Genomic DNA, 120,751 nt, shown 5'->3' with positions numbered 1-120,751 from the left:
GCCCGCATCGCCCCATGAGGCCGCCATGGCTTCACTGTCACTGAGGCATGGTTCAATTTGACATGTTTGATCAGGTGACTCCATGCAAGTGTATCCACTTTGAAATTGAAATGCATGCCAGAGAGTATTTACAGAACCCCTCTGTGTTTTGTAACACAGGTGGATCCGCATTACAAAATCTATGATTTTATATGACTCTCATGCATTATGCATGCGACATGCCATTAGTGAAGACAGGTAGGGGCAGGGCCAGGGGGGTTTAATGAATTTTTCAGTTGATGATGATAGGAGGATTTGCATTTGCGGGAGGTGACATTGTGTTTGTTCTGGAAAATTGGTTGAGATTAAGGTTCATGGTCATGGTGTGCCTGTACCAGCTAATACTGTTATAAAGAACTGGAAAACATCAGGTTGTTGTTGTTGTAGTTGTTTTTTTTTTTTTTTGTGTGTGTGTGTGTGTGTGTATGTGTGTTGTGATTCTTGTATTTGGTTAAATTAATTAATCTCTGCAGTAATCCTGACCTTGTAAAGTTAATTTCCATACCAATGAAAAATGTAATACTGATTACTGATACTGATTAAATACAAACGTGACATGTTGTGTCACACAACATTGCTTCACATTTGTGTGATCATCATGGCATATTGTTGTACAATGCATTGTTTCATTTTTTCCTGTTTTGTTATATGGCCACCATCAGTTAGCATGGCAAGAAATCAACACCGCTTGTGGCATCATCTGTCCTTCCTCTTCCTCGGTCTTGGAAACAGCAGGTAGCATAACAACCTCAACTCAAAGTTCACCTCCTTGTTCCAGAGCTTTAAACTGAATCACACAGTCTGCATCCGATTGGATGCTTAGTTGTCATTGAAATGCACATGTAGCAAAAATGGGGTGAGGCAAACTCCATCTGCTGATGAAGCCTGTTTGATGTGATAGAAAGCTCTGGAAAAAGCAAGTAAGCAAAAAAGTAGAAGCAGAAGTAAAGTAAGTAAAAAGTAAAATAAAACTATAGTTGGAGATAAATATATAATGCTTGAAACATTATGAAACCGCTTCAATGCTGCAAAGGCTGCTTTTCTGTCGTTATTCACCCCAACCTGACCAGGAAGCTGTACTCAGCAGCGAGTAGCTGTGTGAGGCACAGTGATGGTTTGAGCTAAATGCTAACATCAGCATGCTAACATGTGCACAGCGACAATGCTAATATACTATGTATGGCAGGTAGCCTTTTCGCATGCTAACGTTTGCTAATTAGCACTGAACACAGAGCACAGCTTAGGCTGATGGGAATGCAGTTCTAATAATCGACTACTATATACAGCATAGGAAGCACTTCAGTGGTTCATTGATGCAAATTTATTTCAAAACTAACTCTGGATGGTAAATATTTTATAATACCCTGCTAGCAGCTGAGCAAAAAGCTTAATTTCAGACTATGTCACTCATAGGTTTGTTTTACATGATAATGGTGCAGCCTACTCCTTCCTCCAACAATGAAAGAGACATCAGAGGTCATAAACTGGTGTCTCCATTTGCTGCAGAATGTTAATAGTCCACCAGAGGCTGTAGTTTAAAATCAACCAGCCTTCACCAAGAAGAACAGAATATTTATATCTCACCCTCTGCCAGTGCAGCATCAGTGCTGAGCAGCCGTGACTGTAACTGAAGTGTTGCGATAATGACCTTGCTTCGGGTAGTCAACAAAATATTAATTAGAGGTTGCTGTGTTTATGAGTCAGCTGTGGTCGTTATGCAACCCGCCAACAGTTTGGATGTGGATTCACCAAAAACACAAATGTGTGAGGTTGGCCCTGGTGCGTAAAATGATGCTGCTGTTGCAGAAACCACATCCTCAGCCAGCGCAATGTTTTCCTGACGCGCGCTGTAAAAGCCATGATGGAAAATCGATATAATAAAAAAGAAGAAGTCTTTTCATTGGCAGTTTTAATAGCAAGCTTGTTGCGTGGCTCCATCATCCTGATGATTTCCTTCAGCACCTGCAGTCACAGAGGGAGCAGTTTGCAGGGGAGGGGAGGCGTTAAGAGTCGATAGCATTATGAGCATCCTCGCTAATTAACTGTTTCTATTCCCTAACCAAAGCCTGCAGTCTCTCTCTCTCTCTCTTTCTGTCATTCCTGCCCCTCCTCGTGTTCGACAGCCCAGTCTGATTTGTATTCAGGTGGCTTCCTCTCCTCCCTGTGTGTGACTCTGCAGAGCAGGTGTCCATGGCTGTGGCTCAGACAATGATAGCCCACTGATAAGCTGCCTCGCACAGACCGATAGGTAGGCAGGGACCCGGTGTTTTCCACTGACGAGGAAGACATGTTTTCAGCGGGTACTTTGCAGACATGGAAGGTCATTTAAATGCAAGGAACATAAACTTGCAAATCCCCTTGGAAGTGTACTCTATCTACACACACACTGGCTTGTTTAGCAGCTGTGTGGTACAAAGGACTTTTTTACTATAACTCTGAGCAGCCCTGTGTTAAAGGAATAACTCATCATTTTGGGAAATACAATAAGTGAGTTAATCAGTGAGCTTTAAATGTGTTCGGCTGTGATCAGATGCAGCGTGGGGAGGAGCGGTTCTGCACCTGTTTTTCAATGGTTTTCGGTGGTTTGGACCATGCATCAGGCACGCCTCCCTACCAACAGGTGCATTCGGTGCTCTGACGCGCCCTGCGGCACCAGAACGCAACAGAGCACAACAAGTTGAAATTGTGTGTCAACTGTAATTACGTGGTCAACAACCAATCATATCGCTGGAGAGGAGGGACCATAGTTATTTGACTGCATTTACCAGATGTTCTTCAGGACTGATGGGCCTCCTAAAGTTTGTCGTCTGCTTATAAATCGCTGTGTTCACAAGCTCCACAAGCAGGCCAAACTGCTCACCTGCAAGGAGGAAACAGCCTTTTAAATGGGCGTTACCCGGACGGGGCTCTGGGACAAGGTGATAAAACTCTCCATGGTCAGTTCTCCCAAGGAGGATATCATGTACCCACACCCTCCGTTTTGGAGCAGGTTTCTCCTCCGCTTTAAGGGCAAGAAAAAACATTACTAACTTAGATTTATGTTCTGAATTTTAGTGGTGTACTGACCCTGTTGTTCACATATGGATCACAGATTGTACCTTTACGCCCTCTGAAAACGCCTGCTCTCGTTTAACAGTTGCTGCTTATGGACAGATCCCACAGGTCGAAGCGGTCCAGTCTCCCCCCAGTGAAATGGTCGTATGTAATGATATTGTCCTGCCCAGTCCTGGCATCCGGCGTGATACCGCGGCGATTATCTCCTGCAATCTTTAATAATGTCCCAGGGAGGGAGACAGAGTGCAATAAGCTGCACCTGCCGTTACTGGCCGAACAAGCTGAGAGAGCGAGGGGGTAGGGAGAGATATCTACTGCTAGCTTGAGTTGCCAGTAGGTTTGCTGTGGCAATGAGTCCTCTAACCTCAGTACAAGGTTAAAACTTCCTCCACTTCCTTTAGCGCTGTTAATTTTGCAGATTAATTGGGTAACAAAATCAATTTCTCAAGTCCAACAGCCCTCACAGTTTAACTGGTACAAAGCCGTGGCCTCAGGGTCATTAATTGTTCTTAAATTTTAGCGTTTATCATTAAAAAATGAAATGAAATAAAATAGTCAAGGGTTTGATGCTCAGAAACTAATTTATTTTGCTTTCTGATTTTAAAGCAGCGTGGTGTGCAAATTGTGGCTGCAAGATCCGTTTTTCATTAAAATAAACTAACTTTGTGACTTTGGTCAAAGGAGCAATGTTTGTGCCCGAGTTTATTCAGAAAATGAGGCCTCAGGGTTTGTCACTCCCCGCCGAGCTGCAGCGTTAATGTCAGTGTGTGCATCTGGGTGTATAATTGAAAAATGACTACATATAAATTAAGGGTGCCCAAGCAACAGCATGGCAATGTGATGTAAATGAGAACTGAGGGGGAAGTGGTAGAACAATAAAATACTGACAATAACATTGTTTGAAACTGAAGCTAAATTACAACATGTAGTTTAGACCAGCGTCCATCTCTGGAGAAGTTTAATGTTGGTTTAATACTTCTGAGAGAAGCTCAGTGAGACTAATATCATTGCTCCAAATACAGAGTGAGCAACTGTCCTGAAGGAAATGGGACCTGAGTACAGAACTTTAAAGCTGCACCAATTCATATTAATGATGAATTACTTTGTGAAACGTGTTGCTCTTCATGACGAACCCAGACTCTGCAGTTCCCTCATGTCTGCTGCGCTTTTTCGCATTTTTCTGATCAATGTTTCAGTTCACTTTCGCCGCTCTCACGCAGCAAGCAGCTGTTTTCAGCGAAATAAAGCTCCAAATGAGATTTCACTGAGGAGGTGGTGGAGGCCAAAAACAAAGCTAAAAGGAGAAAGAATACAGAAAATTAACATTTGTCCAGATTATCGCTAATGTTGTTCTTTGTCTGCTGGATGTGCAGCCGTTTGCTAACAATTTCATGCAGTACCTTCATACAGACATTTTGACTGCAGCTACTAACTTATCAGTTTCGTCAACACAGTCTCACAGGAGTGTGAAAATAGTCACAAAACGTAATCTATAGGATTTGTTTACTTTGACACAAATTTTCCATTTTTTCATGACACTCTGGATGAATTTTAAACTAATGTATTTCAGTTGGAAGTATCGTGCCTGCACCATGTCCACCATCTTTCTTATCCTGACGTCAAGTAAGCAATAATCAATATGCAATGTCCAGTTAGACTTCAGGCGACGGTGGCATTGACACCAAAACTACTTATTTAGGTTTCAGGGAAAAAAAATCATGTTTGTGTTAAGTGAACTATCTCCTTAAAAGACTCAACATTAACCTGTGGTGAAACCACAATTCCGTGTCACAGTCCTGCGTTTGACCCATCCATCCACCCAGTCCACTTTCTCCCTCTCTACTATATATTTATTATGCTGCATTCCTTCTTATTAGTTTGAAAGTCGTGTTGAGCATAACGAAAAAAATGGAACATTGGTGTCCACAAATCTATAGATTCAACTTTGTGACAATTTTTTGTGTATTTCACGAACTGCCCTGATACTTAGCCTAAAGGAACAAAGGTAAAACCCCTCCCCATGATATTAACAATGCCAGTTTTATTGTATAAATGTACAAAAAGTCCGCTGGATAACACAGCAGGCTGTGTGCATAATCTGCCTGTGTGGAAATAAAAATGGGCAAACAATCAAGAACAAGCAATAATGTGACAGTATTGATTATGTTGTTTGTAGAGGGGAGGAGAAGGGGGGAGGGCGGTGTTTGAGAGTGATGGCTTGGTTTTCAACCATGCTGATGGGCTCCGGTTTTATCTGCCTGTGATAATGGATGACGATTCATGGTGGCCGTGGCTGCTCCATGTCCGCCGCGAATCCAGGAAGGATATTTATGTTGACAGCGCTCCTTCTCCCACCAAGCCCGGAAGGAGGATCACACAACCTGTCACTCAGATTGATGTCTCCCCTGACGGCACAAGTTAAAAGGGAAGGAGGAGAAGGTAATGAAGAGAGGATAGAGGATGGAGAGTGCTCCCAGGTTTCCAGACGTATGAGGGTGATCTCCTGCCGCTGCATCATCGCCATTCAATTCATCACATTGGCATTCACATACATGCACTAACCACACTGTATGTCCTGGGAGTTGTACCCAGAGCAACTGTTGTGTAGAGCAAAGCTGCTCTATTTCACAGAGGATTTGTTGCATATGTCTTTGATGTGCAGCCTGATCATGAGAGGGGGGGGAAAAAGCATGTAGAGAAGAGCTCGGTCATACAATATGGATCAAATAAAAAGGAAATACAAAGATGCAATGTAATGTCAGAGACGTGACCTCATTGCATATTGTTGCAGTATTTATTATTTGGGATACGGTGAGATGGGCAGCTCCACAGAGCGGCGCAACTGTTATCCAGTCCCATCACCTTCAAAATGGGATGTCGTTTGCTTTCGCAGGTACCTTATTCAACCACAGCCCAGACTGAATTTTATATCTCTGCATGCTTTGATATCAGAACTGATTTGTTTTCATATCGTGGCCCTGCATTGTGCAACAGGCAATTTTTGTGCATGGAGAGTGCCTCTACATAATGATGAGAGGAAATATAATCTAATTTCCACTTTCATTTACAGGACAGATTGTTCAAATGGAGTAATAACTATCTCCTCGGCCCCTCGCTGCCTCTGCTCGTCTCTTTCTCATCCCTGCCCTCCTTCTCTCGCTCCCTGCCTATTTCGGCCCTATTCATTCCTTGAAGAATGCATTTGAAACCATGCAAATGAGAACAAGTGAACAAATGAATGTTTCATGAATGCTTTTATGATGAGAAAATGCAAATGAGGATGAGTGAATGAATGAATGTTTAATGAACGCTTGTTTAATGAAAAGGACTTATTAACTAGAGCGCTGACTTAGCACTGCGCCTCGGCCCAGGCCTACCACGCATGAAGGGATCACATTATATTTTGGCAAGGAGGTGATATAACACATTTAGATGAACAAGCGCTGCTAATCAGTCGGACCTGACTGATAGGACATAGACATATTGAATTAGCATTTAACTGTCACTTTCCCTCACCCGCCTCTATTTGTTTTGGATAATATTGCACAAAATTGCAATCTGATGGAGTAAAATTGGATGGGCCGTGCCAGCCGAGCCACAGTTTTTGGCTTCTGTGGCTGAGCTGGGGATAGAGGCCCACACATGAGGGAGATGTATCATTTGCCTCATTAGCCGTTGTTGTCATATCTCCCCACATCTCACACAGAGAGGTTGAGAAAAATAAAGCTTAATTTCACCCTAATGTCCTCTAGAAGATGCTTCAGAGTAGAAGCTCTGTGTGTGTGTGAGTGAAAGTTCAAGTGTGTCTGTGTGCTTCTCTCACACTCTGACTTACGCCAGCATGCTTGTGCATGATGTATGTGTGTGTACGCCTTCATGCGAGTACAACCTTGTGTTTGTGTTTGACTCAGCTTGACGGTACCTTTAATCGTAATGTTTAAAGCTAATGTGGTGCAACTTCTGTCCCTTTATGGGATCCTCCTGCTACCTCCATCGCTCTCTGCAGACAGGCCTCACCAAGGAAAACCCAGTAGACTTGACTGGCTGGTACGCTGGAGGCGACTGGAGTGTCGTTACTTTTTTCTTACTTAAATCTTTATTGGCAAGAAGTTTGCACCATTACATAATAATTGTAAAGAAATAAAAAATGTTTATGGATTGCTGGACGTTTTTTCTCAATCACTGTCTGTAATGTGAATATGAAGCTCTATTTCCCATTTGTCTTTCAAATATTAGTGGTCAATCCTTGATATAGTGCTGAAATTATTCTGATATTGCTTTCCTTGGCTGGAGACTGGATCCACCTCTACAGAAAACTACAGAAGTGAATCAATAGAAGACCACTGAAAAGAATCAGCTTGTCAATAAAAGGAAATAAAAGGAGAATTTTGATCACAAATATTGGATAGAAAGCTCACGAGTTGCTGTTGCATACACTTAATCCATATAACAAACTTGACCAAAAGGTGAGTCTGAATGCAAAAAAGTTAATTAATTTAATGTGAGTCCCAAGTGGCCTTGACCGCTGAAACCTCAACCACGAACTGCCAAAATACGAATAAATAATTAATACTTTTAGATAATAATCTCTGAATATATACGACCCTATTCAGTTCCTGTTCCAGACTAATGAAATTTAAAGTCAGTATTTTCTTTCCACATGATGCCTCACTTTTTATCAAAGAGTATTTTTTTGTGATTTTAAGGCTGCAAAACCAGCAGTAAACACAACATTTACATGTTATTTAACATATCCAGCACACACCGAACGAAACACAGTAGGCATTAACGCTGTCCGATATCAACCCTCCTTTGCTCTGCTTTGGTCTCCACCCACTCCCGACAGACATATCTGGTACTTTACTGGTTAAATGCTCCACCGCAGCGAGCCATTCACTTTGTCTGTCTGCTGTTTGGTGCTGGGTAGGTAGTCTACAATAGGTTTTGACAGCTTTTTTGCTGGAAATTGCTCTTCTGCTGCAATAAACAAAGCTGTTGAGAGTAGTGACACTACAACCAAAACAAACGGCTGATTAAAAAAAAACTTATTAGAGCTGAGGGGAACTGGGGAGGGTGATAATTCTGTGTGGGTTCACAGTCATTTGATCTATAGTTATCACAGAAACATGTGTCAGCACAGCTTTAAGAGATGTTGTTCTATTAGTGAGATCATAGTTAGTTGATTGATTGATTGACAGGTGTCTCAGCCTACCACAGCCAGCTATTTTGAGTGCCATTGCTCATTCAACATCAGCTCCACCAAGGGTTCCTCCCCTTAACCCATCTTTAGTAGTTATGTATGGGTAAGGATAGATTTCTGATACTGCATGTCAGCAGTTTCACAGTCTAACAACCACATTGTGTCCTTCAGGTCAGCCAGCAAAAAAAAAGAAAAAAAAAGAGGCTCATCATCCAGTTGCAGGGTGGCTCAGTTTTATAATCCCTGTATGCATTTAAACCTTTCACCTCTAAACGCCACCATATTACTCCAATAACTGTCATTATCCCTCATATTAGCTTAGCAGAGAGAACACGCCAAATGGCAAGGGCCTCTCTGTCTCCTATTTGACCTTCCACACCCACACTAACACTCAGTGCATGTGCCCCCCCACCCCCATCCCCATCCCTCCCCTCTATCTCTGCATCTCCTCTCTCTCCCCTGTTGCTACAGTTGCGTTAGGAGGAAATGGGGCTTAACAAAAATATTGTCAAACTGCCTGGAAAGCCGAGGGGAGGAAGCTGGGCGAGCATATCCAAATAGCCTCCATTTGAATTGCTAATTTGAGCTCCAAAATAAAAAAAAAAAAGTGTTGACAGAGCTGAGAGGAGAGTAGGCCCTTAATAAAACAACAGCGTTAACTCTTGGGTGAGCGGCTTGAGAGCGAGATCAAAGCATTTGAAAACAGGGTGGACTTCAGCTTCTTCGGGGGACCTTCCTCACCCGTACACACCCCTCTCTCCTTCCCACTGACGCTGTCCCTTCAGTCGCTAGCCTCCACAATCCCCTTTTCTCACAGCTTGGGCTTTTGGATGGGAACCGCTACTTCCTCAAAGAGCATGCAAATGTGCGAATGTATGTGCGAGAGAGACGGAGAGGGAGGCGGCGAGGAGAGGGAGGAAGAAGGCGAGCTTTGTTAGAGATGTCTAAATTGGGTTGCCTTTGTGCAAACCCACTGATCTCTTTTGAATGAAAAGGGAAACATGTGCTTTTGTCCCACTAATAGGCTGTCCACACAGGAGCGACCCCACATCAAAACCCCAGAGCTACTCACGTGGAACGGGAGTCAGGTGAAACTACTGACCAAAGAATGACACATGAGCTATGTTTCAGGCCTACCAGCAAAACAGAAATGAGTATTTTTAAGGCCAAGGTATAACAATGTAATAGTAACAGTTACAGTTACATTACTTTGGTGTTTTGGATGTTAGCCTGTTTGTTGTCTTAGCAGGACTTAGAAGGGAGAGTTGATATTTGTGTCTTTGACAAAAACCGTGCCATAAACCTTTGCCAAGTCTTTGTCAGGTGGCAAGATTGCACGTATGACCCTGACCAATCACGGCACGTTTTACTACGCGATCATGCGCGTTTCAGAAGCCGTCCACAGTGCAGCTGATAAACGGCTGTGGATGCGCTCCTGGGTGGGACAGAGAGGACAGTAATGCCAATGAACTTTTCTTCTGTTCTATTGTCCCACCTGACAGCAGCAACCTCAGCATCCCTCCTCCTCTTTGCCATGTTTGCTTCCTGACGGCGCTCTGGAGAGAGCCCCTGATTGGTCAATACTAAGGAACATGTCGTGGGAGATTAGGCATTAGCTAAGATTCACGCACAGTCGGTGTGGGGATGTTGTTTAAAGACACAGTTGAAAGAATAATGGAGTTATCTACAGCACATGTGTTACTGTATAACCTTTGCTGTTGAGTACTTAGTAATGTGATTACTCTTTCAGTGTGCAATATGTGATGAATAATTGATTACATTGCTCAGTCAACTTGTCGAACTCTGTTCAAAACATGACCCGCACCTCGCTATGCTCTAGTTACTGTATATAAATCTATGCTTGCATGCATCCATCAGCCTTGTGTTCCACTCAAAAAAAGGTCATTTTACAGCCTCACTCTTTAATAAACGTTTTTGATTTTGTCTGATTGACATGAGGTTTCATCTTTCACACGTGTTACCAAATCATTTATAATATTAGCCAAAATATTACAAAGTTTAAAAGATGTACACTCCTGGCATCCACTACAGTCACACATTCACTCTCATATATCCCCCTCCTCTCCTTATGGGAACCACATATTACAACCAAAATAAATCTGTCTGCTATGGGATCAAACAGAATACTGTGTTCAGCCACAACAAGACTTGAGACTACACTGATCTCTCCTCAATGAATAAATAAAGCTGCTCACATATCATTCTGTGGGTGTGCGACATTGATTTAATTTTGGATCACAGCCCTGATGAGGACGAGGGTATTATATATTTAAAGTGGTGGAGGAGGAAGGCTTTAAAACTGAGGATGCTGAATCTGAAAAATGACTTGAGAAGAAATGTGTTTTCTCGATCAGTGAAATCAATTTTAAACCCATTCTGTCAATACACATTATGTATATAAATGATAATCTTTTTGTGTCCTGTTTAAGTTGTTGCTACAGTATAGTATATATTTGTATATAAACACAAAATCATATGTGAACTGTGCTTATTTATCCAAAACTAGGTTGTGTCTTAAAGTAAATGAGACTTAGAAAGAACAACATTTAAATAAATGCTTTGGAGTTCTTCTGCTAACTAGGAATTAATTTGGTTTTGTGTTCCTTATTTCTGTCTTAATTCTTTAAAAGTAGTGGTACAGAAGAATACAAAGGCTGCAAACATTACAAACAAAATAAGAAGCTTAAATCACATCCTTCACCTCAATGAATGCTAAACAGAGAACATAAGGAATGACTTTTTTGAACAACAAAGTAGTTCAAATCGCTTAAGCGGAAGAAAACTGTGTGAGAAACCTCACACACATCAGGTACTCGCTCGGTACTGTAGCTGATGTTCGAAACTCCGTCTGGGGGCCGCCGCATGCTGGAGTGCAGCTCATCCAGGCTACGTGAGGCGTAATGTAGGTCAGATGTGCGAGCCGGCGCTGACCCAGTAACGAGACCTGTCAGCCCACCTTACCTGGCACACAAGGTTAGGTTAGTCCCTCTGACTGTGTCGTACAGCGGCCAGAGGAACCACGAGGCGGGGACATCCAGCTGTCTGATCAGCTGCAGCATCAGCAGACAATGGCATCCAGGATGTCAGTGTGTGGACAGCTGGTTGTCAGTGGACGGTCCACAAGACAAGGTGCTCATTGCGGGATTTAATTATAGGTTTAATACGTAATACCTACAAGATGTATGCTTTTTGAGGGGCGGAGCTGTGGGTGTGGTGATATTATACAAATAAATCAAACATTTTATATTATCAATATTTGATCACTGTTTAGTATTATGATATCACATCACATTGAAAATAAATCTTCATCAGGAAACATGTCAAGACAGAAACATGATAAAAGAATCACTGTTAGGGTGGTCCTGACAGCAAAGGCACCATCACCTTTGAGACTCATTCCTCACCTCAGAACGACCACGATGAAAGCTTTTCATGTTCTTACTCCTAATCCATGAACTGATCAATTGTTGCAAGAAAACAGATGCACAATCAATCACATTATTCCTGCAATAATGTTTGTTTTAGTGTAGAGCAGTGCAGCGATACAGTTGCAGCCCAGGTTGCAGTTGGCATGAAGTTTACAATGACAATGCTAACGTGCTAATTTCTAGCCGATATTTACCGTGGCCACCATCATAGTTTAGCATGCTAGCATTTGCTAATTGGCACTAAGAAGAGCTGAGGCTGATGAGAATATTTGACATTTGGACTTGATGATATGCTAGGTGAAAAGTTAAAGGGTTATCAAACACACAGAGCAAAAAGACATTTGTCTGTAATTCTTTTCATTCCCGTCTCTTTTTGTTTTGGTCTTGGAAAGGCAAACGCTCGCTTTATTTTCCTTTTTCAGTTTCTGTTGAGGTTTGAGCCTCTGTGGGGGCAGTAATAGCCACAGTGCGGATCTCTGCTCATCTTAACTTGGCAGGTTTGCTGATTGCGAACGAGCTGCTGCTGCTGCTCGTTTCGCCGCTCCTTTAAAGAGGCCGTGCATCATTACTCCCCGACACACAGAGTTTTCACCAGGAAATTGTTATCTGCCGCTGAATGTTAAGAAAAGTTCAGTAAAAAATAGTTCTGACCAGACTTAAAGGCCATTTTGTGCAGTGCACTTAATCGCTCTCTTGCCGAGAGGTCAACAAGATTGACGCCGCTCTCATGTCGGCCCAGGAAGTACGACGCAACAGCTGATAAACTTAGCTCCTGCACAAAGACTGGAAACAAAAGGAAGCAGGTAGCCTGGCTCTGACCTAAGCTACGCAGCAACTACCACAGTCAGCAGCAGCTTAGAGGAAGAAATACATGAAGACGTGATACAATAACTTCCTCTATCCATAGTTTACTCTTGTGTCTCTTAAACAGCACATAGAATACAGTGTTACTGCTCCAGAAATGAAGTATGTGACAGATTGAATACTTTCTTGAATATTTTGCATAACTCACAAACCTGATGTGACTTCAAAAGCAATATGTGCATTTACATCTTAAGGTTTCGACAGTAAAAGAATCAGATAAGCTCATAAAAAGGTTAGTAGAAAGATCATTTCAGTTCTATTTTATGCCACGAGAAGATGATTCTAAAAACCTTTTCACTTTTTGTTAGAGATACTGTGTGTGTCATGTGATATTAACTGCAAACATGATCCATACTGGCTTGCACAGGGGACAAAAATACACCGCAAACATGAGCGGCAATCAAACCCAATGTCTTGAAAAAGGTCAACCCCTCCGAACGTCACAACATCACCGTGAAAAGGTAAAACATGTGTGGGCTCACGTGTCCTTTTCACCACACCTGCTTCTTCTCCTGTGAAAAATTGAATTAGCAGGTGGTACATTAAGCAGCTTATGTTTAGTTTATGATCAGCGCCCTCCCCCCTCGTTCTACCTCTGTTTCTCGCTCCCACTTCTCTGACGGATGTCGAGTCTCTCCTCGAGCTGCTCCACCTTACTCCTGTACCTGCCTGCGAGGCTCCACCGCTGCTCTGTGTGTTTGTCGACTTAAAGCCGGAGCAGGGCTCTAATCTGCCATTAAGACAGGGGGAGCGAGAGGCTTACTGGTGTTTCTCTTACAAATCCACTTCCAGAAAACCCCGGCAGAGATGCTGCACTGCATCCCAAAGGATTAGCGATGGGGCTACCACAGACAGGAAGGGTGGAGAGGAGAGGAGAAGGAAAGGTGTGGATAGAAGGAAGGGATTGATAGAGGCTACAAGTGTGTGTGTGTGTACGATCGTTGCCTTTGTGTGTGCTTACGTGGGAATACACGAGAGAGAGAGACGTGAAAAGGAAAATGACACAGGAAGGCAGGGGTGTAAGAGCAAGAAAACGAGGACAAAAGGGAGAACAGAGAGAGGAGGTGGTGGTGTGTGGGTGTGCTGCTTGTAGATCGAGGGGTTGTGGGCTGAAACATTTAATATCTGGTATCCACACAGCGTTTACTTAATGTTGTGTGCAAATATCAGTTACTGACAGATCCCCGCTCTGTGTCTTAACCCCTTTCAACCTGTTCAAATATACAGCAGATTTACTCCTGCGCTCCTCCTTCATCCTCCTTTCTTCGCTCAGCCTTTTGCCGTAACGACAGCCAGGCTGCGGCCCTCCTAGTGTCACTGCGATGCAGCCCAGGCATGACTAACACCTTTCTGAAGGCTGTCCATCTGTGGTGGGAACACCGGAGAGCCAGAGCAGGGGTCTGAAATGGAGCAGTCCTGACAGGCAGATGGCTCAGCTCCTCCGTGCCAGGACTGTGCCCAGTACCCTCCACCCCCCCAACTCACCCCCTCTTGGCTCAGCCCATCTGTGGACTGGCCTTGAGGGGGATGAATGTGGCCCACCTGGTCTGACTGGGGGTCCCCGCCACAGTGTCCATTTTGTTCTGAGTCAGAGGTCCGTCAGAGCCTAAAACACACACTTAGCACGGGAGAAACCACCCACGCTCATCCAAGGAGCTGCCCCTCTAAAGGTAAGAGAGGGGTTTCATTTTTTATGTTTTTTTCTTTTTCTCCGTCAAACACTCTTGGTTTTCCGTGGGCAGTTGCCATGGCTACAGTAAAGTAAGCGACCACCTGTGGGCTCACTTGTGATGTACAAGAGAAAAAGGCAAAAAGAGACAAATCAACAGACTGAAAACTGATTGACCGAGAGTACCCTGGAATAAATCCTACATTTCAGAGGCTCTGATGTTTCGGAACATTCACGCAGGCAGATAAAAAACATCTTGATTCAGCAGACAGGAAAGTCTCTGGATCAGTCAGATAGAGGCTCGGTCACAGTGGGTGTGGGCAGCAGATTTTAGGCCGGGTCAGAGCAGCCCAAACCCCCAAAGCAACGTGCTCCGCAGACTCCTCTGCTGCTGGACATCAATCTTCAGAGCTGCTGTCTGGGCAAAGAGCAGATTTGATTCCTCCACTGAACAGAACTCAACCCTTGACCTGGCTCCCCCCAAAGCCCTGGTAGCCCAAAGTAGTTGCTATGGTTACTGTAAAGCCGGTGGTAGCAGCGGCTGCAGCCCTGCGGGATGCAGAGCCACGTTGAACATTATAGGAAAAGATATAAATTTGTACAAGCCCCTCACGAAGTGTAATTGAATGTAGTCAGGAAACCCGCCCCTGTCAATAAATTACCTATTTATTTCTGGCCTTGAACAAGGTGACTGCGTGTAATGTGAGAGAGTCTGAGCAGGAGAGCATCCTATTTAAAAACACAGTCATGTCAGAGCACGCTCCACTTGTGTCTCTGTGTGTGTGTGTGTGTGTGTGTGTGTGTGTGTGTACTGTATGTGTACATACATGTGTCCAAGCGTGTGAGTATGTGTTGACTTGGTGCCAGTGGGTTTCCTCATGCCAGCGCCGCAGTCTGGTGAGGCAGAGCGGCGTGTCGGCTGCACAGCTGCGCGCGGGCAGCTCCCATTGGTCGAGGTTAACGAGGTAGAGAGCGCATCTGCATCGGAGCAGGACACGGATGAGGGAGGCCGCGGCGGAAGCCGTCATGCTCGCCGTCTCTCTGACTGGCCTGCACGTGCGTGAGAAGTGCACGACTGTGGATTTATTTTTACGTCAGGAAGGGTGTCAGTGTGTCACTGGAGGGGAGATATCATTTGTTCTGCAACAGGATTATTTGCATTAGCCTCCCAAAGCATTTACTGCATGTGTGTGCATGTGCATACAGTATGCACTATGCATCAGTGAATGGAGTTCTACTTACATTAGCACTTTTAGGACTTCTCCTCCATGGTAGCATATCCAGTAAGTTAAGCATGACATTTCATTCTTGATCTTGGACATAGCAGTCTGACAAAGCAATCCCAACTCAAGGTCCACATACTAGCCTTTTTCCATAACTTTGATCTTTACTGCATGGTCTGCTCCAGCAGAGCTCAGAAACTATGTTATTTCATCAATCTAGCCTTGTAACCTACATGTCTGGACATCTTTTGATCCCCAGACACGCAGCAAATCAATGATGCATGTTCATGCAAAGGTTGGCCAAAATTAGCAAAACGCCTCATGAAATTTTATTGGTCATGGATCTAAAGTGGTAAATCAGTGCATTTCAATGTATCCAAGTTATGATCAGGTTTTGAAGTAATCCATTAACTCACATGTCACAGTAGTAAAAGGACGAGTGGAGCTAATCAAATAAATGACTACCACGCTGTCATGGCTTACAGGGACACAGAGAACAGAGACATTGTTAATGTTTTAGTAACACCTGTGCTTTTACTACTATGGAGCACAATGTTGGCAGATTGGGAAGAATAGTTAAACCTCATGAAACTCCGACCTGGGAGTAATCCAGCTTTGTTATAAGATGGGAATTGCACTGCTGACCTTGTGGTCACATTCTTTAGATAGTCTCATTTAGGTAGTTTTGTTGTGTTGCAAATTTGGAGCCGTTTTCTAACCGGTGACCTCTGTGACCTTGAATTCACAGCACTGTTGTTAATATTGGATTTTAGTTGCATGTAGCAGCTAGCTCCTGTGGCTTTTTGCTCCAGGTTTGTTGATGCTTCTGTACTCCTTTTCATCCAGTGGGAAATACCGTCGCCGTCAGAAACTCCTGATACTGTATCTCTGACTCTGAATTACAACTCGGAGGCTGACGTGAATGTTTTTGTTCCCACTCGGCTGCTCATAATTACAGCCTTAAACATATGAATGCGGCATATGACAAGTCAAAATGTCTGCCGTGAAAAGGGTCTGGTATATGCTCCAAATGAAAGCAGTCATTAAAAAAAGATTGTGATCATACATGCTGAAACTGATAAAACTGATACAGGTAGTCAGAAATCTGCATAATGACAGGATCATCTATGAATAGTCAGGTTGTTTCTATAATGGATGAAAATGTCACATCCATAGTATGATTAAAAACAGGGTAGGATTCACTGATGTGCATATAAATGTATCCTGTGTGATCAGAGAAAATCCCTTCTTTGATACATGGATTTTCAACGCAAGCCGGCAAGCAAGACTCGCTCCTGGAATTACAGGTGCATCCGTTTGAAAAACAAAAATAAGCAAACTTATCACGGGAAGCGGCGCAGTCGTGCAATGGCAATAAACCGTGGGAGCAAACATGTGCAGACTGCCCTGGCAAAGAGGAGGAAGTGATGCTTCGTTTACTGCTCATCAGATTTGAGTGGTTTCACACAGCAAATACCAGGATTTATTCACACACCTTCAGCGAACGTTTCGCCAAAGTTTTTACAGCCCCTCAAAGAAGAGGAGGCTTTTTATTGTGGAAATATTGCCCTACATCCTGCTGCAAACAGTTCAGGACATGCACCGCAGCATCAAAAGAGGACTGAATGACATACAATAGGCTCCTCGTTGTGGACTTGATCTAAATGAGAGCTCATGCTTGTTTATGCATGTGCTGTCCTTGGCCTCACTACGGTCTACTGCAAAGCGTGAATGTGAGTGTACCCAGTCATGCATAAACATATCTTTGTGCTTAATTGTGTTGCAGTGCACAGTAGTATCTATCTAGGACAGTAGCATGTAGTGATTGTTGTTTACACCGCCTATTTACATTAGAAAGCCCGGTAACAATAGACGGTCTCACCATGTAGATCCGATAGCCGGGGGTTTGAACGTTGAAGCCCATCGTCCTTATTGTCTGTCTCACCCAGGGAATGTAGAATTAACAGATTAGCCAACTGGAGGGGGGTAGAAGACGAAAACGCCCGCATCTGCCGTTTGATTTAGAAAAGGAACGACAGTGGTGATTGTTTGAGCGAGCGTGCATGAATTCATATGTCTATTCAGGGATAATGACTGAAATCGTACGTGCACAGGACCTGATGAATGCGAGCAGGCCTCGATAACGCTCTGAAACGAGTGTCTCCCTCTCCGCCTTCTTCGCCTCTTTCCCGGGGTCCGCGTTCGTGCGCGGAGATGAGCCGATGAACCGAAGCGTGTGTGGAGAGCGAGACGGAGAGACAGACGGGGAGAGATAGCGCCGAGATGCGAGGAGGAAGGGAGAGGGCAAACATATTCCTCTTTACCTTGGATCCACTGGCTGAGTCACTGCAGATGGAGGGCATTTTTCATGCTGCATTGCTGCACAGTTCTCTTTACTGCGTTATTTTTTATGACATTCCTCCCCAAGGATGTTGCAGTCTTAAGGAGGCCCCTGACTGTGATTAATATAACAGGCCGCCCATTACCGACTGACATTTGAGTTCTTCTCCTACACCATTACACATCTGCCTCATTCTTCATCGGGCGGGTTATGGCGACAGCAGCACGTCACGCCACGGCGCATGTGGAGGGATAGCAGTTAGCAGAATATTCAAACCTCCATCTGGCTCTTTCTGGATCTATTTTTCATTTTACTCTCATTGTCTTCTACCTTTGTCTCTCCTTCTGTCACTCAGATCCTGTTTCTCTCCTCCTCCTTCAAAGACACTCACGAGAACGTAGCATCTCTCTCAATCTGGCTGAGTCCTCACATACCTGCAATCATTTCCATTCCAAGTAGGTTGCAAATATCATACTTGGCCTGCCAGCTTAAATGAAATTCAGCTATCCGTCATCAAACATCACTTGCTAGCGCTGGGAAAGTTTCTGGTATAATTATAGAGCAGATTTGTTGTTTATTAGGATTTAGAGTTGCGTTCTGAAGCCATGTATCGTAGTAACGCCCCCTGTGGAACAAATCAAAACTGGGTCAGAGCCTCAAAATATCAGAAGAGGAGCCATATTAACATTTCTGTGTATTGTCAAGCTTCATATTCTGCCAGATAAAAACTCTCTAAACAAAAGGTTGGCACATGTAGGATGGAGATGTGGATGCAGTGGGAGGAGAGGGAAACCCGGGATCCAGATGTCGGAGGAGCAGGAGCCGTAGTGCTGTGTGTTTGTCCAAAGCAGCCTCCAGCCTCTAAATAACTCATAGTCAACATCTTGGTGAACTGACTCCTGCGCGACGATCAAAGCCTCCGATCTGGGCCTTGCACCAGTTAGACTCCCAAACCTCTGGGGAGCGTACTGGGGCTGCCCTGCACACGTGCAACAGTGAGTGGAAAAACCTACCTGTGCGTGCCTCCATTTGCATCTTGCATGCGTGTGTGTCATGTAAAGTATGTGTGGGTGGTTAAATATATATGTCAGACACAGCGAGGTGTGCAGCAGCTGCACCCATCTGTCTGCATGTGCACAGGAGTGTGATGATGCGAAGATGTGTATGTAGGTGTGCCTGTCAGGGCTGTGCAGGGGAGGTCTGAAGGCATTTGAATGCGCTTGATGGAAAATCAAATGCTCCCCGGCTCCCTCCTCCATCGCCTCAACTCCCCGTGCGGAGCTCCACTTTTCTGACGCGTTCCTAAAAGACCGCCGTGACATCTGGGTGCCGCGCTGCAAAATATACCCATCTCAGCTCGTCGTTTATCTGGGATTGAGCCTTAACATCTTGTTTTCGTTATAAAAAGTGAACGAGTGTGGCTGGAAATGAGAAAATTCAAGTTGTCTACAAAGCTTGTTCACCTGTTTCAAAAATGTTACTGTCTTAAAATAATGGCACAGTGCTGCGATAAAAATACTCTTAATGATGATTTGCAAAAGAAGCAAGTGAACTAACCTCGACCCCACTGGCTGTTTTCCACTTGCTTTAACAAAAGTAGTTTTTTACAATTATCGTAGACTTATATGGAGGCCCGAAACTAACAAAATGTTGTAAAAGCTAATCAGAATAGTCCACAGCTAATGCAAATGCAAAAATAAATAATACTGTTCATAAGCTAATTCAAATGGAGAAAGAAGAATAGAAATAAATAAATATAAATGTAAAAAGAAGAAATATGATGTCTTACACTTTTACCGCCAATCGGTTGATAACACTAATAGAAACTTATTAGACTTCAGTTACTCAAAATACATTATTATTGATTTAATGACAATTTTTGATGTATTTAAAATAATGCAAGTTCTTGAATTTATTTTATCTCACGCACATTTAGTTATTAAATCTCTATCTTCTCCACGCAACTTTTTTAGTTTTCCTCATGCTAATATGATAATGAGATGGGCGTGAAACCATGAATGTTCAGGTCAGTGACTGGTCCTGGATTTACGTGTTTCTGTGTTTGTGAGCTACATCAATGAAGAGAGGAGAATGTGGCCAGCTAGGCTGCCAGAAAACAACAGTGACTAAACACCCTGCAGCTTGCAACCGAGCTGCAACTACTACTTTATAACTTTTTATCATAAATCTAAACCCTTCTTTATCACACAGAGCCAAGTGGGGAAAAACAGGTCCCCTCAGCCTCTGAGTTGTAATTCAGTGGTATCGGAAATTTGTGACAGCTACAAAGGCACCATCGCTGGCAGTCACACATAAATAAAATCAAATATTAGCAATAATCTACCCAGTCTATTAATCTTTTGAGCAGTCTACAGTCTATTCATCTGATTCAAACTTAGCTATACACAGTCTGCATTTGGTTGTAGTTGGTGATGAACTGCTATAAATACACAGAGCAGCAAAAGTTCAGCTAATTTAGCTATAACTGCTGTGACTTGACGACAAAGCTAGCAGTGGGTAACCATCTTTTAATAATACGCGAACTAGTGATGGATCCTAGTTGTCGCAGTAATCTGTTGATTGGGGTTAATGGCGGATGGTTAGCAGCTGCACAGCAGCGTGACTTCACTGATGATTTAAATCTCCTGACACGCCAACAGGGTCAGTCAGGATCTGTTGTTAATTAATGTCCTGTGCTCGTCTACACATTCAAAAGTCACACACACAGTTCAGGTTTATACATGGAAATTGATTTCATCCTCCTGATAAATCCTGAGCTCCATCAGAGCTGTCTGAAGCGGTCTCTGGAGTTAAATGTCCGTGTTAACTTCAGAGCCGATCTGTGCATCACTAACCAGAACACTCTTTTCCTTCTGTTCCTGTTCTACCGATGACCAATCAACGTGTGAATGCAGCGTCACTTAGCAGCTGAACCATGTTAGCTGGAAAGCTAATGATAAAATGTTAGCTAACTAGCTCTAACAAGACGTGATACTTCTAACATTATCTTCATCTTTAAGTGCGTGTTTGATCTGTCAAGTTGGACATTTTCACTGTCCAGCAGTGACAGACTATTATAAGGCTTTTTTTTTTCTGAAAGTGGAGAAGCACCGCTGAAGCTGTGAGTTCCTCCCGTGCTGCATTTACTGTCTTCAGTTTGTCCCTCCTCTGATGCGTCACTTTAAAGAGCATCAGGAAACCCATTTCTCTCTCTTTCTCACATTCATTTGACACTTGCGTATGCGTCTGGGGATTTTATGCATGGATGTGCGACACGCACGCCCACACTGAAAACTCACGCTCACACATGCGGAGGTGCACGGGGTGAAACGCACATCTGTACATTTACACAAAACACAGCCCCTCGATGCATTGCGGTAAATACAATGATTGTATTTTGGCTCCATTTTCTCCAGGGTGGTGACAAGTCTTTTTTTCCACTCACATGGTTGAAATGAAATCCAATTATATCTGTAATGGCTCTCCAACTCTTCTTCTGCTTTGAAGGAGTCAGCTTGCTTGAGTCACCACTGTTAGACCCAAATGTGCTCAGTAAATCAGTGATGCGCAATGGTGCAAATGTGCAATGGAGACAGATGTAGTGTGTGTGTGTGTTTGTGTGTGTGGCAGTGTCGTATGTGTGTGTGTGTGTGTGTGATCCATGGAAGTGACTAAACTCCTGTCAAACTTTGTTACTCTGCTAAGTGTGTCGCATGTTACGACGATGGCTGACTATTTGCATATTTTAATTAAATAGCTGGAATTTAGAATTAATCACTTCCTAAATTTATGGGGTAATTATATGGTGTTTGTCCTTGACTTGGCAGTGTCACCCACCCATGAATAAATTCATCATAGCCTTGTGATAGCAGACAAAGTTACGCTGACACCTGCAAACTTTGCTTCCTCCTCTTACCCCTCAATTACCCTCTCTTACTTTCTGCTCTGACACAATAAATCACACACTGTCACATTGTCTTCCCTCTGACAATTTGATCGCAGTGATGTGTGGGTGGAAAGAGCGCGTACAATACATGCTTCTGTGCGCGCGATGGGATTTCGAAATACTCAGTGCACTCGCCGAAATAAAGGGCTCCTTTGACAAACCGGACATGAGCAAAGTGCCGCGTGTTTCCATGGCGCCCCGAAGAAGATGATGTGTGTTCAGAGTCGCTGATTTGGCAAAGACAGTGCCACCTCGCTGTTTCCACTCCTTCACGTGTGTAGCAGGGTAGGTAAACAAAATGTTCACTTCAGCTGACCGGATAAGTGATTAAATCTCTCTGGATTAGATTAAAAAATGTGCGTCACATAGTCTTCATATTAACATATGACATTTGCAATGTCCACGGCCTATTGACACAGGAGAAACGTTCCAATAGCTGATTAATATCTTATAAATATGCATATCTGCTCATATAATGACATCAAACAATAAGAATGTGGCAGCAAAAAAAGAGGCAAATGGCCCATGGAGGTAAGACTTTGCCAGATTTCTAAACAATAATTAAGATGTTCAGACCCCAAATGAGTGTCAGAAGGCATCTGTATGCTATCCTGTATCCATATGTACAGATGCAGTGTAACCACATTGTGTTAGCGCTTTTAATTAAGAATGAGAGTTCAGCAGATGGATATCAATCCATTGCCGTTTCCCTCCCAAAATGCAAACTGGCACCTGTCAGTGTCCATCTGCTTTACTTCCTGTTGCTGTGATTTAATGTCACCCGCTAATAAACCGTTGCGCCCTGAGCTTGATCTTCAGCCGTATTGTTCGAGCTGTGCCTCCGTTCTGCTTTTGTGTGTTTAAAAGTAGGTATTTTGTGTGTACGTGTTGCTGTACAGGAATGATGCGTTCAGGCACACTTGAGAAATCCAACGTTTGTCAGAATTGTAAATACTCTACACCACTAAACTACAGTATGTTGAACTTCTCTCTACCCACACAGAAAACAGAGGTCACATTTTCACAATTGAGTATTTTAAAAACAATGTGAGTGGCTGCATCACGACTCCCATTGTCTGATTGGCTCAAGATTTATGAGCAAGATTTTCTCTGGACCTTCATGACCTTCTCGAGACAGCTGCTCTGGCTGCAGGAGATTAATGAGCTGGTGTTGTGGCTTTCGGACTCAGACGAGACACAACAATGGCAGAGCGCACCAAGGCACAGAAGCACAGCAAAGCTAAAAGCGTGTCCCAACGCACAGCCGCGGTGAGCGCCGGCACTGGGGTATGTTCTCCGGCAGTTTGTGCATTAATCCTCCGCTGCTCCTCACTTCACGCCGGCCGTTTCAAGGGACGCATCTGGTCAAGTGACAGCTGAGTGGGAAAGAGAAGGCGCTAACAATACGCCTGGTCCTTCAAGGCAGAAAAGTTGCTTAAAACAGTATTAATGGATTTTTTTGGCCACTCGAGAGCAGTGGAACAAGCTGTAAACATATTGAGCAATGACATAAAAAGGTGAAGCGAACAGCTGCCTTTATGTCCTGCAGACACGGAGCAGCATTAGCATTCATTCATCCAGTATCTCATCTCCTCTTACCTCTTTTTGGTTCCGCACTGACTACAGAGGAAAATATCAGGCTCATTAGCGGGTAAATGCTCCACTATGTTCGTGGCTAAGCTTTACTGATTGCTGGCTGACGCTCAGCAGGTAGAGCACAGTGCGATTAAAAGAGCTTGTGCGAAAAAAAAAAAAACCCAGCTGCCTTTTGCATCTGGAAATGAGGTTTTTGAGCTACAAATGACACTTTGCTTGAACATCTTCCTTATCTCGCTCAATAAAAAGAATGGATGCATTACTTTACCACAGGTGCTCCGTCCTTTGTCCTCCAGACCTGCTGCTAGCGTTTGAGTACATTATGATTAGCCAGGCTACAGGAAATGAAGAGGTCTGGGGTGAGACTGATAAAGGGAGAGGAACTTTTCAGCAGCCGGAGCAGTCAGGGTCAAGGGTCACGTGTCATTTATCGATGTCAGGCTTCTCCCCTTCCTGAATGCTAATCGCTCACGCACTGCTACGACAATACGATGAGACTTGATTAAAACAGTCCATTAGCATAGAACTCGGTGGAGGCCCGGCGCAATGCTACGAAGGCTCACTCTGTGATAACGCGCTCACTCTGCCGCTGCTTCCTTGTGCCGAGAATACAGCTGAAAGGCCTAATCAGGTCGTTAGCGAGCTACGAGCGCCGCTGCGGAGCAGGAAACGCTGGAGCAAATCAGCTTCGCCCGTGTGTCCAATAAGCATGTTGTCCGCCGCTGAAGTACATGTTGTGTCGTGATCCGAAAGCTGCTACTCTGTCATTGTAACCAGGAACTAGTTATTGATCAGCTTTCACTCCAAGGTTTCACAGAGAGGTTGGGGAGGGGGGGTTTACAATCTCTCCTTTGGGAGATGACTAATCATTTGACCGGGAGCGGCGATGAGAATTTTGACTGCGGTAATCTCTGGATTGAATGGAGATTAACCGCCATGTGGGGTGATGACTCTCCTCTTTGTCTTTTTTGTCTGGATGGGGATCTGCTCGCCTTATCTTATCGCTCTGCCTCATTTCTCCGGGGCAGTTCTCCGCCGTTATCAACGCAGCTCCATCTACATGGAAATCAAAGCTTTTGCAGAAGTGGAATACGATTAGGGAGGGGGAGAAAAGTCTAATCTCTCCCCTCTTGTTTCACGCTAATAATGCACCTCATGCGGCAACCTGCAGCATGAAGGGCTGAGAGACTGGAGGACGACACACACACACTCGCTGTTGTTGTGAAGGTGGATGGATGGATGGATGGATGAGCAAGGTGGCACAAGAGCGATGTGCTCGTGTGTAACTCATGAAACATTTCATCTGCGGGGCTTCTTTATGTCTGTGGGCCTAGAAAATGAGGATTAACTCTCGCTTCACAGAACCCAGCTGCCTGATACTGACCTCCTTTGTTTTTTTAATGACCAAAGAGTAGATGCCTGTGTGTGTGAGTGTGTGTGTGTGTGTGTGTGTGTGTTTGTGTATGTGTGTGTGTGTGTGTGCGTGCATGCACAGTAGCAGGGGTGGCTGCTAAAGGGAGGGCGGGTTACGGAGGGGATTAGAACCCACACAGCAGCCTCCCTCCAGAGTAAACAAAAGTACATGTTACTGAACAGTGTGTGCGTGTGTGTGTGTGTGCACGCGCGTGTGTGTGTGTGTAAATGTATAACATGCCACTGCCACTGCTGGTGACACCAGACAAAAAAAGAGGAAGACTGAGTCCATCTGTGAAAGCAGCGGGATTAAACTGTGCTCAAGCCAAGAGCTACACGTCAATCAACCGCTAAGTGTACGTGCGAGTGCGTGTGCCAGCGTGTGTGTGCGCGTGTTTGTGCGTGTGTTACTTACACAACTGTACACCCACGTACACGCACACACAGCTCTGGTCCAGCAGTGGGGGAGGGAGGACCCCAACACTGTTGTTTTCATGTGTAATCTCTGGGATGGAGTGAAGCCAGAGATGCATCAATCACACTGAGCGGCTGCAACGGGACGAAGAAATGAAATGTAAAAAGTTTTTTTTTTTTTTAAGCAGGTGTGAACTCAGCAAGAATGTCGACAGTGAAGACGAAACCAAATACATGTCACGCTGACTGGTATCTGCTGGAATGTCCCAGACAGTCTTGTTTACACCCTCCATGCATCAACCCCCCCTCTCCCCTCCCCTCCTGTTGGGACCTGTCTGTTTGAGAAGCTTGTTGTTGCTCTGTCAGGACCCCCGACTGTTCCCCCATAATGCACCAGCACCTCTGCGCGGCACCCCATGGGGGCCGGTCCGAAGCCACCAGTGTGCAGCCGTTCACAAAAGGTCGAGGCCGTCGTGCAGTAGGTGTGCAAGCGAGGGGGCTTGACCTGGATGTAGCGGCCCCCTCAGTGGCCGAGCATGAAGGTGGGGGGTCATTATGCCCCCGCGTGCCGCGCAGCAGTTATTGAAGCTGGCTCGCTCCCCTACACCTTTCACCCCGGCTGGAGGGGGAAATTGAAATCAATACAGCCTATGATGAGGCAACTGGAGTGGGACAGGGGTGCGGGAGTGTGTGTGTGTGGGGGGGGGGCTTCACCTTGACGGATGGCTGGTTAAAGGGGGCCGATCAATTACCCTGATGGATTGCTTTTTGGGGATTTCAGAAATGAGACGGATCTCTGCTCCTTAAAGACCGATCGTCCAGTGAAGGAGAGGGGGTGGAGGGGCCGCCGCTCCGCTGCAGTTTGCATGACACCCAGCCAGGCTGGAGCATCACTCACTTACATCTTTGTTGTTGTGAGAAGTGGCAACTGGTCCCTCCTCCTCTCCCAGATCCTTTATTTTTCAAAAATGTTTAATCCTCTTCGTCCCCTCCCCCCCTCCCCTCCGCACATTCTCCCTCTAACGGATCCCACCCACCCACCCACCCCTCTCTCTCTCTCTCTCTTTCTCTCTCTCTCTCTCTCTCTCTACATTATTCTCTGTGCATTTTAATTTTTCTTTTTCTGTCACCGGGGGCCCAGTTTCCCCGCCCACTCTCCTCATTTTTTCGCCCGAGTCTAGAATAGTGGAGCCAAGAAATAGTTAATCTCTCCGGCTGCTGCTATGATTGGCCGCTGTATGCAGCCTTCAGCCTCCTTGAATGAGAAACAGGGGTAACCAGGCAACTTCAGAGCCGGAGAGGAGGGGGACACGAAGAAGCAGACAGGGCTTCACGGGATCTGACAATTGTGGAAGAATTTTGAACATGTAAAAAGCGAAGCAATGTGATTTCACCTTGTGTGTCCGGCAAATGGAATTAACAAATGGATTTTCTTAAACACGCTCTCTCTCTCTCTCTCTCTCTCTCTCTCTCTCTCTCTCTCTCTCTCTCTCTCTCTCTCTCTCTCTCTATGGGGGGAAAATAGAGCGCTCAAATGAAGGGGACACAGATGTGGATTAAAACGCATAAATGGGACACTCCAGACAAGCATCCGCTGAGAAAAGGTGAGTGACATCTCAGTTTCCGAGCTTCTCCATTAACGGGAGTCTTTAAAACTGGGAAACTGTGGCGCTGTTTGTGGATGCGAGACACGACAAGATTTATGGATAGGATGCGTTGGCCGCTGAATGGGAACGGGCTGCGGAACAGTCCGCTGTGGGTGACTGAGGCACGGCCACACAGATGATCGAATGACAGGAATAAGATCAGAAATGAGCCTGTGAGTAAGATCATCGATGCCGTTTGGCGGGTTTGATTGTGGACTCCTTTAAAAGCGCAAACGCCGGTCTGCCTGTCAAATAACCTGCTGTCCCACATTGAATTGCGCACGAATTGGAAATGGACATTTCGCTTTGAAATGATTTCGATGCGTGACTTACATGTGCACGTTATGCAGCTTCACCGCATGTGATCTAAAGATACAAGTATCGGCTAAAAGCTTTTTCAACCACGTCTGAACCCCCTCCCTCCTCAAATATTCAAATGAGGAGATGTCCTGCTGCAACAGCAGTAAGTCATCTTCAAACGACTGCCTGTTCGCCCGCTCCGATGCCCGCCGAATGACTGAATCATGACGCAAATGTTGATGAACGTATCGATTTGTGTTCAGAAACGGTTAAAAGCCGCTCAGCGGGCTGCATTGGCGGATGAGTACCTGTGGATGGTGCGCTGGATGGGAGCGCGCAGCGCAGCGCAGCGGCACCGGTCTGACCGGCAGCGCTGAGCCAAAGTCTGCCTCAAAGCAGCGCATAGGCCTGTGGAAGAGTGGCTCCTCTGGTTCTCATTCACGTTCAAGGGTCATTGTGGGGATAAAAACAATCCTGTTAATTGTGGAAGCTTCCAGGCGGTGGGGGGGCGTTTGAACTGCGTCAGGGCAGGCAATTGCGCCTACATTTGGATTTCCCGATGGGAGATGGATGACATCAAGGACCAATCATTCTCTCTCTCTTTTTTTTTTTTTTTTTTTTTTACATAGAGCACTTGGATTCACTTTTTATTGGCTGTTATGGTTTATGCTTCATTATGTAACCGTATTGATCCCATTAAGATAATCAGCAAATATTCACATTAATGCGCCATTTTCTCTTATTTAAGGCTTATTTTCTTAATAAAAGTCCAAAATAAAAGTTACGTTTTGCAAAATACTTTGCTGTGAGACTAATCTTGAGCAATTTCCTGAGTAACCTTCATGAGGGGTTGCTAGTAGAGTGTTTAACCCCTTCCTAACATGATTTTCCATGATTTTAACCTCTCAAACCTCAACCCCCCCTTGGGTAAAACTGAATTTGAGCCAGCAAGACCAGTTGAGATTCTCAATGCAGTGCTTGACCATATGTCTCTCGTGATGCCCTGTGTTTTCTGCTTGAGTGCTAATGTAAGAGCAGGCCTGGATGGAAAATGGCCTTGACTGTGGCTGTGGAAAAGCAGGAACAAAACAGCCAGCAGCTACAAAACAAGCCGCTGGCGAAATGATGGGTCTCACCTCCGTCTTGTTGGTCAAATGACCACAAGTCATGTTTATGCTGCTGCTTGGCGGGACATAAGCAAAGGTCGTCGTCTGACATTGGTGCCAAAGTTCATCGGCGACTTCTGCCCATCGCCAAACTGCCTTTAGTAATCTCCTTACAGAGGATGTTCTGCAACAGATCCTAAGCTGCACCCACTGGCTCAATTGTAGGACACATGTGCTGCACACGCACACACACGCACATGCGCACACACATGCATACAGTACAATATCCAGCTGTCATCCCAAGACACTTCTTCAGCCCAGTGTGAGTTGTGGGGCTTAAGATGGAGCTGAACAAAACACTAGAGAGCATTAGCGTCTCCAGTAGGGGCTTCTTTGTTGGGTCTCCCAGTGGAATCAAGACACTTAATTTAGCTCCTAACAGCAAAAGCAGCGAGTGGATATGGGAGCCGGATTTTATCCGATTAAAGACCATAATGCCTTTTCCCCTTTTGCAATTATTGTAAAACGGTGAGAGTGGTTTGGTTATTTCTTTTTCGTGTTATCTCAGCACAATTACAACAATGCAGGGACAACATTTCGGCTGATTGTTGTTTTGCACTCCTTCTGAAATCCTTGGGGTTGTCTCGCCCATTTGCCGTAGTGTTGCCTCTTGCCTTTTGTCTCGCTGAAAGCCTGGTGTATCATCACATTTGTTGTTTCTCTTCCTACTGCAGTGGCATTACCTCAACTTGAACTCCCTTAAGATTTCCCGAGTGCTCTGTGATAATGCATCTAACGAACAGGGGTTACGCTGACATTAATGTAGCGTTTCAGCATTAGACACGGGATTCTTGGAGTGGCCTAAATCTTTTATAAAAGTAGTTCAAATGAGATCGCAAGATTGTGTCTGAGCTCTCGTTTTGCTGGTGGCCTTATCACATCTAGTCTGTTCATTAATGAAGACGTGGCCCGCGGCAGAGGCGGGTCAGAGGTGATCTCAGTTGCCTCGCTTCTAAGGGGGGGAGATTGCTCAGATAGTGGTGCATTGTAGGGTGCTGAATGATGCATTGGGAGTGTAATCAACATGACAGGTGCATCTGAAGTTGAGAGTCCAATGGGAGGGTCGTGGCAACCAAATGTGTCAGAGGCAAAGACTCAAACTACAAGCTCTAAAAGTAGCTGAAGACAAGGATCTCCTCCATGAGATGTTTAAAGGAGCAGTCCTTAAAGAGCCTTACAAAGCTGCAGTCTGCTGATTTATGTCCCAGTCTATTTATAGGCTATTTTGGCCAAGAAATAGTCTGGCACTGCCCAAACTTTTTGCACTTATGGTTTATACACATTAAATAAATGAGACATAAAGTGTTAATTAGTGAGCTTTAGAGGTGCTGATTGGTGGATTTTGCTACCTTTGGACAGTGATGGAGTATTTATGCTAAAGGAGGCTAACAGGCTGCCATCTCCAGCCAAAATTTAGCGAAACGTCATGGCAGAGTTATTGACAACTCTCAGCAAGATGGCAAAAAAAAAAGTATTTCCCAAAATACCAAACTATTACTTAAACAAGTCCCTGGAGAATCATCCTTCACAGAATCAAACATATAGCTTGGACAGTCCTCAGGCGGGGCAATATAATAGTTTCTTGCTGACATCAACACGCTGTCGAGCAAACATAAATCCTGAAATTGGAAAATGTTTCGACGAGCATTTCCAATATGTTTGGTCTGCACCTGTTTCAGTAATGAAATTGGAAATAGGCCCAAACTGTTAAAAGTGAATCTAGCTCCCACAGAAGAGAAGATGTTATCTTCTCTCTTTTTTCATACATTTTTTATAATGAAGCTGTAAATTGGAACCCTATTTCCATTCACATCATGTTACATGCGAGTTCATTAAATTCCTTCCAGTAACCATTTAGATGTCACTTGAAAATATCATTGATGAAATGAGGAAAAACAATGAGAAAAGTGTAAGTTGGCTGAAGAATAACAATTATGCCAGTCAGTGCTGCTAATGGCAGTTCAGGCTGTAATGTTTCCCATTGATTCACACGTTATTGCGTCAGTTATGTGTACACTCTGCTATACAGTAGCCAAGCACCATTGACTTCAAGTGTTCTCAGTTATTTCCCTTGTTGCACTGACCCTGTTGAGTTGACAATGAGGCGGTGACCCCACCACTATAGAGGGTGTTACTGGAATCAAATGGTGCAGTGAATTGCCAGCGCATCACACAATTATTTCCATTGTGTGGAGCTGGGCGGCTAGTAATCCTTGTGCCTTGGCCTGTAACATCTGGTGAGTGAATGAAGTGTTCAGTGTGAAGCCGGCAGTGTCAGCCTGCCTCCCATGTTCAGCCGGAACGGCCGTCACTGCCCGCTTCACTTCCAGAGGACTGGGCATCTTCAATGCATCAATGACACCAGCCATCACAAGGGACATGTAGCATGCCAAACCAGTGATTCATTAGGACTCAATTAGCTGGGAGGCATGGGGCGTCCTGCCATATGCCTCGAGGTTCTACGGCAATCTGTACCCACTCCCTACTACTGTACTCTCAACTGTCTTTGGCACTGTACAGTCTGTGCATGTGTGTCGCATCAGTGCTGTACAGTACCAGCACAGGGCTACAGTCTGTTCCCTTCCACACAGCCGTCTTCTTTGTACTATTAAAACTAGTCAGTAGTAGAGATTTAGCGGCTCTGTCTCCAGCCGCCCAGGTTCTGAGCTGGGAATGAGTCACAATGACCTTCAGCTCAACTCATGTTGCGCCAGTTGGCTCCGTATGAAATGCTCATCCATCTACTGAAGTATGAGGCTGTGGAGCTCCAGATACTGTAAATCTTAGGAGGTAAGAAAGCCCCCGCTCAATATCGACTTCGCCTCGCCTGCCAAGAGGCGGCGTGTGCTGCCGACAAGATCTATCCGCCCTCAAATCTAGTTTCTCTGCTTATCTGTGCCAAGGTAAAGGACCCCCTCACCCCATCCCCCGTGCCCCCACCGCCCAATCCGGCTCCTCAAGAACCCGAAATTAATGAAATTAGATTGAGCAGAGAGCTGCCTTAAAGAGAACGAGGGCAATGGATGCACCAAGCGCCAGATATGTGATATGATGTGATGTGATTTGATGTGATGCGGCACATGCACATGCTGTCCATACATGGTAGCTGGCATGTGATATGTATTACTGATACTTCCAAGATTTTAAAGGTCAATACGTCTGATTTGGCATCAAAGCTGCCGCTGGGCTATTTGTTACACTCATGTTCAAACATAAAAATTTCTGCAGCCTACATTCGTCTACACGTGACTTTGGAACATGTCTGTGGGATATCATTTCAAGAGGGATTTGGTGAAATCATTCAGCTATTTGATTGAACTGCTGCGAAGTGGCTGCTGCTTTGAGGGCATATTTCTCAGCAGAGACTTTTGGCCTCCGTCCGCGCCTCCCTCACCTGAACTGTTAGATCAGGAGGTGGAGAATGACAAGGAAATTAATAAATTAAACCTCTTCCACACATCCAACTTATGATATCACAGGTTATATACCTATCACGCCAGAGCCTGAAATACAGCCGCCGTGTCTGTGTCACGCTTTGCATCACCGAGGCGTGGAAAGAAACACCTTCTTCCTCCGCCATCGAGTTAGCGATAATAAATGTGCAACGTCTGGTTCCACTGTCAAAACAAAGCTTGCTGAGAAACTTTTGGGTGATGGGTCCAGGTTGATTAGGTTGAGGCCGATTTAGGAATAGATCATGGATTGGTCTGGAATTTGTTATTCCTTATAGCACATCACACGCAGGCAAGGCAAACGGTCACGTCGGCGGGTCTGTTACACACTTTGGCGTGAGATTGGGCTATAACTCACTACTGAGACCGTTAAGCTCACAAATCAAGTACAGTACATAATGGGATGGCTTAGCTGGTCATCCCAAATCCCATTTGACTGAATAAATTTATTTATGAGTCGTCAAACACATCGAACTGTTGAACTGGAAGCTAAAAGAAAGAGAAGTTGATTCAAAACATTCAGAAATATCTAAATAATGTTTTTTCACACATATTTGAGAGACAATAAACACAGTCACACAGAATAAAGACAAATTATTTTTATATATTTATCTACAACAGAGGTGCAAACATCAGACAACCAACTAGACATGATATCATTATTTTAGGGTTAGCAACCTTTCAAAGGGTTCTACAATTTCCTGAGGGAACACATTACTTTTGATAAGTTAATATTGGATTCTATAGATTTTTTAAAATATATAACATGTAGAAACATACTACTGCCAAAGTCAATAAAATAGAAAATATGCTGCACATCAGGGAGGAATCTTGTATCAGCATGCCTGACAGAGAACAAGTCCAGTGTTGATATCTGTATTAACAAGCCAACAAGGTTTAAAGGTCTGATATCAATGGTCTATATTAACCTAAATATATGCATCAGCTATAGGGTTGGCTCATGTCAATAGGTTGTCGTTCTATTACAGTTAAAAAAAGACAAAAGTCATAAAGCAAAGTATCAACGACAAAGGTGTTTTTTCAGTGGGGTCCGTTTTATTTGTGTGTGACTCGAGTGAGAGACTTCTCGAAATGGAAAAAGCAAAGCATGTTTTTGCGAATTAAAAGCGTAACTTTTCAATAATGCCAGGAGCGCGAGAGGAGCCAAGAAAGGAAATGGAGTCAAGTTGGAGCAGCTCTGCCCCAGTTGTAGACACGTGCAGCCACCCAACTGCACTCCTCCAGCGTTTTCACCGCATTACCCAGAAACGCTACGTTCGTGTGACCCAATTTATCAGCCTCTCCTCCCCATTCATCTGCTCTCACAGATGCACTACAGGAGGCTCCATAAGCAGCAGAGCATTCATCACCTCTGAGTAGCGAGGTCCTCCGGTTTCATCCCGTTGGTCCGTTCCACAGCCCTATTCCCCACAGGCGGGACAGCGGCTCCATATGTGGCTGATGATTATAATAGTGTGGCGGGCTGGCAGCAGCAGGCACTGCTGTAGCTGAGATGCATTTGTGCGTGCATTTGGGTGTGTGTTCTATAAAATATGTAATCAAATATAAGCTTAACAGGGTTTTTCTTCCACTGACAGTCAATTTAAATATTGTATCTGCCACGTCTCCTTACTGCAGTGCTTTTTCAACCCCCTGGAGGTAATTGAGATGTTTAGTTCAGCCTGGAGGAGCTATCAAACTCCATTCTCATGTGATTTCATATCCCCAGATTCATGTTTTTTTTTCTTCTTAAGCACAGCACATTCCCTTTGTTTAGATCATTTATAGATTTGAGTAATCAAACATTAAATGACAGCAGAGGTTTATTCACTCGCACACAACTGAAGCATCTCTTTGATGAAACTGTTTAAAAGGGGCGTCCATTTAGCTTTGTGGTGATTTTGGAGGCTGTGGTTTGTAGTGTGTCTGTTCTTTACTCTCCCCTTGTTGATAAAAAATAAGCCCCCTGAGTAATGCAATACAAGGCAACTGCACCAAAAACTGCAGCCTCCAGAATAATCATACTCTGAGTGTCGAAACAACAGTTTCAGCTACAACTCACAACCTTCATGGAGGTTGGATTTATATTAGGCTGCATTAGCTTTTTTTTAGCTTTGTGTACCAAATAAACTGAGCGTATAATGAAAATTGCATTTATATCCTGCTAAATGGAAACAGCAGAGTCCCTTTAAGAGAAATGTAATGACACCTGAGTCACAACACATTTTTTTAATCCACATACAGACGTCTTCATGAACGTATCTGCAAAATATTCACCAACATCTTGTTTCATTAAATTTGTAAAACAGTATCTGCTTGCAGCAACTAGCCCTCACAAAGTCTTGAAAAAACAAATGAGTAGCACATGAATGTCACTCCGAGGATCCGAGGTTGCTCACCCATTTACTCACTGACGGAGGCAGAGGGGAGAAGAAGAGCAGAAGTGAAACAACTTTTGAAACACACTATTTTTGTTAATTAGAAGCGCAGCCACATCTGTTAAATGTAACTCTGGAACGTGAATCAAATAGAGGAAAAATTAATCCCCGAGCAGGAGTGGATTAACTTGCTAGGGGGGCCTGGGGCAAAAATAAGCTGCGGGGCCCCGTTGAGCACCCGGTTTCTCTCACTCTGATTCAGGAATATTCACCAAGTAAGCCATTAAACTGAAAAAATGAGGTCCATTAAACTAGATTTCAACCTCTCTGCAAAACAGAGCCTCGGGATTAGCTCATAATACAGGTGCCGCCTTAACGTCCTTATTATTTCAGTTCACTGTATACAGTGAACCTGGATCCTCGAGGTCCCATAAAGTTCCCACTGCAGTTGATTATTTATTAATGTCATTATTAGGCAAAGTGGTGGGGCTGTGTTTAAGTCAGTGACTGGCTAAAGCTATAGAACATGACATGTAAGTAAAACGCAGAATGAATGTATCTCTCTAATTGCTGATGACATTTAATTTTCCTAAATGTCTGCCCAGGCTGAGTAATTGCAGTTGCTCTAATTTGGAACTTTGTACCTATTTTAATTAAATGGAGACGTCTCTCGTAGCGGCGCCTGCAGGGAACAGATTCTATATTTTTGATGTGAAGTTGCACCGCGCGACAAGCATCTGGCACAGCAACAGCGGTCAGCATGACGTCCTCTGACGAGGCCCTTTAGATCACTTCTCATCAGAGCATCTCAGTTGGAGACTACCCTGATGTTTCACTCTAATCAGCCATCAAGTGTCATGTTCAGAAGGCTTCACTCAGGCTTGTATCCGGCCTCTGCTTTGGGTTTATACAAAACAACATGAGCGGCTGAAGGAGCGGATCCTCAGCGAGACGGCGGTGGCACTGCGTGTTTGTGTTCGCGGCCTGTGTGAGATCTTGACCTTGCGATGCCATTGTAATGAGAGGCGGTGGAATATTTCACTTATCATTAGCGGCATGATTAGCTGCCAATGGGCTGTGCCTGGTGTGGTTTAATCCTCCCAGTCTCCAGAGTGCGATAACATATGAGATGACAACAGTTTCACACCCAGTTTCACACCTCCCGTGGTTCCATACGTCGCCACAGCCTAATCACTCATGAGAGATTAATGAGAGACGTTGAGGTGTGGCGGGAGATTCGCTAATTACACCCGCACATACTATATTGTTGTCAGTGGAATCGACAGTTTGTGTGAGTGAGCTTCTTTGAAAGTCGAGTTTTTTACAGGACACCTGTTTCTTCGCAGTGGGAGAAACTGAGCTACAACAAGAGAGAGACAGGAACTGTTAAAAGCACTTTGTGGAAATGAGGATATCTACAGCACAGCTGCAAACACCAAATCACACCACTGCAAAAGACCACTAATTGGGATGTTAACAATGGTTATAGTATAATTTATTTGTGAAAAGGATTCTTTCTGTGGTTGGAATAGCTCCCGCAGCTGGCTATGACGACGCTAGAGTCATGAAAGGAAACCAAATAACCCATCTGCGTTATCACAGCAAAAAGTGTTCGACATGCTAACTTCCCTTCGTATGTACTGTCAGTCAATCCTATATTTTCTCTCAGGCATATTTCTGCCAAACGCAGCAGTCTGAAAGGCAACCCAAACCAGCTGCGCGGTTTCATGGTGGAATGACAGATATATTCGTAGCTGAGGGATTTGTAACATCTGAATGAATTGTGTGTAACCTCGACAAATAAATGACAAAGAAGGTAATCGCCTCTTTTTGTCTGGACTTTAGAAACTGCATGTAAATGATTGAGAGGGGCAGGCGGCTGAATCTCGTGAAATATTCTTTGAAGGAGCAAGTCCCTTGGCAGCTTTATTAAAATGTTTAGTGGATCCTCCCCCCATAACATCATAAAGCGTAACAAAAACATAACAATATTGAATTGGTACAATTTGGTTAATCAGATCATCTATATTTTTATAATGACAAAGTATCAAATGTGTCTGAAAACAACGTGACAACGTGAAATGGGTCACTCGTTGTGATGAAACTACACAAAATGTTTTCATCACGATCATCTCCCCTCGTCTTTGTGGAGCGTTGTGGAGTTTCAGCTCATTGTTTAGCCGTCCTGAACTGTTTGGGTTTACTCTCACAGCTCTCATTTTTTAAAATGAAGGTTTTGTCCCCAGAAGGCAGCTGTTTTCAGTGCAAATGCTCTAAAAACCCATTGTCCACTCTCTGCCCAGTACCAAAAGGTAGACAGACACAGGTAGCGACTGGCTGGTGAACATAGTGGAGCATTGAGCAGTCAGATATTCCCCTTAGGAGCTGGTAGGGACCAAACACAGAGCTAAAAAATAGTGATTGTTGAGCTTACATTCATCAAATGGTTGGAGACACAACTCCAGATGAACGATCATGTTGTTCTGTAACTGAGCAAGTTCATCATATCAACTTAAAAGGTGATGATATGACAACTTGTTTCCAAAATGGCCAAAAAGTGTCTATCACACTTTTAATGCGACGGTCACTTTCACAACACGGCAAACATATAATAATGTTTTAACTAAAGTCCAGTTTAACATCCTAACCTCTATTTTTGAACCAATAGCTACTAAGTGAGCAGTTCTTGCTGTCAGTGACTAAATGAACCAGGAGCTGGCAGCAGCTCTGTGCAGCTCAAAGGAGGCTGAGAGAAAGTCTGAATCTTGGGAGAAAATTCAGAAGACCCTCCTTCATCAAAAAGAAAAAATACATAAGCCTTCATTTTTTGGACATTTCCCTGCAAGGCACTTACAGTCCCTTGTAAGCTTAACAGTAATGAGGAACCAGATACTAAACTTGATTTTAGTTAGTCCAAATTATGTCACAGTGTTTTATTCATTTAAATCAAGTGAGACTACCCCTCAACATTGTGTGTGTGTGTGTGTGTGTGTGTGTGTGTGTGTGTGTGTGTCAACATCGATGAAACAGTAAGCAGAAAAACAAAAAGGTTCGTGTTTTTAGATGACTGCTCGGTGCTTCCCTTCAGCTTCATTAATGCCGTCTCGCTGACTGTGGTGTTTTTGTGCTCAGCGGTTTTGATCGTGGCCACTTTTATCTCGGCTACACTGGATCTCTGCTGTGTTTGATAGTCATATTGCCTGTCCACAACGCGGCTGAACCAAATTTGTGCCTTTTAAAACGTGAATGCAGCCAGAACAACAAACAGGGCGACAGTTATTCACAGTGGAGTTTCAGAAAAAGGCTGCTTACGTATCTTAATTATAATCATGACCCGTGTGCAATTAAAGAGGACACCTTTTGGCTATTTATTTATTTCAAAGAGAACACAGAGGGAGGAAAAAACCCTAATTGTCTCATTAATTACTCTCTCCATGAAATAATGACCAAACCAAGGTATCCACAGTTCTTTTGTAACTCACAAAAGAAGGCAGGGGTGGGGGTGGCAGCAAAATAAAACACGTTTCAACCTCTTTTCACAAATAGACATTATGTTGGAAGTGAGGGAGACAAAGGAAAAGAGGGCAGACGAGAACAGGAGTGGGAGGGAGAGAAAAGGGGGGTAGACATGGAATAGGGAGAGTGAAAAAAAAAGGCTGTAGAGATTAAAAAGATAAATACAGAGTGAATCAAAAAGAGAGGAAAGAGAGACAGAAGGAGGAAAGATTGGCTGCGAGGTAACGTGGTGTTTGTCCAGGCCGTCTGGAGCCTGCCCAGTTCTCTCTCCCACTGAACGTGGTAAATAGCCTGTTTTAACACACTGTTCAGATGCTGAGACACAGCACAACAACAAACCAAATCAACAGTGAATTAAAGACTCCTCTGGGAAGCCACAGAGCAACATTAGAGGAGGTGTTCTGGAGAGACAGATCCACCAATTAACGGTTCTGAGGGGTCCAGGAGTCTCACGCCGGCTATGTTTCCAGACCCGCTGCATGCGGTGGGTGGAATTAGATGAATAAAAGAGGAAATGTAGCCTATCTTGTTTTCATGCTATTGTTTACTGTCACCATAGGGAGCTAGTGACACTTTATTAGCCTGAATATGTCTGTTATAGAGGCAGAAGCAGCCTCAGAAATGCAAACTTTCAAAATAAACCCCATTAATATTTGCATCTTGAGACATCTGCTGTGCGAGCGTGTGCGTATTTGTTCGTGTCTCAGACTTGAAGAGACTACCACACACACACACACACACACACACACACACACTCACACACACACACACACGTCAGCTCCTCGCTCTTCTACTGTCTGAATTGGGCCCAGTTATCCTGCAGCTGAGCAAGGAAAAAAGGATAATGCAGGAGCACTTCAGAGGGCAGCCCCTCACTGCCCTCTGTGTGGCTGTGCCCGGCCATGCTGGAGCCACGCCTAACTGAGTGCACAGCTCCGAGGCCTTTACTGACATAAATCTGCACAGCAAAGCAACTGTGCAGCAACGCTTATTTAGTTTACCAGCTGCAGCCGCCGAACCCGAAGCAATGAGGCTTCTCGTTCCCTCAGAAAGTAAACGAGAGCGCTTGAGATGCCCAAACTGAATTTTTTTGTGTGTTATTTTCTTCCCCCCGCTCCTCCTCGCTCACACACTTGACTGTTCCATCGTCAGAGGCCCTCCATCTTGTCAGAATGAGGTGAACTAATGGGCCGTGGCTGAACAGCCTGAGCTCAGAGGCTATCAGTTCCCCCTGGAAGGCCAGGGAGGCAGAGGAGGCGGAGAAGAAAGGAGAGGTCCTTCGCTTTCTTTGGCTACAATATTTCAGCTTTGCCTCAGATAAATCCCTGCACATATCAGAGGGAATGGTTTTGTTTATTGTGCGATGTTAATGCAGACGAGTTGATCTCGTTTCTTCTGCTTCAATTACATGAAAATGTTCACATTTGCTAAAAGAAAGCTTGGTAATTTAGCCATTTTCATGACCTATTGTCATTAGGTGGTCCTTTCTAGCCCTGATGGGATACAGCCGTGCTTGCAGTCAGTCCACTCATTTAGTCCAGAGCGAAATATCTTGACAAATATTGGAGGACATGCCATGAAATTGAGCAGGCCTACAGATATTTGTCTTTCCCAGAGGATATACTGATTTAGAAATGACTTTTCCTCTAGCGCCACCATGAGGTTGACAGTTTACGAACTGTGGTAGTTTGAGTGTTCATCATCAAGTCAAAATTTTAGTGTGTTTACAATTATCTACTTGTAAATGACATTCCCATCAGCCTCAGCTGTGCTTTGAGTTCAATGCTAAGTAGCAAATGATAGCACGAAACTAACTACTAAGGCGGTGAACATGGTAAACCTACTGCACATTGTCAACATGCTCACATTAGCATGTTCATGTTAGCATTGTGAGCATTCAGCTCAAAGCTCCTCTGTGCCAAAGTACAACCTCACAGAGCTGCTAGCATGGCAGACTCCAGGCTTGTTATCGTGCATTGTGTCTCTGTGGCCTTAAAGCAAGCCAAGATTGTGTGCAACATGATGAACTGACTGAATCATATGGTCTGAAGTGTTAATAGATTGCAGTGTTACCCTAAAGACCCATATGTCAGTCAACCACTCGCTACTCAGGAATCTCATTAGTCCAGAAAAAGCAAATTAACCTTATCTTAGATTCCAGGGCTATCAGCTTATCTTGTAAGGCCGCATGAGACGACCTTGTTGTTGATTGTGAGGCTGCAGTAAAGGCTGATGTGCAATAGAATAAAACATCTAGCCCTGGAAAAAGAAAACATTTGGCAACAGTACAGATTAAAGGCTTTAGGTATGGAGAGGATATAGCAGTAGTTGGACGGCCTTCCCTGCCATAGGTGACACAAGGTGACACAGCAGGGCTATTCAGAGGAGCTTTGCTAGGCCAGGTTGTGACAGTTGTGTCCTACTCCATAAGCTGGGGGGCGTTTTGTAACAAAGATGACCAGCGCGAGGTGCCAAAGCCGGTCTGTCGAACAAACGTTCCACCAGCCCCGGGCCATGCCAGCCTTGGCCAGGAAGAGACGGAGATGGTCCGGGGGATGGGGCCTCCCTGCTCCTCCGCAGTCACATGCAAGCTGAAGAGCACAGACTGCGCCTTCCGTCGGGACCACAGTGAATGGAGGTGTAATTGGCCATATCCAGTGATAGATGGCTGTTCAACCTTTGTTACTCATCGGTGGCAGGATGCACGGCGGCTTGTCTCACAATATGAGGTTGATTGTGCAGTCTATTAAACACCAGTCTCAGGAGGAAATGTTGCTTACTGGAATGCTGCGTCTTGAAAAAAAAAATCTCAAGAATGATCTGATTTAAAAATCAACGCGTGTTCGGTGATTGCCCATTATATTTCTGAGACGGTGAACATGACAGAAATTCTGATCAGACTTAATGAATCGCTTTCATTCACGGAGGCGAGGAAGATAGAACTCAATATAATTGTTGGAAATTACAACCCTTTGTCTCACTAACATAAATCAAAGATATAAATTATAGCCTTTATTTCATTGCAAACAAATGATCATATCAAGCAAAGTGTATGCGCATTAAATACATAATTATGGAGAACCAAAAGCCGTAACAAGACTCTATATGTTATTTTTGGTCATTATGGCAGTTTACAATGTAAGTGTTTTGATTGACCTGCACTTCAACTCACCAAAGGTTGCAGGGATCTTTCTGGCAAACTGATGAAAACAATGAAAAAAAAAAGGTTTCTCCTCATGAAAAAGATTCAGATCACATGTTCTCCCAAAGCACTGAAGCTGCATGACAAGATATATGTACCCGCATGTTGCCCAGGGGGTCTAGTTCACTGTGTGAAGGTATACAGTACACTCAAACGCCTCGTCTGCAAAATCAATGGCTTGCATGATTGATATGCTTAATGTTAAGGAAGAGAGACTTTCCATACATCAGGTTTTCTCACCGCATGCTTGTTTTAGTTCAATAATCCAGTCACAGGGTAAAAATTCTGATGCAAGCAGGAAACAGACATCTCAAGAGATGATTTGTGAAATATAGGCAGACAGAGACAAAGGCAGTGGTGGGGTGATGGAAGGAAATAAAGAAATGCAAGCAGAAATAAAACTGACTTCCCTCAAGGAACTTTTCTTTTGCGCTTGAGAGAGGTAGTCCTAAAGTGAACAAATTAATAAATAAAGGGTGGCTTTTGTCAAGGGCTTTTGTCATCCCCTAACAGTTGAGAGTAGCTGGAGAAACAAGTGATGCTCGTTAACTCTGACCCAAATCATGAGAGACACTGGGAGCTGTTAAAACACAGAGCAGATTGGGGAGTCTGGGTGACCTAGATAGCATTGCTTTTGACAAGCAGCCGTACATCACATTAAATCACTCTTCCGTCTAAGACAATGAGGCATATCTCCCTCGTTGGTAATGAAAATTACATTCTGATAAGGTTCTTTTTGACATGGAAAATACCTCTTCCATCGCTGACACTCCAAGGCTCTTTCTGAGACATGCTTATGGGGAAACTGCCCCTTCCCCTGGTCCTGGGTGACATTATCTGCCTCACATGAGGGGTGACACATGGTCTAGGACAGCCATGCACAAGGACAACGGGTGGCGACGAGGCAATCGCAATGTGCTGCTGTTCAAGAAGTGAAATGTGTCTTAACATCGCAGTTCAATCTGGAATAACAGGAGGGTTGAAGGACTTGTCTGCAGTAGGACAAGGAGACTCTGTATGGCGTTTTTTAAATGCATAACATACAGGAATGCACAAAGCTATGCATCTGAAAAAAATCTGGAAGGCCATACTGCAAAACAAGAGGGAAATAAAAGTGTTTATGATGCCCCATTTGTGACCTGGCCACTGCCACAGAATCAGGGACTTAATGTAGAGTGCTGCACAGACAGAAGACACCTGTGGGATCACAAAGATGCCTCTGAAGACACAGCAAGCGTCTGGATAAATGGCACAATAGTATAGATTTTCTCCTAAGGTTTGCGAAGGCGACGCTATGTGACCGAACCGCGGGCAAATTTAGCACTGAGGTCAGAAATGTGGCTACTACTGCGGATAGTTTTGGTTTTATGTTCCAAAGTTTTGATTTATCTGTCTCTGAAGATTTTCAGCACCGCTACAATACAGCGGTGATGAATGGAATTCCATTTGCAGCAACGTCTTAACAGCAACATCTTTATCCTGAGACAGTGTCCCAGTTACTCTGGATAATCCACAATCCTCGCTGTGAATAGCTTTCTTTGGGACTATTTTTTCAATAGACAGTAGTTCCAATGAAAACTGCTCACATTGAGGTCTGTGGATTATCCAGATTAACGAGGACACTGTTTCTGAAAAGATATATTGCTGTTATATTGAATTTTGGAAATGGCATGTTTAAATTATGTGAGCAGCGGAAATTAAATTCAATTTCCTTCTATTATGTTATTGGGGTGGACGAGAGGTCTCAAAGTGCGTTCAAACTGAATGCGAAGCAAGTTGCTGCAACTAAACAATTGCATTTAAAGTCAAGTGCAAGTGGAGATGAATCATTCTAGGAGATACAAATGTAGGCAAAGACAAGACTATGCAAGGTAGCTTTATAAGAAGAAACTGAAGGAAATGAACAGAAAGAACATGAGTTTGTGGTGAGTTCTGAGATCAGTCACAGACTATTTTTCTGTAGGTTGGTATCTAGTTACAGTTAAAGGATAACTTTCGTTTTTTACAACCTGGACTTTATTTGTAGCATTAATTACGACCATTTAGACACCCAGACAACTTTGGTGGCATTTGGAGTCATTTTGAAGAAATTAGCCCCAGAGGAGCGGCGCGTATATCCGTACAATGCGAGTTATCGGGGCACCCGTGCGTAGCCTCTATAAACGCATAATCTGCGACGAAACTCGTTCATATTCCAATATTTTGTTAAGATATGCTGGCGCTATTCCCCTCTGAGCCCGTGGTGGCATGTTATCAACATCCAGTGTCTCTAGACAACTACTTCTGACGTGGATGACGTCATTTTCGAGCGCCGCGCACTGCCAGCAGCCAGCCACAACACGGCTAACTCTGCGGCGGTCGGCTAGTTTAGCTGTAGTTTGCGACTGTTATTTTTCACAAAATGGATGAATATTTTTCCAACTCTGAGGTGGTGGACGATGACTTTGTTTACGATGGACGTCCTTACCGTTTTGAGCTAGAGTACACGGACGAAAAGCTCGTTGAAAGGAGGACGCGGAGGCAGAGAGAGGAACAGCTCGCCAAACAACAACAAACGGCTGCGCGTCCACGAGTAGACGGTAACTGGTGGTGTTCTTGTGGACAATGTTCATCGATGACAACAGAGGAGGAATGCCTCTGTTGCTCAGAGTGGGACTTGCGGCCAGGAGATACGCCTCTGGATGTGTCAATAAATGTCTGTGTCACAACACTGGAGGATTACCGCGCAATGATAAACTTCTGGCAAACAAAACCAAGGCAAATAAACAATCTATACATGTGTGTAAGCTACTTACTCAGTCGAAAGTTGCCCATTTGGTCCTGCAGGCTTTGGCTGGGTCTTCCAGTTCACTTTAGGGACACGAAAAAACGTCTCCACCACAGCCCGGTTTATCATTGCGTGGAAATCCTCCAGTGTTGTGATACAGACATTTATTGACACATCCTCCTCTGTTGTCATCGATGAACATTGTCCACAAGAACACCACCAGTTACCGACTACTCGTGGACGCGCAGCCGTTTGTTGTTGTTTGGCCAGCTGTTCCTCTCTCTGCCTCCGCGTCCTCCTTTCAACGAGCTTTTCGTCCGTGTACTCTAGCTCAAAACGGTAAGGACGTCCATCGTAAACAAAGTCATCGTCCACCACCTCAGAGTTGGAAAAATATTCATCCATTTTGTGATGAAGTTTATCAGCCAGGTCCTGCCAAGCAGTGGTATGATGATGATGTAGAAAGAACTCCGCTGATACAAGCTTGAATTGAAGAGACCTTTATTAACAAGCAGTATCAGATCAGATGCCGGCCATCCGAGAGAGCTTCAGGGTCAGATCAGAAGACTCTGCCCTTAACATACAGACAACACAATATATAGCATGACTGTTTATCTAACTCCACCCATACCTTTCTCATCCTACAGACCAGATTATGCTCTGGGCATTGTCCCACTGAGGAATGTTCTCCTTTGTGACAATCTATGTCTACATCTAAAGTTAATAGTCCTAATAGCCCCCTAAACATTACTACCTCTGGTTTATCTATTCTTTATCTGACCCTTCGTAGCCTCACATACCACAACTAAAAGTGGTCTCCATTCCAGACATCAGTTTACCCCTGATCATGCTTGATCTGACCATATACCTCAGTGAAAAATAACAGTCGCAAACTACAGCTAAACTAGCCGACCCCCGCAGAGTTAGCCGTGTTGTGGCTGGCTGCTTGCAGCGCGCGGCGCTCGAAAATGACATCATCCACGTCAGAAGTAGTTGTCTAGAGACACTGGATGTTGATAACATGCCACCACGGGCTCAGAGGGGAATAGCACCAGCATATCATAACAAAATGTTGGAATATGAACGAGTTTCGCCGCAGATTATGCGTTTATAGAGGCTACGCACAGGTGCCCCGATTACTCGCATTATACGGATATACGCGCCGCTCCTCTGGGGCTAATTTCTTCAAAACGACTCCAAATGCCACCAAAGTTGTCGGGGTGTCTAAATGGTCGTAATTAATGCTACAAATAAAGTCCAGGTTGTAAAAAACGAAAGTTATCCTTTAACATTTGCACAGTCAGTAATTTGGCTGTTCTGTCATCCTGAGATGGTGCACAGGAAGTACAAAAACTGTTGTGGTTACATTTGTGAGCAGTTTGCTTGGTTGCTGAAACCTAGCGGCTCACTCAAAGCAGCCATGACCTTAATTATGAATAATTTTAAGCCTTAATATGGTTTACACAAGTGAGTTATATAAAAATCCTCCCCTACAGTTGTCATTAAGTTAAAATGAAATTAACAATTAAGACCAAAACTGTTTTTATACCAGGCTTTAAACATGTTTAATTCTGCTGTAAAGAGGGACATTTTTATATGGGGGACTTTTTATTCACTATTGGAGCAGGCCTCAAGTGGCCATTGAAGGAACTGCAGGTTTTGACACTTCGTTGGCTTCATCTTTCAGCCCGGAGGATGCCGCACGGTGAGAGGATATGCTCTCTGTAATTTGAGTGAGTGACCCTTTAACAAGCCAAGTCTAAATCTTACAACATTTACAGTTACAGGAAGAGGAAGATATCTACTGTAAATAAAATGAATTTTTAAAACACATTAAAAATGACACGCTCTCTCACGCTCACCACACACACTCACAATGTCACACAATGTCACACAGGATAATGTGTTCCCGGTGCTCGATGTGCTGCAGCTCTTTTCAGGCCAGGGTAGGCTGAAGGCCTCTTTCTCCAACAATGGCCTATCACCATGCCAACAGAAACGGTGCCAGCCACAGTGCCAGCTTGGCACGGCCCCCGTGTTAGCAGTGGATGATTCAAGGGCATTAAAGCACAATGTGGGGGTTCCAGTTTATGGACGGGTGTGCCAGGATTTCTACTAGTTTGCTTTGAAACAGCCTGTCATTCATCGCTCTCTGCTACTTCCCCTCCTCTCGTGCTGTTTGCCTGAGCTGGGAGCATCTACAATCCATCTTCTGAAAATTTGCTTTGCACGCACAGAAGCGTCGGTCATGCTTTAATGTTCTATATTTACTCACAAGCACTACATAAAACAAGAGTGTCAAATATTTTGCCACAGGTCTCCTTCAAGGGTGGGCGCTGAACAGCACGCATTTGCTGCACTCTCATTAAGGATTGATGATCCAGAAGAGATAATAACATCTTTGTTGATTTGTTAAATTGGTGCCTGCCATTTTGTACGCTAACTTATTGTTGTAATGAGTGATCAAGGGGCATGTGTTTGTCATTTTAATTTTTAACCACCCCCAGTTTAACATTGACTGTTATTCTTGTGTCTTCGTCTTGCAGTGCTTGAAGCAAGAGACTGTGATGGGCTGTTGGACTGCATCTGAAGTACTCTACCAAAGAATAATATCCACTGACCCTCTCTGAAGAACAATATTTCATTCAATCAATGCTGCAGTCTCCCCCGGGGGGAATTACTCCTGAGCAATAGGTGGACCCTCAGAAAAGAGCAACAGTGGACAATGTGATACTTGACCTTCACGGAGAGAACTCAGGTACACTCCAGAAGATGTCAAATCTGATCTGAGGCTGCTCTCGAGAGGATCACCCAGCCTATAATTTAATCATCTTTTCATGTGTTGTTTAGCAGTACTCAAACACAATGGGCCAACAGTGAAGGAGCGCAGCGATCAATGCTGGATCTTCATGTCTTGAGGAGTACCAGACATCTCATCATGGATTTGAACAAGATTTTCTCCACCAAAGAGCGACTGTGAGAAAGACTGGAGTGGGGGGAACTGGACACTGGGAGTTGGGAGGATTAGCTATCGTGCTGCTAACTCATGGTGGATCTGCTGTGAGCAGGACTAGGGACTCAGCAGTGGAGGATGTCAGCGGAGGCCGAGCTCCAGCCAGGTGTCAAAACCAGCCAGCGAAAGGAGTCCAGGAGGATCAAAGGTATGTCACATTCGACTTAGCATGTCAAATATGAGGTTCATATGGTGCATGTAATCAATGAGGATTGAGATAAAAGTCTGATTTGTAACGCTGAGAGAAAAGAACTCGAGGGACAAGAAACATGTAGAAAAGGGATTCAGGACAAAATGGGAAACTGGCAGCTTTCTCGTGTTTGGCAGGCAGTGAACATAACCTTAAGTCATGTTTGGATGGAGCTTAATAACGCTGGGCTACATGGAAAGAAGCTTCACTCAATCAAGCCCGCCGAGAGTCTCCCTGTCTCATCCCAGGGATCCAGATGTAGTAACAGCTATTCCATGTAGCCCCAGGGTTTGGTAGCGCCATGATTTAGGTGTCATGGACAGGGTAATTCACACCCTGTCGCTTTGATGAACAGCATAAGTGATGTAATAGGACGAGGCATTCTCCGAACGTTCACTGGGAGAATGAAATGGGATTGAATTGGCAGAGAGGAGGAAAGAAGAGGAGATAGAGGGGTAGAAAGAGCGAGATTCACAGGGAAGGGGGAAGGATGAGGATGCTTTCTCATTTGCTCTCACTCTCTTCATCCTCTTTTTCTCATTTCTCCATCCATGAATAAAGCCACTCCATCTAGTCCGGTAAATCTGGCTCCTGCGGGCCGGCTGTAACGAGGCCGCGGGGCCAGGTCCTCTGCGGCTGTTTCACCGGCCCTGTCGGCTTGCTCAGATAAATGGCTGGGCTGGAGGAGGGCCCATTGATTTGAGTTAAGTGGAGGGGGGAGAGCTGAGCAAGGGAGCTATTACACACGTGGCCATGCGGCTCATCAGTGGGGGCTATCAGCACAGGCTATCACCCCCTGACTTTACCATGTTAATCACATGTGCTGCAGGGCCCATTGTCACAATCAGAAAAGATGCTATTTAGATCCATATAAATGGAAATGTGAATGCATACAGACTGTCAGGCAGCACAGCTTGTAGTGACTGTGAGCAGGCTGGGGCCAGGTGAAGGACACTGCCGAGGATCAGGTTAATGACTAGTATTGAGACAAGGACTGTTTATATTCATGTGGTCTGGAAGCAAAAAAAGAAATTGTTGTTATTTAAAGGATAAGGTTGCCGTCATTGTATATTTTTCATCTTGTCAACAATTTCCCAGCTTGGGATAAATAAAGTATATCTGTCTGTCTGTCTGTCTGTCTGTCTGTCTATCTATCTATCTATCTATCTATCTATCTAAGTAAAACCCACAGAAAGACCAAAACCAAGCATGTGTGAATCTGTTATTCGTTGTACATTTGTTTCTTGTACGAAGTAAAGATGTGGCATGTTAATTTGTAAGCTTTGCAGGTGCGGTTCACTGCTTCAGCTCAAATCTAACCTTCTTCAGACTTTATCTTTAAGTTAAACGCTAAGAAATATAAGATCTGTCTTCTTACCTAACACAAGCCAAGAAAGTCAATAACCATATTTCCCAATATGTCTAAGTATTCAACATGTGTAGAAATAGAAAGTGAAATGTAGAAAATGACATTTAACAAGCAACATACCAAACTTCACACTTTTGAGGTTACCGCTAACCATCTAGCTAGCTTCGCCGAGCTGACTGCTCGCATCCCTCTAAAAGTCCCGTATTCACAGTGAAGCAACAGGGTTCGTACGTCCTCGAAACGGCTGGCTCGCCGCTAAGTGACCGGTATTCATGTTCCTCTTCCTTTACCAAAGCCTAGCTACCTGCCAAACCTCCAGCCCCAGAGCCAAGCTAAAGCGTGCTACACCTGCCCCTGCACATGAAACATCAAACTAACAAAACATAACTGTTATGTTATTAGAGAAATTTTAAACTTCAATGCCTAAAACTATTTGTTACTGAAAAACGTAATCACGTTATTCTAATGTGTTACTCAGTAATTCGTTATTTCAATTCTGAATTTTCATGGCTAAACAGGCACATGCTAGCAGTATAAATCCATTGTTGGTTTTGGTGTTTTTATGGGATTTATTGATTATAAGGAAAATCTAGAATATTTCCAGCCTTCACGCATGCCCTTTTCAGCTTTGTGATTCACTTAAAGAGGGAATATCAGAGAAAAATAGAACTATTAAGCTCGCGCTGGACACACTATCTTGTGTTTTGTTTCGTGGGGGTGTCATGGCACTCGTTGGAAAACCATTTGGAAAAATAAAACCTCTCTGCAGTGAACTGTGCCTGCCGTGGTAAAGCCAAAGCTCCCCTCCATCCATCAACAGAATTGCTTTACATGCGTGGCTTTACTCTATCTCCATAGCAACTGTTGCTCTCCCACTGTAAGCTGTGCACAAAAAATGATTCATTTCAAAAAGAGAGACAAGGAATGGAGGACAGAGGGACATTGAGAGAGGGGGGGGGAAGGAAGGAGACCCAGCAAACGGATATAGAAAGAGCAGATTAAATCACCCGTCACCTCTCCTACTGACTGTATGACATTTGAAAGATTGTAAGAGGCAATACAAACACTAACCATTTCACCCTCTTCAAACACTATTTCCCACATTGGACCAAATCATTTGCAGGTACGCTTATCCGGCCGTTCATCACACTGCTGTGTGATGATAATAGCACCATGGAGCCCCCACCTGACGAACGATCTCACCCGTCACCATCCAGCACACATCAATACCTGTGTGTAACTCTGCAGTGATTCAGTGGTCTATCCACTGCACTGACGATGTGCACAATACCCCTCATTAACTCTGTAACTGCTTTAACGATTAGTCATTAAACCAAAACCTCGATCTTGTGTTAGCCGGATGGAGGAATTTTGACATCGGTGTGTCTTGGACGGGGAACGCGTGCTGCTGTTAGTGTTTGTAAATGTGTATCTGTGTGTTTGCTGAGGCTTATGAAAGTTATTTTGTGCACGTGGGGGAGGCAGATGGCGGGGACAGATTTGCCTTCCTTAGACATCCATTCTCTTCACTGCTGCTTAAAGTCATCAGCCCCCTCCACTGATACTGTTTTCATTTCAAACGTCCTGTGCAGAGGCACGCAAAATAATGGCTAGCATCATACGCTGCATGTAGGTGAACACATGACTTAGTAGGCATCGCCATACACTCTCATTATAGCTATAGTGGATGGCGTGTGTGGCCTACTAACAGACTGGGACACTGACAGGAAGAGACAAGCGGACACAGATACACACTCAGAGAGGTTCAAAGGTTAAGCTGCCTCGATGCCCGGATCCCCAACAAAAAGTTTCTTGTTGCCAAGTCCTTATATCTGGAGGGGCACTTCTGACTCTCCATCTGTTGCCATCTGTCCCTTCCCTGTCCCCATTCTAGCGTGGCAAGGAGGAGGATGCAACACTGTGATCAGAGACAAGCCCTGAAACAGTATGGAGCACGGCGAACAGTAATTGTTCTCTCCATGGTCCTGGTGCAGGGCCTGTGTGCCGGGTGGGTGATGGTAGCGTTTGATTTGAGGCCCTCTGATGTCCAGGCTGTTAAATCTCAGCTCCATTTTTGAAGATTTGGCAATTTTAGGGAAGTTGAAGGCTTTAGAAAATAGAGGCAACAGGAAATATTGGGGGCAGAGGGATGCGAAAGAGATCCCAAGCTGGATTCTAACCCAGGACGCATGCATCTCAGCCCACCAGGACTCCCAAATGGCAGGCATGTTGTCCTATGTGTAGGATACACTTAGACGCAGACTAACAGTAGACAATGCTTTAGGCAGCCCTCTGTCAGACAGATTATGAGCATCGGACTTATGGGCCAGAAATATTGTGAGGACCATTCAACCTTGGGTAATTGTAAATCCAGAAAGCCAGAGGAATATGTGTCACCCCAACACACACACACGCACACACCTTCTCCCGCTCTCTTCTTCTTTCTTACAGTGTGTAACAACATGAAACAGCATGCCCCGCAGCTCTTATGTTTTCAAATACAGCGCACTCGCTCGTCTGGATCTGAACCCAGAGCACGTAGCGTACGAGTTATGCCACTGTGTCAAGACTCTCATTCGGTATGCAAGGCCTACTTTTTGAGGATCTGCGCATAAACCTCTAAATCTCTCCCGAAGTGTTATTAGGGGAAACGGCACGCTGTATGTAAAGAAACAAATGGCACAGAACATCTGGTTAGAGCTCATCTGAGAGAGCTGCACTGAATTGGACCGATCGTGTTTAAAATGCAACTGGAGCAGCATGCATTTTACATTACATTACAGAGTGTATGAGTCAGTAAAATCAGGATGGAATACATAATACTGTATGCATAGACTACAATCACTGTGTGAGGGATGGTTTGAACCAGGCACAGCGATACTTATCGTAGGAGTCCACCCTCTCTTGCATCTGTTCTGCGGGGTTTAACGAACAGCACGTACATAGCAACGTCTACAGTTTGTCTTCTTCGTGTGTTTGTCATCAAAAGGGGAATGTTCATTTCTCCACATGGTTGCATGCCAGGCTGCATCTGGTTGATGTTCAGAGGTACACGGTGGCTGTATATAAGACTCATTATTCTCTGGCAGAGAAACAAGTCTGAATTAGACCCAGATTTGACATTCACTTGCTTAGAGACTTTAATGACTTTAGCATCGTCGAGCCCTCCCCCCCTTTAGAGAATTGTGCCCTCATGAATTAGTGAGAGGGTGTGCATAGCCAAGACAAGAGCTTGCATTTTTTTTTCTCCATTTGCACAAGCCAGTTAATTCGATCTTGTTCATAATTTCGGGTTTTTCTTTTAGATTTTTACTTGGAAGTTGCAGGAATGAAAGAAGAATGAAAGAAGATATTACCCTTGTCTTATGGTAGATGTTGTATGGATGGTAATACTATGTGATGTAGGGTGGAATAAAGTCATTTTGGTGTAATATGTCTTTGATTGCAGCCTGATAGTCTTTGTTAGGGATGTTAAACCTTTTTCTCTTCTCAGACAAATCTTAGCCAGCTCCTTAAATGTGCCGTTAACTGATGTACTGTAGCCGCTCATGACCTAGAATTGAGTGAGCAAGGGGCCTCAAAACCATTAAATTCTCCAAGGTGCCGGTGACCTTGATTTTGAAATCCTGCTATCTCCTTGCGTAAATGCGCTGGGAGTCGGTGTTTTGCGGCTGACAAACCCAGCACAGGTTATGAGGGGATGGTTTACACACTGTAGACACACGAGACAGCGCTCGAGGCTCACACCCTCGTAATCAAAACAGCGCGACGGCAGACAGCACAGAGACGAAATGAGAAAGGTGTCAGTGTCAAGGTGGTGTCAGGGCAGCTGCAGAGATTGACAGACAGAATAATCAGCAACAGGGATGGGAGGGAGAAGGGCGGTAAAGCCCGAGGCCATCCAGACACACATTTTGCAAATGCCCCCCTGTCTCACACCAACGTCCCACCACCCAGCATCCATCACCCAGGGAGGGCCTGGTGGATTGTGAGTGAGCACTGGACCGTGATGATTCCCCTCAATAGCAGCCATTCAAGCTGGTTTGTCACCCCCAATAGCACCCATGGGAACTATGGGCGTGGGTGAGGCGTAGGCGTAAGCATCATTTCTCAGCCAACTCGTAACCTTCCACCCGAGCTCACTGTGTGGACGCCCCACAGTGTCCTGCGATAGGTGATGGTAAAGTGTCCTCAGTGTTCCAGTTGTTTTCTCATTTAGTCCACTGGCTCTATCCAACTTCATTTTCAATTTCAAGTTCAATTTTCTTTCAATCTTGCTCGCTGCTGCTAATTTGCTATTCATTCTGCATTTCCTATTCCATAAATATTTATACGGGAGCCGAATCACACACACACACACACACACACACACACACTCACACACACAGTAGTCTCTACACCTCAAGCAGGGCACAAAATACTAAAGTTGTAGGACTCAGTTGAGCTCACACATCCTTGTTTCCTGTAATCACTCTCTTTCATTTTCTCCCCCTTATTTCCTGTCCTCTTTTTCTCCCTCTGTCTCTCCCGCCACAGGTCAAGACCGCAGTGAGGCGGGGCTTATTAAGCGTTTCCGTGGAGATGGCGTGCGCTACAAGGCCAAGCTGATCGGGATTGATGAGGTGACAGCGGCGCGTGGGGACAAGCTGTGCCAGGACTCCATGATGAAGCTGAAGGTGCAGACTTCTGTGTGTTTGTAAATGTGTGTGTCTGTCTGTGGGGACATCAGTGAACCTCCTCACTCATCTCAGTCAGATTTGGAAAAGGCATGCTCGGCCATGTCTGTATTGTCTGTTGAATGAGTCATGGGAGCTGTCTTGTCCTGTATATGACTCACTGAAGCTCTGTAAAGAACTGACCAGACGGAACAAATAAAAGTCCAACCGTATTATTCTGTAGCTCTTTGTCATGTCGAAAGAGCTACTGTACGGTTGCTTTTATATCTTTTTGCAAAATGGTAGCAGCTTTGCATTTTATTTTCCTTCTAACAGGCTGCTGTATTTATAGTGCTGCTCAGAGCTCTGCATTTATTCATACAGATTTTTTGACCTTGGAGGCAAACTGGCTTCCTGCTCTGAGAAGCCTAAAGCAGTATGTCACTTAAGTAGGAAGTTTTCCCTTTTTAGGGTTTGACTGCAAGAACACTAACCATGTGCACTTTACAATGATAGCAATGCTAATTGTAGTTTCACCACTTGAAGTGTTGTTTTTTAAACAAAGGGTCTTCGATATGAGACAGAGGTAGACAAAAGCAGGCCTCTCATTTCCAGCTGGCGACCATCAGTTTTGTCATCCGAAATGACGACTGAGGCTAGCAGATTTTAGCAGCTGTAGCTACCTATTTAAGCTAACATTAGCTCCATGACATGGTTGAAAATACTGTCTTTAAAGTTTTTAGCATCAAATGAGAATCTTGTAAAAGGGGTCTTAAATATGCGCTCAATGGCTGCACACAGTATATCATGCTAAAAGACTGAAGCTAAAGCTAGAAATCCCAGGTAAAAACTTTGTAACTGCATTATTCTAGTGTTGCAGTGCGGGGCTGGTTAGTCCTGGTCACATGATAAGGGAACATAAGATAACCCTGACCGGCTGCTTAACTTAGCACAGAGACGTTACGTTAGCTGATGCTGATGTAGTAGCATCCAGGACCAGTGGGTAAATGTTACACAGCAGGCCCCTCGCCTCGAAAGGAGCACTGAGTTAGGTTGCTACTGTAGCCATTAAGCTAGTTTAGCAGACATGCTAAAGCTTGTAGCTGACTTTGGAACAGATAAACACACTGTTTAAGCAATTCCTTACACCTTTGCTAATGTATTATTGGGGTAAAAAATAAACCATCATCCAAACTTGTGCCTAGTTACAGTTGCTAAGTTATGATTGCACAATTGCTGTTCAGGGGAGAGGTTTAGCAATGGGTCAATTATCAAAATAAATGTCATGATGATTCCCCTCAATAGCAGCCATTCAAGCTGGTTTGTCACCCCCAATAGCACCCATGGGAACTATGGGCGTAAAAAACAAACCATCATCCAAACTTGTGCCTAGTTACAGTTGCTAAGTTATGATTGCACAATTGCTGTTCAGGGGAGAGGTTTAGCAATGGGTCAATTATCAAAATAAATGTCATAGTACTCAGAAATAACGTGCTTCGTCTTCTCAAAAGTTTATTCTCTATCCTCTTAAATGGCAGCTGTGTTTACTTGCACCAAAGTAAAAGGCAGGAACGACTTTAACATATCTATGTTTGGGGGAAAAAAGCAGCACATAAGCATCTTTGCAGTACTGTAGGTGGCTATGGGATAAATCCTTCTCCAAAAGGGGACGCACTGTATATGCATGGCTTTTAAGTATCTTCTCGCAGACTTTGCTGGAGCTTAAATGTGTGGGAAGCCCCACATGAAGAGCAGTATAGCCGGAAGGCAAAGCCTCTCATCACCCATATCCATTCCAAGTAATATAAAACAACTTTTTCCTTGCCTCAATCTGACATTTCAGCAGTGCCCTCCATATGACTCCAGTAGTAACCAGCCACCAGCTAGTTACAGTCAATGGAGCGGTCGATACAGACCTGCTATTATCTGGACAGGGGATAGAGGAGGGGACGGGGTCTCTATTGAGCTGCCTCTTGCTGCCTTGAGGACTAATCCACCAAATGGAGAAGCCGATGCCTGATTGACAACATCCATCGACTCTCCCGCCTGCCTGCCCGCCCGCCTCCCTCTCACTTACTTCATCTCTTCCTTATGCCTGTTCTTTATCCTTCTTTCTTTCGCTCTTTTATGCTCCTTTTATCCCTCCAGTGCCTCCTTTTCTCATATGAATATACATTTATGCATGTAAAGATGGATGGGTATTTTTTCTTTAACATCTCTCTATGGAAGCAGAGCTTGATGGTGATTAATGTAACACCAGTAATTGGGTTTTAAATATTAGCTGTGCTTTAGAAGGGAGAATCTGAGGTGGAGGGTAGGCGGTGTGCAGGAGAGGTCAACCCACGTCAACATTACTGGGCCTGCAGTTTTGTCAGCCTTATTCAGCACAGCAGGCAGGTCTTTCGTCTCCTCTTATCTCCTCTCCTCTCTTCCCTTCTTCTCTCTCCTTTGTTCTGCGAAGACATGTCAAGCACACAGGTCGCGTCAAATGGAAAACGGTGGAAATGTTAATTGTTTTCTTTATTAGAGCTGAGAACGTAAGAAAAAAGGAGCTGCCGAGATTCATGGGAAAAACGCACTTCAAAGGCGGGATTGGTTGTTCAGTCAGCAGTATGCGAAGTTGTCAGAGCGAGCTGGTCGGTCAGCAGCGCGATCCATTCTGTCAGCAAATCTCACCTTATTGTTGTTAGCTAGCACTTGTGTATGTCACGTTGAAGTGCAGTAGACCTACTTTATGAAAAGGGAAAGAAGAAAAGGTGCTTGGGAAAAAGGGGCTGCAATAATAATAAGCGTCGCTGCACAAGGCGATGTGTGAATTCCTCTGAGAGTGAAGCTTCAAGAAAAAGCACATGAAAGAACATTCTGTCCTATCACACCTTATGTAACTCCTGTCACCCTACCCCCACCCCCGACCTCCCCCCCAATCTCCCCCTCAATCTCTCCCCCCATTTCTCACTGTCACACTCACCTGAGTCGGAAGAGAGGAAGGCTCACTGTCTTTCATGCTGAGCTCATATCCTTTCATCTCCTCATGTCGTTTGCCTTTAATCTCCTGCAGGGAATGGCTTCCTCGGCACGTTCCAAAGGGGAGCACAAGCAGAGAGTCTTCTTGACGGTCTCTTTCGGCGGGATCAAGATTTACTGTGAAAGATCAGGGGTGAGTCGCATGTCATCGAGTGGGCCCGTGGCAGAGCTGCACCACGAGGCCTCTGCCAGCTGCTGTACTGTGAACCTACAGTATAGGACATCCAGAGGGCAGACGCTCGCACGGTTGAGTTCACAACGGCTGCCAGGGCCGCCATCTTGTACGCCTGGCTGGCAGGGTTGACATATTAGTACAACTGCTATACCTGCACAGAGGGAAGATGATTCACAAGGTTAATGCCGAAATAAAACATCTCATTTTCTTCACTGCATTGGCTAAAATCCGAATTCTTCTCCACTATCAGAAAAGAAGCACTGAGAAGCTTTCCACAGGACGGTTCGCCCTTTAGCTCATACAAATTGAACTTGACAGCATTAAATTACAGGTCTTGCATTTGATATTTGACCCTGAGTAAACTGGTTTAACACATGCCCTAGTACGATTAGGGGTATGCTGCAGGACCTACTTAAGATCACTCTGGCCCTGTCTGCCTGCTAATGATAGCGCAGTGAGCAATGTTATGGTGATGTTATGAGACGGGCTGTTTCCGCCTCCATCCTGGCTTCCATCCCCCTGGCGGACTCAGAGGCCTGCTGTTCCATTACAGGATGATCGAGGGGCTCGGCTCTCCCCCGTCCTGGGGCGTAGTGTTGGCTAGATAGGCCCACTCTGCTCATCAGCGCTAACCGATAATTAGCACTCAGTTCCGCCCCTTAATGATCATTGCCGCTAATGCTAATTACACCACGGCTCCACCTCAGCTGTCGTTAGCACTAAACTGATAATTATGCAACAGTGTTTGTCCCATGGCTGCCGACCCCCACCCCACCACCAACCGTCTATTCCCAAAAAACACCCATCTTTGATAATATCTCTCTCTAATACGATGGGTGGCGTGCCTTTCGCCTGTAATGAAAAAGAGCATTAAGCCTCCCGCCACCGCCAACCAGCTCACCAGCTTTTGACACGCTCATTTGTTGTTTTGGAAATCATGCCCCTAATGCTCTTCATTTTATTTACTGATTACTGGCAATAAATAACACTCCACACTTAATATCCCTCTTGAGTTATTATGGTGGAAATGGGGATCACTCCAGCGCAGGCAGCGTCAGCAGGCATTTAGATGGAAATACTTTATGTAAAGCTGACATGATTCTCTGCTGAATCGAGTAGACTAGTCATATTAGTTTTGTATTTTACATTAATCTAAGGCGTTACTAGCAATGCTTCCCTCTGAATATCAGCTAATATTCGAATGAAACTCCTCCCCAGTGCCTAAGCTTATCTCTGCTAATAGTGGAGCGGCAGGTGGGTGTGAGTGACAGCTGAATTACTCTCAGTGTGTGCATACATGGGTGTGCGTCTATGTTCTGTGAGCATTTTGCGGGTGTCTATTGTCTGCTGAGTGTTTTAGAGCTGCCCATTAGAGATACAGTGAATACATCAAACACTAGATGTTGAAAATGTCTCCTGAATTCAGCATTTCTCAACCACCAAACTCACTGCCTCCAAATCCTGCTAACACCAGGAGACATAAATAAAGAGAAAAGGACTAAGAGATGTCAACAGCAACAGCACAAGCATTCTGTAGTAACTATAGTATGTGTAAAGTACTGCGTAATAGAGATTAGAATAGCCTTGAACCTCTCCTCCCTCTGTCAGAGACTTTTTGGCTCACTCTGTGTTGGTTGGTTGCATTTGGCTCAATGATATGCAAAGATGTTTAAAGTAGGTTTGACCTACTTTTCCTGCCAACACAGTGTGCAGTACTTGTACTTGTAAAACATTCTATATGAAAAGGCAGACTTTCATATTAAACACATGTTTTTTTTGCAAGAGCAAGACGTAGAGTAGATGGTGTGATTACTCTATTTCACATGGCTCATATGGTCTTTACTGAGTCACATCTCTGCCGTGTAGGTCCTCCTGCATCACCACTCGGTCCACGAGATCAGCTACATCGCCAAGGACACCAGGGACCACCGGGCCTTTGGCTATGTCTGCGGGAAGGAGGGCCACCACAGGTTTGTGGCCATCAAGACGGCGCAGTCAGTAAGTGCTTTTTCACTCTGCGACAGCTGTTTTTACGTTTTTGTAGGCAAGTCCAAGTCAAGTCTCAAGTCCTTTACAGCCATCCCCAACCCAGTCACAAGGCTGCTTAAGAAAATTGAAGGTCAAGGACTTTTTACATTTCTAAAAGCTGATATTACAACATCACTCATCATCAATGGCACAAGATTTTTAAAAAATCCATTTAAATGACCAGTGTATTGGATTTAGTGGCATCTAGTGATGAGGTTATAGATTGTTGAACACCTGAACACCCCTCGCCTCACGCTCCCCTTCCCAGTGTCGAGGAGAACATACAGTAAATACTTTTAGTGTACTGTTAAAAACGTGAATGGCTGCTATAGAAAAATGATGGTGCAACATGGCAGACTAAATGAAAGAGGACCAACTCCCTCTGTAGATACAAAGATCTCATTCTAAGGTAATGAAGTGTTTCTTATTTTCAGGTGATTATACACAAATGAAAACATACTTATGAATATCATATTCTGCCAGTAGATCCCTCTAAATCCTACACACTGGACCTTTAAAGCTGCCTTGACGTACAAGTGTCGTTACATATCAGAGACCAGGTCAATGCAATGCATAGGTCTAACAATTAAATAGAAGTATTCAAGCTGTGTGGCTTATTTTGATTCAAATGTGACACTCAAGTCAAGTTGATGGGGAGGCAAGTCGTCATTCTGAAGTCTGATTCATGCCCAAGTCCCAAGGGTCAGTTCTACCGATGTGCACTCTTTGGTTCAGTCACAAATCTTACACCACAGCTCAGGAGCTCCTGTGGAGAACTGTCCAACACACAAACAATGGTTTAGCTGGACAAGAAAACTCTGCTGTGATGTGTCCCGTCAGTCAGTCCAGTAACATGTCAGACTGCACTGTGTGTTGATTTGTTTCTGAGTGACTGTGATGCAGCAAACTGCCTTATGCCTCATTTTTACTCCTGAGCTCTGAATTTTAACGCCACCATAGTTTTTCTAATCTGAGAAATAAACCAGTGTCAGTGTTAACGTGCAGCTACTCGCCACCTCTAATGCCAGTTCTTTAGTTCAGGTGTGTTTACAACAAGACGCCGGCTGACCGGATAGATTCTAAGGAGACAAACAGATGTTTGCTTGAGCGTAAAATATTGTCATCACTCAGACAGCCCGAGCACAGCAGAGGGTACACTCACATAATCTATTCAACATGAGCTGGCTCACTAAAATAGATATATCTACATATTTAACATGACATAGAAGTAATACAGTCTTAAATTAAGTCAATCCCCTCAGAATACAGTTTAAGGGTTTATTTTGTTAATGTTGTTGAAGATTTTCAGATCATTTTCAAAAAACTGTCATAATCTTCCTGCCCTGCGTTTCTTTTTCCGCACTGGATTTGCCCTTTTTCCCTCTTCCACCTGTGTTTCCGCCTGCTTGCCTGCACGTGTTCGACTTCCCCAACATTTGTCTTTCCTCTCCTTCCCTGCATCCCTCTCCTGAAATCCATCCCTTAAACCTCCACATCCTCTTCCTTCCCTCCCCGCCTCTCTCATCCAGGCGGAGCCTCTCATCATCGACCTGCGCGACCTCTTCACGCTCATCTACGACATTAAACAGCGGGAGGAGATGGAGAAGAAGGCCCAGAAGGACAAGCAGTGTGAGCAGGCAGTCTACCAGGTAGACCACTCGGAGCACGTTTCTGCTTCTTTCTCAGTTTCGTTTCTCATTTGAAGGCGTGATCGCACGTTATAACTCAGCCAGCAATTCATTCACACGGCAGAAATCTTAACACGTTCTAGCTTCCTCTGAAGTGCATCGCAGACTGTGTTTGTCTGCACCATTGATGTTGAATATCTAAATATAATGGAAATGCAACAGGTTTACATTCATCATTTTTACTGAAGTCCTGTATGTGTGAAAGGAAATGTACAGTAAGTGTTGGTGTGTCTGCGATGTACCAAATCGCTTTTTAAATAACACACAACACTGTCAGTTTGTAATTATGCTTGCTTCCCGGAGAAGAGACAGCTTTCAGTGCTTCCTCCATTTATTTTCTCATGACACTGTAAATTTGGCTGCACTGTCTTACTGATGAAAAACAAAATGTGTCATCTGCCCTCTGTCCCACCACTGCACAGACCATCCTGGAGGACGAAGTGGACGATCCAGTTTACCAGGTAGGTCTGTGGGCACACAGAGCAGGAAACCAAACACTGCTGACCTTGATGCTTTTCTAGCTTCACTGGTGCTGTTTTCACTCTCAAAGCTTGGAATTAAAGAACAAACAAAAAAAACCCAATTAATCCTTAATTTAAATATCTCCTCCAGTCACTGATCCGCTTGAATTAATGATTCATGATATTCCACCATTCCAGTAATACACAGTAGATCATCCTAGTGGACAGTTTTGTTCAACCATTCAACTCCCATTTGCCAGTGCAGTGTTGTAAAACCATATTTTTTAAGTTGATCTGTGTCAATGTTCTGATTTCTTCCAAAGACATGCCCCCCCCCCGACTGGTTGTTCCCCTCCCTTTTCGCCCTGTGCATTTATTTGGCTGAACATGATTTTTTTCTCTGTGTTTGCTCACACTGAATACAGACAACACTAACTCTTACTCTGAATGCTATGTTCAGTGGTACGACCAGCCACCTCCCAGATCACCTCTGTTCTTTGCTCTTGAAAGTGTGTTGTGCATAAAGTCATTCCATTTGCAGCTTTCGATTATGTTGATGTTGGTTGACAAAACTCCAGACTGTGGCCGGAATCTTTAAAGAGTACTTTGACATTTTGGGAAATACACTTCACACTCTCTCGCTGAGAAGATTAATGCCACTCTCATGTGCGTGCGGTGACTATGCAGCTGCGGCCAGCAGCCAGTTAGCTTATGGAACCTTAGCATAAAGATTGGACGCAGGGGGAAACTAGCTAGCCTGGTTCTGTCCAAAGGGAACAAACCTACCAGCACCTGTAAAGCTCACTAATTAATATGTTATATCTTGTTTGTTTAATTAGTCTCAGTCTTTTGGCGGAAGTGAAGATAAGTTATGTGATGCTTCTTTAGCGAGCATCTAGAGGAGGATTTAGCTGGTTTAGATGGTCGACATTAATCCTACAACTTTCTCATTGCTTCCAACGCTAAAGATAGCGGAGTGACAGCAATATTACATCCGCAGCTTTGATAATGTTACATTAACTTACCTTTCCATAAATGTTGCTGTGCTGCCTCCATGTTGTTGTAGTTTGTCCCACTTTGTCCCACTTCCGTTTCCTCTCTTAATTCCCAGGGAATTGCGTCTATAATGCAAGATGCTTCTTATTAACAGAGTTTCACTAATCAGGAGCTTGGCTACGCTGTAAAACAATATGAGGTGGTCCATTCTTCCATCTTTCAAATTATAGTTCAGTTTTGATTCGTTGACAAAACATTTACTAAATTTTATGACTTTAACTTTATAACATTTTTGTTTTCATCACAGTTTTAATTTTGCGATTAGACGATGTCAGGCTAGTCACCCTGCTTGTAGTTTTAATGCTAAGCTAAGCTAACCAGCTGCTGGCTCCAGCTACAAATTTACCACAAAGATGTGAGAAAAGGTGTCGATCTTCTCTTGTTCTCGGCAAGAAAGCAAATAAACGCATTTACCGAAATGTCAAATTATTCCTTCAATTTGAGATCCACAAAGACTCTTATTACCGTCAACCTTAAGAGGAGATGCTGACAGATTTGAGGACTTATGAGCCTTCACTCATGGCTCTCAAGTGAATATTCTGACCTCAGGTCTATTTTCTCTCAGAGAGGTGGATCATCACATGCTGATGTTGAAGGGAGACCTCTAGCTAAAACCTCCACATTGCCTTGAACTACTGCCTGACCTATTATACTTGTGCTCTTTCCTCTTCCCACCTCACTCTTTTTTCTTTCTCTCTTCATCTCCCCCATTCCTCTTTCCCATGCCCTGTTTTTTTTTACACCCCTCATATTCCTGATCTCATTTCACTCCCCACTCGACGGCATCCTCACTCCCCTGTGCTTTCATTTATTCTCGTCATGTATCACTCGTTCGTTGTATCTCTCTGTTTTACATGCCAACCCGCCTCTCTGTCTTCCCATCTCATTATTCTCTGCACCTCTATGCCTTGCCCACTACTTCTGTTCTATAGTACATAGTGTTTGAGGCTGGACACGAACCCCTCCGTGGCCCCCAGTCAGAGGAGAGCGTTTATCAGGTACAAAGACAAGCATTGCCCCCTTTTTTCTCCCTCTTCATACCCTGTGATAGATGATAATAGTAACCGTACAGTACTAACATGACTTTATAGAACCTTGTAAGAAGCTACAAAGTGCAGATGGTTCTTGAAGAAAGGATTTTCAGGGGGGAAAGTAAATCAAACTAAGGTTTCTGTTTCTTTAATGTGGCTGAAGATGAAAAGCCTACGAGGAAAGAACTAAATTAAGCTTTGATATCTATTAAAAAGGGTTCAGTTCATGTTAAAGTTATAAACCAGATGATTTTTGTCCTAGTTGATTTGGTGAAACCCGTGGAGGAACTAGTTTAACTTACATTGTGACATGCCTTGTTTTGTACGTGCCAGATCATGGCCAGAGCTAACAGGCAAATATTTGCATTTCCTGTGGCCTTTTCAAAATAAAAGCCACCCAGTTGAACACTTAATGTAAATCAGCAGCAGTAGGATGTTCATTAAGCAAAAACCTAATACACCTCTGACACAGTGTAAAGACAGCCAACTCTAAACAGTGAGGCTGATATCAGTTAGATGAAATTAAGTAAAATTATGCCTCCAAGGTTTCCTATGGCTCCTTCGCGCCTGTGAAGGCAATTTGAAGCCAGCATGAGAATGGCAGCCTCCAGTGAAAACTACCAGATAGGGAGGTTATTACACATTGTAAATACATTGAACGGTTATTGCTAAGAAAAAAAAATGTCCATTTGAATGCAGGAAAATCTTAAGGATTAAGACTTTAAAGATGGTAAAAAAAATAAAAAGGCAGCAGCTTTATGTTTAAAATGACGCCTCATGTAGCGTCTGAAGCAGCTGCAGAAGAGTCAAGGTCAGTTGTTTAGTCTGGATAGTTCACCCAAAGCCGGTGTTTCAGAGTCCTTTTATATATCCAGCGTTTTGACCTTTTGGCTTTAGACCATTTGAAGGACCAGCCAGGACTCCAGGGACCTGTCGTACGGTTTAATCCTAACCCCCTCCCCCTCTTTCTCTCCCTCCGCTCCTCCTCCTCCTCCTCCTCTTTTTGCCTCTCTGTATCTTGCGTTCCTCTGAAGATGAAAGATGCAGAGAGAGATTAATCACTTGCCATGCCATTTGATCTCAGAATGAAACAAGATCAATAGACTTGGGGAAAACGTAACAGAAAGTTAACCAGTCATGGGAGCGATAGGAGAGAAAGGCAGCGAGGTTAGGAGCAACATATAGTTTGAACAAATGTGGGGATATATACAAAGGAGGCCAGAGCCGAGGCTTTTTCTGATTGTCAGATGAACCAGTTGAGACATTACTGTTGCGGAATAACAATAGGCTTTCTTAATACTCACAGAACCAGCACGCACCGTCCTCAAGCATTGTTTGCAATCAATATTGATTTAAGAAGAATTGATTCAGCAAAACAGCTGTAGAATTTGCATAATCCCATTGCTCTAAAAGATAAAATTACTTCTCGAAAAATGGACTGAATCGAAATTGATGGAGTGAGCGTTTTCTTTTTCAATAGACTTGTTTCAGCTCTTGTAAGCTCCTGTTTCTTAATAACTCAGCCTAAATATAAAAAAGGTGTTGCTCTGTTACTTATATTTGAATCGACCTCCAATCCAATGCAGGTCCCAACCAGTCAGCAGAAGGAAGGGATCTATGATGTCCCAAAACGCCATTTCATGACTGTAGGTGTTTTTATTTTTTATTATTTGTTTCTTTACTATTCTACTTGCAAACCTCTCTTTAAGATCCTCTTGAAGGAAGTGCTTCAAGCCCCCCTTGACAGTGTCCATTTCTAAGATGTTTGCTTTACTGGATTTACAGCCTACAGGCTCAAAAATGCATTTCCCAAGAAAACAACGACAGGGGTCTATGTCTGCGTCCGACTTCTGTGATGAAGGTGATGAAACAAAGCTGCTTCGGTCATGCCAAGCCTGCTTGAGAAAATAAGACTAATTGATTGTTCAACCAAAGTCAGACATGTCAGCAATTTCACAGGACATTAGTGAGGCAGGCTTCGTATCCAAAATCCAGTCCTGTGCAGAATCTGACGCACGTCAGGACCAGATGGTCGAGACAAAATCTGCTAGAGTCTGTTCGCTGGTCTCGTCTGACTGCCACATCAGACTGCCTGGATGAATAAAGGGGTGGCTGTTCCGTCTTCCTCAGAGGATGAGGACGAGAGGTTTGTAGGTGGGGTGGGTGTTGGGTTGAGCTGCATGCAGTGTAGTCACGGCTACATTGAGTACAATCAAGGCCACCAGAGACTCATAAAAGCTGTGCCTTAATGAATAGCAATACATTTTTCTGCAATGAATTGATTTGATCGGGGAACAGCGCAAAAAGCATTTTTTGATCCCCCCCTCCCTTTCATCAAACTGAAAATATATTTCATCTCATCCGAGTAGGTTTTATGAGTTCTTCACCACCATGCAGTGACCACGCTATTACATCTCTCAAAATCGCTTATAAAAACATTCATTCAAGCCTATTTCGCCAAACATCCACCCAGAGAGAATTTCCACGCAACTTCTGAAAACAGCCCTAGCAAAGTGCTTCTCGGCTCTTCGCTGTTTGTCTGCTCGTTGCTCAGCATATCAAACAGATACACTGTCCCGGCCCCCTCGCTATCTCACCCAAACAGCCCATGCCAGTATAAGTAGCAGCGCTTCCATATCTCTAAGTGTTACTGCTTGTCTGTTCATTCAGTTGGAGCTTTTTGAGAGCCTCGAGCTCCCCTGATGTGTGTCAGTGCCTGCAGGGAGAGACCTCTGTGTACAATGTTTACCTTTTTTTCCAAATTCTGACTCATTCTGTGCCCCTCAATGGTCCCAAAGCGCCGTGCAAACTGTGCGATCTGCTATGTCCCGGCTTATTCAAGGAGGACATAAACGCCCTGTTAGCAGCAACACAGATTGCTGTGATTCCTCCCTTTTCTTTCTTTTCTTTTAATATGTGTGTGTTTTTGTATCTGTTTATTTATAGCATGAAAATCCTGTGTGTTCTGTTTGTCTTTGTGCTTTTACGGTGACTCATTGTCTGCTTGTGCATGGCCCCAGAAACATTTCATGCAACTTAGCCATTCCATAGCCTCTTCCATAGCTGCGTCCCCTCTCCTTTAGCTACTGTGAGTGGAGGACAGAGGGGACAAGTGCAGGGGTCACGTCTTCATATAGGGTGAGGTGGCCTCATTGTCTCGGTTGGGTGGTTCCAGGAGCTTCTTCTTTCATTCATTTGATGAAATAAACACACTCCTCTGTGTATGTGTCTGCTCAGGGGGAAGAATCAGCATGATAAAGCGGCCCGGGCTCTCACTGGGGCCCCTCTTGATTGGCAGACATAAGAATATCTAATCAGAGCCTGTTTTATGGGACTGAATAGCCTTTTTACCCACTCAATTATAGCGAGCCATGAAAGATTCATTTTAGATCCATTTTCTGATAATGAAACGAGGGGATAGTTGTTTCTTGCCATCACAGCACAAACTGCCTTTGTGAATAGATTTCACTCCCCACACCTACCCATCCATGCAACCACCATACCCTATCTGGAGATGAATTCAAGGTTTCATGACTGTGCAAATCTCATTGTCTTGATGTATCACTGGACTTTGTCTCTCTCTCTCCCTCATCCCTTGGTTTCCACTCGCAGAATATCAACCACTTTGATCTTTTCGGCGACATGTCCACTCCTCCCTCGGTGAGTGCTGCTACACAAAGCCAAACCCCGACTAACTTTGTGAAATTATACGAGTTTATAGAATTGCGCAGAGAAAGTACGGTCATATTTTATCTGTGATGATAGGTCGTTTCGTTGGGACAGTGGCAGAGATCTAAATGACCTGATTATCCGACAGTAGCGCAGATTAAAGATGAATGTGCGGCGCGGTGACTTTTAGGTGACTTTGATCGTGGCGACATCTGTGTGTGTTTGTGTGTGCTTTGCCTCCCAGATGCCCCCATCACCTGCCAACACACTGGACCCTAGCAGGAGCAGCCGCCAGCAGCAACACAATCCTGCTGAGATGTACGCCCCCTTCAGCCCCACCTCTGTGCCGTCAGGTAGCTACCCAGACTGAAACGCTGCACCTTTTCCACAACACAAAGCATTAAAGAGAATACACATCTTTCTTTGATGTGTAGTTTTGTTGAAAGCCCTGCCAAGATTTGGCAGGATGTGGATTTATCTCAGTTTTTATAAGGACCACACATCAACCAGCAGCGCTGTGATTATGCTGTACACCACTGAGATACTGTAAAGTGATGTTTTTTAAAGGACCAGACTGGCGGTTTTGCATATTTTAGTGAAACCACTGACATTGTGGTTTTCCAAGAACATTCAAGAACATCCCAACATCAGTCAGCCCTCTGAAGGGCGTCCTTTTTAATGCAAGAAACAACTTAATTCACATCATCCTTGTCACAATGTGCCTGTCCATGATAACACAGCTTATGAATGCTGTTTGACGGCTGGCTCTCACATCTCAGATGTTGTCCTGGAACGCTCCAGCAACGAAACACTTTCGAGACGCTCCTTGCTTGCAAGTGCATTATAACTATCATAAATAACTAGCTGGTGCTGGGTTAAATCAGGTCTTAGGTTAACTGAAGACATAATTTTGAAACATTGTAATTGCACTTAATAAATCTCTGAGATGTGCATACATGCCTCGTGAAGCAGGTTTGTTAGTAAAATCATTGGAAGTTTGGAAGGCAGTCAGTGTGAAAATATATGATCTGCTTTGGATGCAGCAAGATTAATAGAGGAACGTGCTTTAATTTTGAAAATCAATGTGTTGAACTTATAATTGCAGAAGACAAAATGTATTTTGCGCTCCTAATAATTATAATCTCCACTTCCTTTTCCTGCCTTAATATCCTTTCATTGTTTTCTTTCTTTCTTCTCCCTCCTTATCGTCTTTCTACTCCAGGTTATATGACCATGGGTCCGGTGCAGGCGGCCCAGTGGGCGCAGCAGCCGTTTCCCGCCCAGGCTCAGACTCTGGCCTTCCCCGTGCAGGGGCCCCTCCAGGTGGCTCAGGTCCTCCCCGGTGGTCAGCCGGTCATTTGGAGCCAGGCCAACATTTTCCCTGCCACTCAGCAGCAGTGGGCAGCCATGGCAGCCTACATGCCGGCCCAGACCGTGGGCGTGGGGGGGCATGCCATACCTGCTGCCATGCTCCAAGGCCTGGTACCCATTACCACCATGTGCCCTCAAGCCTGTGACCTATCAGCCCCGTCCTCTGCCATCACCAGCCCCCAGCACACGGCCGACCCCGCCCTGCTGCAGAGGCAGCTGAGCCTGGGGAAGGAAGGCCTCAGCGTGGACTCAGATGCCGGCGAGGGGCCCTCTACATCAGGAGCCGGAGCAGCAGGTGTTGGACCTGGCGTCGCTTCGGCAGCGGTGAGCAGGTGTGGGACTCCAGGCCTCATGAGTGTACCGGACACACTAGCCTGCAGTCAGCTGCTGCCACCTTCAGCTGCTGTGACCCAGGAAGAGGAAGGAAGCTGTAGTGACCTTGATCTCTCTAGGATGACCTTGAGCCCAGGTACATCCACATCACCGTCCACTGAATCTCGTAAGTGCTCCCAATTATTGTCCTCCTACATAATGCATGCAGCTTACTGTCTGTGCCACCTTATATGAAAAGCATGAAGCACTTAATTCTCAGCTGAAACATTTTTAGCCGTTGCAGCAGCCTGACTCTATGGATGGCAGTGTGTCAGTCAGTCAGATCACATCGGTCCAAACTGGACTTTCTTAACATCCCATAGATTCATTGCCATTAAATGTTGTCCAGACATTCATGGTTCCCAAAGGATGTATTCAACTGAAATATTCTCCACCATGGCGTGCTCACATTTGTGATCTTGAAAGAGATTTCCTCACAGCTATTGGATGGATTGCTATGACATGTAGGTGTGTCCCCCTCAGGAACTATTGTAATAATTTTGATGATCCCCTGACTTTTCATTTAGCATCATCATCCCATCAAATTTGACGTTTTTCCAAAACTTAAAAACTTAAATGCCTTCAAAACCGATGACATTACATCAGCCTCAGCTTAATAGCTTAATACTAAGATGGTGAGCAATACCGAGATTCTCAGTCTTATTCTACAGCACTGTGGCTCAAGATGAAGAGTGATGTCAAGTCAAGTCAGTTTTATTTATACAGCCCAATTGCACAAATTTGCCTCAAGGGGCTTTACAATCTGTACAGCATAGAATACAATTTATCTTCCTCTTCATATAAGGAAAAAGCCCTTTAATCGGGACAAAAGAGAAGGAACAGAGGAGGGATCCCTACCCCAGGATGGACAGACATGCAAAAGACGTGTGTATAGAATAGATCCACACAGTAAAATTACATGTACAGAATGCAGAACAGGTCAGACTTGAGCCACGTTGAGCCCCCCATTGAGATCTGGAAAGAGGACAGACTGCAAAAAACACAAGAGGCAAAGCTCAAGCTCACCGTTCACAAAGATGGGAGGAAAGCAACAAACACGTTGAGGAAGAGAGAGACGAGGACAACAAGCACACGAGGGAGAGCGACAGAGACAAGAGTAGAGGCTAAACCTCAGATCCAGAGCAGGAGAGAGGGTCCACAGCACGGCACAAAGGAGCCTGAGTGAAGAGAGAGGACAAGGAGGAGAAACCAGAGAGAGAGAGGGAGGCACAGCTGTGCTTAAGGGACATAAACAAACAGGGTCAGAGAGATGCGGTGGTTTTCAGAAGGTTTACAGTATCCTCGGTGGCAGGATACACTGCAAGTACTAGGCTTAATAGATTCAGTGAGACAGAGGCCAAGATCTGATGGATAGTGGCTAACAGGTACAAGCCTGAAGTAATCAAAGAATAAGGAACTGAAAGTGAATTTGAGAAGATGAGTTTCAAGTTAGGGTTTAAAGGCCTCAACAGAGTCCGACTGTCTGATATCAGCAGGGAGGTTATTCCAGACGAAGGGGGCAGGATAGGTGGAGTCTCTGCAGCCTGCTGACTTCTGTTTAACTCTGGGACAGACTGGAGCCCTGTACTCTGAGAGCAGAGAGCATGGGGTGGAATATGAGGTTTAAGGTGATCGGACAGGAATGAAAAGGCGTTGGAAAGTCGTGCTGCATTTGATCGTATACAGAAAACAGAATGTCAGGTACAATAGAAAGAAAAAGTCGAGGGGATGACACGCAATAAAGGTCATGATCTAGATTTGAATCCGCTGCTTCTCAGCATAGGTTATGCATGTCACTAGCTCGATGCTAAACACATTCACAGAGCACATTAGCATTAAAACAGTTCACATTTTGGGAAGTGGTTCAAAACAAAGTTAGGATCCTACTATTTGTCGTCTTACTGCGTCTTTTCTGTCACGCATTTACTGAACGTTTCTTATTCTCTTCGCAGCATCCACTCCAGCCCCGCAGCAGAGCTCGTCTTCAGACTGCCCCCCTTCCCAGGCCAGTGACCCCCCCACAGATCACTCCCCTGTAGACCCTGAGGGCAACTCCAGCAATGCCAAGGAGGAGGAACAATCGGTGAGCGCCGCCCCCCTGGGGTCTCATCCCTGTAGATAAGATGCACGGATGTGATTTAACAACTGACTGGCATGATGCTGTAATAGTTATTGTCAAACAGATTATCTGTTCTCAAGTAAACTGGATCCAATCACACCGGGTAGAACGTCATGTGATTAATACAGCCAAACGGGATTGATTTTACCCTTTTTTTCAGAGAAATGTCAAGTCAATTAAACATGAAAGGTCAAAGATGATTTAAGTCTCCTGATTAGATCATATATAATAAGGCAAAATGATGTTTCATGGTAATCATGGTTGTTGTCATTCTCCTGAATGATTTTCAGGGAGGTGGAAAAAGATGCAGCTTTTGCAAGTCCTCACATGCTGGAGAATAGTTCATTTTACCTCTCTCTCTGTCTCTCTCTCTCTCTCAGGGCTCTGGTGTCGCAAGGTCGAACTCCCCGGTGCCCAGTGGAGATCCTGATCCTCCGCAGGATCAGACCTGTCCACAGGAAGACAGCTAGAGAACAACAGACACTGAGTGGGTATCTCACAGTCCCCTCCTCTCTCATTTGCCCTTGTTACCAATCAACTATCTTCACACTGAGGCATTTCATGTATTTTCTCCTTTGCTTTTTTCATCTCGAAAGTCCAGCAACTCACCTCCTCTCATTTTTTCATAACCCTGCTCTGTGCTCCTTTATTAGCTTTATATTGGATCTCCTTGTGAATGGGTGGTTTTCCGCCAGTTGGAGAAGAGCCTTGCTTTAGTTCAATGTTTCTGTCATTGTGCCTCTCTGCGTCACCCAAACGAGAGAAAAAGGAAGGCAAAATGTTGCCACCTGGTGGCCAGAGTTGTGACTGCACAAATACGTCTTCATGATGATGTTGATTGTGTCTGCTTGTCCTTTAGGGGATGGAAGCTCTCAAGGCCACGACAGAAGCTCATGAGAAAGAGAAGAAGAGCGAGAGATGAGTGACTGTGATCAGCAGCATCTCTCACAGCTGGATTACACAGACTTGTTCTGTTTTTTCAACCTTGAAAGGATATTTTGGCAGTTCTGTTATAAGCTGGCTGTCCTAGGATCTGCTTTCCTCCAGAGGCCACATACTGTACTGTACTCCTCAGCATGACAACCAGACTTTGGCTTTATCGTCCAATCAACTTTCAACCAGGAAGTGACCTTTGTTCTTTGACCGAAAGCTACACCAGGAGGTGATGGCACCCTCCTGACATGGATTAACGAGTTCTTATCTGTGAGGATACGTTACACAGCCATGGTGACTCTGATGATGCAAATTATTTTTTGGAACCTTTCAAGAGGAGCAGCGTCCTACTGTACGTGGTTGACCTTCAGTCGGTCAACCGCCACCAGCAAAGACTGTACGCAGCAGATGGATTTGCCAAATGTTCTCATCGTGTTGCTCCACCGACTCGTCCATTTGCATGAACAGACTTAATGTGGATTCAGCGGACTCAGCTGTGAGCAAAACTGTTCTCTGCAGCTTCCTTCTAGATCTGAAACAAATCAACCGAGTATGATCTCTTTTTCTTATTTTATAAGAATTCTGTGTTGATGGCGCCGAGTCATTAGAGATATCAAAATGACTTTGAGGCATCAATGTCGAAATCAAAATTTGCCAAACATCTATTTTGTAAATAAGAATCTTCCCAGTCCCCCATACCTGAGCCTCTGTGCCATAAGATAGCTCTCTGCCTCTTTGGATGCCAACTACCTGTGTTTCTCTCAAGCAATGCCCTACCAGCACCTCCATTTTTGACGTCTGGATGTTTGTTTCGCTTTTGCTGCCATTTATTTTTCATTTCTTTGTTTCTGTTCGGGTGGTGAGATATGAACTGTGAATCTGTGTTACATGGTCATTCAAAATGAAGCCTGCTGTACCTGTCTCACTCCTTTTGAGCTCGACAGATGAAAGAGACGAAGGGGTAACGATCGCGGCAAAAATCCTACTATTTCTTAAAGGTTACAGACTTTTTTTAGTAAATAGGAGGCAGATTTTCCTGCATCTCTTCGTTTTTAGATATTCTGCATTTCCAGCTGAGGTCGCATTGTTTACAACTTGCCTCTTAGAATCATATCTCTGTTTGGTTTCATGAATAAATAAGCAGAATAAACCCATACTGATGTGACATGGCTTAATAACCCTGAGCTCAGAGACAGTAGAGTGCATTTCTATGCCTTATCAGGTTTATTTTTTGTTGTCCAGTCACTGTTCTCCTCGTCAGGTCATTTGTATACAGTAAACAGGTCATTGTTGTAACAAAGCACTCGGGCGTGTTGTAGGTCTGCTCCACCGAATCGAAACAGTCAAAAAGAAAGGCGACGTTATATAACATGAACAATAGAGATATCACTATTAACTGCTAGACTTACAATAACAAACGGTAACTGTACCCCTGCTTGTGTAAGAAAAATGAGAAATAGTCCAAAATATTTTGTAAATTTTATTTATGGAATTAAGAATTGTCTTGAAGAAGAGAAAAAAAAGGACTTTTGTACGTCTATGACTTCCCCATACACTGTACCCATGCCACTGTTCAGTCACAAATAAAATATCATGTGATTCCCACTTTCCGGCTTGCTCTTCTTCTCTTTCTTTGAGCTCCCACTATCTTTCTAATGATGGACCAACAGAGGTTGCTCTCCTCACACTAATACTGCAGGACTCCCCTACGCAGCCACTCGGTGCCATTGTGTTAGTATAATCACCACTGGTTCTTTTTAGTGCTGTATGTATCAGTAAATCACACGAGGAGTAGCACAGTGTCGTTCAAACGCAAGGCATTCAAAGCAAAACACACTTCAAATATTTAAAGTCAAAGTCCTCATTATACAGAAAAATGGTCCCTGCTACTAATTTATATGTATGCATTTTTAATACTGGTGAATCAGTGTGTTAGCAGCACTTAGCTGGTCGAACGGAGCTACATTAAACTACTTTTTATACAGTAAGGTGGCTTATTTCAGTGCCACCTCCAAAGGGTCACAAGATAAATCTGGGGGGTCATGGGATGATTTTTTTGGATCTTTGCTTTTGTTGTGAAATATTGGACAGTTTGACCTCTTTTAGCCTCATACTGTTATTTTGATGAAGCCATGTGAGAAGTCAAGTGAGTCACATTTAGTGGAACTAACAACTCATCTGCTTTTTGTAAAGGATCACAAGATAAAAGGTTTGAGGACCGCTGGTTCAATATTTTTTCTATTTTGTAAGTTCATCGAGTGCTTAAGTTACTCCTAAGTTACATCCAACTGTCAATATTCTCCACTTCATTGTAGCAGAGTATAAGTACAAATGTGATAAAAAGCAGCATGAAATAAAAGTACTCATGTTGAGTACAAGTACAATCGTGCTATCTACAGCTGGGCCATGGGATTGTGTCATTCTGTAAAATCCAAAATGAGTGAAGGTGAACAAAGTTTAAAGGTCATAAGTACTCAAACATGACTCAAATGATTTGACCACAGACGTCTGTAACAGGAATTGACTTCATCACAAAGCCTCTGTTTTCCACCACTGTCATATGTTACCTAAATAAAGTTTTCTGAGTATTTTAGATTCATCACATCACTACAGATTACACATGATAAAGTTTTTATATTATAATATTATTATAATTATATTGTATTTCTGAGGTCTGTGTTAAATAAACTGTGACACAAGAGCTAAAGCCACAGCATGCAGCTCTGTGGCTCAGAGGTCTGCAGGGTTGTGTGTTCTGCTGAGTCTAATGGCAGCAGTGAGTTCATATCGAGGCCAGTATTGATCAGTGTGTGTTTACATATGAAGCTGAACAGTGTCGTCTCCTCGCTCGCAGTCAGTCATAACACCCAGCCATGCTTTCTGGCGTGATACGGATGAGTGCGCCTAGTTTGCAGTGCCGTCTACTCCATGTTGCTTTGAGCTTGGTGCTGCTGAGGTAGGAGCCTTATTAGTCTGTCGTTTTTTCCATTTTCTGGTTTGAGTTTGGTTAACTAATGTAACTGTCTTACTCTCTAAGACTCTATAATGTTCAAACATCAGTAATCCTGTCAGCAGTCAATCCCGTATCATGAGAATTCTGAGAAGCTAAAAGCCCTTTGCTTCCAAAGTGATAAAAAAAAAAGTCTGCTAATGTCCATTTGTCTGATTTGATTTTCATCTGCATGCCACAGTACAGTTGCCGTCACAACAGCGAGCCATGAAACGCCTGGCCCTCGCGAAGCTCGCTCAGTGGGCGAGCAGGTGGTAGTTCATCCGGTGGACTGTGTTTTATCAGAGTGGAGCGCATGGTCACGCTGTGACACCTGTCAGAAAAAAAGAGTAAGTATGACTATACAGGACAGGTGACGGCGGGCCTGAGAGACATCACATGACACCTGTTCGCCAGCTTGTCAGGACGCTCCAATGTTGGCCTGATAATCAGTTATTAAGAAGATAGAAAATCATGTCTGATAATCTTTGCTGCTGTTTAATATGTTTAAATTACAAGTGCAGTCACAGACACATAACTATATGCACAACCATTATTCCTGGCCTCGCAAATTTATGTCCAATGTAATGGTACAGTTATCATAAATAAATTTAGATTTGTAGAAATAAATAATTCCTGTTATGCTAGAATTGAGAGATCAGTCTCAGGTGTGCAACACTGACCTTGTGGGCTGTTTTTCTGCAAGGTTCCCCCTCTGGCAAGAGGTCTCAGATGATGTACTTCAGCGCTCTATCTCATCCACTTTACAAGGAGTGGGATTAATAACCTTGACATGGCAAAGTGAAAACAGCCCTCTAATGGGATTACGCCGGTTATAGTTCCCCGGGGCGGTTTCCAAGCTCTCCCACCACCTTTATTGGGTAGTGGCGAGCCTTCCTCTCTGTTTCTCTGACCGTTTATGTGTTCGTCTTCCTCAACCGTCCAGTATCGCTATGCTAAGCTGGACCGGCCGTCTCAGTTTGGAGGGCAGCCGTGCAATTTTGACGGCAGGGAGGAGGAGGCCTGCGCCGTTCCAGCCCGCTACACCTGCGACAATGTTCCTTTGTGTGAGGGATTCCTCTGCAGCCAGACAGGTATCTCCTGCCGCCATCTCCATTCACTCTGCGCTTCATTCTGCAAATCCATGAAGCACTATGATACCACCACATGGCACCAACACTGTGTTGGCATGTTTAAAAATTCATGTCACAGGAATAAGAACTTTAATATTCTGTGCTGGATGTGGGTGAGTCATCGCTCCATCACAGTCAGGAGAGTTCAGACTACTTAGCATCTTCAGAGCTTTGCTCTTAAAGGAATAGTTTGGCATCTTGGAAATCCGCTTATTCGTGTTGCAGAGAGAAACGTGAAAAGATTGATATCACACTCAGGTCAGTAGACTGAATATGAACCAGCAGCCGATTATCTTATCTTAGCATAAAGACTGGAAAGAAAGAAACAGTTAGAAAACAGCTAGCCCGGCTCTGTCCAAAGGTAAAATAAAATCATCTTCACAATCATCTGTAAATATCACTGAAATCACTGGACCCAAACAGGAAATAGTGCATCACATGACCCCCTGAAAAATCCCAACTTGTCATCTCATCTCATTTGTTTAATCTGTCTAAAAACAGAGTTGATGTTCATGTAAAGGGATTTATGCTGGACTATTTCTCAGCCAAGCACACTCACTTCCTGGACTCTTAGCCTTTTGACAGAATCTAGCTCTTTCTCTATGCCTGCAGTCTTTATGCTAAGCTAAGCTAATCGGCTGCTTGTTGTAGCCTTGTATTTAGCGTGCAGACGTGGTATCAGTCCTCTCTTCTAACTTGTAGCAGGAAAACAAGTACGAATTTTTAAAATCTTGTTTTGGACTGAAGCGTCACCGGATGCCAGCTGACTGTCCTTCCTCTTCGTCAGGTCGCTGCATTCCCAGGACTCTGCAGTGCAGTGGAGAGGATGACTGTGGGGACATGTCAGATGAAGCCGGCTGTAAGAAGGTTTCCAAGCCCTGCAGGGAGGAGGCTGAAGAGTACTGGGGCATCGAAAACCTTGCCAAAGGGTGAGTCACGTTCTCATTAGTTTGCATGGAGAGTCCCAGAAGCTGGAAGGAGTTATGCATACATGTTGCTCTCCTCAAACCGTCTTTCAGAATCAACATCTTGAACAGCAACCTGGAGGGAGTGGTGCTTGATAACAGATACTACGCTGGCAGCTGCTTGCCACAGTACATCCAGGACGTCAGATTCAGGAAGCCTTACAACTTGCAACAGTACACTCTACAGGTTAATAGATCACTTAAAAATACTTCAGTAAATCAAATGTTTAGTTAATATGGTCCTGCTTGTTGCACTGTGCCATAAATATTGCAATTTGGACCTGGTGTCACTAAAAAGGAAATTTTTCTTCCCATGCATTTACAGACAAAAGGCTCGTATGATTTCACCCTGCAGTCTTTTGATTCATACTCTGACTACATGGACTACACCATGAAGGAGCGCACCACCAAAACCACAGTTTCCTTTGGCTTTGGCATTCCCGGCATATTTGAGTTTGGCTACAACTACAATAATGCCAAATACACCAAGTCAGTTCAGAAGATTCGCCGCGCCTCCGGCACGGTGAGATACCATTTGTGTTTTCTTTTCTCTTGAGCCTTAAACCACCTACTGAGTCCTAAAAACAAAGCAAATCAAACCGAACCTCCCGGATTTATGATTTATACACACACATAAAGCATTTAAAATAACTCCAGATCCCCTCCCAGTCTTAACATGAAAGCAGTGAAGTATCCAACACCTGCCTCCCGCTGATTCTCTCCTCAGTCTAACAGCTTCGTGAGGGCCAAAGCAGAACTGGAGTTGGCCCAGTACATGTTGAAGTCAGATGACTTGATGCTGCACCCTGAGTTCCTGCAGCGCCTGCGCTCTTTGCCGCAGTCCTACTCTTATGGAGAATACAGACAGATCTACAGAGACTACGGCACCCACTACATCACAGAGGCAGCCCTCGGAGGGGACTTTGAACACACCATCATCATAAACAAGGAGTCCCTCGAGAAATCAGGTAATAGATCTAAGTGGCTCCCAAACTGGAGTCATGGGGGATCCTCAGTCAGTTTACTGTGCGTCATAAGAACACTAAAGATCACTAATTATGATCAGAGCCTGGAGTTTGGCAGTGGCATCATCTACATCATCCCATCCTCACTTACACCTTGTAACTCATAAGCCACTGACATGTTCACCATCTGACAGTGTTTTGTTGCTCTAGATTATTCTTTGGAAGACTACAAGCGCTGTACGCAGTCGGGCCTTAAGGTTGGCGCCAACATATACGGTGTTTATGTGTCGGTGGGCTTTCACGGTGGATCCTGCGATGGCCTGCTGAATGAGATGGGAGGTGAAGTTCCATGTTTTATAAATGTCCCGCATAACGTCCTCCGCCTAACGTCAGACACGCGAGCTGGCTCTAAGACTCTGACGTCAATCTGTCTCTCTCCAGAGGACACAGCAAGCGGCAGCATGGTGGAGGACTTCGTTGCTGTTGTGCGGGGCGGAAGTAGTGAATCCATCACAGCTCTGGTGTCCAAAAAGCTTCCCACCCCGCAGCTGATGCGGCTGTGGGGCGAGGGCGTGCGTTTTAACCCCGACTTCATTCGCAAAACAGTGAGTTTTCTCCGTTCTCTTTTCTCTCACTTACCTTGTCTCTGTCTTATCGGAGTGTTTCTCGTCTCCCACAATCTCCTGTGACATGAACACAATTAACACCTTTCTGTTCTTCCGTTGTAGTTCACCATCTCAGTTTGCAGCTATAATAAAACTCTCTGCAGGGAATTTGACCTGACTAATTGATGCAAAAACGTTTACAAGAGTTGGTCAGCGGTGGTCCCAGGATTGGCACAATCACAGAGAGGCAAAGTACAGCTAAGCTGATCAATAGCAAGTTGGAGAACAAACAGCAACAGATGCCAAATAGCAACTGTGCCAAATACAAATGGGCTGTCTTTCTGCAACGCGGTCAAGTTTCAGCTTTTGTTGGGCTTTCCAGTTGGCTCTGTCTAAAAAAAACTCAATTCAAGAGACTTCAACAGAACCTGTTTTAATAGTGGCATTTGTTTCGCATTAGACACGGCCGCTGTATGAGCTGGTGACCTCCAGAGACTTCTCCCAAGATGCCACCCTGAAAAGAAACCTGAAGAGAGCCCTGTCAGAGTACCTGGCAGAGGCTAGTTCATGTCGCTGTGCTCCCTGCCACAACAACGGGGTGGCTGTTCTGAGAGGTACCTCACAGGATGCTACTGTTTGCTGTTCATGGCACATTTTATGGTTCCACGTCCATCAGTTAGTGACTGAAAACTCATTGTATTATTCTGAACTTCTTTCCTAAGCTGTGTTTTGTTTTCAATCATAGTTTGCCAAAGCTTAAGGTTTAGTTTTACCTAAAGGAACCATGGAAGCAAGTAACCAACAGAGCCTCTCTCTGGCAGTTTTAGGGTTTTTGCCCCCAAACACATAAGAATAGTGCAGTAAGTGACTCTGATGATGATGGTTACAGTGAAGGTAATGATGTTGGTGATAATTAAGATGGTGTAAAAAGTAACTCCATCTCCCTCAACAGGCACCAGGTGTGACTGCGTGTGTCCTGTTGGCTACACTGGACGGGGCTGTGAGATCACTCAGAGGCGAAAAGGTTCGCACTCAAAATCCAAAATACACACTGCGTGCAACATGACATTTGTCCTCCTTTGCTCTAAACTACTGAGATATTGACATAATATGAGACATGGTCCGGCCTCTTCTGACAGATATGGCCATTGACGGCAGCTGGAGCTGCTGGGGTGCGTGGTCGTCCTGCAGCGGAGGAACGATGACGAGGAGTCGGCAGTGTAACAACCCAGCGCCCAACAATGGAGGCCTGGCCTGCAGAGGACAGCAGCAGGAGTCTACTGAGTGCTTTTAAAACTGTCAAATGTCAGGCTTGACAGAAAGATTTATAATAAAAAATTCATTGAAAATACAAGTTTGGTCTGTGGTGTGTTTGTCTTTTGACTGCCTACTGCGACATGAATGAAATATCTTCAATTAATATTTCATGAAGAATGTTAAACCACATTTTGTCATTTCTTGATATGTAACATTGTAGCATTTAACTAGATTTACCTGACGCACTGACCTGGAATCAGCCAAATTTAACCTTCACCTTTGAGGCAATTTAAGAAATGTCACACATAAGCATCTAAAATTTCACTGTGTTTCAAGTTCAGAAAAACACCAACACACACGTGGTGAAGTCTGCATAGCACACATTTATTCTACTTTGAAAATCACTTTGTCAAACAGTGTGTTATGAGAAGAGACAGACGTTTCTTTTTATTTTTGAGAGCTCCGACATTTCAAAAAGGATGTGAAAGATCAGTTTTCGTTCACTGAACATCACATGAGTCTGAAGGAACGGTCACTCTAACAGCGTTGAGTCTGCGAGGTGGAGCCCAGGCAGGCCGCTCCGCCTCCCTCGGGTGCAGGATTATTACAGGTTCTTGTCCGAGTTCTCCTCCCTGATGCGCAGGATGACCAGGCCCCCCAGCACGACCATGACCCATCTGTCTTGGCATCTGTGGAGTAAAATGAAAGAGATTTGGAGCTGATCTTGACAAAAGGACACTGATTTGGAAACAGGATGTGTGTGCACACTGTTGTTACTGCATCGCATCCTCTGACCCGGCAAGCGGGTGAAACAGGCAGCGGATCAGTCAGCAAATGGAGAAGAACACAAGAAAACAAAAAGACAAGAGGTTTGCTCTTGTTGTCAGGCATACAAAAAGTCTGGACTGATCCAAGTTAAGGGAGTTACCAAATAAACAACTTCCTGTCAGAGGTGAGACATGGAGTAAAATTTAATTACCTCATAAAACAAGGTCTGGAAATATTATGAGCTACTGCACAAAAGAAACCACTCATGACAATGGGTATGTTAACTTTTGATGTTTGTGCAGTTAACAGATAATAAGACATCCTACCACTCTCATATCTGTACTTCAAATGTGAAGCTACAGCCAGCAGCCAGTTAGCTTAGCTTAGCACAAAGACTGGAAGCAGGGGGAAACAGCTAGCCTGACTCTAACAGACATGATATCTTGTAAGATCAATCCATACACAAACCGCAGTGTGAAAGAAACAATTTGTAAAATCTTAACTAGTACTTATTAGGAGGCGCTGGGAGGCAGATGTTTTAGACAAAGCCAGGCTCGCTCAAGAATAAGCGTTTGTCCCTTACATGTCACACTCTTACTTTATTTAAGGAAATGACTTGCATGTGTTTACCTCCACTGCTTTTACTTGTGATAAAAGTCTCACCTCTCCTGAGGGTCTCTTCACAGGCCTCCCCCTGGTAGCCTGACTTACAGATGCACTTGCAGGAGGTGCCCGTGAGGACAGGGATCCCGTTGTGCCTGCAGGGGGCGCAGCGGCAGGAGTCGAACTGCTGCAGATACTCGTCCCAGCCCCTCCGCAAGTTGGCCAGTCTTGCACCTACGTGGTCAGCGGCTGTGCTGAGGCGCACTAGCTCATAAATTGGCATTGTCTGGGTCACAGGGGAGGAAGGACAGAGACAGGAAGAGGAGGAAGAGAAAAGTTAATAAAAAGCAGATGACCACACCAGCAGTCATAAATTGAGGATTAAGCTATAACTCGTGTTTTGTTTTTCTTCTGTCTAATGTCAAATCATAAAACATGACAGTTACCTCATACTCGATGAGGGCTGGGTTGTATTTGAGGCTCGCTCCCCACCTCCTGTAGGTGTCAGGGTTCCTGACAGCCAGCAGGCCGGTGCTGCTCTCTGTGATCCCACCCTTCACTAGAGTAACGATGTCCTCTATCACCGCTGACTTTTTGTCGTGGCCTATAAAGAAAAATTATCACATTTGTAATACAAGCTGACACATTACTGCAACAATCCTTCATAACTTGTCAGTTGTATAGGAATGAGATATTCTGTAGTTGCAAATGAAGCTAATGAACTCAAATTTCAACTAATTAGGGAATATCAGCCTCTCAGGAAGGGTTGACTACTTATAGAATTTCAGTGTCTCACCTTGATCAAACTGTCCTTCTTTACTGCATGGATTCACACCCACTTTGAGACCTGCTGTTGCCTGGCCGCTCATAGGGTAGCTTATACCAATAGAGGCACCAAAGCATCGGCCAGCTTGTTCACCCTCAAGCTCTGTGAGAGTTAGGGAAGAGAATTAAACAAAGGTTTCTTTGCATCGCATTTCCTGGAAGATGAGATTGATCAACAAGCTGGAAAGTCCACACTACTTGATTCCGCCATAGCTGTTTTGTTGACGATCACAACATATTCGAGGGTTCCTCCCATGGTTCCCTCGGTGACGTAGTGGGTGCCGAATGTTTTGAAGAAGAGCGAGTACAACCCAAAGTCATACTGCTCGGGGAGCTCCATGAGGGAAACATAGAAGTCTTCATGCAGCATCAGCTTATTAGTTCTCATTTTGAAGTGGGCTGTTTGCACTTTGGACCACAGTCTGACGAAGCCTACGTCCTGAGGACAAAAGGCAAGTTTTTATAACGTGATCTTTTTATTCTACACAAAGAATTTCACAAAACTGTATCTTATTTATACCCCAAGTAATGTCATTTGTTTGGCCGTGCACAGACACTGAGGACTTGAGATTAGAAAACTGATTCCGCTCTCATATATTAAGATACAGCTAGGAGACTCTTAGCTTAGCATAAAGACTGAAAATAGGTGGGAAACAGCTAGCCTTGGCTCTGTCTAAAGGTAACACCATCTGCCAAACAAATCACTGAAAAACACATTATATCTGGTTGGTCTAGTCTAAAAACTAAAACAAAAAAACAAAAAAACCCCAACAACATCACAGGGCGTTATGTGTTTTAATTACTGGCCTTTAGAGGTGCTAGTAGGCAGGTTTTGCTCCCTTTGGGCAGAGCCAGGCTGGCTGATCCCCCGTTTCCAATCTTTATGCTAAGCTAGGCTAACCAACTGCTTCATATTTTACAGACATGACAGTGTTATCTTATTAATCTCTTGATCTAACTCTCTGCAAGTTAGCAAAAAAGTACATTTTCCAAAATGCGAAACTATCACCCTAACCTCAAACACATGATTATCATGTATTTAAAACATGAAACAGGCTTGATTGCACCCGTTACCATGTAAAACATGTTGGTCTGTGGGTCAGCAGATCATACCTGGCTCTTATACTGCGTTATGTTCCGGAGAAACTCAGATTCCTGACTTCCACTCAGTCCCACTTCCACATAATAGATCCCAACTGAGACGCCGCCACTCGAAGAGCTCATGTCTTTCCTCGCTTTCAACAAGCTCATCACATCACTGAAGTACTCCTGAGAGCCCTCTGACGTAGCTTCAGCCTGCAACAGGTTAAAGTTTATGTCAAAATGTCTTCCTTCAAACAGCCCATTTATTTACTTATACAGAGGAGTAAATCACCACATTACAATACCACAAAGCGGTAGGTGTGGTAGTTGTACGGCTTCCTGAAGTTCTTCTCATCTTCATTGTAGTGCAGGTTCTCGCAGAATGAGTCATAGATGAATTTCCTCCATTCACCGTTATAGACATATTCACACTCTCCTCCAAAGTAGCTCTGGTCGACTACATGATCCACAAACTCCCCAGTCAAAACATTGTAGCTAGGCAAAGTGGAAAGATTCAAATCAGTCATGAAGTGAAGAGATTAAATGTGACATGTCAAGAAAAAAGATGGTGTGACAGGACATCAGTGAAATTACATGTATATATTTCTGATGTTTCACAGTAATTTGCTGGCCAAGGAATAGTGATTTTGATGTGTTGATGATGAATATGCTCATTAAAACAACTGTCCTGGTAATTCCCGGCTTTTCATTGCCTGTAAAACCTTTTTTCATGTGATAATATAATTTAAAAAGTAAAGTGAATATCAACAATAACACAGATAATTGCTCTGCAGTATTCACCCCTGAGTGCCACGTCCGGCACCAGGGATTGGCAGCAGGGTGGAACACTTGTCGTCCCTTCGGTTGAAGTCTTCACAGCCGTCTTCGTCAGAAAAATCATAACAGTCTGGCTCTCCATTACATCGAAGGGACTGGCTGATGCAGCGCCCTGGATCGACAGTGAGACAGTCGCACTCAGTCAGATTTACGCCTTCTGTTCATCACACCTACAGACAGAGAATGTGCTGCCTGGGTGGTCACTGATGGGACTTGCCAGTTTCTCTGCAGGTGAAGCTCTCGCCACAGTATTCTGGCACCAGACACTGCGCAGTTGCAGTCGGACATGCCAGCTTCTCCCACAGTGTCTCGACGCACTCTGTGCCACCAAACTGTGACGGCTTCTCCAAGTATCGGAAACGGAACTGAGGCACAGTTAAAAATGAGTTAGCACTCACTCAGTGAGTATAGCACTGTTCAAATATAGATCCACACAAAAACATGTACAGTATAGTGCATTGCATTATGTCCATAGTGGTGCAGTTAAAATCATATACATTTCTAGGCAGTGTGAGTTGTGTATTTTGGCGATGTCAGGAACATTGTAAAACCAAGGCCCACTTTTATTGACCTCATTGGAGCAGGAAAGCTGATTATGTATAATCTTTGGACCTATTGATCATCTCATCCACACTGAATTGATGAAAAACTGTCCAGTTTCAGATTTACTTTTGCCAGGTATTGCACAAGCCACCCATAATAAAAGCTGTATCTTTAAATGACTGATGTCTGCAATTTATTGAGAAAAACACTGTTACCTTTTTGTCTGTGCAGGAGGTACAAGGAGTCCAAGATGACCAGCTCCCGAGCATACAGTTGATGGGTGTTGGTCTGTTCACAGCTCTGGCCCTCCTCGTCCCAGCCCTGCTGCCCCCTCCCCAAAAAACCCATTATCATCTCAGACCTTCTTCTAATACCCATGTTGCATAGGATACATTCAATCTCTGCTATCACAATGTTATCAAGTGAATGTAAGAAGTATAAGCGAGGAATACTGCACCTGTTATCAGCTGTCGTCCCTGACCTCCGTGATGCATTCACAACCGAGCTAAAGCTGACTAACAGGTAAAGTGTGCATAAAGTCATGGGTAAATTAATAAATATCTCCATAGTGAAAATGAGTGGCTAATCCTTAAGATTAAAATGCAGCATCACAAAGCAGCTGTTGTGATTCTGTGGGCAGCTCTACCGCTGCAGTCTTGACCAACCACAGTGAATGATTGATCAAGAGTAAACACACGCTCTTACAACAGTCGGGAAAGTTTTTTTTTTTTTAAATGATCAATAATCCCCATTTCTCATCTTCACTCCCGCAAACACAGCGAGAACACGTTGTCACGCAAACACTTCCCCTGTAAGAGCACTGCAAACACCTCAAACTAAAACACAGACATTTTTCTTCGCTCTCATTTCTTAGTAAATTATTATTATTATTATTATTATTATTATTATTATCATTATTATTATTATTATTATTATTAGACTCACGACGCTTCTGAGTCGAACAGCGTGAACGAGCACGTTAGCAGGTCACGCGCAGCACGCAGGTGCGGGTCACGTCTCGAGGCGGCGCTTTCAAATTGTTTGTTTTAACATAAACACTCTGTTGGACTCGTCTCGCTAAATTTATCAACGGAGCCGACAGCGTCGCGTCACGTCAGCTTAGACAGCTTTCCAAATGTTCAGACCTCAACAGTGATGAACAAACTGAGCTACAATGGAGGAGGTAACTTTTAAAGATATTTTCTGAGTAACTTTAGCGTCATGGTTAGGGGATAGCTAAATTTATGTAGCCTTCCTTCTAAGCCTTGTGCTAGCCTAGCTGTTACCCTACGTTTAATACACTGTGTTTTTCATACAGTTTAGTTAGTTTAACTTACGCTGTGGACGTTTTTGCTTTGCCATAACTAGATGCCAGGAGAGAGTGAGAAAATTTGTAATTTTGGTGAACCAGCCTTTAAATTATGTTGTGTCAGCATTGTGTTTTGGCTCCCTGTATTAACCATTTTATGTAAATTGTCTGTGAAAATAAAAGACATTTCTGTTAATCTTAGTGATTAATGATGTTTTTTGTTTGTTTTGTCCTGGAGGGCCAAATCAACTTCAAAGCTCTGAGGGCCAAGTTTCAGGAAGAGGCCCTCCTGGCTCAATCCAAAACCAGTCGACCAGCTGTTGCAGACAAACCCAAACACCTTCCTCCTCCTGGAGGTCACTGCAGTTCCGTGGTTAGCAGTATTAATATTGCTGTAGAAAACAAGACACCAGTGGTTCCCCGGGTCATCTTCAGAGATGGGCTGCGGTCATCTGGAGGCAAGCGGCCAATTTCCTTTCCACCACAGCCTCGGCAGACCTCCCCCTCGTCGCAGCTGGCTAATGGAGAGGGCGCAACAAGGCAGTCCCTCAAAGACCGACACATGCCGCTGGTGCTTCCTGCCCTGCCTGTAAAAGAGCAAAAGACAGATCTGCCAGCCAAAAAGGAGCACAAAGAGCCAGGGAAGGAAGTCCTGCCACAAGCTAAAATCAAGAAGAAAGGTTTGCTGCTTCCTTTCAAATCAGCCAAAGCATCAAAAATCAGTTCAGAAAATGGAGAGGAGCCTACGTATGCTGATTTGACCACCAGACCCTCCAGTGCTCCTGGCGAGTTGCCCTCTGTTGAAAAACAAGTCAAAGAAGATGGAGTTTCTCTCCAAAGTGATCAATCAGCCACTGAGCTCCCCCCCTCCAGCCCAGATATCCCAGTCACCCCTCCTTCCTCAGAGACAAGTGTTGACTCTGAGAATAAGATTATTAGCACCTTGGAGAGGGCCAAGAAGAAGTTTTCACGCACGCAGATGTTGATCTCTCCCAAATCGAAGAGCTTGCGGTCCCCTGACTACGTATCAAGAGATAAAGCATTCCTTTTGCTGCAAAAAAGCAGTGAAAGTGTTGAACCTGAGCTACCCATACCCCCACCAGTGTGTCTTCCCCACCTGGCTTGTATTTCAGCCCGGCCTTTCTTCAGAGCCAACACCTCTGCACACAGTAAGTTACATTCGGTGATTAGTGATTAGCATTTTTCCTTTATTTTGGCACCTTCCTAAATTTCTAAATTGGCAATATTTGATTTCCCGATGGTTAGAGCCTGCGTTGGATAAGCAGTTTGGCAGGAATAAAGCTGAACTACCCTCTGTCAGGACTGGTGAACCTCATCCACCCTCTGCTCCTCCAAAGAAGCCTCTACCTGACTTGAGGTCACTTGGGCCGTTGCCACCAAAGCCTCCCAGACCTCCATCAGTAGATCTCAGCTGGTACCACCTACCCACAGTTAACGGTCTGTTAGCTTGCTTTAAAATTTTGATTCTTTTTGTGCTCCATTTGCGTAGCTTTGATTTATTTGACTTTTACTTTCCCTGTTTTGTGCCTTCAGAGTAACGAACGTTACAGCACAAAGTTGTATTTTACTTGGACCTCACTCACTGTGTATTATCTATACTGCAGTTTACATTATACTTATTTGTGGTAAGCTTGAGCGTCTGTTCGAGTGCTGATTTTGGTTTCTTATTATAGAGGTGTCACCAGGTCTTAGCCAAGCTCCAAGTGAGGAGCCAGAGCCTGAGCACCCATCATCTGTACTCGACGTCCCAGAGTTTCCAGACTTTGAGAACTCAGAGATGGAAACAGCAGAGGGTGAAGCTGTTGACATTGGTGCACTAGATCTGGAGGCCTTAGACTTAGTCAGCACTGACCTTCCTATACCGGGAGATTGTGAGATCATCGACTTTGTGGATCCGCCACCTGACTTGTCAGTGTGTGATCCTGTAGAGCCCCTTATGAGTGCGGGAGTCCAAGATCTGAACCTTGGCAGTCAAAGCATAATACCCCTGGATCCAGCGAGCTTCCCTGAACCAATAAACCTTTCAGAGTTCCCAGAGTCTGCTGTGCCAGAGCAGTGGTCTCAGAGTGAGGAGGTGAGCATAGATCCTCTGTCTAACTCTCAAGTTGAAGAGACTGATCTGGGAGCTGCTGAGTCTCACTCTGCTGCACAGGAAACACACAATGGTAACCACGCAGCATTCGAAGATGGGATTCAACCACTTCCAAGGTGAGTTTTGCATTACCTGCAATCCCACTTTGATCCATTTTCTTCACATTTTAGTGTGCTATGACATTTCCTGTTTGTGCAATTCGTTTTTCTCGCCTCCAGTGCCTGTCAACAGGACAGTTACTATGAGGCGTGCGATAATGTGTATGAGGATGTCGAGAACATTAACAAATTCATCTTGGGTCAGAACTCACGGAAGCGAAAAGGTGGCCTGAAGAGTAAGAATGTTTACTTTTAAACAGTGTTTCTTTCCAATATAAGATGTATTGCAGATATTTATTTTCCCTGTTTTACTTTATCGTTAAACATTTTTACAGATCCATATGCTGACAACCACCCTATGGTAACTATTTCTTTAATCTAATTGAGTCTGTAATCATCTTAGTGAGCAAGAAGTAATGAGCTTGACTCTGTTTGACAATCATCTGTGGTAAATCAAAAATCCTCTGTGTTTATTTCAAGAGGGAGGAGGCGTGTCTTAACACATGGCCACGGAATCCATGGTATGTCTTTTTTTTAAAACATACAAGCCCTGTGTTCTATCATTGACATTGTTTTTAGCCAGATGGAAAGCAGCCATTGATTTTTCCCTTACTTTGGTAAACAAGCTGCAGGGGCAGTGTATCAGGAGAGCATGTTCATTCAGCCCATAATCATGTCCTCAGACATGTTACACATCTCACCTCTGTCACTGGTGTTTTGGTAAAAATATGATGTGATGCAGCAGGTCTTATCCCCTTTTCCTTTTGTTTTCGTTTAAAAAAAATGCTTCTGTTGTTTCTTGTTCCGTTTTGGTTTTTTTATGAGCATATGGTCCGATTTATTATTTCAGGTAGTACTTTTAATCTTTGTGGAAAATAATTTTTGCCACTGAACAGTTCTACAAATCCAATTTGTTTTCAGTAAAGAACGCCAAAGCCCCAACACTGCAGACCATAAAGAACAGAAGAAGAGGGAGAAGCAACGACTGGAGAAGGAGAAAAAGGAGCAAAAAGAAAGGGAGAAGAAGGAGAATGAAATGAAAAAGAAGTTCAAAGTGAGTTAGGCAATCAAAGTAGAGGTTGATTAGCAGACCTGTTTGCTCTGTCTGCTTTTACAAGGTCTGTAATGGTTAGTTTTTATTCAACATTTTTAGCCACTTGTTGACTTGTTTGAAGCTGTAGAAATAAAAGCTGAAAACGAGTCTTTTTCAACAATATATTACATCTTGCATTTCAGAAAATATGTCATCGCAGCAACGGTCATTAGTGGTTCAGAGTTGTTCAGAGCTATAATTTACAGTAATTCCTCATCGTAGCATCATGCATGGCAGCACTGTCATTGCTGAGATTTGACTCTCTAGGTGACCGGTGAAGAGGAGCCCATGTACCATGCCAGGGTGATGGTGGCTAGCAAGGTTCGCAAGAATGACCTTCCGGTGAAGAGCGGGGACACAGTCAGCATCATTCGCACCACCAGCTGCCCCAAAGGCAAATGGCTGGCCCGAGACGCCAACCACAAGTGTGAGTTTGGACGCATTGTTTTGCCCGGTAGTGTCTTTGTCATGTTCACATCCTCAGTGTTTTCAGTGCTCTGTCCTGGCTATTGCAGACGGTTACATTTCAGTCATGAATGTGGAGCTAAATATCAAGGAGATGCTGGAACTTGGCAAGAAGGCTCAAGCAGCTGGACGCGGAGGCAACGTGGAGGGAGATACCATCAGCATTGGGAGCAGGTAATGTGTAGCTCACTGATAAAATTCTTTGCTTCCTCAATTACAAAAACAACTTGTACCCAGCTCTTGTTTGCGAGTCCATCAGTGTGTGTCATGATCAATGATTCGTATCTCTTTTCTTTCTTTTGCAGATCCTCTAGCCACCTTGTGTTAACAAGCAGCTGTAGGTATCATTAGCCTCTGCATAAAGACATTAAGCTCTAGGGTTAGGTTACTGTTGTTACACTGGTTGTACAGTCTCCTTAACCCTAACTTTAGCTACTTCATCATCTCAAAAAGCGCTGCAGCCTAATAAACACAGAGCATACAAAGTTAAGTGGTTGATATAATGCACCAACTTGTTGACTGACAGAGAACAGTTGCACAGAGGTTGGCAACCAGCCCACAGACTCACACAGCGCAAAGCCTGGCCTGAGTAACTTAACTAGTTGTCATGTGCTTGACAGCCATGTGTTATTTTATGATTGTGAAGGAATTCCATGTAACCTGAGGCTTTTTTTTGTTTCTACCCTGCCAAACATCCATCACCGGCGTGCGCGCTGTGCTTAATCACACTAATTTGTTTTTCCACAGTCACAGATGACAGTGAGGAGTGGGCCTGTGAAGATGAGACCCTCTCGCCCTCCAGTGAAAACCAGTAAGACTGACAAGTTTACTGTCTCTTAAACTTTAAAATCAGTGTTATTCCTAAGAAGAATGACAGAAACCATTAACTACATAAGGGTGCATTTAAGTCATTCAATCTGACCGATGTGACTGAATTTATATTGCAGACAGCATATACACTGTATGTTCTCTCTCTTCATTCTGTATGGTAGCTTCCCCCAGCAGACTGCCGCAGTGCCCGAGATGTGTGAGTGCATTTTATATCCAGCCTTTTGAAGTGAAAACATGAACAGAAGATGTTTTTTTCCCCCCCTCAGCCTTCTGGTTCAGAGGTTGTTTTATGTTATGCGCTGACATATGGCAGACCGTAACGTGCCTTTGATGTGCACTTTTACCATGCCATTTCCTGACTCCCTCCCCCTCTGTCTTACTGTCCTTACATAACTTGCCCCCATCCCTCCTTCACCCACCTCTGCCCTTCATGTGTTGGCTGTGACAGCATGTGGATATGTCAGCGCCCATCACAGTCTGAGCGATGCCAACCTGGAGGACCTACACACACAGTAAGTCTCAAACACACACAGGTGTCAAAGCAGATACCTTGGCACGGTTCTCTTACTCACCCATATGTACATACATCTCATCCACCTCTTCTCAAGAAGGTGAGGGTGTACACATAATGGATGTGTATACGCATAAATTCCTTCGTGAGTAACGATATATTAAACATTAGAAGATTCATCATGGGAAACGTACATGGATCCTGGAAGGGAGTAAAGCTATTTAGTTGGACTTCATTATGTTTTTAATATTTATTATGGTAGAGACCAAAGACAGTAGTTGGTGTATGAGATGACACTAATGTAGGGGACACACCAAACTCAAGCTGTAACTTACAATTGTTTTCATGTTCAATATATCTGCTAATTATTTTCTTGAATAATCTATTAATCATTTCTTCTATAAAATGTCAGAAAACAGTGACAAACACCCATTATAAATTCTCTGAGCCTAAGCTGAGGAATTCAAATAGTTTGTTTTGTCTGAGCGGCGTTCTGAGCCCCAGAGATACTCAGTTTAATAGAGTGTATATAACAAAGACAAGCAGCAATTTGAGAAGCTGAAACATGCAAATATTTGGCATTTTTGTTTGAAATAAATACAAGCAATCGACTTCTAAAACAGCAGCCATTTAACTTTCTGGCGATGGTCTAATTGGTTAAGTAAGTAATTATTTCAGCTTTACACTAAACAGACAAAAGGTTTGCTGGGAGGTGGAAATCTGATGCTTCCAAGTCTGTTAGTAGATTTGAATGACGATAGTATCATGTTTGGGTATGAAAGGGGCATCCTGGAAAGGCTCAGTCGCTCACAAGCAGGGATGGAGCGAGGTTCACCACTTTGTGGACACATGACTGGATAAAGGAGGTTACTGCATGGGCTCAGGAACACTTCATAAAACAGTTTGTTTGCAAATTATTGTTTTTCGTGTTTTGTAGCATTTTACACAGCGTTCCAACTGTTTTGGAATCTGGGTTGTATTTCAGGGTTACTATATTTGATTATAACACATTGTAGAGTTTCTCCTCAGCCTGTGGGCCAGTGTTAAGTATAAAAAGTCTTAAAATCAAGTCCATCCAGTGTTCTTGTCTTTGACCTTCAGAACCAGACATGAGGCCCTGCAGAAACTTGCCATCTTCTTCCAACATGGCAAAGGTGAATTTGGTGACATCCCCGATAGTGGAGGAGCAACCCCTACAAAGTACAGTACTCTCTTATCCATTACCTCAACCACTACTGTGTTGAAAGTTGCCTTATTAAGTGCACTGATGTCCTATTCAAAATCTGTTAATTCAAAATGTTTTCACAAATTAAAACCTGTTTTTCCATTGTATCCTCCATATTCTATCCCACAAAAAGTGATGAGCCACCAAGTAAGTTTACAGAGTTCATTTTTTTTCCATGACTGCACTGTTGTCACCACATATGTCACTCTCACTGATAATGGTGAAGCTAAGCGGAGGGTACTTATAAATCTCTTCAAAGACACAACAGTCTCAACGCTGGCGTCTTGCCTCTAATGGAAAATAACTTGTGTCTGTACATTTATCTGACTCCTGTAACCTGGAGACATGGTGCAGGGTGGGTTGCAGAGACAGTTCAAAGTTAATTTGTATCTGCTTGTCTTTATCCAGACTTCTTGTGTGCTGTTGAGGAGCCTCCATACCCGTAAGTGTTGGCAGTTTCTTTCTGATCGCCAAGTGGAGCTTGGCGCTGTTTGATCCTTATTTATATCCAGAGTACTCAGATTTTGCCTGAGAAGCACACACGGGTACCTCACGTTCTCTGGCAGTCTGCTCATGAACTGTGATGTCTCACTGTGTTTTGTATGACAGTGAACAGGAGGTTGACTTCACAGAGCTGGAGCTCCTTCCTCCACCACCACTATATGCTGACACCTTCTAATCAGGGCATCGGGTAAAATGGGGAGTGTCGGTATGAAAAACTGCACCATTCCCTCTTGGGATTTGATACCTTCTACAGTGGATAAAAGAAACCACCATGAATGAATGGAGCTGCTACAGTTCTGATTTCACCTTTTTGTTGAGTTTGTTATGCACACTGGTAGATTTTCACATTTTGTTCTGCACTTATTTCCTTGAAGTCACTGTTAATGGAGCACAAATTGAATCACTGCACTTTATCCAGAAGAAATGACAATGACAAAGTAGCCAGCTGTTCGCTTGTAAGAGCTTACATTAGAGATTTGTTTCTAAATAATGTTCTTTGTATTTTCTTTTGCCTCTGTGTTACTTCTAATAAATATTTGTCATTGATACATGCTTTTGATTACATTCTTATGGCATTCTCACATCCACTCCTGAGATAACAAGGTGGTGTTAATATAGGCCTTGCTCCACCTACATGTTTTTTCAGGGGTTTTTAGTTGTCATGGTGTACAGTATGGAGATTCTGTATCACATCTTGACATTTTTAGTTGGTTTTCCACAGACCATAGACGGTTCACTGATTTATAACTTCTCTAAAGAGGAAAAACAACAGCAGTGGTGGAAAACAGACCTCTTGTGCTCCCTCCCCGGGATCTTTTTCATTGTCATCTGGCTGACTTTGCTTTGTGAAATCCCCGTTGTTACTGCTGCAGCGCTGCGGTGAGAACTGCCCAGCAGCACCGAGAGGTGAGTGTGGGAACGGGCCTGTGCGAAGGAGCTGGCATATGGCGTTAATTGCAAGGGGAGGGGGCTGGAGGAGTGGCTTCTTGGAGGGCTGTCACAGACCTTTCACTACACCCGAGTGAAGGATGGTCAGAAGTTAGAAGAAAGCGAGCAGTGATTGTTAGAAGAGGGAGAACTAGAGGTTACACTTTGAAAGAGACTTACACGACTAGTCCTCCTTAGGATTCAAGTAGAAGCGCTAGACACAGTTAGTAGAAAGTAAAGTAAACGGAGCACTGCGAGAGCCAGGAAAACATTTGTACCTTTTTCTGTCTGAACCACAGAACACGTTTTAAATGCAACGCTGTTTGATATATGAGAAAAGTATGGCAGCCGAGACGCGGAACGGCGGGAGTTCACTGAACAACAATAACTGCAAAGACCACAGCAGGAGAAAGCTGCTGGTCGGAGTGGACCTCTTCTGCTTGTTTTTAGGTAAGAGTCCCTCTGTGTGTGAGGTACCGCTGTCAGTAACGCGTGTGACTTGTATTCATGGCTTTTTTTCTGTCCTCATATTTCATTGTAGTTAGCTAACTAACATACTGTATGTTACAGCTAACTTTTTTACTCTTCAGTACATACCTGCCACAGGATTTCCCCTTCATGTAGCTACAATATGATATTGTTAGATTTAGCTAACTGCTTTCTTAACATATAGGATTAAAATGCTTGTACTTAGAGGAAAATTACGTTTCTACTGATGTTGTCCTGTTGTGTTAAGATAGCTGGCAGTTAACTTAATGAAATTCAATTGATTCTGTTCAGATATTGAAAAACGTATTTAATAATAGCTAATTAGCCTAATGTTAGGCACCGTGTTTTAAACGTTTTAGCTAACGTTACACCAGCTCGACAAGCGGTGTTACCTTAGCAACAAGTGATGTCCCGTCAGCAGCTGCAGCCTGTACATTTAGCTGTAGCAGCGATTAAGCTACATATTTTCCCAAAATTGCATTAGTTTAGCCAGTGGATGTCTGACTTCCTCAGCCCCGACTAAAAAAAGGGTGCTGGCAAGAGAAAACTAATAAATTGCTCCTGGAGGGATATATTTCTTTGGTCTCCACCCACACCTGTACTGTACCTCTGCTTGCTTTGACTCATTATATTTTCCAGAGTGGCTCACATTCCACACCAGCAGGAATTCTCTTGATCTCAACATCTGGCATAATATATATGTGTGTGTGTGTGTGTGGAGTAATTAAGGGGAGTGGTGAAAAGGTCAGACCTGAGTGTGTGTGCATGTTCATCAGCCAGGTCCTGTGATGTTCAACAGCTGCAGACGTTGAGTTAATGCTATTATTGTGCCCGAAACTTTTTTTTTTTTTTTTTTTTTTTTGCATTGAAGTTTGTACCCTAAAGTCCTGCAAAGTCTTTGCCAGTGCTTGGAGCTTAAATCTTTGACCATTCACTAATTCATTTTATTCCCCAGTACAACCACATGTCTCCAATGTGCAACCTTAGTGTTGTGATTGCAAACAGCAATGTTCAGCTGCAAAATAAAACTGCTGCAACCACATGGGAAAAGCACCAGTCCAGTTATTGTTAAAACAATCCTGTGAAAGATCTACAGTATAAACAGTCTTTTTTCTGACAAGTTATATTTAGTTTTGGTCAAGTTTTTGTCTCCTGGAGGGTAAATCCCCATGATTTGCTCTCTATGTACATAACTTCCCACAGAGAAGCTTGTCAACAAACCAGCAGTGTTTTCCTGGCTAAAGATGTGGTGTAAAGAGAGCAGCCACAAGGAGGAAATGGTGGGCCTGTGCTGGTAATCACCACTCCTCCATTCTCACACACTGATTGCAGTTCTAGTATTACTGCATTCAGGGACATATCGCTCCCTCTTTCTCATGCACATGAACTATCTCACTGTGATTACAGTAGACCATTAGTGTCAGTAAAGATAACATCAGTCGATATTCACCTTGATTCAGTGGTGACTGGCACTAAATCCTGACAAAAAATTTGCAGACTAAAGCAAAACCCTGGTGAGGTGATCAGGTTCACTTTACATTAAGCTGTTGCAGGTGGCTTTGTTTACCAGTTAATCGTCTTGTAATGTTTCCATGTGCTTTAGCCATGGTTAAGCAGTAGGTGAAAGGTTGTTAATCTGCTGGAATTGCATCTATATTTTAAAGTTTTGTCAACACAGGCCCATGTTTACGTATGTTGAACCAGGTGAACATTGAGGACAGTTGAAGTCAATTGGTCAGTTCACCCACATTAAAAAAAAAAAAAGTTTTTGTAATGTCGATGGTATCTAATGCTTGTGGTACTTATGTCGGGGCAGTCTCAAAACAAATAATGCAAATAAAATGGAAACTGAAAGCATCTCCATGTTAATTGTTTGGTGGAACTGACCCTTATAAATGAAGTGAGAAAGGCTTGAATATGCTGAGAATTTCCACTTAAAACAGTTAAAATTGCGCAAATAGTGAAAGACACTGAAGTGTCAGTTGATATAAGATTTGCTAAAGAAGTTGCAGCGGCAGTTAAAATGGAAGAGCTGAAAGAGGTTGAACTTGAACAAGTGGTGAAGTGGTAAATCAAGCCCAATGAGTCTGTTTTAGTTGAAGTCCTGAAAGAAACAAGTTCTGTGCACAGTTACATCAGCCAATTTAAACAGTAAAAAACGGCACTGGGTCATTAGTCTTAGTTTAAGGAATGGTCAAACATACGTAGCTGTGTAGACATTTTGATTTGTCACACTTTACAACTAATCAAACAGCAAAAGAAAAACAAAGACGTGACCATTATTTGGGTACATTTTATCGCATGCTGTTATTAGAAGGCTTCAAATGCTTAAATTGATTTAACCTTGGAATTAATTGAATATTTTCCACAATTAGTACTGAATGGCGTCTGCAATATTTTTGTAATTAAGGTGTATCCATGCATACGTCATGCATGTACTTTATATGTGACATTGTTGTGTATGATGTAGTTCTGTTTGTATGTGCATACGTGTATTGTTAGTGCCAATGTGCTGTCAGCATTACCTTTTCGTTTGTGTGTGTATCTGGGGGCTATGGGAATAGAGGAGGAACAAATATGTGAACTGTAAACTGCTTCATGTGTAACACCTTCTCCATTAGAAATGTGAATAATAAATGGAGCAGAAAAGCAGCACTAGCAATTCCATGCAAACGTGCTTTTATTTAGCCCAGGCAGGCAGACCTGGTTTTCCTTCCACAGTGGAACTATGAGCTAAGTTCTGCAGCAGGCCAGACTGACTGACAGACAGAGAGGCAGGCAGGCAGGGAGGGAGGCAGGCAGACAGACAGACAGACAGGCGGGCAGGCAGGCAGGGGGCAGGTTGTGTGGGGGCTGCTGGGAGTAAAAACAACTGCATCTGTGTACACACCACAACTACCTCAGACATGTATACATTTCTACACCAGACAGTGAGAGATCCCTGCATGTGGAAAAAGTGCGTCTGTTTATTTTAGTAGTCACACTTGGTGTTTTGGCCAGTGCCTCCAAAATATGGTGGGGATTTAAAATTCAGCGTGAGGGTTATACATTGATTCTAGTTTCCACAAACTGCAGCTCCGTGGAACTGCCAGTGCTGAACTGGGGCAAAGGCAAACGGGCAGTCGTAATAAATTCTAACAAGTGCGTCTCATTAATAAGTTTTCTCCCATATTTTGATGGGAGACAGTTCTGTGGAAAAGTCATCATCACTCTTCGTTTACAGTGTTTGCTTATTCCCCAGTTGATTTTTAAGCAGACTGCTTCAGGGTGAAACTGAATAGAAGACACCTGATGTTGACATTAAGAACTGAAATCTCAGGGGGGAAAAAAGTCTGCCCCCAGCTCCATTTCCATTTTGTTTGTTTCTGTTGTCTTTGGGTTGATGTTGAGTTAATGCAATAGACATACCCACGCCTGCTGACTGGTGTTGTTGTTGGCAGGACGAGGACCCCCTCCTCCTCCCCCCCCGGCTGTTAGAAGCGGGAAAGGAGGAAGAGGGTAGGAGGGGAAAATCCTAACGTGCTGCACTCAGTGCTGATGCTGCACTGTTAAGACGGACAGAAGGGGTCGGAGGACTGGGAGAAGAAGAAAAACCCTGCTGAATGTCTGGAAAACTGGACCTGACAGTGTCTCCTTGTGGCTCTGTTTTTCCCCTGCTCTCCAGTCAGCTGTTTGAGGGACTTGACCCGTGCGGGTCCCTTAAAAGCTGTGGACACTTCATTTTATCAATCCAGTTGCCACCTCTCTGTCCCTCTCCATCAGTCTCTGCCCCCTGCCTCTGGCCTTGTGTTTCGAGGCGTTAGCAGGGGTCAGGACTGTGGGGTTAACGTGTTTTACATCCAGCACTTTCAGCAGCGCATGCTTTTTGTTGTTGTTGTTATTGTTTGGGCAGCCAAAGGCCCTGTTTTGGGAAGACCTGTATGGTTCTGTTCATGGCTAGTCTAAGCAAACTGAAAGGGGTCAGACAGTCAGGATTAACGCACTTTAAAATGCTGTATATTTTTACAGTCGCAGAACTCCAAGACATCACCACCCTGCTCTCTCTCTCTCTCTGTCGCCACCAGACTTGCTTTGGAGCCGACTGTAGCTCCGTCCAGGTATTTGTTTGAAGAGCGAGATTGAAAACGAGAAAGTTAATAATGTGAATCCTGCCGAATGTGGGGGGAAGGCCGGCGTTCTGGAGTTCCCATCAGGCAGCAGAGCTCTGTCTGTAACCTGAGCTCAACCCAGCTGGACCTTCAAAGGCCAGAGTCAGCTGTGTGTGTGTGGATGTAAGGGGTTGAGGGGCTCAGCAACTGAAGCGTGTGTTGACATTTGGTTTGAGAAATCATGCCCCCTCCCTCCGCTGCTGCCCCCACAGCCGTCCAGCCTTCAGCAGCTCTCAGCACTGACCTCTGCACCCCGGTGCTTTTTGGCGTTTGAGGAAGAGAGCGCGTGAGAGAGAGGGGGAGAGCGCTCATGTTTGTTTTCCTTTGTATCGGCAGATTGCAGAATTATTCAAAGAGTGACTTGAAAGCTCCACCATCAGTTAAATGCTGCTTTGAAGTGATTTGAAAGTGTGTTTTCTAAATCCTGTCAAAGATTTGAGGCCTCTCCTGGGCACCACGTCCACACTCAAATTTCAAAGTCCCTACATTGAAGCCTTCGGTAAATGGGGAAAATAAGCTGTCCTTTTTGGCTTGCATCTTGGTTACACCCACTCCATGTTTGTTGTCAGGAGATAAATAAGATCTTTTTGCCACTAAAAGTGGCAAAAGACACTAAATTGATCAGACGCAGACACCCCCCAAGGCATCTTAAAGTGGGCCTTTTTAAGTGCACTTGAAAGCCTCGGCAGGGAAGGAAAGAAGACTCTGATAGCGTTTGAGGGTTTTTTCCTTGTCAGTTAGCAGCAATGGTCTCTCTTAACATGACACATCCAAACCTCTTAGCTCTAACTCAGCCTGTTTGAGATCAAATGATGTTATTCTAAGCATGAAAGATACACTTAAGTCCAAAACAATGATGTAGCTTTGATTTTGGCGCTCGTTTCAACAGATTTCATTTTGTTTATTTTGGCTCCTTCTCTCCTGACAGCATCAGTGTCCGTTTTGAAGATGGGATGGGACACATAACTCATATACATTTCTGTTTTTTAAGCTGTTTGTATGACTGTCTGAGATTTCTGTCTCTGTGTGCTTTTCTGTTTATCTCCCTGTTGTTGATGTCCATTGATGCAGCCGCCCGCTGTTTTGCTTTAAAGAGCCGTCTGACCTCTGCTCATGTGTGTCCAACCATACAGTGTTGCTTGTTGCAGTGTTTTTGCACAAATCTCCCTTCCCGCCTTACCAGAGAGGATTCTTCTGCAATGACAACAGCATCAGGCTGACCTATAAGAGCAGCACGGTGTCCAACACCGTGCTCACAGCCGTGGGCGTCACTGTGCCCGTGGTCTCAGTAAGTCCTGCTGTGGTGCAGCAAGAGAACTAGAGAGCATATGCTGGGACACTGTCAGTTCATCCAATGGTTGACTTGTGACACCTCAGAAGACGTGATTGGTTCGACAGACTCCGACTCACAGTCAGTGGTTTTGCATGCTGTACCTCATTAGCTTTAAATTATGTATGTACTGTACATTACTGCCAACCATTTTCCAAGGTTACTTTTATATTAGCCTAAGCTTAAGATTGATTTCCTCCCCTGGAGCCGAGGTGGCCATTGCTTTCCATTTGTTTCACTACTGCAAGAAAATGTATTAGCTGTTACAGTAAATTATTAAGTAAGAATACCAAATATTAACTGAAAGATTATGTCAAAATAATTGTCATAATAATTGTTTTAATTTAAACACGTTTAGGTTTGGGGGATTAATCAAGTAATTGTTTATGCTAAATATTCTCAATTTAAAGAGCATTGACGCACATCTCCAGGTCTTCATCAGCAGGTGGAGTTAGCGCCGTCGTTATGCGGATGGTGCAGATTTAAAACAACTGAACAATGACTATTAAGCAAACCCCATCCGACGATGAAGGTCGAAAGATGCTGCTGAAAGCTCAGAAATAATTTAATGTATTTATTTTTTGCAAACACCTTTAGATTTTGGGGATTTTTGTTTTATTTCTTTTGGTTGTGAAGAACAGGCCATTTTAAGACTTAAACTAAGGCTCTTGCACTGTGTTTTTACTAGTTGCCATTATTAACTATTGCCACAAGACAGTTATGCAAGTTGTACGCTAAAAATATGAGCTGACTTTTTATTTCCAGAGGTTTGTCACTTTATTGTCACTTGTATGAGGAAATAAATGGAAACAAATGGCAGCCTGGAGAGATAGATGTCTGTCTAAGAGAGACATGGTGTGCTTTGGAAAGTGGCCAGCAGTAAAATAACACACATGATTTGTAGTTAACTGGCTAAAACGTACAGAGGTATGGTCCTTTACAAAGTAAAGCTCCAGAAACCCCCCTACTAATGAATATTGAGCAAATCTTGAGTCATTATTTCTTGATTAGTCACAGATAACAACCACAGGATGGATTGAGCCAGACCCAGATGTTCCCTTGTTGCCTCTTGCTTGTACCTACGACCTCTGTAATTTACGTATCATTAACCCAGCACCTCCATCTCTCTCTCCCTCACCCATCCCCACCCTCCCCTCTTTCTCTCTGTGCCGCTCACTGCTTCCTCACACTAGCCGGCCTGCCTTTCTTGGTCATTGAGACCAGCGCTGTTCAGCCTTACCGTAGAGGGTTTTACTGCGATGATGAGTCCATCAAGTACCCGGCCAAAAATGGAGACACCATTAGCGACGGTGTGCTTAGCGCTGCTGGCATTCTTATCACCATCCTCTCTGTAAGTCACCTCACTCTGATCACTAATGTCATCATCACTTCTTATGTTTCAGCAGCCTTCACCGTTACTAGCAGCACCCACTGACGCCTTATTCTAGATGTTGACCATGTCATTTCTCATCCTCAGTGCATTTTAATATCTACCAAAAAGCCCTGTAGGGATTTTAATTTGTTCATGATAACAATAACATTTCTAACAATATATAATGATATGGTAATGATATAGAGATTGTAAACAGATTACAATTATAACACATGTTATTGCTTTTCCCCAACCAAACCACACACATTCCCACTGCACTCATGTTCAGAAAAATACACTTGTGCAAACCCTATTAGAGAGCTTTATCTGACTGTTGACTCATTCTGGATATCAACTGAGATTATCCTACATGATAACTGACACAACAGCTCTCCATACCTATGCTATCAGTCTCGCTCCAGCAGACTCCAGATAAAAACCAGTCAACAGCATTTGTTTCTTTCTTCCCTTTCTCTTTGGGGGCTTAAGATGACTCAGTTGATTAAGGCACTTGAGCAAGTGGAGTGTTGAGTAGTTTGTTGCATTCTCCTAAGAGAAAACGGTGAGCATGTATTCAACACCTGCACACTAAACCACCATCCCAACATCCACTGATTCAGTTTGCCACTGTTCAGAGGTTGAAACACCCCGTCTGCTGTGGAAGTTTTCCCACCACGATTTTCAGACATGCTTCGATTTTGAGTAATGCAACCATCTACACTACAAAGCGTTTTTTGACCATCATTTTTTTCCTGCCTCTGCATCTAAGTACACGATCGTCCACTCACCTTCGAGTTCTGTCAAAACACTTTTGAATTCACAGCAGTGCTTTGGCTGAAGAAACCCAGAGAAGACACTGACACACAGCCTCTGGTCTGTTCCTGTGGTCACTGTAGACAAAGTGTAACACCAGCAGCCTTTGTAGAACTCTACATTTCTACTAAATTAGTGAAGCAAACATAACACTACACTATTTTCTGCCATCCATATCCACACATAAGAAAGAAAAACTAATACACAATATCTAATCTTACTGCAGCAGTCATAGGTGGCAAGTGATTCCCTCCATCTCATTGTTTCCCTTCAGACACTCGAGCCCATTGACATGTCTGTGGTGGCGTTAAACGCTATTTTTCAAATTATTTTAATTACGGATGATTGAGGCAACAGCAAAGTGACCATTTAAAAAGTGTCGAGATTTGTTTCTCCCTCTCTTGACTTAATACAATTTGTAAATTGAATTGAACTTTGAACTGTAACACCCTAACAACCACTCTGAACAACTTAGCAACCACATGGCAACCATTTACTAAAACTCTATTAAGTCTCCCCAAAAGGCATAGCAACCATGTAGCACCCACCTGTAAACACACTGGAAACCACTGCAGACACCCAAGTCTGACTCACAGGAAATAGGCTGCGGCTATAAGCCTGTCATTGGCCGACTATTTCAGTTAGCATTCTCCTCCCCGTCTGCTGTCTGCATGTTACAGTTATCACTCTTTGAACCCACAACAAGCAATCAGCTAACAACTATATTGCAAGTGCACCATTGCCGCATCCTGGGCTTAGTCCCACCCAAGACATTTGTGATTGATTTAAAGGAATAAAAACAAGCCAGATTCATTCTTCCCCTATAAAAGAATGATAATGGGCCTTTCTTCAGTGTTGGAAACCCACTTAAATGAAGTGTTGACATAAGTCTACCTGTGCGAGACTAACACCCAATTTAGCAACCAACTAGCTACCACATAGGAAACGCTTGTAAGAGCGTAGCAACTATTTAACAATCAAGTAGCTACTGCATTGGAAACCCATGTAATTCCTTAGCAACTATTTAGCAGCCTTGTGCTAGATACCTAGCAACACCTAGCAGTGTCCCTGTAGGTACTGGCACATTAGCTACCACACTGCAAATGGCAAGTGAAAGGGAATATGCTAGCGATGGGTTAGCAGAAACGGACACTAAGCAGCAGTCACACAATTCTTCAGGAACTTTCTAGATGCTGTGTGGTGTTACTCAGCACTGCCATAGCATGGGCAGTTGGCACCTGGCACACCTTATGGCATTGATTCTCCATTGTCTCCCCCTGAAGCCAATAGTGCCCTCCTCCTGGAGAGCAGACTACTCTACGGGCTTGGGGCCACAGGGGTTTTCATGGTGAGAAGCCGTGCTGGCTCCGTGTAATTATGGTTGATGCAATGGTTGTTCAGTGAAATACTGTAATTGGTGGGGTGGAATTGTGGTGAAGGCCCCAAACAACAAGACTTTGCCAGATATCTCATTTTCCCCTTGCAAAACGTGACTTTACAATCCATCTCCCCCTTAGAGCGTTCTGGCCAGCAACATTCGGTCATTAAGTGCTTCATTTCCCACTGAATAGAGCTGAGAAACACAAGCAGCCAGATCTTTAGAATTTATGCAGATCTTTTGTAGAAGAAATGAAAGCACCACGGTGTCATGTTGGAAATACAAGACGTTTGACATAAGCCACAAATCAACGTCTTGCCCCCACGATTTTCTCCTGAGGTTTCAGTGCAACAGCTACAAATCCTACAATGCCAATTCATTTATTCATTCACAGAGTCTTTCACACAAGGGGAACCAGATGTGTTTTCCCCCCTTTCCCTCGTTCCCATGAAAGCAGCTGGGCTTTATCGAGCTGGCTCTAAAGGCCTGGATGGTGGAAACAACACACTCTATCAGCTTGTTAAATCTCAGCAAAGGCTTTCCCTCTGCAGAGAGTGTTTCCCAGAATGAGCCTTATTTCTGCGCCCCTCAGAAGAATGTCTGATGAAACTGAGATACTAACATGAAAACAGCCCGACATCCCTTGTGAAATCGGAGCCGTTTCAGAGAGACAGCCGGAGCGGTGAAAAACAAACGCGCCCCCGATGTGCGCCTGGCGGAGTCTGGCCACCAAAATCAGACACGTCGCCTAGCTCAGCGTTTCTGCTGATTAGAACCAGTGGTGCCTCCCCCGCTCCCTCCCTACTCCTCCTCCCACTCCACTCCTCATTCCTCCTCTCACCTTCCTCTTTCTTCCCCTTTCTCCTTGTTTGCTCTCTTCTTCCCATGTTACTCCTTTCTTTTTCACTCTTTTTGCTTTCTATCCTCCCCTCCAGTCACTCTACCCTCCATCCCTCCACTTTCTCCCTGGGACTCCCTCACACTGTCGTTCTAGCTCCTCTTCCACGCTCTCATTTGTGAGCTGCTGGAAGACAACAGGGGCTGAGGGGGCTGGGAAGGCGTTTTTTGAGCTTGAACAGCTGTTGTGAGTTATGGCTGTCCACCTCCCCCTAAGTGCGCCTTACACGTCAATCGTCGGTTTTAGATGGTGGTTTATTTACACACTTACAGAAAACTATACATGGCGGACGGTTTGAGTTGCCTCCCACGTCGCCTCACTGTTTTGTCTCAGAAGTAGAATGGCTCAGGTAAACACATTCAACTATAAAGTAGCCCTTTTCAAACCACTTCAGGAGACATGACTGAATCCTATTTTAGCTGTTCATAATTACATCTTGATCTGGAAAAAAGGCTATTTTAGTCACACACACACATAACTTAAATTCCCCACTCTGACCATCAGAGTTCCCAGTCCCAAATATCCACCCTCACTGAATCACACACTCTGATGCACATTTCCAAGTCCACAAGAGCTTACAACTGTCCATCTGTGACATTTGGCAAGAGCTCGCGGGACCATTTCTAGGCATGTTATACACACTTTCTATATTTCTGCAATGCTCCAGACCTCAAGTGTTCTAATGTAAACAATGCTGATGGCAGGCAATGTCTAAATTACTGTAAAAATAGGTTATCATTATATTCAACAAACACTTACACACTCACATTAAATTACATGTGAAATATGAATGATGCGCTGTGCTGGCCAAGCATATTTTTCTGTTCAAGTAACATGATTTCAAAGTGCTTTCCCATTCCTCATAAAATCTTTGGCTCTCCTGCACTCACACATTTTCACTGAGCACTCAGGAGATGTGAATTAAGAACTTAGGAATTAGGGTGGACACTTTGATTACGTCAAAATTGCAATATTCACTGAGGTTACCATCACTTCTGTCCCTTCAGATCATCATCGGGGAGAGCTACAGGATCTATTTTCTGAACGAGGGATCCAAGTCTTTTGTAGGGAACCCCTACATCTCTGCTTTGTACAAGCAGGTCGGCGTGTTCATCTTCGGCTGTGCCATCAGCCAGTCCTTCACTGACATCGCCAAAGTGTCAGTGGGCCGTATGCGCCCTCACTTCCTCGACGTGTGCAAACCTGACTTCTCCACTATCAACTGCTCCCTGGGCTACATCACTGACTACCAGTGTCAGGGGCCAGAGAGCAAAGTTCAGGAGGCCAGGTAACTGCCAAGTATAGAAACATGTTGCTTCAAAAAATGCTTCAAAACATATTATTTAAAATGCTTTTTTAGTTTACTAGTGACAGCTTTTCAGTGTGGTATGATGCTGATTGTCCTCTGTTCTTCTCAGGAAGTCTTTCTTTTCTGGACATGCATCATTCTCCATGTACACCATGCTTTACCTGGTGGTGAGTTACTGAATTGTTTTTAATAATTTGACTTTTTATTTGACCTTCCTAGGTCATAGAGTTTCCGTCTATATGGACTCACAGTTCTGTGTCTTTTACAGTTTTACTTGCAGTCTCGTTTCACTTGGCACGGGGCTCGCCTGCTGCGCCCTCTGACCCAGTTCACCCTCGTCATGATGTCCTTCTACACCGGCCTGTCCCGTGTCTCGGATCACAAGCACCACCCCACCGATGTCCTGGCAGGTTTTGTACAAGGAGCCCTGGTGGCCTATTGCATAGTGAGTGGTTTCATAATGTTGTAATTTTCTATATTAGATTGGATCAGAAATCATTAGGTATGATCTATAAATGAATTTCATAATTTGTTTTTTCTAAATTAACAGTTAATGATAATAATAATGGTGAGTATAACAATTGAGTTCTTCACAGACACAAAAAAAGAGCAGAGCACTCTAAAAAATATCGTCAGTTGAGTGAAGTAATAACAGAAAAAAACCCATTCAGTTCATTAATTACCTACAAGCCTGAAAATAAGGGCAGAGGATACTGACAGATGTTTGACGCAGACAGGATTTCCAGGATGCTGTTGTGTAGATTTGTTTTCATTCAGTTAATAAAAAACATGTTTATCTCAGCTTTTTGCATTATAGACATGAAAAGGTACATGCAATTGGTTGTTGTTAGCATTACAATAAAAGGAGGGACAGTGTTCACAATTTATATTGTCAAGAGGGTGCATGTCAATGGAAAACAGAAGGGGACCTGATATGGGACCTTGGGTAACTCAATATGGTATCTGTAAAGGAAAGGAAGTGACATTACCCTTGTCAACAAAAGGAGAAAGGAGGATAGGGGAAAATCATTTGTAAATGTTTCACTCATATTCAGGGATTTATGTAGTCATTTGTTTGGTTTACTTCTGATAATGTTGTGCATCTTACATTTTCACTGCACATTTGCTATGGGTTGTTTAGTTTGCAATAATGCCTCCCCTGCATTATTATAGTTCTCTACAACAGCATTGATTCAAAGATTAAATGTGACACTTTGCAATGATTGACCTTTTGTTCTGTTCCCTCTACAGGTTTTCTTTGTGTCTGATTTATTCAAGCCCAAAGGTAGACGTTCTACCCTGTCACCAACCCCAGTGAAGAAAGACCTCGTTCCTCCAGCAGACATCAGAGAGCGGAGCAACCATCTCATCATGGCATAGAGAAGGCTGCAAACTGACTGTACATAACCCTGACCTGTGCCATTTACATCACTGCTACAGCCACTGGCCAATACTGGATAAAATAAACTCCAGCGATCTGGATAAAACAGACAAATATCGAATCTTGAACATCTCAGAGGATGAGAGGAGGCAATGGAAAACAGTCGAGCAAGTTTTGCTTTCTCAACGGAAATTTTCATGTTTTTCCTCAGGCTCACCAGACATTTTAATGTGGAAAAGAGAGAAAACCAGGGATATTTGTTGCTCTTCTGCTCTGAAGATTACTGGAGATTCTCCTCTGTCAAGGCCTTTCCATGGACAGAAGTCTGAAATCAAACAAAACCGAGAACCGGCAGCTGTAAACAAAGCTGTGTGTGGCTTTTGTGCCTTTCTCCCCTGAGCTGCATCCAGCAACGGGAGCTATACTAATATTCTTGCCACTCACTCAGTGAGACTAATACTAACACATCATGACAAAAAAAACTGATTCCTTGATTTCATGAAGGATGTTGTTTTTGTTCGGTTTTATTACAAACATAAGCATTTTATGTGTGATTTATAGCACTACTTTAGCTAAACTCAGTACTGTGTGTCACCACTTGAATGACCTGAAGTGAAGCTTTTGGAAAGCTTTGTAAGACTTTGTAAGCTTTTATTATGTCCATAATGTAGTGTTTCTTAGAAGGTGCACATAAATGAGAGGAGGTGGAAAGTACAGTGAGAGCATATGTGTTGGATGTGGGCCTCTTTCTGCTGGGTAGGACGAGCCCCCACTGAGCCATTTAATGAAATGACTGTCTGTTATATGTACCAGACGGGCGCTCACAAGTGTTAGGTCAGAGTGTGTGTGTGTCTCTTACGTATGTGTGTGTGTGTGTGTGTGTGTGTGTGTGTGTGTTTGGGTGAGGTCTTTCTGTGACGTGCCAGTGTGTATTAATGTCATGTCTATATATTTCAGTGTTTATAGCCTACAAGTGTGCCTCTCTTCAGCCAGAGAACAGACACCTGCTCCAGCAGACACATGTAACTGGAGACGGGCCCACTGTGGAAAAAAAGCATCACATACAGTACATGTACTTTACCGTTACTAATCATAGTGATGCTTCACATCACTGAGAAACCCTGTGATATACTGTATGCTACACAGGCATATGTAGTATATACAGTATGTCTACCTAGAATAAAGGCAGGGACAACCTAGAACTTACAGTAGCTTTTCACCAAAGCACAAATTAGCAAAACAGCAAAAAATAAATAAATAAACAATTAATTATTCTGGCACATCCTAACTGTGTAATATGTCAAATGTCCTATAAAGTAATAAAACAGGCCTGGTAATGAGGCTCTCCATTATTATAGATGAAAATCAATACATTGGTATACAATAAAAAAAAAAGTAATGATGCTAATATGCTTGCATGACATTAATGTAATCTATTTTTTTTTTTACAAAAAATGATAATAATGATAATACTTAAAACCACTGAGTGAAAGCATCACCTTAGCTTAGTTTAAAGATACGGAGACAAATTGTTGACCTGACGCTTACAGGGAAACTTTCTCCTTTTTTTTTTTTTTTTACATCCATGTGTTGAAAATATATTCAGCATCGGAAAGTTCTGCATGCTGCCATAAATTGCGCAGTACTGTATCGTGTGTGCATATACAGTATATCTTTTGATGAAACACCCACTATGACTTTGCGTTGAGACCTGTGTAAATGTAAAACATGCTGCTTTAAAGAGGCAAAGCTCGGCAGATGTCAACTTGTGAATATGAAGTTTTATGAAAAACAAAGCTCTCAAGACAGACAGCTTCAGTACATTTTTATTAAAAAGAAAAAATGCCTTTCGATATTTTTGTAATGTCATGTGAAATTTTGTACAATGAAACTGTAAGACGTATCGATGTCTTTAATAAAACACAAAAGATGAAGAGCAGCGTGCTGTGATGTTCATTTTACTCCTCGTGTCATACATGACTTGTGTCGAACATTCACGAGAATCTCTGACTTTTCTGCAATAATTCAGTAGTCGGCCAACTGTGCGTGTGATGGAGAGATCTGGGCGTGGGGCAATGGTAGACTTCCATGCTCGGCTTCCTGTGGGGAAATAGTGCACATTCCAGGCTTTAACCCCTCTCCCCTATGGCTCTCTGGAATAATATAGACTCCACACAGAAAGCATGCCAGAGTGGCAAAGTACATTCACATGTGAGAATGCTTAGAAGCTATATAATTTGCCTGTAGTGTCTTGTGTTATCCTTGTAGACAGCTGTGTTCATACCAAACCTGAATAAACCATATATATATATATAGACTGTCTACAGGCTGTACCATTTAACTCAACCTTACTGTATGTGCCCGCATACATCGTGAGCTGGGTTTTGGGCCAGTGTGTTCACATGGTATGCCAAGCTGTTTGATTTCACTGTGTATCAGGCACATTGCCCAGAAGGAGATTAGAGTTGATTAGTTTAATAAGCTGCAAAATGTGTTTTGTTTTTATGGCCACACCAGGGGTGATACTATATTTGTAGCAGCTGTCTTGTGTTATGACTACTACTAAATGACTGTTTCTGGTGTCTTAATTGGGCACAAGACTACACCCAACAGAGTGTGTGTTTAGTTGTTTTTACTTTTTGAACCTTCGGCGTGGCTGTAGGGATGGGAGTGCTGGTCGGTTTCAAACTGAAATACCTCAAAAACAGTTAAATTGAGCCCTGATGACTCTGATGACCCCCTGATTTCAGCAGGCCAAAATTTGACACGTCCAGCAAAATATTTCATTGTCTACTAGGTTAGCACATATTTGTGGTCCCCTGTATCCTGACAGCTTAGTGGATCTCCTGGTTTTTCCTCCACCATGAGGTTGATGTGTGCAGCTTTGATTAAAATGCCTGAAACTGTCGTGACCTTACCGACACGTTGTCCCGAAGGTGATTTGTACAAAGATGATCACCGCCATCAGGTCGACATTTCATTTGGTTTATGACCAAAACTTGTCAATCTCGCTTGCACTTTGTGTTTAGTACTAATGTTAGCTCACCAACACACTTAATTAAGATGATCGTGCCAAACACGAACCTGTAAACATTGTCACTGTCGGCATGTTAGCATCCTCATGCTAGCATTTAGCTCAAAAGCCACGCCTTGTGACCATGCCAGCAGTGACACACTGTTGTGCAGCAGTTTCCTTCTGTTATGACTGCTACTAAATGACTTTTTACAGTCTGTCAATAGGGTCCAAGCCTACACCCTCGGGTGTGTGTTCCGTTTGGCAGATATAGAGGTTTTTTACCCTCACGCTAACTCGTCAGCATCCTCTGAATTTCCGTCTCGGCCTGCCAAACAAACACGGAGCAGTGATTGATAGAAGGTGTAAAGTCTCCTCTGCTTCCAAACATGGCAGCGCCTTCGATCCCACGAGTCGCTCTCTCTGCTCAGCAAACGTCCACATCCAGCGCCGAACGCTTGACATAATGTTTATCTTTGTGAACCAGTCCTGACCCCCTCCATTAAACCATCAGCGGTGTGAGATTTTCTCATAGATATCTTCGGCTGTAATTGAAAGTGATAGAGGCTGCATGCGGAGTGTGTTTTTAGTGTTCACCAGACCAACAAATGACACAGTCCTGCTTCTTCCACGTTTTCGGCCGGACCCAGTTTCCTCTCTATGGGGCTTTCTTGATCAGCAGCGCTTAACATTCTAATAGTGGAATCCTTTTCATGTGGTTCGGAGAAAAAAAGCGTTGTGTTTTCCCACCGCAGTTTAACCCCTATTGTTTGTGAAGTAATCACCCTGTGGGATTTACAAATTCTTCTCATGAACTCTGCAGCACTGTTGTGGCTGCTCTGAAGCGATGACTTACTCTCTTTCTTCCACTGAATGCGCACCATTAAACCAACCCTCCCACTAAGACTGTTGTCAGTCACAACTGTTATCACTTAAATGACTACACTGATGAATTTTCTCATCGCACAAACGCATCAGACTGCTGCACTGTGTTTTCCAGAGCATCTCTGACTTGTTGTTTTTTACGATGTGGGGGCTGTTTTGTTTGGTTTCCTGTGGTGGTTTGGTGCAGCTATTAAAGAAAAGCAGCAATGATCAATTTGTAGTTTTTGTAAAAAGCCACTCGAGTTAAAAGCAAAAAGAAAACAAAATCTGGCCTGCTTTAATTCTCCCAGAAAGGCTTCAGAAAGTTTGGCCTGTCTGCTCCTTCGGTCCTCTTGAAGCCTGTCAGAGTCTGACGCCATATGACATTATTGGCAGTAGCTGCTGAGGTCATTTGTCCTCTCCCTGACAGATGGAGGGATGCTGAGAGGAAGCGAGGCACACCCTCCAAATGCCCTGGCTGATAAGTGACCTCATTACAGTTCCACCAGGCATGTTTTTCTTATTCGGAGAACGCCACGATGATGGCTGGCTCCCCAGGAGACTTCGGCTTTTGAGCCATGCCAAGCTCTCGGACTCTCTGAGAGTTTTTCTTTACTTGGCTCATTGCGCGCAATCACTTTCCAGGGCCGTCATTATCAGCCCGCAGCAACGCACCACAGCTTTAATCCGTCTACAACTGTTGTTTACAAGAACATTCGCCACTTGTAAATGTGGACTGAAACAAAAGCGAGGCGAGGACAGCGGGCCTCAAACATGTTATGTAAGTCTCCTTTATCTGCCCCTCACTCGTCCACATGCAAGACACGCAAACGCCCCTCATAAAATCTCCTCTAAATCATATTGTTAGCCATAATATGTTGTGTCCGTGCCCAGAAGCCCTCAGTCTTGTAGGACTTTGGGTTGCAGCGCTGCAGCTGTAAGTAATTCTCTCTCTTTCCCCCTTCCTCTCCTCATCCTCCTCTGTGTCTGGAGAATGTAAACATCAAGAGGGAGGCCAAATCTCTGCCATCACAACCTTTCCTACAGCTGATACGGAGACGGGGCCACGCCGACCGGCGGGGGGGCTGAAACGGTCTAACATACACAGAGGGTAAAGTGTGATTAGTGTTTGGATTGAAATGACCCGACATTTTGTTGACAGTTTAGCCCAGCGCCGGAGGTTATCCCGCTCACATCGACATGTCGGCCGTCCGTCTCACGGGGGACGTGCTCGCCGTGGAAGTCACGCCACGGACGAAGAGCTAACAATCAAAACCATTCCTTCTTTACAGCATCTCGTCTTTTATTGCTGGCGACGGGGCCTTAGGATGATGATGTCGGCCAGTCTGTTGGTCAGTCACAAATTCTTTATCCCAAAGTGCAAAATATCTCAACTACAAGTTCTGAGAAACAATTACTGCTCTGAACTTGGAAGTTCATGGTCCTCGTGGCATCATTAATAATGACGGCTGTGACCTCTTGTCTGGCGCCACCATCAGGTCAAGGTCAGGCCACTTTCCTTTGATGGACTTTATATCAAGGCCCGGTGTCCACAAAACTGATTTTCCAAAGAAAGTGCTGCTAATGTTGAAACCCAGAGGAGAAAGGATGACTAAGATTCACGCGCTGGGCGAACTCCACGAGGGAGATTTGCATTGAATTTGATCGTGGCTAATTGCAGCTCCTGGGGGACAAACCCCTTTAAATGGGTTAGCCACAGAGTTTGTAGCTTTTCCTGTGGGTCAGTCATCACAGTTTCCTCTTGCACACAAGTTACTATGTAACACTGCAAAAATTACATTTGTTGAATACAATCATGCTCCCCAAATGCAGATCCCTTATAAATCTGCTGCTTCCACAAGCGATTTTGTGGTGACATTTCCACTTTCTGCTCCCCCATCATTCATAGCGTTCTTGAAATACCCAGATACCCAAAAAATGGTGAGATCTAAAAACATTTAAATCTCAGAGGACGAAGGATCATTTTCGTCATTTCACACACCATTACTTTAATCTTCTAATCATTCAGGCTCTTCAGATGATGAACCCCTTCCATTCTTGACCCTTTAGTTTTCAGCAGGTAAAATCTGAAACAGAATTTAAAAACTGCAGGATTTCTATTCATGTTGTCAGCGATATAAGATATCTGCTGAGCACAGTCATGCTCACCAGGGGAGGATCCTTTGTGGTAAACTCAACCTGTTTCTCTGTGACATCCTGAGGTCAAGCCCTACAGTGTTAGCGCCTCTAACAACGAGCTGTACGAGCAGAAACAGTGTTGTTGGTTTTATCCAGCCATTATTGTGGGGAGTGATGAACACCGAAAGCTCTTCTGGTGAAGACTTCAGACTTTTTGCATTCATGTTGCAACTTTAAAATTTCTAAACGCACAGTAGAATGTTCCCTGAAGCTCGTTAATGCCATTTCTCACACAAACCCCAATTCCCTGCACCCCTAAAGACGCATACCCCATCAGGTCCCAACTTCTCAAACTGATTTCCAGCCCCAAAATCCCAAGGCCGCCCCCCCATCCCTCTTATTTCTTTCTCTGCTGAAGAATTCGAACAAATTACCTCCATATGTGTCTGAAGGAGCCCCATGGGAAGGGGGCCAAGAAGAATATACTGCTGACGGAACACAAACATTGACTTCATCAAACATCGCGAACAGCGCGCTCTGATGCTCTCCATATGCTCACCTGGCACTGGCGGCCGTTTGCTGACAACACAGCAACATGTCTCCAGCGAGGCTCTTTATCTTTTTAAGCCACATGTTGTTTGTATGTGAGATGAGGAGGTCCGTCGTGCACTTTGCTATCGCCGGTGAGGTAACGTGTCAGCATGTCGGGGGAGGGTTTGTGTTTCCTCCGGCCTTCAAATGATAAAGTAGCAGGGAGATAAGATTTAGATGTGTCAGTCTAATGTACGTGTTTCGTACGTGCACTGTAATGGAGGTGAACGAAATCCCAGGACCCCTCTAAGGGGCCCCGCGTGTTTTCAGCCAGTAACTAGAGAAACAGCAGAGGGGAGCCATAAGAATGATGGAGAAAAGAGGAAAAAACAGGCGCAGAGAGGAAGACGGGGCATAACTTTCCCTGCGTGATTAACTTTCAATCTCAGGTACCACACTCGCTCTCACTGAAACACGTATTTCCTTTGGCGCCTGGCCAGAGGCTTTTGACCCTATCCACTTTCTTACTCATGTCACTCGGCAGGCGCTCGGTTGTGACCTTCCAGGCGATGAATGCGCATCTCTGGAGTAAGATTTCTTACGGAAAGCCTTCACGGGGCCTTAAAGAGAAAAATCACCCAATCAAGTACGGCTATTTTTCAGGCAACCATCAGCTTGTCCTCGAGCCGTAGTCTTCCTTCAGTGCTGACCTCCAAAGCTAGGAATGCATGATTCACCGGGGGAGTTAAAGGGTGCACGCCGGTCCCGTCTAGCTATCTCCAGGCTGCACCGTAACAGAGCTACAGGCTGAATCCTGTCAGTGGGCTCGGCCTCCTCCCCAGGCGTCGCTAACACCACAACAGGCACTGAGAGAGTGAGGGGGAGAGACCATCGAGGATTTGGCAATAACAGCCTTTCTGAGCAGAAGTGGAGCTATTAAGTTGCAGGGGGTAGCATTCCATGTGGATCTACCAGTCAGCTGTTTGACGAGTCTTTAACAGTGATTAGGGAGCAGAATTAGAAATCCAGCAGCCAACATGAGACTGAAGAGCTGTTGTACAGTACGACAGCTTGGTCATGTCCAGTACTATTGTTGTGGTGCTAGACACTGACGCTCGACAGGTAAAACCTCTTTGAGCGTTTAACACTTGGGTTTGACTCACATTTAATTTTGATATTGTGATCACACTCTAAATGCTGACTTGGCGACAGTAAATGTATTGAGTGTTGACTCACATCAATATGATGATCTCTGAATCATAAAGTGCTGACTAAGCCTTCCATATAAAGGAAAACGCCAGGTATTTCCCTCAGGAGTCGGTGGAGGGCAAAACAGAGCTAAAAGGAGAGTGAATGTCACCAGGACCCAGGGTCCTTGTCCAGCCTCCTCCTATGTGATCAGGTTTACGCAACAAAAGCACTTTGGTTAAAGTTAGAAAACATAATTTGGCGAGCATTACGTTTCTGTCAAAACGGATTTGCTGTTGCTCATCAGTTGTAGGTAAACGTAATTACTAGGAGGCCGGGCTGCTCACAGCTTGTTGCTGTACCCCCCGAGTAGCCAATAAACATCGATTAATGCAGGTCTTTAGACAAAGAAGAGGAAGGGACATTGATAATGATTCTTAAAATGAGCTGTAGCATTGATTGAAACACTCACATTTCCCCTGTGTTGTCAATATTGATTTAGAGCTTAATCAATATTTTTTTTTGTACATCTATCAGTGTAACCTGCTTTATTCTGAATACATTTTTGTTAGTGGTGGTATTGATAACTGCTGATGTCATTTGAGCTATATGAAAGGCACAATGTAGCTTCAGTGTGTATTGATTGCATATTGGTATTTTCCTGTGAATATTGATATGTACAATCTGTTGATGGCCATACAATGGTACGGTCTAAGTTATGTAGCAATAATAGATATTAACAATGACTTTACTGTGTGAATTTAATGCACTGTTGTCCGAGATGTCATTTGGTGATGGTACACTTCTCAGTATAACGCAGAACAATCTATCTGCACGAGCTGCATCCTGCAAAATAACCAGAAATGCGACTAAACCCTTCTCTTCCGCAGTTAACAGTTAACGGTGATTTAACATGAACAGCACAAAGACTGGGAACAGCTAGCCTGGCACACAAATCTGTAGTTACACTTAATAACACAGCCGCAAATTTACAGTGTAATTTTGTTGCGAGAATAAAGTACCAATAAAACTGGTGCCTCCTGGTATTTAAACATGCAGTGGAAGAAAATAAAACTACTGGGGACAAGGGGGTAACCACTGGGAGTGTTAGAAGATAAGACAAATGAATTCTGCTCTAATTATTACTGTAAACAGTAGAAACCTGCAGGGTGCAGAAACAAAACTGATGTTGGGTGGAAACGACGTTGGCAACACTGATATTTTGTGAAACCTATACAGTAATTATGGTAGAATGTAGCTCACGGTTATATATTACCAGCACACCACCAGGTATAGTGAAACCTGAGTCTAAATTAAAACATATGTTACCTTTGGATCTAAATACTTTCCAGGTGTGGGGACTAAAATTTGAAAGAGATGATGTGAAATCCTCCGATTCTAGTTTTTTTGAAAAGAGGTGAGATGAAATGGAAAGAGGTGAGATGGGTGAATATGTAAACATGTACAATTTGCATATAGAGTAATAATTAAATCTGTTTTCAGGCTGAGACACAGCAGCAGCACAGCTGTCTCTGTAGTTGAAGTAGGGTTTATTGCAGGACTGTTGTGTTAGATTAAATTCATTTTAGCCAAGGGTACCTAATAAACTGGAAACTCAGTTCATATTCTACTATAAGATGTATTAAACTGTGGAAACCTCCATACATTTTGTATTTAAAGCACAACAATGCAAACTGACAACTAATTTTAGCACAATGTACCGTCATACTCGCTTATGGAGTTTCCAGCATGCGTAACATGCCATGAAAGGATGGAGATGTCTGATGGTGCAGTCAGTGATATCCGAAATGTCACAACGTGAACGGAGCACTGCAAGTGAGTAACAAGACAGGAAACGCTTGATCTTTAAAGAATTCAATTAAATGCACATTAAACACAAGGTAAGGTATTAAATGTAGTTTGGAGAAAAGCGTGAGAAATGTCAGATAGTTTCGCTTCTATCAGGTGCTTTTAATCGCTGTCACTATGCTTAACCTCTTCACCTCCATTCCCCCTGAAAGTCCATTATTACAAACACATGTTGAAATAAAGTGAATCACACATTGTGGTCAAGACAAGAAGATGCAAAATAGACAGTATTGCGATAGTCAAAGGTGTAAAGATGATATAAAATCTAATCTATCAGAGGTGTGACTGTGCACGCTGACATTAGGATGAACAATATCTAAAATAAGAAATGAGGCTGTACCAGGAGGCACATCAAACCAGAAATCACCAGGATTCTCTCATGTGGTGCAATTTGCTGCAATTCTGACTGACTTTTTTTTTTTTTTTTTTAAGGAAGGATGGGATATAAGGGGTTTAAAAAGCTCTTCTTTTTGGCAGAGGGCTCTTGAGCTCCTCCTAACCCGGGGCGATGGAGACGCCAGAGTGATGCCTGGCCGTTCTCCTGGGCTCTGGGAGGAAAATCCTGTTTAATGTCTCCACAATAACACTCCCTGGGGTTATTTATTCAGGAATGTTAATGTGCTTAGAATCTACTGGCCCCCGTGGCCTCTGACACGGGCTCCGCTGGGCTTTCCTATCAAGCATTCGATCAGGCACAGCACAAGCTCTTCAGTGCCGCTGCCATCTGTCGAGACAACAAAGACGGATGCAGCAGGAATCTATTGATGACCCTGCAGTCAGACAACATGAGCTATGCAAAAGCCTGCCTCAGTGCACGCACACAATGTGTATCTCTGCTTGTGTTTTGCCTCTGTTTGACACTGCAATATGCACTTTGGAAGCAGATTAATATTTGCAAGCCTTTCAGAAGAAATTCATGGATTTCTTAGTATGCCTCCCACGCACTGTAAACACCGCGTTTATGTGTTTTCTCAGCTCCAGGATCTGTACTTTATGTCATGGTTTGAATAAAGACAACACAATTACAGGATGTAAATGGGCCTCTCCATACACATGAGATCCATTACTTTTCCACACTCATTTAATCTCTCTGTAGGTTCCTAAATGGAAACAGATTCACAGAGCAGCATGATCGTCTAACTAAAAATTCACGAGCAGTGGGAGTTATTAACTGTTTCTCTTTTAAGCTTTTCTTTTTTTGTTGCACAAATCTTAAGTATTTCAGTTAGATCCGTAAAGGGGCAGTGTGAAATATGTGGTGAGGCGAGGGGTATTCAGCTGATGCCACTAAAACCTACACACTGGACCTTTAAAGGAATAGCTGAACATATTGGGAAATTCACTTTCTTCCTCAGAGTTAGGTTGTGACCACTCTCTGGGATAGAAACATTCCCTCTGCGTGGTTGCAGCTGGTCCAGACCAAGAAATAGCTTGCCATATTGCATTTGTGGCTTTTACACAAATAAGATCCATCGTGTTAATTAGGAGAATACAATGTTATTGTCCACCAGAGTGGAAAACAGCATTAGAGGCGCTGGTGGGTGGATTTTGTTTCTTTGAGACAGAGCCGGGCTAGCTGTTTCCCACTGTTTCCAGTCTTTGTGCTAAGCTAAGTTAGCTGGCTGCTGGAGGTTTTTCAGTATGCAGATATGAGAGTGGAAACAATCTTCTTGTCTAACTCTTGGCAAGAATGCGAATAAAAATGTTGATTTTTCCTTGAAAGTCATCGCTGAAGGCCGGTAAAGTCGGCTCAACATTTAGGGTAGAAAATGAAAAGTTCCTCGTGTGCCCTACATTTGACATGTGAAGAGTTCCACTCATGAGAGCTTATTTTTCTTGGGAAACTTGGACAAAACGTGGAGTGTTTTCTGGCCTAATTGTGCCGTAAAGGTCCGGGGGGTTCACACCCTCCCTGATTGGCTTTGTTTGCATGCTAGGGTTTTAAACAGACCATGTGAAGCTGGAGGATTTCCGGGCCCAGTGGCCTCAGTTGTTAGACTCTTTTTCTGACCTTTGACTCAATGCATGCAAACGCACACACCACGCTTCGAGATTATTCACCGGAGAATTAGGCCACAAAACGAGGACTGATCAAATATCTGGTCCTTTCTCCCTGTTCACACGTTCTCTGCATCTAGAGTGACTTAAGGATAAATTCAGTGCTCATGAGTGAATGTGGTGGTTTCATGTTCATTCCTCTGCTCTTCGTTTCAGGTGGTTTGGCAAAAAAAACAAACAAAAAAAAAAAAACCCTCCCCTAATAAACCCCACATCCTCTTTATGATTTGTGGTAAATCAAACTTAATTGCACTGACAGATGCTGTAAAATCTTATCTGCGCATAATGCTGGCCTTTCAATGACATCCACAATTTGACCATTTTTTTATGTTGGCATAAGTTTATGATTTCCCTAAAACTGGAAGTCAGAGGCCCTGACTCGTAAAAACATAATTCTTTCTGTGTGTAACATTTTTATGATGAGCCTATACCTCATGTAACGCTGACCTCGGGGTCACTCCGAGCTGCCCAGAAAACACTTGCTTATATGTGGGTAATATTTTACAGCCTCCCCCCCGGGGTTGCAGTAACCTGTTTTTTTACCCACTCGACATTCCAGCTTCCCACTTGTTTTTCGCTCCAAGAAATGACAAGAATGTTGTGTCGAGTATGACAAATTTACTCTGCTTCCCTCTGATGAAATTATGGAAGGTGTTCACAGCAGGCGAGCATATTTGTCAAGAAATCTGGACAATTAATGGCCGGGACTCTCCTATAAAATTACAGAAAACATATTTTTATGATTCCTAAGTAGATGAGATGACCTCAGAGTGTTGACTTAGGCTTGGTTTTCAGGGTTGCTGTGGGTTTGACGGCCTCATCGGTGAAACGTGATCCATGCTCTTGAGAAAACAGACCTAATGAATGTGTTCCCAGAGGTGAAGGGATCAGGCCTGATTGTTCAACCTGCGGGTATGGCTTCAAATACCTGAGTGCTTGGTAATGTTGAATATCTGCTGCCATCTGCAGGCCCATGATTATATTTTAAAAAGTTGAATCTCGGGGCCAGATTCTCCAAAACTAATCAACTACCAGATCACGTGAAAAGAAGCTGCGTATTATGACCATAAGTCGTAGAGTGCGGCAGGCTGAGCAGATATCCCCTCTCTCATCAAGACCTTCATGCTGCAGCACACAGAAAATGTGGAGGGAATATTAATGCTTTGCATTAGCTGTTTCAGGCATTAAAGGCAAATCAGTTTAAAGCTTTTAAATCATGAACATTATTGGCTTTGTTCTCTTCATGTGTACAAAAATGTATTATTACCTTTAACTAAATGCATCTCTCCACAGGTTGTTTGCTGTGTGTATGCCTTTGCCTCCTGGTCCTAGCTGATGATTGATTCATGACCATTTCTGATATAAACAGCAACATACTTCATTTCAAAATATGACAAACAATGAATATTTGTCATCAATGATGCCGTAATTGCGACACCAATGTGGTCAAACTCTAAATGAAAAATATTTAAAAATGTTGACTCATGTTTGACCCCCGGTAGTTCATTTTTGTATGCAAAATATGTGGAAAATCTTTAAGGCAGCATGTATGCAAAGTACTTAAAGTGTACAGAAAAATGCAATACAAAGGCCACGACTGTGTGTTTCCATCAAAAGCTCCAGAACAGCTGCTGAACGCGCCAAAATGTATGTTTGAATTATATCTGTAAAAGTGACATTGCAGTAGAAATGACCAGTATGTTGCTGGTGGCACATTAATGACAGCTGCCCTCCTTCTTTCTGTATGAAAAATAAATGTTTATTTTTAGATTTTTAGAAAGGTTTTAAGATTAGTTTTGAATTGCACAAATATACATATTTCAACGCAGTCCTACCTAGTATACCTTCGCTCTTCGCCTGCACTGCCCACCATGACGTCAGTGTTAGACTGGTTTCCACAGAGCAGCTCCAGTAAAATCAACCATGGGATTCTGTTGGGCTGCTGAGATTTAAGAGCAACGGTGACTGAACTTTATGAGACTCTAAACTGTGGAGTAACCCAAGGGAGGTAATACCATAGGCTCATAAAATGTCATCTTCTAAATCACACATGCGTGAGATCATGATTCATTCTTTAAAACATGGTTCTACCCACTCGTGTGTAAGTTTGTACTTTGTATTTTTCTTGTTTTTCTTGTCTTATTGTCTCTTATTTGCTGTGTTGAGATTTCACAGTTTAGCAAATTTGTGCTAGTCGTGGTACTTTTACTGCTGTCTCGTTATAGTTAAATGCTGTTTTTAGAGACCTGAAATAAATATTTTCTTTTAACATCATCCAGTTTTCCACCCAGATCTTTTCCACTGAACAAGGGTTTTAATCTCCCAGCCACAACTTCATTTCTCTGTCTGTATGTTTGTGTGTGTGAGACAAATGCATTTACACATGTTAATGGAGACAGAGTTACTTTGTTCTTCACAGAGCTGTGTTGGACGCAGCAGCGTTTGTTTCCCTCCAACGAGAGCCAGTGGTAACGATAAGATAAGATGTAGTTAATGACCAGCCAGGGAAATTCCGGGAAAAGAGTTCCCTGACCGGGAATCGAACCCGGGCCGCGGCGGTGAGAGCGCCGAATCCTAACCACTAGACCACCAGGGAGCGCCAAAGCTGGGGAACAATAGTCTGTATGGCCGGGGGAAGAAGCGGAAAGAAGGGGAAGAAGGGGGAAGGAGGGGGGAAGAAGGGGGAAGGAGGAAAAGGAAGAAAAAGAGAGAAAAAAGGAGGAAATGAAGTGAAATGACAGTGATTATCGACTCTGTTGCCCGCCGGAAGTTATAGGAGTGAGTTTTTATGGTGATAGTTTGAGAAATACGTCCAAACGTGAATTTTTGCTGGCGTACAGTAGGGGGACTCTGGTTCCAAAGGTCGCCGGTTCAATCCCAACATGGACCATATCTCCACAAACCCAAACTCTTACAAAGTGTTATGAATCGTTCAAAAATCACTTAAAAATGAAACGCAAATAGGAACATGGGTTATTTTGAATAGCAACATTTGAGAACCACACATACACACATGTAACTTTGTGCGTTTTCTTTAGAAATAGATGCAATTTAAGGATACAATCTAATTAACAACTAATGGAATAAAGCACTGCAACAATGCAGCTGCCTTGTCTAGCTGACTGTACAATGTGGAACTACTTTTTGGTTCCTTTCTTGTTATTTCATTGTCTGCTTGAGTTTGCAAAAAGCTAAACTTTACCTGACTCCTGTTTTTACAGATATGTTTAGTAGAAATGATTTATTAGTCCTGCTGTAGAAATATACATTTTATTAGAAAATATACACCTTAATTCTCTCTCATGCACACAATTGTAACCATAACACACACACACACACACACAAAGAAATTAATGAAAGAAAATGTATAAATAAACTGAATACAAAGTATAATAATTAAAGCTAGAAAACACTGCTCTACAATATATATACTGCATATACTAAAACACAATATCGACAGACTTTGCCAGGAACACACAATATTTGTCAGTATATACAGTATGTTATTTCTGTAATGCTGACTTTCCTGAAAT

At 43.8% G+C, this 120,751-nt stretch overlaps 4 protein-coding genes and 1 non-coding gene across 6 annotated transcripts; 3 read left to right on the top strand and 2 right to left on the bottom strand.

Annotated features, from left to right (window-relative positions):
• Window positions 1-46,726: 46,726 nt before the first annotated feature.
• Window positions 46,727-78,740, top strand: LOC121614840 (complement component C8 beta chain-like). Its single transcript, XM_041948926.1, has 25 exons — window positions 46,727-46,796; window positions 52,744-52,883; window positions 55,921-56,019; window positions 57,928-58,059; window positions 59,619-59,738; window positions 60,200-60,238; window positions 62,227-62,292; window positions 63,912-63,971; window positions 65,938-65,994; window positions 66,239-66,347; window positions 67,217-67,864; window positions 69,690-69,820; window positions 70,237-70,306; window positions 73,661-73,745; window positions 73,981-74,128; window positions 74,725-74,872; window positions 75,699-75,840; window positions 75,931-76,063; window positions 76,202-76,399; window positions 76,604-76,844; window positions 77,052-77,180; window positions 77,283-77,446; window positions 77,907-78,060; window positions 78,399-78,470; window positions 78,586-78,740. Exons 1-25 carry the CDS (start codon window positions 46,727-46,729, stop codon window positions 78,738-78,740), a joined length of 3,510 nt encoding a protein of 1,169 aa, XP_041804860.1.
• Window positions 78,741-79,240: 500 nt separating this feature from the next.
• Window positions 79,241-83,929, bottom strand: c8a (complement component 8, alpha polypeptide). The gene is made up of 11 exons (XM_041949839.1): window positions 83,820-83,929; window positions 83,578-83,686; window positions 83,037-83,184; window positions 82,784-82,931; window positions 82,288-82,477; window positions 82,013-82,195; window positions 81,098-81,338; window positions 80,871-81,002; window positions 80,521-80,678; window positions 80,135-80,360; window positions 79,241-79,392 (listed from the first exon to the last, which is right to left on the bottom strand). The coding sequence occupies exons 1-11, from the start codon at window positions 83,927-83,929 to the stop codon at window positions 79,241-79,243; spliced, it is 1,797 nt and encodes a 598-aa protein (XP_041805773.1).
• A 607-nt stretch (window positions 83,930-84,536) lies between these two features.
• On the top strand, window positions 84,537-91,686 carry si:ch211-188c16.1 (uncharacterized protein LOC562677 homolog). Its single transcript, XM_041948924.1, has 19 exons — window positions 84,537-84,545; window positions 84,910-85,840; window positions 85,938-86,129; window positions 86,366-86,900; window positions 87,003-87,118; window positions 87,218-87,243; window positions 87,363-87,403; window positions 87,515-87,556; window positions 87,795-87,936; window positions 88,243-88,402; window positions 88,491-88,614; window positions 88,746-88,777; window positions 89,188-89,251; window positions 89,433-89,467; window positions 89,720-89,783; window positions 90,884-90,982; window positions 91,141-91,154; window positions 91,416-91,449; window positions 91,617-91,686. The coding sequence occupies exons 1-19, from the start codon at window positions 84,537-84,539 to the stop codon at window positions 91,684-91,686; spliced, it is 2,730 nt and encodes a 909-aa protein (XP_041804858.1).
• Window positions 91,687-92,562: 876 nt separating this feature from the next.
• LOC121614577 (phospholipid phosphatase 3-like) lies at window positions 92,563-107,484 on the top strand. Of its 2 annotated transcripts, none has more exons than XM_041948514.1 (6): window positions 92,563-92,888; window positions 99,599-99,756; window positions 103,874-104,154; window positions 104,285-104,342; window positions 104,444-104,620; window positions 105,427-107,484. In XM_041948514.1, the coding sequence occupies exons 1-6, from the start codon at window positions 92,750-92,752 to the stop codon at window positions 105,553-105,555; spliced, it is 942 nt and encodes a 313-aa protein (XP_041804448.1). In that variant the 5' UTR covers window positions 92,563-92,749; the 3' UTR covers window positions 105,556-107,484. The 2 variants fall into 2 exon arrangements, with proteins under 2 accessions (XP_041804448.1, XP_041804449.1); XM_041948515.1 differs by lacking the exon at window positions 99,599-99,756 and adding an exon at window positions 98,209-98,363.
• Window positions 107,485-119,742: 12,258 nt separating this feature from the next.
• trnae-cuc lies at window positions 119,743-119,814 on the bottom strand. The gene has a single exon. It is a non-coding gene; the product is annotated as a tRNA-Glu (tRNA).
• Between the last annotated feature and the right edge of the window lie 937 nt (window positions 119,815-120,751).

This window comes from Chelmon rostratus, chromosome 12 (genome assembly GCF_017976325.1).
Source record: "Chelmon rostratus isolate fCheRos1 chromosome 12, fCheRos1.pri, whole genome shotgun sequence".
Classification (NCBI taxonomy): domain Eukaryota; kingdom Metazoa; phylum Chordata; class Actinopteri; order Chaetodontiformes; family Chaetodontidae; genus Chelmon; species Chelmon rostratus.
The sequence above is the reverse complement of the archived record's forward strand: the minus strand, read 5'-3'. Positions and strand labels throughout refer to the sequence as shown.

What these genes read in the sequence shown, in the direction of transcription:
- c8a (XM_041949839.1), bottom strand. Translation starts at nt 83,929, where the DNA reads ATGGAGATATTTATTAATTTACCCATGACTTTATGCACACTTTACCTG. An exon ending in TAACGCAGTATAAGAGCCAG is followed by an intron (nt 81,339 to 82,012) that starts GTATGATCTGCT and finishes TTTTGTCCTCAG; the next exon opens with GACGTAGGCTTCGTCAGACT. An exon ending in AGAAGGACAGTTTGATCAAG is followed by an intron (nt 80,679 to 80,870) that starts GTGAGACACTGA and finishes TTTTCTTTATAG; the next exon opens with GCCACGACAAAAAGTCAGCG.
- LOC121614840 (XM_041948926.1), top strand. Translation starts at nt 46,727, where the DNA reads ATGTCAGCGGAGGCCGAGCTCCAGCCAGGTGTCAAAACCAGCCAGCGA. An exon ending in CCATCAAGACGGCGCAGTCA is followed by an intron (nt 58,060 to 59,618) that starts GTAAGTGCTTTT and finishes TCTCTCATCCAG; the next exon opens with GCGGAGCCTCTCATCATCGA. An exon ending in CAGAGGAGAGCGTTTATCAG is followed by an intron (nt 62,293 to 63,911) that starts GTACAAAGACAA and finishes AATCCAATGCAG; the next exon opens with GTCCCAACCAGTCAGCAGAA.
- LOC121614577 (XM_041948514.1), top strand. Translation starts at nt 92,750, where the DNA reads ATGCAACGCTGTTTGATATATGAGAAAAGTATGGCAGCCGAGACGCGG. An exon ending in AGCAAAGTTCAGGAGGCCAG is followed by an intron (nt 104,155 to 104,284) that starts GTAACTGCCAAG and finishes TGTTCTTCTCAG; the next exon opens with GAAGTCTTTCTTTTCTGGAC. An exon ending in ACACCATGCTTTACCTGGTG is followed by an intron (nt 104,343 to 104,443) that starts GTGAGTTACTGA and finishes TGTCTTTTACAG; the next exon opens with TTTTACTTGCAGTCTCGTTT.
- si:ch211-188c16.1 (XM_041948924.1), top strand. An exon ending in GGGATTCAACCACTTCCAAG is followed by an intron (nt 86,901 to 87,002) that starts GTGAGTTTTGCA and finishes TCTCGCCTCCAG; the next exon opens with TGCCTGTCAACAGGACAGTT. An exon ending in CCTTGTGTTAACAAGCAGCT is followed by an intron (nt 88,778 to 89,187) that starts GTAGGTATCATT and finishes GTTTTTCCACAG; the next exon opens with TCACAGATGACAGTGAGGAG.